Consider the following 144,179-nt stretch of genomic DNA (forward strand, 5'->3'; position numbering starts at 1 on the left):
CTGTTATTGCAAATGTAAACAGTTTAGGGCAGTAACTCTACATTTCAGCCACTGTATTACTCATGCATCCAATTAAAGGCAGAATTTCTTGCTGTGATGATGACAGACCTGTCTTGGTTAATTGAAAGATGAAGTACCTCGAGAAATTGTGATGGTGTGTAGGATCACACTGCTATGTCTTGATTTTCCAAGAAAAGTGTCCTGAATATTTTATTAACACAGAGAAACAACAGAGGCTAGTCATCTTTGGGAAAAGGCTTAATTAAGAGGATCGATTTAACAATTCTTTTAAAAAGGCATTTTGAAACTTGTCGGTTGCCATGATAGATAGTTTGGAATTATGTCATGCCTAACTGTCAGATAGTCTTAAGTTTAGGGTTAGTGTATGACTCTAGAAAATTCCTGGGTGGTGCAAATAAATAACATGTATGGCTGCTAAACAAAAACTGGCATTTAGAGTCCTAGGAAGAAAGGCCTGGTGATCTAGTTCCAAAAAATCATCCATTGAAAACCCTTAGGAGCATAGTTCTACTCTGACACACATGGGTTGTCATGAGTTGGAGTCCACTTGACAGCAACTCGTTTTTAGTAGTGGTTAAGAGTTCCATTGCTAACCAAAAGGTTGCAATTCAAACCTACCAGCTGCTCCTTGGAAACGCTATGGGGCAGTTCTGCTCTGTCGTACAGGGTTGCTCTGGATCAGAATCAACTTGATGGCATCTAACCACAACACAGATTGAGTAATATTGGGGGGTGCTAGAAATGTAAGAGAAAGGCTTTCACTCTCCGCTGCCTTACAGGTTCTGTGACTGTAGCTTAGCCATTTTTGGGATTTCAGTGGTGGGGCAGTAGGTCAGCACTCACACTGAAGTACATGCCCAGGAGACAGCCATCTTATGAGACCCAGCTCCTGCTGTGACAGGCTGACACGCTGAGCCCGCCCTAAGGGTCCTTTCAAGAGTGAGGTGAGGTTGAATTTCTGTAATGTTTGGAAACCTTTTGGTTCCTAAGACTGTATTTGAACCCGTACATTGGCTCTTAGTCTCAGGGCTCTCTGAATCAACCCCCGCACTGTCCAGGGCCAGGCTGACCCAAAGCGTATGCCATTGACTGGTCTGTAAGAGAACCAGCCCCTTTGGCAGCTGAAAATCTTGCTAAGGTGATCAGGGTCCAGTGTTTATGGATTTTGTTTATTACAGAATTTGTTTCTAAGTTGGAAGAACTGAAATTAGCTGGGATGGGCAAGAGGGAAAAAGAGAATCGGGCATTTTATGGGTGAGGTATATTAAGAAAAATACCAGAAGGATCTATCTATACCTCCTGGTATGATATTTACTATAAGAATACCTTACTGCTAAACATCACTGTGGGCTTAGGCAATGTCTTTCAGCTGGGTACATGATTCCACTAGAAAGTGGAAGTTTACACTTTGAACCTGGCTCTGAATCCTCTACAAAATTTAAAACCCTGAAAGAAATTTAATTTTGGACTGGAAAAAATGCATTTGAGGTCTGTAACTGTCTTGGAAGAAGTACAGCCAGAATGCCCTTAGAAGCAAGGACAGCGAGACTTCATCTCACATACTTTGGACATATTATTAGGAGGGACCAGCCCCTGGAAAAGGACATCATGCCTGGTAAAGTTGAGGGTCAGCGGAAAAGAGGAAGACGCACAAAAAGATGGACTGACAGAGTGGCTACCACAATGGGCTCAAACACAGCAATGATTGTGAGGATGGTGCAGAACTGGGTAGTGTTTTGTACTGTTGTGTATAGGGTTGCAATGAGTTGAAAATGACTCGATGGCAGCTAACATCTGTTTGGAGAGTTTATAGGCATAGATGTGGTGAGTCCAGGGTGGAGAGAAAGTATGCTCTGTGCTTGGACCAAGGTCAGCTTCTAGTTGGTGAAGAAAGAAAAGGGAATTAACAATTTTGGGGCACCACTATATGCCAGCCACTGTGATTATCTCATTTACTTTCACAACTCTATGAATCAGGCATAATCCTGGTTTTACAGATTAGGAAATTTAAAGAAGCTAATACACTTGTCCAAAGTCATGTATTTAGTAATCACTAAAGCTGAGATTTAAAGCAACTTGTCTGATACAGCAAATCCATATTCTTCACCATACTAAGCTACCTCCTAAAAAAGAAAGTAGGTTTACTTGGGATCCATTTAGCCCAGGTGCCCCAGAAGGTCCTTGTAGGTGTCACTTAACTAGAGAGAATGTTCTAGCTTCATTAATGATACCCCCCATCCCTTTCTTGCCACCTAGGGAGGCCCCAGACCTATTTCTTCCATTTAGTGGAAACAGCCTAGGCTCCAACAAGTTATCTCTATGTTCTGAATGGGGAACTGGTATTTATTTTATCAGTTTCAGACTTGCTTGTTCAGGCCTTGTTTGTTAATACTCTGAGAAGAGAGTTAAGAACATTGGCTCTCGAATCAAATAAGTCTTCATTTGTGTACATTCTTCTCCACTCACAGTGCTCTGTTACCCTGGAAAAATTAATTAACCTCTCAAATTCTCAGTTTCCTAATCTTTAAAAGTGGAAGGATATAAAATAATGAGTACGTAATGCATATAGCAGATGCTTAGGCAAAACAAAACAAAACGAAAAACCCAAACCCACTGCTGTCCAGTTGATTCCGACTCATAGCAACCCTATAGGATAGAGTAGAACTGCTCCATAGGGTTTCCAAAGCTGTAATTTTTATGAAAGCAGACTGCCACATCTTTCTCCCATGGAGAGGTTGGTGGGTTTGAACAGCTGACCTTTTGGTTAGCAGCTGAGGGCTTAATCACCATGCCACCAAGACTCCTAGATGCTTGGAAAATACATGGAAAAACAGGAGAATATGCCTTTACAACAACACTATTCATCCAAACAGAAAAGAGAAAACGTATGCCTTTCAAACTTCACAATTAGTTTTTCCTGACCTGTATTTTATAGCCTAGAAACAATTTCAGCAGGTTACCTGCAGTGACCTGTGAACCAAAAAGGGTTGCAGAGGAACTCAAATCCATCCGTCAGTGGAACAGAACCAAATATTGCTTGAGGACACCTCCCAGCCTTGCTGATCATTTCCTTAATTCTACCTATTTTAAGTGCAACTGCTCCTCACATTTACTCTTCACATTTGCCATTTGTACTTTGCTGTGCACAGTTATAAAATGGCTTGCTAATTGGTGAAACAAAAGATTGTGAATTTTCAATTTGTTTCTTATGCCTTATCAACAAATCTCAATCCTACCCCTGTATGACTGCATGATCTGTTAACCCATGTGTAAATCCTCGGAGGACAGCTAAGAAGACAATGAGGAATGTCTGCTTGGTTAATTCATCTGTGAGGGATGGAAACAATTGGTCCCCATTCTGCCCTCAGTTTCCAATGATGACCGTTGCCCTGCACAAAGGATGATTTACTTCTCTGAGTACCAACTACTGTGAGAGTCCACTTCATGAGACCCTTGGGGAGTTAAAGGCATGAAAGACATGGAGAAGCACCCTATCTGACTCATTTCTAGTGTCTTGCTTACGCAACCCTTCTACAACAAGCCGTCTACAGGAGGACAAATGACTTTTCATCTTCCCCACATAGTCATTATTTATGAGGCCCGTGTTCAGGAGCAGATTACCCAGTAAGTGAGGTAAGCATGTGCTTAGGGCATCAACAAAACAGGGGCATGAGTTGTCCAAAGCAAAGACCCATAGATGCCAAGCAGACAGGACAAAAAGAAAAGTGAGCACCGTGGTGGAAGGGAACTGCCGGGGCATCAATGAAATTGATACCAGCTCCAGTGGGTAAGAATGTGCCGGCTGGAAATAAAGTTCACGCAGGGTCACAAGGGCACCCACGTGCAAGGTTGTTTAAGCTTTGAGGCCCCTACCACTTTAACACCTTCACTGACATCTGCCTCCTACGGTCCCCTTACACGTCATTGAAACGCCTAATCTGGGCGAGTTTCTTGGGAATATAGTATTTCTTTCTAATAAACAAAAGATGGCATGGGCTGTCGAGTCTAACTCTTGCTACATTCACCTAATATGCAAATAGGTCCATCATGAGCAGTTACTGGGAAAAGACAGATTATATTAATAGATAACAGGTCTCTGATCCATTTTGAGAGAACCATCGTGTACACCCATGTCTGCTGATCCAAAAACTCCAGCCACAAGGGCCAGCAGTGCTCTTTGCCATGATACAAACATAAGGGTGTGCTCCTGTGCACGTCCTGATAAAAAACTCATGGGAATTCCAGTCCCAGATAATGCACAAAAGCAAGGGAACTCAAGTAAGTCAACCATTGGATATACCATTTTGCATTCAACTGCTAATATTATAGTCGCATTCAAAAAGAAATTACATCACGGTTAGCAAAAACACACACACACACACACATATATATACACACATGCTCATATGTATATATAACTCACATACCCCGTTCGAATGTGTGAATAAGAGAAGGAGGGGGCACCACGGATGATCAGTGTTTAGGGCCCTCATATGCCTTAATCCGGCCCTGCCCACGTTCCTAACTCACTCTATGGCCTTTTGTCCTAATGAAAAAGATTCTTTTCTGGGTGGATGACTAGGAAACTTGAACAAACACCCACAACCATAAGAGCTTGTGTGTGTGTGTTGGGGCTGGTGTTGAACATTGAAGTGGTTTCCCTCGATTTCAAATAAGAATATTATCTTCAGCATAAAAAAAGAGTATGTGGAAGAATTAAAACTAGACAGGTAAAAAGAAATCCTTTTTTTTTTTCCTACTAGGAAAATCTATTAGTTATTCTTTCCCAGTTTCTTTAGCTTTGGAACAAGTAACTTTGTAGAAATAAGGCTTGGAACTAGGGACTATGTGTGATATGTCCGCTGAGCAGAATGCTGGAAATAGGCCAGGAGGGATCTGGAGTTTAAGTATAGTGAACTCCAGAGAGTAGCAGCAAAGAATCACAATGCCCACAAGCCAGCTACTCAGAGAACCAAAAACAGGTCATTGGCTTCTGCCCTGCAATTCACAGTAACTGCCGGTGATATTTCTACATAGGGGAACTCGCTTTACACAACAGCTCTCCTTGCAGGAAATCTCCATCCGGGGGAGTTGAAATTGCATTAGGATTACTTCTCTGCAAGCACGCTGATACCAATATGCAATATGTGGTATAAGAAACCAAAAAGCCATTAATCTAAAGCAGGAACTTAAACAATTGCTTTTAAATCTGGAAGCATTCTATTGAATTAGAAAGCCTTTCTAAACTGAAACTCCTTTGACTGAATTTGACATGGCAAATAAAAATTTAATTTAGCAAAACAATCAGATTTAAATGTAAATGACCCACTCCCTCCTTTATTCCAACTTCTCAACTGAAATTTTTGGAATTGAATAAATATATTCATTCATTCATTCATCCATTCATTCGGTAGTTATTGAGTACCTTATTCAGGGCTATGTATGCATTGTGCCAAGGATTAGGATTGCAAATATGAATAAATTCTGATCCCTGACTTCAAGAAGTTTACAGACCAGTGGTGAGAATAGATGAGAAATCTTGTTTGATAAGAGCTGCATAAAGACATTGGGAGTACGAAGGGCACAGTACTTCGCTTGGGTTCTCAGTCTATTAAATTTTGATTCTGTCAAGCCAGTGGCTTTAAATGGGAGTGCTACTTCAGTTGATCTACAATCTAGATCCAGAAAGGACAGGTGAGTGCCAACTTATACGGTGCCGCCTTTCCTAGAAGGAAATGTGCTTTCAGGAATATTTCTGCTGGACATGACCTGGAATTCCTCCTTATATTAATAAGTGGCTCTGGACTAGATGTCACACTTCAGCCCCTGCCGACCTTCCATGAGAAAGCATCTTGCTCGTGACTTTACATTCATAAATACGCTCACAATGCCAAGGGATGTTTTTTGCTTCCATCAATTCATTAGATCTGCTCACATGAATTATTTATGTGCAGTGCTAAAAATGATTCTGAAACATTACAAGAATTCAATATCAGTTTTCACAGTGGGATTTCATCATTTTAGCATTGCAGCATGGTAGCCTAATGCAATACTAATAGGATATGGTGCTAATAGAGTACAAAGAGAATTCTCTCTAATATGCAAACATTTCCATGTTGTCTTATTATTTCTTTTAAGTTAATATGCTATGGTGATAATATGATGAAATGAATTAGCTTCATATCATTGTCTGCATGAGTTGTGCATATTAACGGCATCTTTCTTCTCCACCCCCTTGAATTCACTTGGAATGAGCTTGAAAACTTACCCTGTAGTTATGCTTATGTTAATGAGGCTGTTTAGTAGGAAACATCCCTGCTGTTGCTTAGCCAGCTGGAGAAACAATAGATGCATATCCCTTCTCTTTGGAATGGAGTGTTTTCTGGCCTCCCTTCAAAGGGTCTATCTCCATCAGGCTGCTTTAGTATTCTCCACTTGTTCACAATCTCAATCCACCCATGTGTTAGACATTTTACCAGCAACATTTAACCAGATTGTATATTTTTATTAGATATGAAGCAAATCTTTTCCAAGAGAAACTGGATGCATGGCCAACTGGCCCAATGTTTTGGAATATTTAAGCACACACACACATATAAAAAAAATACACACACATATATAAACCTACATGAATAAATATATGAAATGCATAGAAATATACACATATTTGTGTGTGTGCGTTATGTACAGACATGTTTACATATGTATACAGACACATACATATGTGCTTCTTTGTTTTTGTGTGTAAATCACTTAAAAGTTTATGGAATCCATGCCATAGCCAGCATTTCTCTTCTGGCTGTTAAATCCTGGGTGGATTAGGTCCAGTGAGTATGAATTCTCCACATTTCAGTGTTTATTCATTTTTAGATATATAACCCAAAGCCAGAAGCTTATCCAAATCTTAGCTGACATTTGCAAATCATGAATTTCTCACCTAAATCTGTGTGACCTTTCCTCTTGAGTTGCCCTCAGGTTCAACAAATTCAGTTGCAGAAATCCCAGATTCAATGCTCTCCAGAGACTTTTAAAGCCCTCCACTTCATCCTTTCAATCAAGCTGCTTGAAAAGACACATTAATGTTAATAAGGATCAAGGCCACTGCCAGGCTATATGGTGCTTGGGCGCAAGTTGGCAAAAGCCTATCTGGACCAGCGTGGTCTATCAGGAAACATCACGGTGAGTGATATTAGGCTGGATTTCTGCTTCCTCTTGCGTGCTCTCTTGTGCTGAAATCTGGTGATGTTTTGTACCTTTCCTCGTCTAGAAACATCTTTGAGTGGAAAAGTTTCTAACTCAATGGCAGTTGAGGTTATACAACAAGCAATCCAAGTTTGGGCCCTGACTAGCTGGGTGACTTAAAGTAAGCCACTTGTTCTGTGTATGGCTCAGTTTATTCATTTGCAAAATGAAAGAAGAGATGGTTTCTAGTGAGCTCGGCTGCTAATCAAAAGGTCTGCGGTTTGAATACATCAACCATTTCCGTAGGAGAAAAACAGGGGCAAAGAGAAGACAGTATCAGAGGAAAAAAGAAGAAAAGGCATAGACCTAGAAGGGAGAAAAAAAGAAGAAAAGGCATAGACCTAGAAGGAAAGCAATGTGGGTGATCTTAAATATTAAATTTTGGACTCTAAATTTTCAATAGGGTTATGTATATTGTTGTTGTTAGCTGTTGCCAAGGAGGCTCTGACTTAGGGCGACCCTTATGGATAACAACGAAATGTTGCCTGATCCTGCACCATCTTCATAATCATTGGTATATTTGAGTCCATTGTTGCATTTATCGTGTGGTGACTTCGGACCTAAGGGGCTCATCTTCCAGCAGTACATCGGACAATATTCTAGGATTATGCGTAGGTCGTATGTTTTCTTAATAAAGGAACTTAGTAAGAAGAACGTAGGTTTGGTACACATCTGTAGGATGCAAGTACCGGCAAATATCCGTAGGTTGATTATTCAGTTAGGTTGACTATTTTCAGTAAGCTGAAATCGAGTATGCAATATTTGGAAAATCTTGATAAAATGAATATTTTAGTAGCTTAGAATATAGTTTTTGGTTATTAAAATTAAGTATTCAGACAAATCTATGATGTAACTGATAAGGGAGCAAGAATGGATTCTTTTAGTCAAAAGACTCCCAAGGACTCTGATAAAAGGAAAAAAAGGTGTTCAATCTCCCTTACTGTGCATCAGGTGTGAGTACGTATTTGGGATACTTTTGTCTACATTCACTCCAGAAAGAATCAGATTTATTCTGCGGTCTATGAAAGACTTCCTGCTTGTATATTATATTTGAAAATGGAAACTTAAAGAATAATATTTAGAATTGATCAAATCATATTTAAACCAAGTCAATTTCTTTAGCAGACTAATATTTCCTTGTAGGTTAGGGTTATTTCTTTATAATTTCATATCTCTCTTCCTTTCACTACTTAGATCTGTTTAAAGCAGAAGGCCTTTTCGCAGCTTTGTAGCCATAGTACTTGGTCAGTCTGGTATAATTTTGCATCTTTGCTTTTCTTTGTGTTTACCTCTTAATGTAGCTCGATTTAGTTGGGGTTAGAAATGTACTTAGCTTGTGCAATACTACTTTAAAATTTTACTGTAGCATTGATGAAAATTTGCTAGGCTTAAAAATATCATCAACAAAGAATCTGGTGCTTTTTTAATTATCTGATTTCCAAAGCTATAGTACATAATTCTTTGCATAATCAGAGCTTAAGTTCTAAAGAAACTCATATGGGTGACATTTCCTCTCAATTTTGAATGGGGATTATTTTAAGAGGATACAGAACTTAGAAATATTTCAATGGAGCTGATATTTAAAGCATATTTAGTGGCATTTATGTTTTAATCTGCTTATTGACTAGGCATTAAAGAGAGCCGTTAGTATTTTAGCAGTGATTAAAAGAACCAGAATTTGATATAATGAGCCAGGCAATATTTTCAAAATGTGGTGCTAATATATACATTTTTTTAACCTGGAAAATGACGTAGCCTCTTCCCCAGTAAAGCATTGCTATCTGAAGGATTTACTTTATTTGGATTTTCCTTTGCCTCTGGGAAAAGAAACCATATTTAGAGGCAAATTTCCTCAAATTACATATAACACATGATTTCTTTTGTTGTGCCACTGTCTTATCTTAAATATCATCATCAGCAGCAGCAAAAATAATTACAAAACCAATAATAAAATTCTTTACCCAGTGATAATATGAGTTGGAATTGATGGAAAAGACAGTTTCTTCTTTCAAGGAACTTCTATACCAAATTGTCCCACTGTAACACAATGTCTGCCACACCTAGGCACTCTAGAATGCTTGTTGAATAAATGAATGCATGAAGGATTTGGTCCAAAAACAAGTCATCAAAAAACCATTCTAGATCACATAAGAATTCCTTATTGAGTGATAACTAACTTGACAGTGAGATATTATGCAATCCACTCCATTTGAGTTGTTATTGTTAAGTGCTGTCGAGTAGATTTTCGGCTCATAGTTAGTCCATGTGACAGGGTAAAACTGGCCTGTAGGGTTTTCTAGGCTGTAATCTTTACAGGAAGAGATCCCTAGGTTTTTCTCCTGCAGAGCCATTGGGTGAGTTAGAGCCGCCGACCTTTTGCTTAGCAGCCAAGTGCTTAACCATTGCACCACCAGGGCTCCTTCCATTTGGGTTATGTTTGCATAATGACAAAACACTTGTCAGATCTGTTGTGTTAGAGAAACAATTAGTCGAACCGTTTATTGATAATTTATATATAAAACAATAGATAGTTTAATGGACTTCTTTATTTTTCAATTTGTTCTTGTTGCAACATTTAAGAAAATCCAGAAATAAGCAAAACTTACCAAAAGCAAAGATCAGGGATTTATCATGAAAAACACCAGGTTTTCTTGAGCTGTGATGTGTTTGTCCTGGTCAGTGAGAGCAAACGTCTGACCAAAGCTCCTTTCCTTAATTTACTGTCAATATTGCCAACCCCAGACAATGAAGTGAGTTTCTGAAAGTTATATATATTTAAATTGGACCTATTTTTCACCTGCAAATCATTTGATTCAGCTCTACATCAAATCCCTAGTGGTACCAAAGTGATTTCATTTAATTTTCTTCATTATTTTTTTTTCAAATGTTGCATATTCGTAGAGAAAATTTATTCTATTGTATGTGAATCAATTTCTTTTAAATACAGAAAGCATCCCCTGACTATTTCTTTTCTGAAGCACATCAGCAAAATCTAAAATGAACACTTACAAGTAATTTGGATATGAATCTAAAAGGACAATAGCTGTAAGAGTTAATGTCTTTCTGTGAATATCGTTAAAAAGTAAAATGAAGTAAATTGATGCAAGAAGTCAACGAGAGAATAAAGAATAAGCCAAACGAGCATGGTTCTGCACCTCAACGTCTCTAAGAGGAGACTGCCTCCTCTATCTCGCCTATTTCTATTCTAGCTGTAGTGAGGGAATATAACCCATGACCACAGAGAGCTGGCATTTCTTGAGTAATGGACACTATCCTAAGTACCAAGATACCAGGGCACAAAGTGAAATTACAAGACTTGTGAGGGGCTGGGGCATTAACCACACAAAGAGGCAAGTTGGGTTAAGCTTGAAAGCTCTTTCATTTTTCTTCATTCTTTCATTCTAGCTCTTCTTTCCTCCATGAAAAATTGTCAATAAATGATTAGGACTCACATGAACTTTCCAAATAGTGGAAGGAAATAAAGATGAAAAACAACTGAGAGATATCTATATTTCTTTCTCATAAATGGTGAGCACTACAGAGGAATCCTTTTTCTATTTGGCCAAAGTTACTTCTAGATGTGGTACAGTAAGCAATCCTTTGGCTAATATTTACTTTTTTATTCTTACTCTTTTTTTTCCAGTTACTTCTGTCTATGGAAGGGCATTCTTGAGCTTGGTCTTGACTCTTCATATGGAATTAATTTACACCTGAATAGTCTCAGGAAAGGAATATTTATCAACATATCAGGTACCTGAAGATAAATTTTGAAAACCCCATGAATAGCTTCCATTTATTGAGTATTTACTACATTACATACACTTTACCAAAAGCTTTTTACACCCGATATTGTGAATTTATTCTAGCAATTTTAGGGTAATTATTATTCCCATTTAACATATAAACACACACACACACACACACCTGAGATGCTAAGCAATTTGCCCAAGGCCACATAACTAGAAGATGATGGTGCTGAGAATCCAATTCAGATCTGTGTGACCCAAAGCTCATGCTTTTTAAAAGTGTGTTCTTAAATACATTACTGAATAATTAGTTGTACCATAATGCATCATTCATCATCGACTATCAGTCATCTATTCATGGTATCAACAATTTGATTATGCTTCTGTTTAAAGAGGAGACCTCTTTCAAAATAGAATTAAACCTGCTTCTTACCTATTTCAGTGGTTTGGTTTCATACTGTTAATTTTGTACTTTTGGATAATAGATAATACAAATCTTGGGATAATAATTCACCTCCCTTTCCACCTATAAAAAGAAGAACATAGCCAATCAGAGATGACATAGTTATAAATTAACAGGGCATAATACAATTAATTGTTGCCTAGAGTTTCCATTAATTTCTAAAAAAACAAACCAAACTAGTTGCCGTCGAGTCTATTCTGACTCATAGCGGCATAATACAATTGTTGCCTAAAGTTTCCATTAATTTCTAAAAAACCAAACCAAACTTGTTGCCATCCAGTCTATTCTGACTCATAGCGACTCTGAAGGACAGAGTAGAACCGCCCCATAGGGTTTCCAAGGAGCGCCTGGTGAATTCAAACTGCTGACCTTTTGGTTAGCAGCCATAGCCCTTAACCACTACTCCACCAGGGCTTTCTTACTTTCTAAACCAAAACCAAACCTGTTGCCGTGGAGTTGATTCTGACTCATAGCAACTCTCCAGGACAGAGTAAAACTGCCCCATAGCGTTTCCAAGGAGCGCCTGGTGTATTCAAACAGTTGAACTTTTGGTTAGCAGCCATAGCGCTTACCCACTACACTACCAGGGTTTCCTTACTTTCTATATTTTTTTTTAAGAGGGTATTAAATCAATAAATGTGTTTTAGTCTTTTAGGGCATATGATTGGCACTTCATATATGTTTGCTGAATATATTTGCTTGGACTAGAATGTCAGTGCATAAAGAGCTTTGGAATTTTAGGGCTCGTCCATCATAGGATTTTCATGAACTAACAGAAATGTCACTTTAGCTTCACCAGTAACAGGGTTACGTATTTTAATGCAAATTTTTATGCCAACCGTTCAACCCCTTCGTTATTTCCGTAAGCGAGCTATGTGGTGTGCTATGCAGTGTGCTATAAGTGTTATTTGAGAAAAATAAGGTAGATTTGCTCAGCTAAGCATAAAGCTAGTTTATAATCTTAACTCTTATGGAATAGGAAAACAGATCTTTAGAAGGTTAGCTAAAGTTAAACAAGTTGACTTGTTTGTGTTGGATTGTAATGCAGCTATTTATTTTATTCCTTCCTGAACACATATAAAATAAGAATAGCAACCTAAGCTTGTTCCATTTACCAAGATTACAAAGCATGTGCCATCGAAGCGATTCTGACTCATAGCAAAGAGGACAGAGTAAAACTGCCTCATGGAGTTTCCAAGGCTGTAATCTTTCCAGGAGCAGACTGCCATGTCTTTCTCCCTCCTAGTGGCTGGCAGGTTTGAACCGCTGATCTTTTTGGTTAGTAGCCAAGTGCTTTACACTGTGCACCGGGATTCTCTATACCATAGCCAGGGTACTTTTAAGAGGTCTTTTCTGTGACTTTTCAGCACTGTTAACCACCTGTTCATTCTTGAAACTTGCTTCTCCCTTGATTTTCATGATACCACTTGCAAAAGTTCTCCTTTTTCTGAACCAATTTTTTATTTACATATTGATCAATTAATTCATTCATCTATCAATGAATAAAGTGTCAAAGACATCCAGAAAAGTGAAAGAATCATCAGTTCATACCTTAATTGATTTCTGCAGTGTGAACAGATCCCCGTAAAACTATCCAGATCAAGAAATACGTGACCACCATGAACCAGAGACCTACATCATCCTGAGACCAGAAGAACTAGTTGGTGCCCGGCCACAATCGATGACTGCCCTGACAGGGAGCACAGCAGAGGACCCCTGAGGGAGCAGGAGATCAGTGGGATACAGACCCCAAATTCTCATAAAAAGACCAAATTTAATGGTCTGACTGAGACTGGAGGAATCCCGGCGGCCATGCTCCCCAGACCTTCAGTTGACACAGGACAGGAACCATCCCCGAAGACAACTCATCAGAAATGAAAGGGACTGGTCAGCGGGTGGGAGAGAGACGCTCATGAAGAGTGAGCTAATTATATCAGGTGGACACTTGAGATTGTGTTGGCAACTCTTGTCTGGAGGGGGGATGGGAGGATAGAGAGAGAGGGAAGCCGGCAAAATTGTCAAGAAAGAAGAGACTGAAAGGGCTGACTCAAGAGGGGGAGAGCAAGTGGGAGTAGGGAGTGAGATGTATGTAAACTTATATGTGACAGACTGATTGGATTTGTAAACGTTCACTTGAAGCTTAACAAAAGTTATTAAAAAAAAAAAAAAAAAAGAAATACGTGACCACCACCACAGATGCATTCTGCACGCCCTCTGACACATTACCGTCCCAGAGGAAACTAGTGTTCTAACTTTCATCACTGTAAGTCAGCTTTACCTACTTTTTGAGCGTTATATAATGAAATAATGCAATATACTCTCTTTGATATCTGGCTTCTTTGTTCATCATTGTGAAATTCATCCATTGTGTTGCTTGAGGTAATACTTCATATGTTTTCATTTTTCCCAGTATTTCATTTTCTGAATATGGCACAATTTATTTACCCATTCTACTGTCAGTGGATGTTTGAGTTGTTTCCAGGTTTTGACCACTATAAAATGTGCTGCTGTGAACACTGTTATCCATGTCTTTTCATGCATGTGTGCCTGTATGAGTAAATTTCTAAGAGCAGAATTAACTGAATTCTGAGATATATGTATATGGAATTTAGTAGATGTCAGTATCTACAACGGTTGTATGAACTAACATACTCACCAGCAGTTTATGATAGTTCCAGTTCTTCTATATCCTTGATAAACCTTGGAATTGTCTGTGCCTAATTTTTTTTTTTTTTTTTTTTTTTAATTTTAGCTATTCTGGTGAGAATAGTGGTATCTCATTGTGGTTTTAATTTGCATTTCCTTGATGACTACTGAAGCTCAGAATCTTTTCAAGTATTTATTGCTGTTTGCATATCCTTTCTTGTAAAGGTTTGCCCATTTTTATTTTGGTTTGTATTTCTTTTATTGATAAGCAGCAGTTCCTTACATATTACTTGTTAAGAGTTCTTTGCTGTGTATATGTTTTGGATAGATCTTCTGCTCTGTTGTTTAAATTTTCATTCTCTTAATAGTATCTTTGATGAACAGATGTTCCTTATATAAATGTAGCTCAATTTATCAGTCTTTTGCTTTATGGTTAGTACTTTTTTTGTGCCTGCCCCAAGGTCATGAAAATATTCTCACATTGTCTTCTAGAAGCTTTTGTATTTTAGCCTTCCATTTATATCTGCAAGTCACCTGGTATTTTTGTGTTTGGTGTGAGGAAGCGGTTAAGATAAATATTTTTTCCCCATACGGTTATCCAATTGACCTAGCATGATTTATCATTAAGATTATACTTTATTCAAGGAACCCTGGTGGCTCAATGGTTAAGCACTCTGGTGCTAACCAAAAGGTTGGTGGTTCGAACCCACCAGTGGCTCCATGGGAGAAAGACCTGGTGTTCTGCTCCCATAAAGATTACAGCCTAGAAAACCTTATGGGGCAGTTCTACTCTGTCATAGGGTGTCATTATGAGTCAAAATCGACTTGACGACACCTGGCAATAGCAACATACTTTATTAACTGGATTGCAGTATCATCTTTGTCAAATTTTAAGAGACTGTACAGGTACAGTCTATTTCTAGGCAATATTCTATTTTATTGGACTAACTGACTATCTTTGTGCACATACCACATATCTTAACTGTTTTAACTTTATAGTAAATCTTGCTATTCATTAGTGGAATTTCTACAATTTTTGTTCTTTTTCTTTTTGTTTATTTCAAGATTGTCTTGACTCTCTGTGTTTTGACTTTCCATAAATTTGATAAGAGTTTTTAGTGACTATTTACAAAATTTTGTAGGGTATAGGGCAACCACAAGGGGTAGGGTAGTACCTTGGGAAAGTATAATAGCAGTGCTCTATTACTAATTTTGGAGATAAGTGATAGGAAAGAGTGATAACCAGAGTCCACAGACAGAGAGGGATGTTTGGAGAAGACTGCTTAGAGGACTTAAGACCTTTGGTCCAGGAACTGAATACAGTCTGCCCATAAAAATCCTGCAAGGAATAATCCAGGGGACTAAATACCTAGGTATCGCTCTCCTCCCTCTCTGTTTTCCACGTACCACTCCTCCCTTCCTCTCTCCTTTTATTCCCCCAGATTTCTTGCTAGCAATCCCTATTGGTCAAACTCAAAGGGAAGTCAAAGGACAAAGGAATCTGTTGATCTTGACCAAACAGATTGGCCTTCCAGGATATAGATGAGAATCCTGGAGGTCAGAGAGTAGATCTAGTGGGGCAAACCTAGCACACAGACCTCAATGAGAAAAGGCATCACTCCATTTTCCAAAAGTGAAGGAATAATTTCTCTCACTTGACAAAGGATGAAGGGGCCGAGATGTCTACAGAGAGATTTCAGATTGGGTCAGAGGTTGGGGAGACTGTGTTTATCCTGAGGCAACACAGAAGGTAAAAAGAAATTCTACATTTCATGTCTTTTGATTTTGCTTTCCCGGGTGTAATCTTGTTTCTTCTGCCTGTCCTTCAGTTACTTTCATATGAAAATCAAAGGTTAGCATTACTATTAGCATTGCCCTGGTTACATGCAGAAAACAGTTCTAACTACAAGAAAATAATTATAAACAAAACCCAGTTAATTACACAGGACATTCTTGGCTGCCCTAATTAAGGCACAGTTCAATACTACTAGCTGGGTAATTTTTTTTTTTTTTTATTGTGAATAGATTTAGTAGGAGCTCTTCTTGTGAACAAATAATGAGATCAGTGTCAGTGCCTCAGAAAGAATCTGATTAAAAAAAATTATTCACCAATCATTTGTTTTCTCCTGCTTTGTAGAATTCCTCACAGATAGGAAACCCTGGTGGTGTAGTGGTTAAGTGCTACGGCTGCAAACCAAAGGGTTGGCAGTTCGAATCCGCCAGGTGCTCCTTGGAAACTCTATGAGGCAGTTCTACTCTGTCCTATAGGGTCGCTATGAGTCGGAATCGACTCGATGGCACTGGGTTTATGCACAGATACAGGAGAACGTGAATTTATTCTTCAAATACTCTGACACCCAAATTACAGGAAGCAGGGGAAGTTTATTTCATCAAGTGGGAAGGTCCTGAGGAATGAAGGGTGACTCCACGGAGACACGTGTGTATTATTGGTATTTTCTGGTGGCATTTGTGGCTGGTTTCTTTCTCAGAGGAGTTTCTGTATTTTACAGGCTCAGTTCCTATGTTGCATTGAACAATGTGACCATGTGAGCAGTGCTAACAAAAACCGCTCTTTCTCTCCTTCCCTTTTTTCGCTTTCTTCTTCTTTTTTTTGTTCACATTCAGCATTAAGGGGGTAGAGATTAACCAAATATCTAGTTTTGTAGACTGATTTAATAGTCTGGATATCTAGGATATAATAGTACAAAACTGATGGGCTTTGGTGTCAGATAAAAGTAGGTGTAAATTCTCAAAAATTAGCACATTGACTGTATGACTAGAGACAAGGAGCTTAATTTCATTGCACCTCTAGTTTGTTTTCTCTAAAATAGAGTTATATGTACCTCATGGTACATGGCACATATACAAATCATGAGGCTTTTATATTTTATTTTGAGAATTAAAAATAAGACAACATATATGAAGGGTATCCCCTTGTCTAGCACATGGTAGATAGTCATTCTTGATTTTATCGCTACTGTAATTGCCCATGAATTTCTTATCTTCCAAATGTTCTTATTGTTCAGCATATCCAGTGGATGAAAAAAAGGAAAAGAAGGAAAAAAAAAAAGGGGGGGGGGAGGGGAATGTTACTGAGATTGGATGTGAAAGGAAAGAATGGGGAAATTAAAATATGCTATACTTAAAATATATGTATAGTTTTTATAAAAAAAAAAAAAAGAGCTTTCCTCATATCATGTTCTCTTATAAGGAAATTTTGGTTCCTTTGAATTTCCTGTTTTTAAGCTGTTCTGTTCTGCATGTTCTGTATATAAACAAATGGGTTGGCCATTATGCAGGGAGTATGACTTACTCTCAGTTTAGAAAATCACTAATTTAGTACTTGAGTTTCTAACATGCAGATCCAATCTAAGGGAAATAAAGATGTTTTCCTTTTATACATTTCATTTACTCACAAAAGCAAATATATCCAATTTATGTCCTTTGCTATAGGCATTCTGGTAAGATACCTATCAATTATTATCCTAATTACTTTCCAAGATCTGTCAGTTCTACCTCTGAATATTTCTCATATCCAGTCCCTTCCTTTCCATTCACATTGCAGAGGTGAAAGATAGCAGAATTTGTGTTTTAGAGAGGTCACTCCCTCATAGGATTCATGGAGGTGAGTTTACAAGCACTGAGTCACTGACAGTAATAGCTAATGTCATGATGCGCTTACTCTGTACCAGCTTGTGTTAAGCTCTCTGGATATCTGATTTCCTTCATTGCTGATAACAACCCCATATGGAAAGTACTATTAATATATCCTATTTTGTAGATGGGAAGATGAGTTTTAAGTAATTTAATTAACTCCTACCAGATTAAACCAAACTAAATCCAAACCCTTTGCCATTGAGTCAATTCCAACTCATAATGACCCTTAAGACAGAGTAGAACTGCCCCATACGATTTCCAAGGAAAAGCTCCTGGGTTCAAACTGCTGACCTTTTTGTTAGCAGCTGAGCTCTTAACCACTGTGCCATAGCTAGTAATTGTGGTAGAGTTGAGGCTTGAGTAAAGGTTTACCTGATTCCAAAGTCTACTAGGTTCTGAAGTGTCCTAGGTGAAAAATAAAGGGAGCCTGAACAAGGACAGTGTTATTTGGGGTGGAGAGGACAGAATATATTCATAAGCTATTTAAAACAAACAAACAAAAAAATTCACTGCCGTCGAGTCGATTCTGACTCATAGCGACCCTATAGAGCAGAGTAGAACTGCCCCATAGAGTTTCCAAGGAGTGCCTGGTGGATTCAAACTGCCGACCTTCTGGTTAGCAGCTGTCATGCTTAACCACTACACCACCAGGGTTTCCTAAACTATTTAGGAGGTAAAATTTTCTAGGTTTGGCAATGTACCGGATATGGAAAATGAAGGAAAAAGGGGGATCTGGAATGATTTACAGTGCCCTCCTAAGAGAATGATGGTACCATTTACCAAGAAAGAGAATGCAGACGCAGAGCCCTTGGGACAGGAGGAGGGAGGGAGAAAAACGCTGATTTCAGTTTTGGACTAATTAATTTGAGATGTCAGTGAGACTCTAAGGAAATGCTCAGTAGGCATTTGAATATGCCAGGCTGAAGGTGAGGTGAGAGATAAAATTTGGAAGTCAACAATTTTTCTTCAAGTTATGATGGCCTGGAGAAGTGTTTAGAGCAACAAAGGTAACAGTCTAAGGATGGACAGTGGAAAATGCCAACTTTAAAGAGACAGCTAAAGAAAGGATTTGAATGAAAAATATTCAGGGCAGTATGGGAGATAAAGGAGAGGATGGAATCAGTACCTGTAAAAAACAAAACAAAACAAAACAAACTCTTTGCCGAGGAGTTGAACTCATAGCAACCCTGTATAGGGTTTCCAAGGAGTGCCTGGTAGATTTGAATTGCCAACCTTTTAGTTAAGCAGCTGTAGCTCTTAACCACTATGCCACCAGGGTTTCCAGGAATCACTACAGACAATAGTAAATGTCAAGGAGGGCATCAGCAGCAGTACAAAATGCAATGCAGAGATTCAGTAAGTGTATTAGGGTAACACAGGGTCCTGTAACAAATAAATACCCAAATTTTAGTACATTAACACAGTAAGTTATTAGCACTAATCATTCATCATGGCTAATCCTGGTTATCAAGCGATTTTCCACCACTGGATGACTCAGAGATTCAGACTTGATCTATTATATGGCATGATCATTCAATAGCATCTTGGAGTCCTTAGCATTGATCTAGCAGATGAAGGAAGAGAGGATATGCGTACCACCTTGGTCAAGAAGTATCATACATCACTTTCACTCAAATTCTATAGGAAAGAACAAAGCACCTAGATGCAAGGTGGCTGAGTTATATAGTCTTTGACTGAGCAGCCACTTTCCAGCAATAACTCTAAACTCTGGAAGAGGGGGTACACCTTTCTGGTGGATGGTTAGCCATCTCTGCTACAGAAAGAATAAAACTGAAATGTCCATTTAAATTGAAATGTGGAGATTGTTGGTGACCTATGCCAAGTGCCGGGAGTGGGAGCCTCTTCTATAGGTAGACATAGTCCTAATAACCCCTGACTGGTCCTAACTTTAGTCTGCCAGATGATGTGGGGCCCAGTATATTGGTGTTCCAAGCAACCCAACATGCGGTGCATAATTCAAGTGCCCAGTGCAGACCAGCATCTCAAACTGCAGGGCCTGATTTCATTACTACTGTGTAGCATCAGAGTGACCAAGCTTGTTGGTATAAGATGGTAGTAAAAAATATGAAGGATGGTAGGAAACATTGTTTGTTGGTTTAAACAAAGTAGTGGAGGCATTGGCACCATATATATATGTTATCTTTTTATGCTCTTCTGTCAACCTACCCAGAAAAAATAAGTAAACTTTTCAGCAAAAGGTAAAGTGAATTTATCACTTTGTAGAAAGTCTTTATTGTGAAGGCAGTAGCTGTGCTGCTATTGTTGACTGTCCCATAGGCTATTATTAGTGCTTTATGCCATTAATACAGTTTCTTGCAAATATACTGTTGCTGTTTTAATTACATGGTGCTCAGTTGTCTACAACTTATAACTGACAAGTCTATGCCATATATTTTAGAATTTAACCTGGGGCCATAAACATATTTCTTAATTAATAGAAAAAAATGGCAAGAGGAGGGGGAGAAAAGGATAAGGAAAGATTTTAATTCAATTCAACAAGTATTTCAGTACAGTGTACCATGTATTGTTGTGGGAATGAGTGGTGTGTAGGGCAGAAAAAGAATAAGATGGGTTCCTGGCATCAAAGAAATTAACATGTTTTCAGGAATACAAGATGTAGTCACAGGAAATAGAGGGCTACTGTTATAAAGCAGTGACTGATTGTGTGCCAAAATGTGATATGCAGATAAGAAACTCTACTGAAGCACAAAGAAGAGAAAGACGCTGTGAAGTAGAGGAGCTGAAAAAGCTTTTGGGGAAGATAGAAATAACATGCGAGTGCCTAGTTTATGCCATAAATTATTATACTTTTGCTTGTTATCCCATTAACAACCTTTTGAGGTAGATATTATGATGTCCAATTTAGAAAACTAAAGCTCAGGGAGATAAAAGATTCCATATTCAGTAAATGTCAGAGCCAGGATTCACACCCAGGCCTTCTGGCACCCAGCCTAGAGAGCTTTGGTCACACTACACTGCATTCTGTGGAAGGGCTGGGACTGATTATATTCTCAAGAAAGCTATCCTACCCATTTCTTATAGCTTCTCATATCCAACTGGAACATTTGGTCTCCTTGTCTAAAGTATCATTAGCCTTGCAGAACACAGTCTATTTGATGTCTTTACTGGAGCACAATAGGAATTGGCAATGCTGAGAATCACAGTTTGGATTCTATTTCTGGTGAAAAAGAAGCATTCATTATAGTTTCAAGTTGAATATTGGAGGCTTCTCCACTCCACCATATTTTTCTAAAATTTTCTGCATTTTGGTCATCTGATGGTGGGAAATTGTAATGAGTAGGGTGGTTTACAAGGATTTTCTTACTCTTAATAGGGCATAGACATCTCTTTCATGGCAACTGGAAGTCTAGACAGACTCACAGCCATAACAATTAATTACTGGGTTTCTCATACTTGCCTGGGTGTTAAACAGACCCTACACTCTGTTAACTAGCAGTTTAATAGAAGAAATAGAAGCATCAGAGCCATTAAAATATACTCACCAAAAACATCCCTTGAAGTCTTCTTAAAACCAAACAATAATTTAGCTTAACTAGTAAAGAATGTCTGCCTTGAGCATTGTGCTCTTTTAAGGACGATCTACCTGTTCCTGTCAAGTCGATTCCAACTCATACTGACCCTATAAGCCAGAGTAGAACTGCCCCATAGGGCTTCTAAAGCTGTAATCCTTACAGATGCAGACTGCCCCATCTTGCTCCTGGGTTTGAACCACTGACCTTTTGGTTATCAGCTGAACACTTAAACACCGGAGCTACTTAAAGAACTTATCTGTATAGGATCAAATTGACAACGCAAAAGATTACATGGGAAACTTAGGGGACAGTGAGTTTATGTAAATAGGGGAGAACAACTTGGAAAAGGAGATTGAGAATGGTTGCACAATGCGAAGAATGTAATCAATGTTACTGAACATTGATTGTTGAATTGATGAGTGGTCTGATGTGTATACTCTCAACAGCAACAACAAAAATAAAGTATTAAAAAAATGCTCACTAGTTTTCTGACGTAGGAAAGTAAATCACACAGCAGCAATTATAAACATCAGTTAAAAAAAAGTCTGCTCACCATTGAGAACTGGTGAATTTATCATATGTATTAGCACAGTGCACAGGAAAGTTTTTCTGGAAATTAATTACTTTCATTAACATAATATATTGTGACAAAATTTCACAGTCATAAAATAGTTGAGTTTGAAATGTTAAAATGACAGGACAGATTTAAAACAGTTGAGACAAAAGAGAAAAGCTAATCAAACTCAAGATGGAGCTGGGGGCTTGTCTTATCTGAGATTTCATCTGAAATTCAGGAACTGTCACCAAAAAAAAACCCAAGGTGTTTGTTATTTGAATGAGTTTCAAGAATGCATTTCTGTAGATAGTTTTCTTGAGATAGCAGTTTTCAACACCTGCCTAGAAAGTTTTACAGGTTTAACAGATTTAAGATTGTGGCTAGAAGCATACATAAACACACAACACAATTTGATAAATGCAGCTAAATGATATGGGGTTGGACTAGAACAACAGAAGTAAAAGATAATAAATAATAATAATAAATGATAATAAATAATTTACTTTTCCACTTGTTATTTTGGCAGAGTGTGGAAATAGCATTAGGCTTAAAGAAAACCTAGTTATGAGTACAGAAGTCACTTTTTCACATTCAAGAAATTATCTGATAAGCCCTTGAACCAAGCAAGAGAATTTATTCCCCCCAATGACCAGACTATTAAATCCAGCTAGGACTGGAATGCTTATACCTGTGAATGGTTAATCTAGCCACTAATTCAAAGAGTCCTAGGCTGTCACCAAACAGCATTACAATTTTGATTATTTTATGGCTTGTCCAAATGCCCAATCCCCCAAGCAATTGTTGTAATTTACACAAAAAAGAAAAAGGCTCAGGGAGAAGAATATCTATCTTTTAACATTATCCACAAGGGTCTGGTTCTGACTGCACACATAAAACAAAATGAAAGTACCTAGCTCAGGCAATTAAAATGATCTTGTTTTCTATTAAAATAAAATGTGTTCATTTGTGAGTGACTCCAAAAAGAAGGCTTAGGAGTAATTGTCATTGTTTGCTTTGATAAGAGCTGTAGATTTAGTGATGATATTCAGATGACTCCAAGAAAAAAATCTACAATTTTCTTTCTTCCAGTCCATTAGCTATCAAATATTCAGGAAATGTAAATAGTAAAAATACAACAATAACAGGAGGTAAAATTTGCATTTTTCTTTGTTGACAGGTAAAAATGAAGTAAAGAAATTAGTAGAACTATTAGAAATGGGAAGAGCCTCAAAGGCTCTCATTTTCGAGATGAGAAAACTGAGGTCCAAAGATAAAAGTGATGTTGGTTATGTTACATTGCTAATTACAAGCAGAGCCAAAATTAGCATCCAGAAATTCTGACTTTCTATCTGCTCTATTTCACACTGGGCTGCTTCAGTATGAAGAAATTTATGGCCAGCTTTTGTTAGTTTTCACTGTTGGAAGCAAGTGGGAACTCTTACCTGAAAAGAGGGAAAGATTGGTGATATCAAGGAGGCTGTCTCGATAACCAAACCCTGTATCTTGGTTCAGAACCCATATTCTGAATATTCCAAGTCTAGTTTTTCAACTAAGTCTGCTTCTGTAAAGATTTTCAGCCTTAGAAACCCTATGGGGCAGTTCTACTCTGTCCTATAGGGTCACTAATGAGTCAGAATTGACTAGACAGCAGTGGGTTTAGTTTTTGGTTTAGTTTCTCAACCCGCTACCTGTCTATCAATTTGCCATACTGTGGTGGCTTGTGTGTTGCTATGATGCTGGAAGCTATGCCATGGGTATTTCAAACACCAGCAGGGTCACACATCGTGGACAGGTTTCAGTAGAGCTTCCAGACTAAGACAGACTAGGAAGAAAGGCCTGGTGATCCACTTCTCAAAATTAGCCATTGGAAACCATGGATCACAATAGAATATTATTGGCTCTAGTGCTGGAAGAAGAGGCCCCTAGGTTGGAAGATTCACAGTGGCTGCAACATTGGACTTAAACATCCCAATGTTGTGGATCCCTAAAAATTGTAGGATACTTGACCAAAATAAAATGACTAGTCCAGAGTCATCTAACTTCTGCTTCTGGCTAACAGGCTGTTAATCTTTTACACGGACCCCATCCAACCACTAAGGAAATGTGGTTGTTTTTTTTCCCATGTAACTAAGCTAAAAGGAATGCCAGCAGAATGCTCTCTAGGAATTGTTGTTCCAATGGTTGCTGAAACCCTTTAGGCTCAAAAAAATTAATTTTCTTACAGCCAGTTACTGAATAATCTGTTCTCTGAAAATCTATTCTTAATCACCTAGGCTTTAACTCACTTCTCCCTAACCAGGTAGCCAACCTTTGCATTTCAGAAGGCTCCAAGCTTTAACTGATCTGGTCTACAATCAATCACTAACTGCCCTTGTTGGCCCATTCCTTTGCTATTATGCTGTAACCAATTCCTTTTATAATGTCCAATCAAATTATTGCATCTTAAATTCTTTGTTTCCACCCTTTCCAGAATGTTTTCAAACCTTCAATAAATCTCCTTGCTTTTATTATAACAGAGTGTGAGTTATTACTTTTTGACATATAATGATACCAGGAGTGGAATTCAGAGGCACAACCCCTTCAGTGACCTCCAGGGATGAAATCAGGACTGTGGTCAAGCAGGCCTCTTTGTGCCTTTTCTTCTTTCCTGGGGTCTCGGCAAAGTCACACAGGTAAACAGCTGACAGAATTGAACTCTGCCTTGTTGCCTTGAGTTCCTGGAGATTTATGGTTGATCTTCTGTCTCTGTTTCTCTTCTACACTGCCATTTTTCAGTTCACTTTTTCAAACATTCTGAGGAATCACAGAGGGAGACAGCTCCACCTGTCTTGTAAGGTTATTTGCTCTTTCCTTTCAAGTGCACATTTAAGGAACCCAGAAGAGGTATTTGTTTGAGCTTGCAATCCTCAAGAACCTCTAAGGAGATAAGGAGTAATGCAAAGTCATGGGGGAAAGTGACAGCTTCTGTCTTTTACTTTGGTCCCATAATGTGGCATTACCTGATTGGGAACCATTTAAGTTGGTGGCCACTATGAAAATCTTTTGAATTTCCTACTCTTATTTTCTCTGTTCTTGCTTGCACATGCGGGTTAATAGTTCTTGCAAGTATGCCTATTGTAACTAGTTCATTTGTTTGTAAGTGATTTACAGTTGAATAAATCCTTGTTGAAGCTTGGACTCCCTTGTTTATACCAGCTAGCCTATGTAATGATCAGGCAAAGGGAAGTCCCCCTAATTTAAAAATGAAAGATCTGATTTGAGCCATAAAGAAACAAACAATGGAAATCTAATAGGACTGGGAAAAATTTTAGCTTCTTAAGTTCCCAAGCATTGAAAACACCCAGTGCATAGCAAAAAAGAAAGTAAATAAAAGTAAAAAGCCCTTCTAGAAAGCTTAAATGAAAACAACCTTAATGAGACCTTAAGAAACCTACTCTGGAATTCTGTAACAACTGCTCCTGCCCCCACCTAGATATAATCAAACTTCTGCAATTGTAAGAAAGATGAAACTGTGCTGGTGGTGTTGCCTGCAGTTGAGATAATGGAGACAGCTCCATAAATGAATCAGGGCTCTGCAAACTTCACCCAAAGCTTCTGACCTTCAGAATTAATTACCAGGTAGCTAAATATGCTGCTTCTCTCAAAATTTGTTTATGGATGACTTTAATTTTCATGAATTAGTTTTAAAAAGGCTTTAAAAATATTTTTAATAAATTAGTCTGGATTTCCCCTCTGCCAGGACCCTGATTTAAAGTTCGTGTTTAAAAACAACTATAAGCTGAATATGCTTAGAAATAATTTAGAACCTCAGTGATCACTTTAAGAAAATGAGTTCCCATTTTTTTGTTTTCTGTTTCTTCTGAGGAACTTTTGTTTGATGCTAGAAAATTAAATTACTTATGTTGTATAGCATTATATAAACCTGAGTCTGGATTTGGCCTCATTGATCCATAAGTTCATATAATTTTTCTGTTTCATTTTGTGTTGAGAGCTTGCCTCTAATAATGTTTTAATTTCCATCCTTTGTCAAGTTGAAGCCATGGTTGACAGTTATTGTTTTCCATGAGGCTGTCTTTTTTTTTTCCCCCCTTCCAAGAAAAACTACTTTTTGTACCTGGGTTTTGAAAATTACTCTGAAAAACTTAGATATAAATTAATATATTTAAAAAGTGTACTGGAAAAAAAAAATGAATTTTATTTTAATTGGTATAACAAAGCCTTAAAAAGAAACAAATTATTTTAAATTGTTTCTTTAAAGATACTATAAAATATGCTGAAGATAAGGTTATAAACATATAATAATTTTTTTACCTCCAGATGGTATTGCTAAATTAAAATATAATAATTCTTCAAAGAACTTACTCTGATTAGTTTAATAATAAGCACTTGTGTGGATTAAATACCCCTAATATTCCCAAGAACTGATAAAAATGAACTTGTTCTAATAAAGTTTTTATGTTTTATAATATGTCAACTTAAAGTAGTCTCTAAGATCCTTTTAAGTATCTTAAGCTAAGTTAAATATATGGAATACATTTTATTAAAAGAAAAAAAGGTAATTTTGCCCTAAAAATGAGATTGCTTGCTCCAAAATAAAAAAGAGAAAAGAAGAATTTAGACAGATACATAGTAAATGATAGAAGATTATAGGAAAATTAAATAGCAAACTAAAGATATTTAAAAAAAGCTCACACCATAGACAAAAAACTGTTGTTAGGTGCCATCAAGTCAGTTCCAGCTCATAGCAACTCTATGCAAAATAGAATGAAACACTGTCCAGCCTTGTACCATCCTCATGATCTTTGTTTTGCTTGAGCATATTGTCAATCCATCTCTTTGAGGGTCTTCCTCTTTTTGCTAGCCTTCACTTCACCAAGCATAATGTCCTTCTTCAGGGATTGATCCCTCCTGATAACATGTCCAAAGTATGTGAGATGAAGTTTCATCGTCCTCGCTTCTAAGGAGCAATCTGGCAGCACTTCCTCCAAGATAGATTTGTTAGCTCTTCTGGCAGTCCATAGTATATTCAATATTCTTCACCAGCACCATAATTCAAAGGCATCACTTCTTCTTTAGTAATGCTTATTCATTGTAAAAGACATGTGTATGTACATTTAAGTCTAATAATAACTATGTTTACCACTTAAAGTTTATGATATGAGATATATATAAGAAAAACAAAGAATTTAAAAGTTTATTAAAGATTTTTATTGTTTAATATGATCAAGGTTCTTATTTTTTACAACTTAAAAATTTAATAGATTAAATCATAAAATTTGTGAGAGCTTTAATATCAAATGACATATAAAACAAAGAATTAGATTTCTCACTGTTAAAATAACAAATTTTTCTTAATAACTAAATGAAAGAGTTGATTTATTGTTTGCATAATCTGCCTTGAAAGCAAGGGTTTGGTCTCTCATTATAATAAAACTCCTGATTTAAAACAAGCTACACGGTTTTAAAAACAAAGACTTTTACCTTTAAAACTTTTAATTTGAGTAACTTAAGTATTATTTCTCTCTAATCTATAATAAACTCCTGACAACTTTAAAACTTCATAGAAAACTGCAAAGAATTTGTTTCTGTTTTGTGAAATAATAATACAAAAAGATTTTTTAATATGTTATCAATTACATAAAACATGTTGTCAAATCAGAAAATGTCAAATTTTACTTGAGTTAAAATTGATGTATCAATTATATTTGCAATTACTAAAAAAAGACGAAACCACACCAAACCAAACCCACTGCCGTTGAGTTGATTCCATCTCGTAGCTACTCTATAGGACAGAGTGGAACTGCCCCATAGAGTTTCCAAGGAGTGCCTGGTGGATTTGAAATGCTGATCTTTTGGTTAGCAGTGGTAGCACTTAACCACTATGCCACCATGGTTTCCAAACAAAGAAACACATAATATTATGTCATAATTTTATTATTTTAGTTGCTAGCTTAATCAAAATTTAATTTCTTTTGAACCTAGTATCATCATGCCAATGGTTTAACTGATGAAATTCACATAGTTTCAGATGTTTAGAGACATAGAAATCTTGGTATATTCTTAATATATCCTGACTATATAGTATTATGAATCAAGATTATTATGTGTTATATCTGAAACTCTTTAAAAATAAGGTTTTAAAGATCTTTTAGTCTAAATTGGCTTTATTTGGTTTTGCATTACTTTTGTAATTCCCATCAAGTCTTTCACTTTTAAAAAGTGTTATTATAACCTGGTGACGAAGTGGTTAAGAGTTACAGCTGCTGACCAAAAGATTGGTAGTTTGAATCCACCAGGAGCTCCTTGGACACTCTATGGGGTGGTTCTATCCTGTTCTATAGGGTCACTATGAGTTGGAATCAACTTGATGACAATGGGTTTTTTTTTAATTATTATTATAATTTAATCATGGGTATATATATATATATATATATATATATTTTTTTTTTGGAAACCCTGGTGGCATAGTGGTTAAGAGCTTCAGCTGCTAACCAAAAGGTTAGCAGTTTGAATCCACCAGGTTCTCCTTGGAAACCATATGGGGCAGTTATACTCTGTCCTTTAGGGTCACTATAAGTCAGAATTGACTCGACGGCAATGGGCTTTTTTTTTTATATTAAGTTTTATTGTTTGCAGACAGGTTTTACTTTGCTGACTTGCTGAAAATGCTTAAACATGATTTTTAACAAAAAATAGACTATATCAAACTTATAAAAAATGACTGTAAAATTTCAGACATAGATACTATTGAACTAAATCAAGATTTTTAAAACTGTGTAGAAAATGACAAAGTTTTTCAAGTTACTGCTAATCCAGAATAACATGAAACCAAGATTAGTTACATGGTACTGAGTAAACTAAAAAAAATTACCATAAGGTCTTTATGAGAATATTGTTGATGCTCAGTGTTTTAAGTTTGAAATATAAGAAATATTTTTTATTTGCCTTTCTCTCCTTTAATGTAAGAATCAATTATTTCAGTAACTAATAGTATTATGTTAATTACAGAATATCCTATAGATTAAAAAATGTTATGACACTTATTAAGGTTATAATTAAGCATATTTGAAATATTTTAAATAATTTCACCAATGGACTTCAAGAAAATGAATGCTGAAATGACTATGATAAGTAGTTCTTCAAAACCAAATGGGCCTCCCTTATGTTGCTTATACCAATGCCAATATTTTAAACTATTGTCAATGTTTAATCCAATACCTTAAGAAATTTCTCGCAAGTTAAATAAACTTTTATTGGCTGAAAACCAATATCCCAAAACCTGCCTTATATTGTTTCAAGAGACAATGCATATCAGAAAATATATCAACTAAAAGATTCCCTGGAGTCTTGCTGGAAAGGACTATATATAGTTCTTACCAATCCTTATGCTGCTAAACTACAGGGAGTTAAGACTTAAATCACCTCTCTCAATTAAAGAAGACCGTGGCTCCTGCTTGAAGTGTCCAGCCCACCAAAGGACTTAAACTAAAATTCAAACATTACTAGTGTCAGAAGCAAATGACACACGGTGTAAACTGCTCTCCTCAAGACTCTGGACCAGGCCTATGTCCAACCCACACCTAACACTAGTTTTTGAAATTATTGGACTTTATTTAATAAAAAAACTCATTGATTTTTCAAGTCTTCTATTAACATTTTTGCTATTATTATCTTTTTTGCAGTTGCCTTATGTATTATTGCTCTCTGCTCAAAAATCATTGGCATGATTCTTTGTTAGTCATTTTAATTTGATGACCTGCTTAGAAATTAGAATAATTACTATAATTCTATAGTAGTAACTAAAGAATTTGATCTTGTACCAGCCAGTCACCTCATATGCATGTGAAAGCTGGACCATGAATAAGGAAGACCAAAGAAGAACCGATGCCCTGAAATGTGGTGCTGGCAAAGAGTATTGACTATACCATGCACTGCCAGGAGAATGAACAAGTCTGACTTGGAAGAAGTGTTGCCAGAATGCTCCATAGAAGTGAGAATGGCAAGACTTTGTCTCGTGTACTTTGGACATGTTATCTGGGGGACCAGTCCCTGGAGAAGGACATCATGCTTGGTAGAGTAAAGAGTCAGTGAAAAAGAGGAAAATTCTCAATGAGATGGATTGACACAGTGGCTGCAACAATGGGCTCAAGCACAGCAACAATTATGAGGATGACACAGGACCTGGTAGTGTTTCATTATGTTGTACATAGGGTCTCTATGAGTTGGAACTAGCTTGATGACATCTAACAACAGCAAAAACATATTATTGTTGGGCAGCATCCTCCATTATAATATGGAGAATCAAGATGCTCAACCATTGCCCATCCAAATCCAAAAAACAAGTCCTATATCTCGGCTTTATCCTATATATTAAATGATTAATATATAACAGGCCAATGGACATTAAGCCTTTTGGAAGTCTTTATGTTCTTTAGTTAAAATTGCACCTGAATAAACACCACAGGAAAAATGGAGAAAGACATTGCACACATACGCCAAAAGGCCACCTGGCTACACATACCTGAAAAGCCAACTGCAACTTTTCCTTTTTGACATCTTCAACTGGTTACTGAAAACAGTAGGATCTTACATTGAATCTCTTTTTTAGTGCAATGATTATCCTTATACCTATCATCATTATCATTGAAAAAATCAAATGGTATACTAATTTGTTACCCAAAATAATAGTCATGAAAAATATATACATATAATGCACATAGCTCCTGCTCACTTATATAAGGAAATAAAGAGGGCACACACCCTGGATTAGGTTTTCTGATGGAAAAATAAAAATAAAATAAAGATCAAGTTATTTCCTCAATGTGGTCCTGCTCTACTTGTTTCCTCAAGATCTCTGAAGCAGGATCTAGAGCTATGACACGGTGAAGAAGATTAACGGTGCCCAACTGTAATGCTGGAAACCTGAGTACTAATACGCATGCCACTTAAATCCTAAAGAGAGTCCATCCAGAAGAAAGCATGCCTTTAAATGTGATCAGAGGATGTTCTTTGAAATCTTTGATCAGAAGGAGAGAACACAGTGGAGTCCCCAAAATTGTACGACACTTGACCAAAATAAAATAGCTAACCCAGAAGTCTGATCTCATACCCCCTTCTAACTTCTGCTTCTGGCGAACAGGCTGTTAATCTTTTATACAGCTCTAACTCAATCACTGAGCAATTTTTTTTTTTCCTGTGAGTAAACCAAAAGGAATGTCAGCAGAATGCTCACTAGTGTTGTTGCTCAAAGATTGCTGAAACCCTTTATGCTCAAAAAAAAAATAATTTTATTTTAAGCCAGTTACTTAATAATTCGCTTTTGGTAAATCTATCCTGTAATTACCTAGGCTGTAACTTACTTCTCCCTAACCACGTAGCCAACCTTTACATTTCAAAGGACTTCAAGGTGAAACTAATTTGGTCTAAAATCAATCGTTAACCCCCTCTTCCTGCCGTTGGCCCATTCCTTTGCTATTATGCACTGTAACCAATCTGTTTTATAAGGTCCAAGCAAAATATTGCATCTTAGGTTCTTTGTTTTCACCCTTTAAAACATCACTGAAGCTTCACCATATTGTAAGTGCCTGTTCTACTCTGTAAGATAAGACATTTTCCCTAGTCTGGACTGTCTTCAAACCTTCAATAAATCTCTTTGCTGTTTATTATAACTGAGTATGGATTATTACTCTTTGACACCAACAGTTGTGAAAATGGTACAGGACTTGACAATGCTTTGTTCTGCTGTACATGGGGTCTCCATGAGTCAAAGTCAACTTGAGTCACAGTCAATTGAACAGCAACTAACAACAAGTTTTCTCAACAAATTTGAGTTCTCAGAGTCACCCCTTAAACTTTAACCCACGTTTTCCACTCTAATAAGTCAGCAGGAAAGTTCATTGTCTCCCACGGAAAAACTCTCAGCTGCTAAAGGAGAGCTGCACGGTGTACTTCCCTCCCTCACCCTATACCTCAGAAATCCCTGACTCTTTGCCCTGTCTCCCTGCTGCCTTGTTTTATCTGCTCCCTAGTTTCAGAACCTTATGTGGATCCCAGCATGAGAGTTTTCACAATCCATTCTACCTCCATCAAATCCTCTTCAGCAGGTCATTTATCTCGTGATGTGGGTGACAAGTCCTGCCACTGACCTATATTCAGTGTCATGTTGTCATAATGATCAATACCAACATTCACAGCTTAAAGGAACATCTGCCATGGAAGTAGCATTGAAAAGCACAAGACTTATTCTTTGAAGATTTGGTCCTTCCTAAAAAAAATTTTTTTTTTATGTACGTGTGTGTGGGTGTGTGTGTGGGTGTGTGTGTTAAATAATTCACTGTGGTTGTTTCAAAACAAGTGTGATCTTCCTGAAGGCAGGAATCACAATTTTCAGTAATTTTAATGCCAAGCACTGAATGAGACATCTATGAAACCTGAACCAAACCCTTTGCCATCTGGCCGATTCTGACTTATAGGGGCCCTATGGGACAGACAGAGAAGAACGGCCCCATAGAGTTTCCAAAGATTCAAACTGCCAAACTTTTGGTTGGCAGCCAAGCTATTAACCACTGTGCCACCAGGGCTCCAGAAAATCTCCTAAGAATTGTTTTGGTACAATTATTCAGGAGATGTGAATAATAAAATAATGCAACTCTAAAGAATCCTGGTTGATGAGAAACCATTGAGATGTTTGGGTGTAAATCTCTCTTACTCTTTCCCACCAAATTTTTGTCCTTCTATCTTAAGAGCCTCTGTGATAAGCCTAAACATCTGCAACAGAACCTGACCAGGAATGAAAGTTTCCAGAAAAGCTACACTTATTTTAACCTGCTGTTTTCTATTTAAATAGTTTCAATGTTTTTCTTTTGTTTAAATAGCACGAGTCTCTACACAGCCATAAATTATTTAACCAAATTTGATTATGAAGATGACACCTGCTACTGAATTTGAAATGTTTTGAGCTATTTAGGAAAGTTTTCTTATTTATTTTTTAAACAAATTACTCCACATATTGCAGCAGGACAAATGATGAACTATAGAATCAGAGATCAGCCAGTGTGCAATTTTTAAACAAAGTTGAAGATATGAAAAAAATTCTTACAATTATTTGAAAGTAATCAATCAAATTTTATCAATTTCATATTCTTTGTCCTAAAATTGGAAACCCTGTTGGTGCAGTGGTTAAGTGCTATGGCTGCTAACCAAACAGTCGGCAGTTCAAATCCACCAGGCACTCCTTGGAAACACTATGGGGCAGTTCTACTCTGTCCTATAGGGTTGTTCTGAGTTGGAATCAACTCGATGGCAATGGGTTTGGTTGTGTGTGTGTGTGTGTGTGTGTTTTGTCCTAAAATATTACAGTATCTATTTCTAATTACTACCATGTATCTGTCAGTTTGTCATACTGTGGTGCCTTGTATGTTTGCTGTGATACTGGAAGCTTTGTCACCGGTATTTCAAATACCAGCAGGGTCACCCTTGGTTGGCAGGTTTCAGCTGAGCTTCCAGACTAAGACAGACTAGGAAGAAGGACTGGGTAGTCTACTTCTGAAAAAAACGGCCAGTGAAAACCTTATGAATAGAACCAAAACACTGTCTAATACAGTGCTGGAAGATGAGGCTCTCAGGTTGAAAGGCTCTCAAAATATGGCTGGGGAAGAGCTGCCTCCTCAAACTAGAGTTGACCTTAATAATGTAGACAGAGTCAGCCTTTTGGTACCTTCATTTGATGATGCAGCACAACTCAAAATTAAAAGACAACAGCTGCAAACATCCACTAGTAATCAGATCAGAACATGGAATGTATGAAGTATGAATCCACGAAAATTGAAAGTTGTCAAAAATGAAATGGAATGCCTAAACATTGATATCCTAGGCATTAATGAGCTGAAATGGACTGGTATTGGCCATTTTGGATCAGACAATCATATGGCCTACTATGTCAGGAATGACAAATTGAAGAGGAATGGCATCACATTCATCATCAAAAAGAACATTTCAAGATCTATGCTGAAGTATAACTCTGTCACTGATATCCATAAGCCTACAAGGAAGAACAGTTAATACAACTATTTTTAAATTTATGCACCAACCATTACTGTAAGAGATGAGGAAATTGAAGACTTTTACCAACTTCTGAAGTCTGAAATTGATCAAACATGCATTGATAATTACTAGTGTTTGGAATGCGCAAGTTGGAAACAACGAAGAAGGACCGGTGGTTGGAAAATATAGCCTTGGTGATAGAAACGATGTCAAAGACCAAATGACAGAATTTTGCAAGACCAACGGCTTCTTCATTGCAAATACCTTTTTTCACCAACATAAATGGCAACTATACATGTGGAACTCACCAGATGAAAAATGCAGGAATCAAACCAAGTACATCTGTGGAAAGAAACTATGGAAAAGCTCAATATCATCATTCAGACAAGGCCAGTGGCCAACTGTGGAACAATCAATTGCTCGTAAGCAAGTTCAAGTTGAAACTAAGAAAAATTAACACAAGTCCACAAGAGCCAAAATACAACCTTGAGTATACCACACCTGAATTTGGAGACAATATCAAGAATAGATTTGAGACATTGTACACTAATGACTGAAGGTCAGGTGAGTTGTGGGAAGAAAGCAAAAGGTCATTAAAAAGACAGGAAAGAAAGAAAAGACCAAAATAGATGTTAGAGGAGACTCTGAAACTTGCTTTTGAATGTCAAGTAGCTAAAGTGAGTAGAAGAAATGGTGAAGTAAAAAAGCTGAAGAGAAGATTTCCAAGGGCAGCTTGAGAAGGCAAAGTACGGTATTATAATGGAATGTGCAAAGACGTGGAGTTAGAAAAACAAAAGGGAAGAACACACTCAGCATTTCTAAGCTGAAAGAACTGAAAAAAATTCAAGCTTTGAGTTCCAATTTTGAAGGATTTTATGGACAAAATATTGAATGATGCAGGAAGCATCAAAAGCAGATGGAAAGAATACACAGAGTCAGTGTACCAAAAAGAATTGGCCAATGTTCAGCCATTTCAGGAGGTTGCATACGATCAAGAACTGAATGTATTGAGAAAAGAAGTTCAAGTTGTACTGAAGGCATTAGCAAAAAACAAGTCTCCAGGAATTGACGGAATACCAATTGAGATGTTTCAACAAATGGATGTAGCACGGGAAGTGCTCACTCATCTATGCCAAGAGATTTGAGAGACAGCTGCCTGGAAGAGATTCATATTTGTGTCCTGGAAGAGATTCATATTTGTGTCCATTCCAAAGAAAGGTGATCCAACAGAATGTGGAAATTATGGAGCAACATCATTAATCTCATAGGCAAGTATAATTTTGCTGAAAATCATTCAAAAACCGTGTCAGCAGTACATCTACAGAGAAGTGCCAAAAATTCAAACTGGATTCCGAAGAGGATGTGGAATGAGGGATATCATTGCTGATGTCAGATGGATCCTGGCTGAAAGCAGAGAATACCAGAAGGATGTTTACCTGTGTTTTTTTTTGCCTATACAAAAGCATTTGACTGTGTGGATCATAGCAAATTATGTATAACATTGTGAAGAATGGGAATTCCAGAACACTAATTGTGCTCATGAGGAACTTGTACAAAGGTCAAGAGGCAGTCGTTCAAACAGAGTATGGATACTGCATAGTTTAAAATCAAGAAATGTGTGTGTCAGGGTTGTATCCTTTCACCATACTTGTTCAATCTGTATGCTGAGTAAATAATCTGAGAAGCTGGACTATATGAAGAAGAATGGGACATCAATATTGGAGGAAGACTAACAACCTGTGTTATGCAGATGACACAACCTTGCTTGCTGAAAGTGAAGAGGACTTGAAGCACTTACTGATGAGGATCAAAGACTACAGCCTGCACTATGGATTACACTTCAACATAAAGAAAACAAAAATCCTTACAACTGGACCAATAAGCAACATCATGATAAATGGAGAAAAGATTGAAGTTGTCAAGATTTCTTTTTATTTGGACCCACAGTCAGTGCCCATGGAAGTAGCAGTCAGGAAATCAAATGATGTATTTCATTGGGTAAATCTGCTGGCAAAGACCTCTTTAAAGTGTTGAAAAGCAAAGATGTCATTTTGAATACTAAGGTGCCCCTGACCCAAGCCATGATATTTTCAATCACTTCATATGCATGTCAAAGTTGGACAGTGAATTATGAAGACCATAGAAGAACTGATGCCTTTGAATTATTGTGTGGGCAAAGAGTATTGAATATACCATGGACTGCAGGAAGAACAAACAAATCTGTCTTGAAAGAAGTATAGCCAGAGTGCTCCTTGAAGGTGAGAATGGTTAGACTTTGTCTCACATACTTTGGACAGGGTATCAGGAGGGACTAGTCCCTGGAGAAGGACATCATGCTTGGTGAAGTAGAGGGTCATTGAAAAAGCGGAAGACTGTCAACGAGATGGACCGACACAGTGGCTGCAACAATGACTCAAACATAACAATGATTGTGAGGATGGTGCAGGAAGGGGCCATGTTTCGTTCTGTTGTACACAGGGTTGCTGTGAGTTGGAACCGATTCGACAGTACCTAACAACAACAATAGAATTTCTAATTGTGAATACATAGAAAAATAATAGCATGTCTTGTTGAATAACACTTCCCCTTCACAATTTAAATTTTATCATGTATTTGTTTATAGGTAAAGATGACGTTAGTGTAATCCTGCCTAAGGATTTGTATTCAGAGGTAGTATTACAGTAGCAGTGATCACATTCCGAAGATGTGAAGAAACCATAGGTGAATGAGAGAAAAGAACAGAGGAGAGGTATTTTTGGATATTACCAATAATAAATTTAGGATTTTTGATTGGGCAAGGGAGGGGCTGTTTGTTCCTTGGATAATGTAAGGTAGGTAGGCAAAGCCCTATTTCTATTTGTATATAAGGATTTACATAGTAGTGAGAAGTATCTTTAAGGAGCCCTGGTGGTACAGTGGTTAAACACTTGGCTCATAACCAAAAGGTCAGTAGTTTGAACCCACCAGCTGCTCTGTGGGAGAAAGATGTGGCAATCAGCTTCTGTAGGGATTTACAGCCTTGGAAACACTGTGGGGGCAGTTCTACTCTGTCCTATAGGGTCACTATGAGCCAGCATCACTTGATAATAATGGGTTTGGTTTTTGAGAAATATCTTAAGAGAAAAAAGGTAGGGGCACTGCCCCTTTCTTTTCCTTTGAGTCTATATTTGCTAGAGTTATTAATGTTAGCTGAAGGATGGGATAATGGAGAGCCCTGAGAGGGAATTCATCCTAAAGGAAGGGGTAGGTTGTGGGCTCAGCTGTAGGTCACAGGTCTTTGGAAGGGGGTGTGGCAGATGCTGGAGCTCTCTACTAGCCAAGTCAGCCTATGAATTGAATGGGAAGAGCTTTCTTTCTAAAGAATAATAGCCAGTTGCTGTAGAAAACCCTTTACTGAGTGTGATTCTGAGGGAGGGAGCATTCGTTCTTATGCCTAGAGAAATCACTAAGACCTAGGTCAGCTGATTGAGATCAGCAGTGGTGGTGGCAACAGAAGCCAAGAATAAGACCATCAAAAGAGGGTGGTGCAGTCAGGTCTCATTCGTGCACACAACCAGGGTTTTGGCATTGATTAGAGATATTGATATCAGTATCAGAGATATTGATGATCCATCACTGGCAGGGAAATAGCTGTGCTGGAGACAATGGTCACTGACCATGAAGCTTCAGAGTTATAGTTTGGGCATTAAAGAAAGTGTGACATTATTTTATAATGATAGTACAGAACCAAACATGTCCATGTGTAATTCCCCAGGCATAATTCCCCAGTTGCCCTTTCCCTGCCACAGTGACCGAAGAAACCATATGCTCCAGATAGTGGAACTAAGAGATGAGCCTCTATCAGCCTGAGTTCCCAAGTGACTATGTGGAACAGAGTCCCTGCTCATCTGAGATGTATTTGTAGTGTGAAAAATAAAGCATTGTGTTAAACCAATGGGATTTTCTGGTTAATTTGTTACTACAGCATAACATCACCTATCCTGACAATAACAGGTAGGTTCAGAACTGAATATACTCTTTAATTTCCTTCTTTCAATTTTCCAAAGGTTTCTGAATGTTGTCCAGTCTCTTGAGACAATTGATTCAGACTGGAACAAAATAGCTTAGCTTAGCATGGTAGAAAAATGTAGGTTGTTGAGTTTTGAATGTGTTTTTATATATGTATGTATGTGTGTGTATATTTATATATGTATATGTATATACACATATATGTGTGTGTGTTGTTGTTGTTAGGTGTCGCCAAGTCACTTCAGACTCATAGCGACCCTATGTACAACAGAACAAAACACTGCCCAATCCTGCACTGTGCTTGAGCTCATTATTGTAGCCACAGTGCCAATCCATTTCACTGAGGGTCTTCCTCTTTTTCACTGGTCCTCTATGTTATCCTCTTTTTCAGGAACTGGTCCTTCCCGATAACATGTCCAAAGTATGTGAGCCAAAGTCTCGCCATCCTCACTTCTAAGGAGCATTTGGCTATACTTCTTCCAAGACAGATTTGTTTGCTCTTCTAGCAGTCCATGGTATATTCAGTATTCTTCGACAACACCATAGTTCAAAGGCATCAATTCTTCTTTGGTCTTCCTTATTCACTGTCCAGCTTTCACATGCATATGAGGTGATTGGAAATATCATGGCTTGGGTCAAGTGTACCTTAGTCCTCAAAGTCAGATCTTTGCTTTATAACACTTTAAAGAGGTCTTTTGCAGCATATTTGCCCAATGCAATGCATTGTTTGATTTCTTGACTGCTACTTCCGTGGGTGTTGATTGTGGATACAAGTAAATGAAATCCTTGACAACTTCAATATTTTCTCTGTTTAATCATGATGTTGCTTTTTGTTCTAGTTGTAAGGATTTTTGTTTTCTTTATGTTGAAGTGCAATGCATATATGTATAAAATATATATATATATATACACATACATATATATCCCATCCCATCCCATCCCATTGCCCTCGAGTCGATTCCGACTCATAACGACCCTATAGGACAGAGAACTGCCCCATAGAGTTTCCAAGGACTGCCTGGTGGGTTCATATTGCTGACCTTTTGGTTAGGAGCCATAGCACTTAACCACTATGCCATCAGGGTTTCCATATATATATATGTATATGTATATGTATATGTATATGTATATGTATATGTATATGTATATGTATATGTATATGTATATGTATATGTATATGTATATGTATATGTATATGTATATGTATATGTATATGTATATGTATATATATATATATATATATATATGTATACAGTTGCCTCTTGGTATCGAGAGAGATTGGCTCCAGGACCCCCTGCGGATACCAAACTCCCTGGATGCTCAAGTCTCTAATATAAAATGGTGTAGTATTTGCATATAACCTGTGCATATCCTCCTTTATACTTTAAATCATCTCTAGATTATTTATAATGCCTAATACAATGTAAATGTTATGTAAATAGTTGTTATATTGTACTGTTTTGGGAATAATGAAAAGAGGAGAACAATGCTCAAACAATGAGTGCTGGAGAGAGATTGAGGATTTGTGAAATGGCGGGAGGCTACATCAGGGTATGCCTACTCACTTTTTTTTTATCCATGGTTGTTTGAACGTGCAGATGTGAAACCCGAGGATAAAGAGAGCCAACTGTATATACAGGCAATCCCTGAATTACGAAAGTCCACAACCTGTAGTTATGATCCAACTCCTGTAAAGCCTATTATGTTAAAAATTCAAGGTACATACAATAGTTCATAATAACAAATGGGCACTACTTTGTGACGTGCATCAAAACATTATTGTTACTGTATTATTATGTTAAAGATGTTTTAGTGTATCTAGAAGTGTTTCTTTAATGTTTTTTATGCATAAAAAGTACACTATATACTATATACTAAGACAAAAGCATTTGACTAACTGACATTAGATACAAACCATACCTAACTGTTCTGACTTAAGTAAAAATTTCGCTTAAAGACAAATTCAGGAACAGGACTCACTTGAAACCTGGGGACTGAATATATATATATATACACACACAAACATGTCTATGTATATATACATGTATATATTACATATATATGTGTGTGCGTGCTATATTTGAATCTCCATCAACCATTAGTATCTATTTAAATGTCAGCTTGTAAGAAACTGAATTTTATAGTGTGTGAGAAATTAATCATAAGGTGTTAAGTTTTTTTTAATCATGGGAAGCTCTGTCAATATTACTTAAAATTTAAAAATACATAACCTTTGAATCTACAAATCTGAATTGCACACAAATGATCAAGGGAAAAGCCCAAAAATGTCCAATGCAGTTTTGTAGTAGCAAAATTATTGGAGATCATCTAAATGCCTTTTAATAGGGAAATGTTTTAGTAAATTATGTATCTACATATCAGCCAATAAAAATAACATGATTTATATTGATAATACTGAAACGGAAGAATGGTCATGACATATGTTACATAAATGAAGCAAGTTATAGGATAACATATGTAATATAGTCTCATTTTTTGTTAAGCGTTAGAAATAGTGTTTGAATGTGCATAAAAAGACTCCAAAGGATATACATCAACCTTAAAAGTGCTTATATTTGTTGTTGTTGTTGTTAGATGCCTTTGAGGCAGTTCTGACTCATAGTGATCCTATGTACTACAAGAATAAAACTGCCTGGTCCCGTGCCATCTTCACAATTGTCGCTATGTTTGAACCCATTATTGCAGCCACTGTGTCAATCCATCTCATTGAGGGTCTTCCTCTTTTTTGCTGACCCTCTGCCAGGCATGATGTCCTTCTCCAGGGATTAGGCTCTCCTGATAACATGTCCAAAGTATGTAAGACGAAGTCTCACCATCTTCCCTTCTAAGGAGTACGCTGGCTGTACTTCCTCCAAGACAGATTTTTTTCTTCTTCTGGCAGTCCATGGTGTGTTCAGTATTCTTTGCCAACACCACAATTTGAAGGCATCCATTCTTATACTTGGTGAATGGGAATAAGGAGTAATTTAGGGCAACTGACTTTTTATTTCATATACTCCTATGCTGCTTGATTTCTTTTTTTTTTTTTTTACAATGACCATATATTCTTTATGTAGGACAACGAAAGCAATTACAATAATGGATGATTGAAATAAAGCACTTTTTAGCATAACATACCCAAATCTAGACATAAAATATCATTCTGAGAAGAAAAGTAGACTATTCTTTAAAACAGGGATCAATATCATCTGATGTCATTAAGAATTTCAAAGGGGTCAGGGAAGTTAGATTTATATATCTCCAAGTAGCCACTGAGGGATAGCAGTAATGGCAAAGTTTATATGCTCTGATAGTAGCTAGTATTCTCTGGCTCCTAAATCTTTCTAAGGTATTCTCCTTCCTAAGATTTAATGCCAACATATAGCAAGTGGGAGACAGGAGTTGAGTGCTCCCAGCAAATGTTTGCTTATTATTGCTTCTTCAAACTTAGCAAGAATACAAATGATACTTTTTGTTGGTAAAACATTGATTTGGAAAAAAAAAGAGGAAGCCATAGGTAAAATGAGTGGAGGACTATAGCTTTAAATGAATTAAGATTACGGAAAGCAGTTCCCTAAATCCAGCTTGTTCGGTACATCATGATGTATAGTGTTCAGAAATCGACCACAATCCTTGATATTATCAAATAACTAACAGATTACGCCAGTCTGCGTCTCCTAAAACCCTCTTGGGGGCCAAAATCACCCAGTTTGTTGGTCACATAGCTATATAGCTCTGTTACGTAACAGCCAAACTCCATTTTCTTCTGTGCTATTTATATGTGCCCACTGGGTAGTAAAGCAGCCCTGGTGCTGCAGTGGTTAAGTGCTTGGCTGGTAACCAAAAGGTTGGCAGTTCAAACCCACTCAGTGGCTGTGCAGGACAAAGATCTGGTAGTCTGCTTCTGTAAAGATTAGAGCCAAGAAAACTCTGTGGTGCAATTCGACTCTGTTACAAGGGGTCACGATGAGTCTGAATCAGCTCAACGGCACTCAACAATAACACCACCACCAACAACTGGATTACTCTTTGCAAAACTACAACTTTCATGGACAGCTTGGTCTTTAAGATTTCAGCGGATGGATAAATATTCAACCTGAGCTGTTTTAAAAATATTGCAAACAAGGGGAAAAAATCCATATCACATAGAAATGAGACTATTCTAAAATTTCCTTTTGGAGTTTCTAGTCACAGTGTTGTAGGATAGCATGGTTAAGTACCAAAAATTGAATACTTTCTTAAATCAAATGGGGTTTCCTAATCAGAAGAGAAAGCCTCCTGGCACTCAGCTGCAGGCGTGTGATACTGCAGGCCTTCTCTAAGTGCGCATCTCACATTCAGAGTGGCTTCTCCACGCCTGTCAAGTGAACTGAACCCCCTGATTGTCTCTGCCTGGGACAGTGATCCATTTCTAATGTATGAGGCTACAGTTTTTGAACTCATAAACTGTAAACTGTATTAAATAAACTGCCTCTGATTGATGAGTGCTGCTCTCATAGGCTAATTTCTCATCTAAACAGTGATATGAAAATTCTTGCTGAAGGGTTGGTGACAGGACTAAACAGGGGGTAATAGCAGACTTAATCAAGAAAGACAAATGGGATTCATTAACAACTGGCACTCAGCAGAAAGTCTTCAGAGACTTCTCAGCGCAATATTACTGGTTCAATCGAAAATAATTGCGTGCCACTTTTATCACTGAATGCAGAACAAGCCCGATGAAAAATTCTATTGATGATATTAAGTAGAATTCAAATTTAGATTGAATTTTGTGCTGGGCTGCCTATCTTTTGATGAGAGGAAAGGGGGAAAAAATCTGGGTGTCATGCTGGGCTTTGTTCTCCGGTTGATCAGTTTTTCCACATTGTTCATTCTACCCTGGTATTTTAATCAGCTGGGTCATGCCCTGACTGGCAGGGAGGACTCTATCAGAGGCATCTGGTCTCTGGCTGGCTTCAGAATTGCACATGGTCCATTTTTGTCCAAGTTCGTGGAGCTCCGCTTCCAGTAACTGCCTTATCTTACTGAGCTTTTTAGAGTTGGTTTGTGTGGTCGAGATGGCTAGCTCTCTACCAAAATTCATGCTCCTGTTCCACAGTATGGAGAGTTTGCTGGAACTTCCCTTCCAAATCAGGAACTGTATTTCCCAATCCTCTGTTTTTAGTAGGGGAACTGTACCAGTTCTTGCCAGTGATTTGTGGGCCAAAGTAATGCATGCCATTTCCAAGCCTGTCTCATAAAACCATCCCACTCAGTCTTTCACCTCTCTTTTCCCAGTCTGTCAATCAGATTTAGAGAATCCAGCAGATCCAACGCATTTCTAAATGGTGGAGACATAAAACAGAAGAAACATGAGTCATGCTTGAGAAGAACAGTGGATTTTATATGAGGAAGAAATAGTTCTCACTTGTCTTAAGTCACTGAGAATAAGGGGTTTATTCTTTACAGTATCTAGCTCTACTCTGATTGATGCCACGAGTTTTATGACTGCCCTCTTACCTGTTTGCTTTAGTGACCTTACTTCTTTTTTTTTCCCCTGAACATTTTATTGCTTTAGGTGAAAATTTACATAGTTTCTCATTCAATAACTTATACACAAATTGTTCCATGACATGGGCTGCCATTCATTCCCACAATGTGTCAGCCCTCTCCCCTTTTCCACCCTGGGTACCCTGTTTCCCTTAGCCTGGTTTCCCTATCCCTTCCTGCCTTCTTAACTTTGCTTTTGGGCAAATGTTATCCTTTTGGTCTTGTATAGTTGATTTTTCTAAGGAGCACATTCCTTGTGGGTATTATTGTTTATTTTATAGGCCTGTTTATTATTTCACGGCAGAAAGATATGACAGTCTGCTTCTTAAAGATTTACATGCTTGGAAACCCTATGGGGCAGTTCTACTCTATCCTATAGGGTTGCTATGAGTTGGAATTGATTTGATTTTTTTGTGGTTTTGGTCTATTATTTGGCTGCTAGGTGATCTCCAAGAGTGGCTTCAGCTCCATGCTAGAAGGGTGTTGTAGGGCTATAGCCTCAGTGGTTCCTCTATCTCTATCAGACCAGTAAGTCTGGTCTTTTTTGTGAATTTAGATTTTGTTCTACATTTTTCTCCCACTCTAACTAGGGCTGTTTATTGTGTTCCTGGTCAGAACAATTGGTGGTAATAGCCGGGCACCATCTAGTTCTTCTGGTCTCAGGTTAGTGGAGGCTGTGGTTGCTGTGGGCCATTAGTCCTTTGGACTAATTCTTTCCTTGAGTCTTTGGTTTTCTTCATTTTTCTTTGCTCTAAATGGGAAGAGACCAATAATTGTATCTTAGATGACCATTTTCAAGCTTTTAAGATCACAGATGCTACTCATTATAGTAGAATATAAAATACTACCTTTATGACTATGTTATGCCAGTCGACCTAGATGTCCCCTGAGGCTACGGTCCTCAGCCCTCAATCTCAATATCTCAGTTCTGTGAAGTGTTTGGTTATGTCTAAGGAGTTTCCATAACTATGCCCCTATGAGCTCTCTTATATATATGAATATACACACAATACATACAAATATGTATGTAGAAATGTCCACAACCATACGTATATATGCTCCAGGCTGTACTCCTGTATGACCTCCCACACTTATCTAGCATACATATCTACCTATGTATATACTCCTAAATTATTGTTTGTTATTACTATTGTTGCAGAATTGTATATACTATTTACCATAAACGAAAAAGAAACCAAACTGATTCATTGGGACCCTAAAGAATAGAGTAGAACTGCCCCATAGGGTTTCCAAGGAGCACCTCGTGGATTTGCTCAGCCAACCATTTGGTTAGCAGCCGTAGCTCTTAACTGCTACGCCACCAGGGTTTCCTGAGTATTTACCATGGTTGCCATTTATTGCGTATTTCTCAGTGTCTTCCTTTGCCTTGGAGTGACCTTACTTCTTAACTGATTTCCTTTGCTTTTGATTTTGTGTATAGGTGGGCTTTAAGTCAAGTACTCTTCTGGCTTCGGTTTGTGAACTCTAAGCCCCAGTTTTGAATAAAGGTTTCCTACTGGCCTGCTCCTGTCCCCTCTCCCAGTCTCATTCTCAAATAACAGATACAATGCATGGTCCTTTACTCAGTCTGGCAAAGAGAAGATAAGATCAGACACACATAGTCAAAGCCAATTGACTTCTTACTGTCAAGTGCTCCCAAGATTAGCATCGAGAGATTATTTACTCATTTTATGAGGACAACTGTTGTCTCAAGCCACCGATCCGGGCAGACTGAGAAGTAAATATTGTGGCCTGAAGGCGTAAATGTTGCTTAAACGTCTGTCCTATGAGCTGCACTTCTGGGGGTGTTGGGCTAATAAGAGTTGGGCCACTCTGGGGACCTGACTGTGACAGATGTTGTTATGACCCCACCCATATTCCTTTTGTTTTTATCATTCCAATACAGGTCATTGGCCTCTACTGCCAGTTCCTGCTACTCTCCTAGTGATGTGTTTTATCTTGGCAGGTCTAAAGTGCCCTTAGGGGCAGACTTCAGCCCATGACAAATGGCAGTTAGAGGATAAATAACTCAGCCTTCTTGCCACTCAGAAGGGGATAACTCTGAGTCATGTCCTACATTGTCTCCCACAGATCCCTAGTGAGATTGAGCCTAAATTTCTACTTGACTATAAAAAAACAAAACAAACAAACAAACAAAAAACAGTTGCCATTGAGTGGACTCCAATTTATGGCGACCCCATGTGTGTCAGAGTAGAATTGTGCTACATAGGATTTTCAACGGCTGGCTTTTTGAAAATATATCACCAGGTCTTTCTTCTGAGGAATCAATGGGTGAACTCAAACCTCCAACCTTTCTGTTGGTAGCCAAGCACGTTAGCTGTTTGTACCACCCAGGGACTTCACTCAGCTATGACATACCCTTAATCATCTTCCCTCCCTTCTTTGTTTGACTACCCCACTCCCCAACTGGTGCATCCTAGGATTGTTGTTGTTGTTAGGTGATATTGAGTCAATTCTAACTCATAGTGACCCCATGTGACAGAGTAGAAACTGCCCCATAAAGCTTTCTGGACTGTAATCTTTATGGGAGCAGATCACCAGATCTTTTCTCCCGCAAAGTCTCTGGGTGGGTTTGAACTGACAGCGCTTAACTGTTGCTGCACCAGGGCTCCTTATCCTAGTATTATTAACCAAATAAACTTCTTGCATTCACATCATTGTCTCTAGATTTGCTTTTGGAGAATCTAACCTGACATGCTTCATTTTAGGGATTATAATGTCATTTGTTTTAAACATCAGCAAGTCAGTTGATAAGTAGTATCTGCTGATCTCTGATGTAGTAAATTACATTTTGGTACATGGGATAAGTCAAAACAACTTTTCAATATATAAATCAGTTTGATGCATTAAAGCCAGTAAAAGCTGATGACTGTATATAAAAAATAATCATTTGGGGAACTTGGATTCTGGATGAGCTGTTATCACAGATAAGTTTCACCGAATTGAAGCAACTTCAGAAGTGTGGTGAGCCCATCCCTCCTCTCTGCTTTCTTTCTGAGGGTTCAACTGGATTGCTTTAGATGTTCCACCATGAGGGTATTATGGCCACTCTACAATTGGGGATGAAAATTTTCATCCAAAGAACAGCTTACCTGCACCTGGCAGGTGCAGTGACCTGGTGCCTGCTTCAGAAACAGTAGCTCTTACTGCCAGCTCTGCTTTACTATGTTCCTGCTTGCATGTTAGCACAAATCCTATAGCCCAATGGGTATGCCAGTGTCGTTGAAGTAGGAGTTCTATCCTTCCTGCAGTCTCTAGCAGCTGCTCCTCACACCAAATAAACACACAGTCTTAGTAAAAAATGTGTGCTTGCTAGGATACTACATCTTCAAGGCACTCAAAATGAATAGAAGAGCAAGTGAAACCATTAGGCTTGGTACGCAGTGCAGCTTCAACTCAAGTCCGTCTCTCCATCCACTTCCTTTTAGACTGCTGCCACAAAGTCCTTCCTAAATAGAAATTCTGAAGCTGCTCAGCTCTAGCTACAAACAGGGCTACAGTATGAGCAAGTGGCAAGGCCCACCTAATCATTCTCTCTTTCCTTGACTTCATGCAACCTGCAAGATCTCTACTTGTGCTTTCATCTTTCCCTCCCCCAGCACTTTCCTGGCTTCCTCTGAAACTTTATGGAAACAATATTTCCCGCGCCTTTCCCTATTTCTAGACAATTGCCAGATTAAAAAATTGGCCCTATATAATTCTAGCTAGAAGATAACACAACCCTTTAAACTTTCAGCAAAAACAGGTGACAGAATGCACATCTCTGCCCTTCAGATACCTAAGGTGGCTCTAGCCTTCACCTCTCAGCTTGCCTTCTCTAGGACCCATAATAATGAGGAAGCTGAGTGAAGATCACAACCTTGAGGGTAAACTGCCAAACATCTGTCAACACTTACTGATGCCTGTGTTATTGTCCTGAAGTGTTTCTTCAGGTTTTGAAGAGCGATGTGAGAGAGCCCTCCTGCACTGAGTCTGGCCCAAGTTGTTGGAAGGGACACTTTTCAGGATAGCAATGCATTTCATTCCCTGTAGCAAAGGTTTAGCAGATCTCTCCTGATGAAAGCCACTGAGAAAAGGCTTGAAAATTCACCTAAAGCTATAGAAACATGGGACAGGTGCTAATTGAAGCAGGAGAACCTGTGTTTCTAGCCAACTTTTTAGAAATACGAAAAAGAACTCAGAATGTGATCAAAGAATCATTGTAGCTGCTACGGGAGAAACAGCGTATTTATTGTATATGTTTCCCACATGTATCTATATTCATTTACTGATATAAATCGTGGCACACTACACACAGTTATGTATACTGTTTATTCATTTAGTATTTAAATTTGGCTACCATTCCATACATCACTTTATAGGACAGTCTTGTTCTATATCTGTTGCCGTCACATCAATTCTGACTCATAGCAACCATATAGGACAGAGTAGAACTGCCCCACAGAGTTTCCAAGGAATGCCTAGTGGATTCTAATTGCCGACTTTTTGGTTAGCAGCCGTAGCACTTAACCACTACATTACCAGGGTTTCCTGTTCTATATAAAGTGTTTATAAATAGGGTTTTTTCTTTCCGAAGTCAGAGAGTATACACATCTTCAGTTTTATTAGTGATTGTCAAGTTGTTCTCCAAAGCAATTATACCAATTACATTCCCACCAGTGGTTTGTAACAGTTCCCTTTTCTTCACATTCTTTCCAACACTTGTCATTACTAGCAGACTAATGATTGCTTAAGTAATGAGTATAAAATAGTACCTCCCCTTTTTTATTTTTAAAATTTTTATTATGCTTTAAGTGAAAGTTTACAAATCAAGTCAGTCTCCCACACAAAAACTTATATACACTTTGCTACATACTCCCAATTACTCTCCGCTAATGAGCCCACTCTCTCTTTTTGTGTCCATTTCACCAGCTTCTAACCCCCTCCACCCTCTCATCTCCCCTCCAGGAAGGGGATGCCAACATAGTCTCAAGTGTCCACCTGATCAAAGAAGCTCACTCCTCACCAGCATCTCTCTCCAACCCATTGTCCAGTCCAATACATGTCTGAAGAGTTGGCTTCAGGAATGGTTCCTGTCCTGGGCCAACAGAAGGTCTGGGGGCCATGACCACCAGGGTCCTTCTAGTCTAAGTCAGACCATTAAGCCTGGTCTTTTAATGAGAATTTGGGGTCTGCATCCCACTGCTCTCCTGCTCCCTCAGGGGTTCTCTGTTGTGTTCCCTGTCAGGACAGTCATCAGTTGCAGCTGGGCACCATCTAGCTCTTCTGGTCTCTGGGTGATGTAGTCTTTGGTTTATGTGGCCCTTTCTGTCTCTTGGGCTCGTAATTACCTTGTGTCCTTGGTGTTCTTCATTCTCCTTTGATCCAGGTGGATTGAGATCAATTGATGTATCTTTTTTTTTTTTTAGATGGCTGCTTGCTAGTGTTTAAGACCCCAGACACCACTCTTCAAAGTGGGATGCAGAATGTATAAATAGAGTTTTTAATGTTACATAAAAGATTACATCAAGCTCTAGATTTGTTAGATATAATGGTTATTCCTATAGCTAGGCATACTACAGCTTCAAGCCAACATAACGATTTTCAAATATATATATTTTCTAAAGCAACCCCAAATTTAAGTAAATATAAGAATTTAATGGTTATAGTATAATGTGAAAACTGTTAAAATATAGTGTTTCTTGCAAAAGAGATGTTTAGAACCCAAATTATTGTGACCAGTAATAATAGGTGTACACAATATTTAGAACTGGTCATTAGTAAGAAATCACAAGTAATTAAAGTGAGTTAACATGATTTAAGCAGAATTCCCTAATCTATTAATAGGTCTTTGTGTCTGCTCAATGTGACTAAAGAGTTCGCATTAGAAATTTGATATTATTTACCTGAAATGGCAAATGTAACCTACAATGTTGAGTTTTGATTTTTTCCTGTTTTTTTCCTATTCCTGTGTTTTGCTGTAGTAAAACAACAATTATTAAAAGTTTTTGAGTGCGTAATATGCTATTTTTCGCCATATTTTTTCCATACACATACTGATTTTTTTAAGGTGCCCTGGTCGCACAGTGGTTAAAGTGCTCAGCTGTGAACCAAAAGGTCATCAGGTTGAACCCACTAGCTGCTCTGTGGGAGAAAGATGAGGCGGTCGGCTTCCATAAAGGTTACAGCCTTGGAGGTGGGGCCAAGATGGCGGAACAGACAGATGCTTCTGTCATGCCCCCTTACAACAAAGACCAAAAAAAAACAAGTGAAACAAGTATATTTATGATAAGCTAGGAGCGCTAAACATCAAAGGCAAAGTTAGAAAATGAACTGAGCGGCAGGGTGAGGAAGACACAGTTCAGAATTGCAGAGGAGTTACAGGACATGAATCGCTGGAAGCCCTCAGGCACCATTTCCAGGAGAAGCTACAGTGAGCTGGTACTAGCTTTCAGCCACAGTTTCCTAAGGGAGGAGCAGCCAGCTACACAGCCTACACACACCTCCAGAACCAGAGAAGAATGGTGCTCCCAGCAAAAGCTAAGTGCTTGTGTATATTTTTACCAAACCCCCACCCCCCGCCCCCAAGCCAGCTTCAGTGGCTGTTGATTTCCCTGGGCCTGAGATAGTCCCTGTTGAGCACCTAAAGCCATCCTCCTGGCCTTGGAGAAGGAATAAATGTGCAGTTGGGATAAAAGATAATTTGTCAGCTCCACTAACCTGGGGAGCTCAGGAAAGAATTGGCTCCTGTCCAGGCATAAACAGTCCAAGGATTTTGAGTAAGCTTCCCCGCTGCATGGAAACGTGTGGGCCTATTTCAGGAGAACAGGCCCTTGCTGGCAGATTACAACTGTTTCAGCTGTGTGGTTGAGATGTGGGTGTTTGATGTTTGACACAGGTTTGTCTATTAAACAGGGCCCTCACCTACCCACATCAGGGACCTAAGGATTGGTGGCTCCACTCAGGTCACCCAGACACCCATGACAGGGGTCCAAGGATAACTGGTACCTCCCAGTCCTTACAACCAAAAACTCTGGGTTCCCATGGTCTGTCTGCAGAACCCACACACCTGTATGCTCTAGGGAAGAGGGTAATGCTTTCCTCAGAGATACTTGGGGGATGATTCTCACCTCCCTGCCTTGTTCAGAGCATGACCTCCTGCTGCAACCAGATACCGGTACCTACACCAATCACTCCTTCCCATCTAAAACTGTAGGACAGAGCCTGTACCACACACTTGATGAGCAGCTACCTGGACACCTCAGCTGAATCGATATAAGAAAAGTGAAAGGACTCCTAGACTGATATACCTGATAACAGCTCTAGCCATCTGGTGACAGGACGTCAGAGCTTCAAAGGTGAAAATAATTAAACTAGCTCACCCAAGCAACCCATTTGGGCATATCAAAACAAAACAAAGCAAGAAGCTAGGATACAGTAAGCAAACATAAAATAAACTAATACAATAACTTATAGATGGCTTGGAGACAACAGTCAGTATCAAATCACATAAAGAAACAGACCATGATCACTTCAGCAAGGTCTCAAAACAAAGAATCAAGGGATCTTCTAGATGAAAGTCCTTTCTTGGAATTACTGGATGAAGAATACAAAAGATTAATACACAGAACTCTTCGAGACATCAGGCAATATGCGGACCAAGCCAAGGAACACACACATAAAGCAGCTGAAGAAATTAAAAAAGGTTATTCAGGAACATAATGAAAAATTTAATAAGTTGGAAAAATCCATAAAATCCATAGACAGACAGTAATCATAAATTCAGAAAATTAACAATAAAATTACAGAATTAAACCATTCAATAGAAAGTCAGAGGAGCAGAACTGATCAAGGAGAAGGCAGAATTGGTGAACTTGATGATGAAGCATTTGGCACCAAAATATTTGAAGAAAAATCAGATAAGAGAATTAAAAAAATGAGGAAACCTTAAGGATCATGTGGGAATCTATCAAGAGAAATAACCTAAGAGCGACTGGAGTACCCGAACAGGTAGGGATAACAGAAAATACAGAGAGAATTGTTGAAGATTTGTTGGCAGAAAACTTCCCTGATACCATGAAAGATATCTATCCAAAATGCTCACTGAACTGCACATAAGGTAGATTTTAAAAGAAAGTCACCAAGACATATTACAATCAAACTTGCCAAAACCAAATATAAAGAAAGAATTTTAAGAGCAGCTAGGGATAAACAAAAAATCACCTACAAAGGAGAGTCTGTAAGATTAAGCTTGGAATATTCAGCAGAAACCATACAGGCAAGAAGGCAATTGGATGACTTATATAAAGAATTGAAGGAAAAAAACTGCCAGCCAAGAATCATATATCCAGCAAAACCATCCCTCAAATATGAAGGTGAAATTAGGACATTTTCAGATAACAGAAGTTTAGAGAATTCATAAAAACCAAACAAAAACTAAAAGAAATACTAAAGGGAGTTCTTTGGTTAGAGAATCAATAACATCAGGTATCAGCCCAAGACTAGAACACTGGGCACAGCAATCAGATGTCAACCCAGACAGGGAAATCATAAAAATAAATCAAGATAAAAAACACTTGAAACAAGGAAACAGTGATGTTATCATGTAAAAGAAGACAATATAAAAACAATAAAGAGGGACCGAGAAATGTAATCATAGATTTTTCATATGGAGAGGAAGACAAGGCAATATAAAAAAATAAAAGTTAGATTTAAATTTAGAAAAATAGGGGTAGATAATAAGGTAAACACAAAGGAGACAAACTGTCCTACACATCAAAATAAAATACAAGAAAAAAATAGAGACTCAGCAGAAACAAAGTCAACAACAACAAATAACAGGAAAAGACAATACATAAAGATAAACTAAACCCAAACCCAGTGCCATCGAGTCCATTCTGACTCATAGCGACCCTGTAGGGCAGAGTAGAACTGCCCCATAAAGTTTCCAAGGAGTGCCTGGTGGATTCAAACTGCCAACCCTTTGGATAAACTACTCAGCACAAAAAAATAAGTGGGAAAAAGAACTGTCAACAACACACAAAAAAAGACATCAAAATGAAGGCACTGAATTGATACCTATCCATAATTACGATGAATGTAAATGGACTAAATGAACCAACAAAGAGACAGAGAGTGACAGAATGCATAAAAAACTACCATCTGTCTATATGCTGCCTACAAGAGACAAACCTTAGAGAAACAAACAAACTCAAACTCAAAGGATGGAAAAAAATATATCAAGCAAACAATAATCAAAAAAGAGCAGAAGTGGCAATATTAATTTCTGACAAAATAGACTTTAAAGTTAAATCCACAGAAAATGATACGGAAGAACACTATATAATGATTAAAGGGACTATATACCATGAGGATATAACCATATTAAATAATTATGCACACAATGACAGGGCTGCAAGATACACAAAACAACTCTATTGGCATTGAAAAGTGATATAGACAGCTCCACAATAATAGTAGGAGATTTCAACACACCACTTTGGGTGAAGGACAGGACATCCAGAAAGAAGCTCAATATAGACACAGAAGATCTAAGTGCCACAATCAACCAACTTGACCTTGTAAACATACACAGATGGGCAAAGAAGAAGTAAAAGTATCTCTATTTTCAGATGACATGATCTTATACACAGAAAACCCTAAGAAATCCTCAAGAAAACTACTGACACTAACAGAAGAGTTCAGCAGAGTATCAGGATACAAGATAAACATGCAAAAATCCGTTGGATTCCTCTACACCAACAAAAAGAACATCAAAGAGGAAATCACCAAATCAATACCATTTACAGTAACCCCAAGAAGATAAAATACTTAGGAATGAATCTTACCAGAGATGTAAAAGACCTATATAAGGAAAACTATAAGACATTACTGCAAGAAACCAAAAGAGACCTACATAAGTGGGAAAACATACCTTGCTCATGGATAGGAAGAATTAACATTGTAAAAACATCTATTCTACCAAAAGTGATCTATACATAGAATGCAATTCCGATCCAAATTCCAAGGGCATTTTTTAATGAGATGGAGAAACAAATCACCAACTTCATATGGAAGGGAAAGAAGCCCCGGATAAGTAAAGCATTACTGAAAAAGAAGAACAAAGTGGGAGCCTCACTCTACCTGATTTTAGAACATATTATACAGCCACAGTAGTCAAAACAGCCTGGTACTGGTACAACAACAGGCACATAGACCAATGGAACAGAACTGAGAACCCAGATATAAATCCATCCACATATGAGTAGTTGATATTTGACAAAGGCCCAAAGTCAGTTAAATGGGGAAAAGACAGTCTTTTTAACAAATGGTGCTGGCATAACTGGATATCTGTCTGCAAAAAAATGAAACAAGACCCATACCTCACACCATGCACAAAAACTAACTCAAAATGGATCAAAGACCTAAATATAAAATCTAAAACAATAAAGATCATGGAAGAAAAAACAGGGACAACATTAGGAGCCCTAATACACAGCATAAGCAGTATACAAAACATTACTAACAATGCGGAAGAAAAACTACATGACTGGGAGCTCCTAAAAATCAAACAGCTATGCTCATCCAAAGACTTCACCAAAGGAGTAAACAGATTACCTAGAGAGTGGGAAAAATTTTTAGCTATGACATTTCCGATCAGCACCTGTCTCTAAAATCTACATGATACTGCAAAAACTCAACTACAAAAAGACAACCCAATTACAAAACGGGCAAAAGATACGAACAGACACTTAACTAACAAAGACATCCAGGTTGCTAACACATACATGAGGAAATGCTCACCATCATTAGCCATTAGAGAAATGCAAGTCACAACTATGAGATTCCATCTCACTCCAGCAACGTTGGCATTAATCCAAAAAATACAGAATAAAAAATGTTGGAGAGGTCGTGGAGAGACTGGAACACTTATACACTGCTGGTGGGAATGTAAAATGGTACAACCACTTTGGAAATCGATTTGGTGCTTCCTTAAAAAGCTAAAAACAGAACTACCATATGATCCAGGAATCCGGCTCCTTGGAATATATCCTAGAGAAATAAGAGTCTTTAGAAGAACAGATATATGCACAGCTATGTTCACGGCAGCACCGTTAACAATAGCAAAAAGATGGGAGCAACCAAGGTGCCCATCAACGGACGAATGGATAAATAAGTTATAGTATATTTACACAATGGAATACTACGCATCGATAAAGAGCAATGATGAATCTGTGAACCATTTCGTAACATGGAGGAATCTGGAAGGCATAATGCTGAGTGAAATTCAGTCAGTCACAAAAGGACAAATATTGTATAAGACCACTATTATAAGAACTTGAGAAATAGTTTAAACTGAGAATAAAATAGTCTTTGATGGTTATGAAGGGGGGAAGGAGGGAGCGAGGGAGAGAGGTATTCACTAATTAGATAGTAGATAAAAACTATTTTAGGTGAAGAGAAAGACAACACACAATACAGGAGAGGTCAGCACAACTGGACTAAAGCAAAAGCAAAGAATTTTCCTGAATAAACTGAACACTTCGAAGGGCAGGCAGCACAGCAGGGGTAGGAGTTTGGGGACCATAGTTTCAGGGGACATCTAAGTCAATTGGCATAATAAAATCTATTAAGAAAACATTCTGCATCCCACTTTGGAGAGTGGTGTCTGGGGCCTTAAACACTAGCAAGCAGCCATCTAAGATACATCAGTTGGTCTCAACCCACCTGGAGCAAAGGAGGATGAAGAACACCAAAGACACAAGGTAATTATGAGCCCAAGAGGCAGAAAGGACCACATAAACCAGAGACTACATCAGCCTGAGACCAGAAGAACTAAATGGTGGCTGGCTACAACTGATGACTGCCCTGACAGGGAACACAACAGAGAACCCCTGAGGGACCAGGAGAGCAGTGGGATGCAGACCCCAAATTTTTGTAAAAAGACCAGATTTAATGGTCTGACTGAGACTAGAAGCACCCTGGTGGTCATGGTCCCCAGACCTTCTCTTAGCCCAATACAAGAACCATTCCCAAAGCCAACTCTTCAGACAGGCATTGGACTGGACAATGGGATAGAAAACGATACTGGAGAAGAATGAACTTCTTGGATCAAGTAGACACATGAGACTATGTTGGCATCTCCTGTCTGGAGGGAAGATGAGAGTGCAAAGGGGGTCAGAAGCTTGCTGAATGGACACTAAAAGAGAGGGTGGAGGGAAGGAGTGTGCTGTCTCATTAGGGGGAGAGCAATTAGGAGTATATAGCAAGGTGTATATAAATTTTTGCATGAGAGACTGACTTGATTTGTAAACTTTCACTTAAAGCACTACATAGATAGATAGATAGATAGATAGATAGATAGATAGATAGATAGATAGATTAGATAGATTAGATAGATTAGATGGATGGATGGATGGATGGATGGATGGATGGATGGATGGATGGATGGATGGATGGGTGGGTGGGTGGGTGGATGGATGGATGGATAGATAGACAGACAGACTGAGTGATTACATCCTTGGAAGCCCTATGGGCCAGTTCTACTCTGTCCTACAGGGTCGCTGTAAGTTAGAATTGACTTGAAGGCAGTGGATTTTTTTTTTTTGATATTGATATTTTATCACAGAACAACCTAAAAAGATGATTTCTATTAATATGTGTGCATGCATATTTTTTACCCAACAGATCCTCAGCTGCTGTGAGCTGAAGTAGTGTTTGTCCTTGTGGACTGGGCCCAGCAACATGCACCGTGTCTTGCATATCATAGACCTAGAAAATAAACGGTGGTTGAATTGAATCATGGTTAATTTGATATTAAAAATCATTCCTTATTCATTTCTTCCTTGTAGCTTCTAGGCACCCAAAAAAAAAAAGAGTGAGGAAAGAAGGAAATATGAAGTTTCCATTGAGGGTTTCTGGTCATAATACATGACAGTGACAAACTGCATGAAACATGGTGTAAAAATCAAAAACCACCTCACAGTGGTCACTAAACAGAAGTAAAATCCGAACTTTTTACATTAATTCTAGGTCTTCCCCCTTGTTTTGAAAAATTGACAACCTTACTTAAAAGTTTGACCTTTCTAGCATGGTAGAAACTACCTGGAAGATAGGTGACTAAAAGTGCTAAAAATAACCTTGGCACTGGAGAATAGAAAAAGAATTCACTGGGTTGGGGAACCACGAAAGCAGAGGGATGGTGGCTGGGACCACAAAGCGATAAGCAAATGCCCATGTAGAAAACACCCCTTCTTTGTCTGCAACTACCACTTTGGGGAAGTATAGCTCGGCCCATAAAAACAGATAACGCTTAGGTTTCAGCTCCCATGACTTGTTAGCTCTATGACCTTAACAAAGTTATTTAATCATTTAGTTTCCTTATATGTAAATTGGGGATAGTCATAGTATCTACTTATTAATTGCAAGGATTAAATTAGATAATCCATGTCAATCATCTAGCTGTTCATTAGTGTTATCTCATCAGTGTTAAAAAAAAAAAAAAAAAAAAGCCAAACCCATTGCCGTTGAGTCGATTCCAACTTATAGTGACCCTATATCACAGAGCAGAACTGCCTCATAGGGTTTCCAAGGAGTCCCTGGTAGATTCGAACTGCCAACCTTTTGGTTAGCAGCCTTAGCTCTTAGCCACTATGCCACTAGGGTTTCCTCATTAGTTTTAGACATTGTTATTACCCATTCTATAAACCACATTCTATAGAAGGCAGTGAAGTATTTGTCCTTTTGAGCATATTCTCGGCCAGGCTGTAGGATAGCCTCTTTCTACAGCATTCCAACTGCCTACAGGAAGGTAGTTGCCCAAACACAAGCCTTAGGGCAGAGAAAGATGAATGATTGCCTTTCCAAAAGGAAATTGGATCCTCCTTCTCCAAAAAAAAAAAAAAAAATTCCCATGAAAGCACAGTACGTAATGCCAAGAAGGCCTCGGATGCTGTCAGTGAAAGCAAGGGTATATAATGACAGGTTCAAGATAAGTAATTTTAAAGCAACATGCAAAAGGGTCATCAGGACCTCTAAAAATGAATTCCTAGGCTTCCCAGTATGCTATGCTGACCTTCTCTGGGAGATGTAGTTGTTAAAAGCAAACGTCAACATCTGTTCTACCCTTGTGGAATGACAGCAGCAATAGCATAAATGTGATAAAGAACACTTAAAGCTGCAACTGGTTAAGTCTTTCCTTCTCTGCTAATACACTTGGCAGACAGTAATGCCAGCCAATGCATGGGGAGGAAGGAACATGTTTTAGGGAGAGTATTGACTTGAGTCCCCTGGGTTGTACTATCCCCAGAAGGGATGCTTATGAGAATACTTCATAAGAGTATAGGTTCCAAGGCTGTCAAATTAGGGGGTCATTCATTACCAGTGGAACTTGGAAATAATCAACTGGGAATTAGAGTTGGATGATGTTAAGCATATGCAGAAATGTAGAAGGAGGGGGAGGGTTAGCAATAGAGACATCTGGCAGTGAGGACAGATAAGAACTAAGAGGTCACAAACAGTGATTCTGCTACACCTGACTTGCAAAAGGCAGTTCCTAAAAGGAGTGTGGTTCAGTGCTAGAATTCTTAACTTCCATGCAGGAGACACCAGTCTGATTCCCCACCAACGCACCCCATGTGTAGCCCATACCCATCTGTCAGTGGAAGCTTGCATGTTGCTATCATGCTGAACAGGTTTCAGTGGAGCTTCCACATTAAGATGTACTAGGAAGAAAGGACTGGCAATCTACTTCCCAAAAATCAGCCAATGATCTTCAACTGATGATGGGGATTGTGCAAGACTTGGCAGTATTTCATTCTATTGTGCATGGTGTTGCCACGAGTCTGGGCCTGACTTGACAGCAGCTAATCAAAGCAACAACAAAAGCTGTGTGCCAAACTGAGTAGGGATAGGCTAATTGTTAGAGATTGCCCAGTAATGCTTCCAAACTTTGGATACTATATAGCAGAGTGTCTTAATCATCTAGTGCTGTTATAACAGAAATACCACAAGTGGATGGCTTTAAAAAGAGAAATTTATTCTTTCACAGTCTAGTAGGCTACAAGTCCAAATTCAGGGCATCAGCTCCCGGGGAAGTCTTTCTCTCTAGGTTGGTTCTGGAGGAAGGTTCTTGTCATCAGTCCTTCCTTGATCTGGAAGCTTCTCCGCACAGGAACCTCAGGTCCAAAGGATGTGCTCTGCTCCTGGCATTGCGTTCTTGGTGATATGAGGTCCCCCCATCTCTCTGCTCACTTATCTCTTTTATATCTCAAAAGAGATTGGCTTAAGACACTGTCTAATCTTATAGATCTCATCAATATAACTGCCAGTAATCCATCTCATTAATATGAAAGGAATAGGATTTACAACACATAGGGAAATTGTATCAGATAACAAAATGGTAGACAATCATACAATACTGGGAATCACGACCTAGCCAAGTTGACAGACACTTTTTGGGGGTCCAATTCAATCCATAACACATGCTTAAAGGATAGATGAATGTTTCCTCTCCCCAGAGACTCTGCTAGAGTGTTCCCCGAGACTGAACATTTACTCCTTCAGATGCTTCCCACTTGGTAAATGAATGACAGGTACCGCACCCTTTCAGCTTTACCTGGGCTGATATCTAACATGTATCATTTCCTTCTCCCCTCAATTTTCCATTGTCAAATCATCCATTAAATTGGATTGAACCCGCCTAAGCCAGCCTGTCTTGGAGTGCTTAAGGGAGATTACTTTGAAAGGAACAAGACCTTGGCTGTCAGACAGGTTAGCACAAGCTCTCACTGCTCAGGTTCTCACCTCGCAGAAGTCCTGTGACATCACAAAGTGCTCCAGCAGTCTAGCTTGCTCCCCTCCCCAGCTCTTCTCTCCTTCACTTCAAAACTGTGATTACCCTGTTTTCTAGCCTCAAGACTTTTTTTTTTTTAGACCAAGGGCGGTAGTACAGGGAATGGGGTAGAAAGCAGGAAATGTGAGCTGTCCTTTGACATTTTATGTAACCTTTTGAGATAATTTTCCCAACAGGTGTTAGACAATTGGGGGAAGAATTTTAACCATGAAGTCTCAACTCATGTTTCCATCAAAAATCATTTGTTTGAAAATTAGAAAAGGAAAGTCACACAAAACTCAAGCTGAATTAGCTTCTTGTTTTGTAGAGGCAACTGAAACACATATTCCTTGTACCGATCACTTTCCAAGGGAAGGTGTCTCCTCACCCAGGGCGCTATGGCAGCATCGTCAGTAAGCATGAAAAGCATGCCGACTTCAGTGAAATGGGATGCTGGCAGCTTTTGTGATCTGTCCTGGATCACACTCCATGTGGGTGACAGAGCTGTTGAGCTTCACACAGGAGCCCATAGCCATCAGGATCTGAGAGCTGGAAGGAATTGGTAGGAAGGCCTAGGGCAGACAGTCTCAATGAACTAGATGGTGCACCTCAGTGTCCTAGTCCTGGTTTGGGTCTAGAAAAACCCTGTTTGGGAATTCATCTGTAATTGTGTCTTTTTTTTTTTTTTTTTAAACAGATTGTTATTGTAGCTCCATATAGGCTGAAGAGGTGATGCTTAGCTTCTCTTGTCTCAAATTGAAACTTCAAATTCATAACAGACACAAATTACTCTGTAGTTCCTTACATTTGCCATGCCCTTTAAAGCTAGTTTTTACAATTCACTCTGCAAACTAAACCTTAATGATATTTTTAATATGGCCTAATGTGTGTTTGATCTTTCTTGCTGTTGTTAGATGCTGTCGAGTTTGTTCTGACTCAAAGCACTGTCTTGGTCATCTAGTGCTGCTGTTACAGAAATACCAGAAGTGGATAGCTTTAACAAAGAAAAATTTATTCTGTCACTGCCTAGTAGGCTACAAGTCCAAATTCAGGGCATTGGCTCCAGGGGAAGGCTTTGTCTCTCTGTTGGCTCTGGAGGAAGGTCCTTGTCATAAGTCTTCCCTTGGTCTGGGAGCATCTCAGCGCAGGAACCTCTGGTCTAAAGGAGGCACTCTGCCCCTGGTGCTGGTTTCTTGGTGGTATGAGGTTCCCATGTCTCTCTGCTAGCTTCTCTCTTTTATATCTCAAAAGAGATTGGCTTAAGACACTGCCTAATCTTTTAGACTTCATCAATATAATTGCTGCTAATCCATCTTATTAAATCAAAGTGAAAGGATTTACAACATATAGGGAAATCACATCAGAAGATAAAATGGTAGACAATCATACAAGGGAATCATGACCTAGCCAAGTTGACAGATATTTTTTGAGGCACAATTCAATCCATGACAGTGACCCTATATACAACAGAACAAAACACTGCACAGTCCTGTGCCATCCCCACAACTGTTGATATGCTTGAGCCCATTGTTGTAGTCACTTTGGTGTCAATCCATCTCATTGAGGGTCTCCCTCTTTTTAGCTGTCCCTCTACTTTACCAAGCATGATGTCCTTCTCCAGGGACTGATATAACATGTCCAAAGTATGTGAGATGAAGTCTCACCATCCTTGCTTCTGAAGAGCATTCTGACTGTACTTCTTCCAAGACAGTTTTTTTCATTCTTCTGGCAGTCCCTGGTATATTCAATATTCTTTGCCAACACCATAATTCAAAGGCATCAGTTCTTCTTAGGTCTTCCTTATTCATTGTCCAGCTTTCACATGCATACAAGGCGATTGAAAATAGCATGGGTTCAGTCAGGTGCACCTTAGTCCTTAAAGTGACAGCAGATTTGCCCAATACAACGTGTCATTTAATTTCTTAACTGATACTTCCATGGGCTTTGATTGTGGATCTAAGGAAAATGAAATCCTTACAACTTCGATCTTTTCTCCATTTATCATGATGTTGCTTATTGGTCCAGTTGTGAGGATTTTTGTTTTCTTTATGTTTTTTTTTTATGTTTAGGTGTAATCCATACTGAAGGCTGTGGTGTTTGATTTTCATCAGTAAGTGCTTTGAATTCTCTTCACTTTCAGCAAGCAAGGTTGTGTCATCTGCATATCTGATGTTGTTCGTGAGTCTTCTTCCAATCCTGAGGCCCCTTTCTTGTTCATATATCCCAGCTTCTCAGATTATTTGCTCAGCATACAGATTGAAAAAGTATGGTGAAATGATACAACCCCGACACACACCAATTCCTTCCAACAATCATGCAGTATTCCCTTGTGCTGTTCAAATGACTGCCTCTTGGTATTTGTAGATATTCCTCATGAGCACAATTAAGTGTTCTGGAATTCACATTCTTCAGAATGTTATACATAATTTGTTATGATCCACAAGTTGAAGGTCTTTGCATAGTCAATAAAACACAGGTAAACATCTTTCTGGTATTCTCTGCTTTCAGCCAGGATCCATCTGACATCAGCAATGATATCCCCACGTCCTTTTCTGAATGTTTGATCTTGTTACCTTAATTTGTTCACCCTTTCCCACTGCCTTCAGACTCTCAATATCTCTCATTTGTTTCTTGACATGGTCTTCTAACTGGTCAGTGCCTATACCAACAAACTTGCCCCTTCATATTGCCTTCTGTAATGCTGAAAATGACATCTTTCTCCAAAAAGAAAGTTGATCATGTCATTTTTTATTTTAAATCCTTCAGTGCCTCCCCATTGCTTATTGTCCACTCTTCTGGAGTCCCTTTAAATGAATTCCATATGTTAGTGTAAGCCAGCTTGGGGGGTCCATGAAAAGTAACCATGAGTTTCTTTATTGAACTTTGTGAATCCCTCCATAGTCTCTCCTTGCATCTGCTTCTTGAATTTTCTGGAATTGTCAGCTTCTACTTTGAGTCCTTGTTTGGCCCTCACTTCGTCTCATCCTTTGAATTAACAATTCAATTTTAGATATATTAACCTGGGTGCACTGTTGGTGTTCCCCCATGGACATAACTTCCTGTATTTCATACTAGCTTCATGCACTACACAGTCATTCATTGATGCACTTAACAAATTGTATCAAACACTATATTAAGCATTGATGATAGAATGGTGAGTAATATACTTTGCTCAAACTTGAATTGATTACACTGTAGTAGAGAATAAATACAAATTTTATGATTATCAAAGGATATTCTCAGAGGAAGTGATGTCTATGCTGATAACTAAAGAATGACCAGAAGATAGTCAAAGAAGAAAGGAGTAAGAGTGTTCCATAGTGTACCAAGTTCCAGTGAGTGAGCTTTCCAAAAGCAGAAACTAGATTGGAAAGAATAAATGGCAAGAGATAAGGCTAGATAGCTAAGCAGCAAGCAGATCATGAAGGGCCTATATACCACGAAGGGATAGGAATGCATTCTGAGGCCAACAGGGAATCACTGAAGCTTTTAAGCAGGGGCGACATCAATTAATTTGAATTTGAGGACCACTCCAGTTTTGTGTGTAGATTAATTTGGAGCAGGTAAGAGTGGAGGCAGGGATAACAGAAAAGAGTAACCACTGTAGAGAGCACTGACAACGATTTAGACTGACCTCTTGGTATAAGGGCAGTTTTGATGGAAAGAAGTGTATGGATGTAACAGACATGTGGAGAGTCGAATTAAAAGTACTTGGTGGTTGATGAGAAATGGAGAGTTATAAATAATAATTACAAAGATCACAATGACTAATATTTCTTTAGCACCTTCATTTGCAAAGAACTTTTTAACTGCTTTACATACTTAATTTCAGTTCATCCTCACAAAATCTATGGGGTAGTTATTATTATCCTCATTTTTTCAGGTGAACAATCTCAGACAGGGAGGGTTACATCACTTGACCTAGCTCACGCTGCTAAGAGGTGGAACTAGGATACAAACTCAGGCAGTGTGTCACCAGGGCTGCGTTCTTAATCACTATAGCAGACTGCCTCAGAAAGGTCAGCAATACCCATCTCAACCCTCAGGCAGGCTGGCTCACCTCTCCTTCAGTACCCGCCAGGTTAGGCGAGGTATTGGATATTTACCAATGTGGCTGGAACATAGTTATTCAGTGGGGGAATGGTGAGTATATCTTAGGAAGACTCTAGCTATACCATTTCTAATTTTTCTTAGAATAGGTCATGTTCTTTCCAACCTATCAGGCTGTGCTAGAATTAGTGATGGTTTGGTTACAAGGAACAGACACTAACTTTATACCACCTCAAGTAACCATGAACCCAAATCAAGAAACCCAATTACCAGAAGTGCAGCTAAGCCTGGATGGGGAAATGAAAAATCAGAAACAACCTCTCATTCTTGCTTATGCTCTAAGGACCTTTGTCTGTTTTTCTTCCACCAAGTTAGTGATTTTCATGCTTCTTTCTATAAACAGATTATTTCTGCTCCTTTCAATGTGTGCACAGCTGGAAATGACTTCCAGTTTGAATCTACATGACCAGTGGCCATGGTCTTTACATCTCCTGACCTCTGTACTTCTTAGGTTGAATTTTAGAGAGAAGCTCATTGATTCATCTTGGACCAGGTGTACAGCTTTGGCCCCATCAGCTGTGGGCAGGGGCTGAATCACTTGGGACAAGCAAGACCACATAGAACCACCATTTCAGAAGGAGCTTAATGTGGAGGAGGTATAGGCAAGGAGAGAAAGACTATGTTTGTTAGTCTAGTCTTGAATATTATTTTATTCTTCTGTGCTTCATGAGGCCAGAGACATGTTCTTAAAAAGACTACAGTATAAAGGACCTGGCAGGGTGCTGATGGATATGGTGATTTGGCCACAATTCTACTTTATGGTTTTACAGTGTTCCAGGTCTGACTTCTACATATACTATATTTTATAATCTCACATAGCTGTCCTCTTCTATCTATATTGTCATAGACTTAATTCAGTCCCTTATTATTTCCTACTGGATTACTGTGATAGCTCTATGACTAATCCCTCTGCCTTCAGCATCTCTTGGGTCTAGTCTTCCCTGTCCATCTTTCACACTGCTACCAAAGTGGCCTTTCTAGAACATCAACCAAATCATGTTGTATTTCTACAATTGAAAAAATCTTCATATAAAGGTCTAAGAGAATATGACATAAGAGGGAATTGCAATTTTTTCTACCTCCCTGCTTACCTTTTGTCTTAGTCTGGACAGAAACACTAGAAAAGCTCAGTATCATCAGTCAGAACAAGGCCAGGGGCTGACTGCAGAACAGACCATCAATTGCTGATATGCAAGTACAAGTTGAAGCTGAAGAAAATTAAAACAAGTTCATGAGAGCCAAAATATGACCTTAAGTATATCCCACCTGAACCTGGAGACCATCTCAAGATTAGATTTGACACATTGAAAGCTAATCATGAAAGGCCAGAAGAACTGTGGAAATACATCAAGGACATCATACATGAAGAAAGCAAAAGGTCATTAAAAAGACAGGAAAGAAAGAAAAGACCAAAATGGATGTCAGTAGAGGCTCTGAAACTTGCTCTTGAATGTAGAGTACCTAAATCAAAAGGAAGAAATGATGAAGTAAAAGAGCTGAACAGAAGATTTCAAAGGGCTATTCGAGAAGACAAACTAAAATATTATAATAAAATGTGCAAAGACCTGGACTTAGAAAACCAAAAGGATAGAACACGTTTGGCATTTCTAAAGCTGAAAAAGCTGAAGAAAAAATTTAAGCCTTGAGTTGCAATTGTGAAGGATTCAGTGGGCAAAAACATTGAATGGTGCAGGAAGCATCAAAAGCAGATGTAAGGAATACACAGAATCATTGTACCAAAAATAATTGGTCGATGTTCAGCCATTTCAGGACGTAGCATACGATCAAAAACCGAATGTATTGAAGGAAGAAGTCCAAGGCTCCAGGAGTTGATGGAATACCAATTGAGATGTTTCAAGAAATAGATGTAGCGCTGGAAGTGCTCACTCTTCTATGTCAAGAAATTTGGGAGAGAGTTACCTGGTCTACTGACTGGAAGCAATCCATATTTGTGCCCGTTCCAAAGAAAGGTGATCCAATAGAAAGCAGAAATTATCAAGCAATATTATTAATATCACACGCAAGTACAATTCTGCTCAAGAACGTTCAAAAGCAGTTGCAGCAGTACATCAACAGGGAACTGCCAGAAATTCAAGCCAGATTCAGCAGAGGATGTGGAAAGAGGAATATCATTGCTAATGTCAGATGGATATTGGTTGAAAGCAGAGAATACCAGGAAGATATTTACCTGTGTTTTACTGACTATGCAAAGGCATTCAACTTTGTTTATCATAGTAAATTATGAATAACATTGTGAAGAATGAGAATTTCAGAACACTTAATTGCTCTCACAAGGAACCTGTACATAGACCAAGAGGCAGTCATTCAAACGAACAAGGGGATACTACATAGTTTAAAATCAAGAAATGTGTGCTTCAGGTTGTATCCTTTCACCATGCCTGTTCGATCTGTATGCTGAGCAAATTACTTGAGAAGCTGGATTTTATGAAGAAGAACGGGACATCAGGATTGAAGGAAGCCTTGTTAACAACCTGAGATATGCAGATGACAGAACATTGCTTGCTGAAAGAGAAGAGGACTTGAAGTACTTACTGATGAAGATCAAAGACCACAACCTTCAGTATGAATTACACCTCAACATAAAAAAAACAAAAAATTCTCACAACTGGACCAAGTGGCAACCTCATGATAAAAGGAGAAAAGATTGACGTTGTCAGGGATTTTATTTTACTTAAATCCACAATAAACGCCCATGGAAGCAACAGTAAGAAAATCAAACAACCCATTGCATTGGGCAAATCTGCTGCAAAAGACCTCTTTAAAGTGTTAAAAAGCAAAAATGTCATTTTGAGGACTAAGGTGTGCCTGACCCAAGCCATGATATTTTCAGTTGCCTCATATGCATGCAAAAGCTGGTGGACAACAATGAATAATGAAGATCGAAGAATTGATGCCTTTTAATTATGGTGTTGGTAAAGAATATTGAATATACCATGGACTGCCAGAAGAACAAACAAATCTGTCTTAGAAGTACAGTCAGAATGCTCCTTAGAAACAAGGATGGTGAGACTTCATCTCCTATACTTTGGACATGCTATCAGGAGGGGGGCCAGTCCCTGGAGAAGGACATCATGCTTGGTAAAGTAGGTTAGTGAAAAAGAGAAAGACCCTCAACGAGATGGGCTGACACAGCAGCTGCAACCATGGGCTCAAGCTTAACGAGTGTGAGGATTGTGGAGGACCAGGCAGTGTTTCATTTAGTTGTACATAGGATCGCTATGATTCGGAACCGACTGGAGGGCAACTAACAACAACAACAAGGACTGCCAGAAGAACAAACATGTCTGTCTTGGAAGAAATACACCCAGAGTGTTCCTTAGAAGTGAGGATTGCGAGACTTCGAGACATCGTCTCACATACTTTGGACATGTTGTCAGCTGGGATCCGTTCCTGGAGTAGGACATCATGGTTGGTAAAGTAGAGGGTCTGCAAAAAAGAAGAAGACCATCAAGGAGACGGATTGATATAGCGGCAGCATCAATGGGCTAAGACATAACAAAGATTGTGAAGATGGCGCAGTACTGGGCAGTGTTTTGTTCTGTTGTACATAGGGCCGACGTGAGCCGGAACTGTCTTGATGGCATCTAACAACAACAACATCACTCACCTTCTGTACTCTTTTCTAATTGGGCTACTTGCAATTTCATGCTAGGCCATATTCTCTTACCCTCTGTACAGTTGCCATTGAGTTGATTACGACCTCATGTGTGTCAGAGTAGAACTGTGCTTCATATGCTTTTCAGTGGCTGATTTTTTGGAAGCAGATTGTCAGGACTTTCTTCTGAGGTGTCTCTGGGTGAACTGGAACCTCCAACCTTTTGCTTAGCAGCTGAACATGTTAACAGTTTGCACCACCCACAAACTCCCTATGCACTTTTACTTTGGCAAAATCTTTCCCTTGCCTCCCTCTTCATCTGGACACTACAGTTAAACCTTCAAAATCAAATTCATATTTGACTTCCTTAGGGAAGACTTCTTTGCTGGGACCCCCTGACACCAACACTGCCTTCCTCCTGTCTCCACTCCACTTCAGCTTAGATACTTTTCTATTTTCCAGAAACGTTTAGACAAGATACTCCCCAAAACGTATAATTTTCCATCTTAGCACACTGATGGCAGATTAGAATAATTAAAAAAAAATTTCCTATTAGATATAAAAAAAAGTGTTTCTTTTAGTAGACATATGTAAAAGTTTGAAGCTACCTTGAGGTTATCTAGTTCAACTCCCTCTGTTTAGAAGTAAGAAGGCCTAGAGAGATTGAATGACTTGTCTGAGGCCACGCAAGAGAGCAATGCCAGAGCTGAAACTTGTTTTTCTTTTGGTTCAGTGTCATTTTCATTATGAGAGAGCTGGCTTCAGTGGCCCTTTATCTATGCACTCCTCACTAACCTCCTCTCTGCCAACCTCCCTCTATGCTCCTGGAACCCTTGCTTTTATTACTGGCACTGGTTGGGCTTCAGAGTGGGAAGGTTAGTGCTCTCATTGTTACTCCTCTGTGAAATTTCAAGTCCTTGACACCCGGCATCGTGGACTCAATATCTTTATACTTCCCTCCATGCTTAGCACAGTGACAAGTTTATAGTAAAAACCAAAACCAAAACTGATGTCGTTGAGTCGATTGTGACTCATAGTGACCCTATAGGAGAGAATAGAATTGCCCTCATAGGGTTCCCAAGGCTGTAAATCTTTATGGAAGCAGTCTGCTGCCACATCTTTCTCCCATGTTTTGGGTTCAAATTGTCAACCTTTGGCTTAGCAGTTGAGAGCTTAACCACTGTGCCTCCAGGGCTCCTTAAGTTCACAGTAGTCCTCCATAAAAGTTGTCTGAGCTTAGAGAATTTACAAAACCAAACCAAAGCTACAAGAATTACTAAAGGAAATTGTTTGGTCATAAATTCAATAACATCGGATACCAACACAACACAAGGTCACAGAACAGAACATCCTGAAATCAACCCAAACAGGGAAATTACAAAAACAAAATAAGATTAGTTTTAAAAAGAAAAAAATTGCTCAAAACAGGGAATCATTGAAGTCATTATGTAAAAGATCACAATAATCAAAAAGAGGGACTAAATACAGGAGGCACAGATCTTCTATATGGAGAGGAAAACAAGGCGATATAGGATGACACAAGTTAGGTTTTTACTTGGAAAATAGGGGTAAATATTAAGGTAACCACAAAGAGATATAACAATTCCATAATTTAAAATAAAAACCAAAAAAAAAATAAAAATAAAAAAAATAATGACTCAACAAAACATAAATTCAACTACTACGAAAATGAGGAACACACAATTTACAAAGAAAAACTTCTCAGCACAAAAAAGTAAGTAGAAAAATGAAATTGTCAACACACACTAAAAGGCATCAAAATGACAGCACTAAAAAACTCATACTTATCTATAATTATGCTGAATGTAAATGGACTAAATGCACCAATAAAGAGACAGAGAGTCTCAGACTGGATAAAGAAACACGATCCAACTATATGCTGCCTACAAGAGACACACCTTAGAGACACAAACTAAAACTCAAAGGATGGAAAAAAATATATCAAGCAAACAACAAGCAAAAAAGAGCAGGAGTAGCAATATTAATTTCTGACAAAATAGACTTTAAAGTTAAATCCACCACAAAGGATAAAGAAGGACACTACATAATGATTAAAGGGACAATTGACCAGGAAGATATAACCATATTAAATATTTATGCATCCAATGACAGGGCTGCAAGATACATAAAACAAACTTTAACAGAACTGAAAAGTGAGATAGACACCTCCACAATTATAGTAGGAGACTTCAACACACCACTTTCGGAGAAGGATAGGACTTTCAGTAAGGAGATCAATAGAGACACAGAAGACCTAATTGCTACAATCGACCAACTAGACCTCATAGACTTATACAGAACACTCCACTCAACAGCCGCAAAGTATACTTTTTTTTCTAGTGCACATGGAACATTCTCTAGAATAGACCACGTATTAGGTCATAAAGCAAGCCTTAGCAGAATCCAAAATATTACAAAGCATCTTCTCTGACTATAAGGCCATAAAAGTAGAAATCAATAACAGAAAAATCAGGGAAAAGAAATCCAACACTTGGAAACTGAACGATACCCTGCTCAAAAAAGACTGGGTTATAGAAGACATTAAGGAGGGAATAAAGAAATTCACAGAATGCGACGAGAATGAAAACACTTCCTGTCAAAATCCCTGGGACACAGCAAAAGCAGGTCTCAGAGGTCAATTTATATCAATGAATGCACACATACATAAAGAAGAAAGAGCCAAAATCAGAGAACTGTCTCTACAACTTGAATAGAAAGCAAGCAACAAAAGAATCCATCAGGCACCAGAAGAAAACAAATAATAAAAATTAGAGCTGAACTAAATTAATTAGAGAACAGAAAAACAATTGAAAGAACTAACAAAGCCAAAAACTGGTTGTTCAAAAAAATTAACAAAATTGATAAACCATTGGCCAGACTGACTAAAGAAATATAGGAAAGGAAACAAATAACCTGAATAAGACATGAGATGGGCCATATCACAACAGACCCAAAAGAAATTAATAGAATCATATCAGACTATTAAAGAAAAATTGTACTCTAACAAATTTGCAAACCTAGAAGAAATGGATGAATTCCTAGAAAAACACTACCTACCTAAACTAACACAATCAGAAATAGAACAACTAAATAGACCCATAACAACAACAAAAAAAAGATTGAAAAGCTAATGAAAAAATTCCCAACAAAAAAAAGCCCTGGCCCGGATGGCTTCACTGCAGAGTTCTACCAAACATTCAGAGAAGAATTAACACCACTACTACCAAAGGTATTTCAAAGCATAGAAAAGGATGGAATACTACCTAACTCATTCTATGAAGCCACCATATCCCTGATACCAAAACCATGTAAAGACACCACAAAAAAAGAAAATTACAGAACTATATCCCTCATGAACATAGATGCAAAAATTCTCAACAAAATTCTAGGCAATAGAATTCAACAACATATCAAAAAAATAATCCACCATGACCAAGTGGGCTTTATACCAGGTATGCAAGGTTGGTTCAATATTAGAAAAACCATTAATGTAATCCACCATATAAATAAAACAAAAGACAAAAACCACATGATCTTATCAATTGATGCAGAAAAGGCATTTGACAAAGTCCAACACCCATTCATGATAAAAACTCTCAGCAAAATAGGAACTGAAGGAAAATTCCTCATCATAATAAAGGGCATCCTTTGGGTGTACAAAGCCAACAGCCAATATCATTCTAAATGGAGAGAGCCTGAAAGCATTTCCCTTGAGAACGGGAACCAGACAAGGATGCCCTTTATCGACATTGTGTATTCGACATTGTGCTAGAGGTCCTAGCCAGAGCAATTAGGCTAGACAAAGAAATAAGGGGCATCTGGATTGGCAAGGAAGAAGTACAAGTATCTCTATTTGCAGATGACATGATTTTATACACAGAAAACCCTAAGGAATCCTCCAGAAAACTACTGAAACTAATAAAAGAGTTCGGCAGAGTTTCAGGTTACAAGATAAACATAACAAAAATCCCTTGGATTCCTCTACATCAACGAAAAGAACATCGAAGAGGAAATCACCAAATCAATACCATTCACAGTAGCCCCCAAGAAGATAAAATACTTAGGAATAAATCTTACCAAAGATGTAAAAGACCTATACAAAGTACTAGTGCAAGAAACTAAAAGGGACCTACATAAGTGGAAAAACATACCTTGCTCATGGATAGGAAGACTTAACATAGTCAAAATGTCTATCCTACCAAAAACCATCTATGTATGCAATGCACTTCTGATCCAAATTCCAATGACATTTTTTAATGTGATGAAGAAACAAATCACCAACTTCATATGGAAGGGAAAGAAGCCCTGGATAAGTAAAGCATTACTGAAAAAGAAGAACAAAGTGGGAGGCCTCACTCTACCTGATTTTAGAACATATTATACAGCCACAGTAGTCAAAACAGCCTGGTACTGGTACAACAACAGGCACATAGACCAATGGAACAGAATTGAGAACCCAGATATAAATCCATCCACATATGAGTGGCTGATATTTGACAAAGGCCCAGCGTCAGTTAATTGGGGAAAAGATAGTCTTTTTAACAAATGGTGCTGGCATAACTGGATAACCATTTGCAAAAAAATGAAACAGGACCCATACCTCACACCATGCACAAAAACTAACTCCAAGTGGATCAAAGACCTAAACATAAAGACTAAAACGGTAAAGGTCATGGAAGAAAAAATAGGGACAACGTTAGAAGCCCTAATTCAAGGCAGAAACAGAATACAAAGCATTACTAAAAATGACAAAGAGAAACCAGATAACTGGGAGCTCCTAAAAATCAAACACTTATGCTCATCTAAAGACTTCACCAAAAGAGTAAAAAGACCACCTACAGATTGGGAAAAAATATTCAGCTATGACATCTCTGACCAGCACCTGATCTCTAAAATCTATACGATTCTGTTAAAACTCAACCACAAAATGACAAACAACCCAATTAAAAATTGGGCAAAGGATATGAACACGCACTTCACTAAAGAAGATACTCAGGCGGCTAACAGATACATGAGAAAATGCTCTTGATCATTAGCCATTAGAGAAATGCAAATTAAAACTACGATGAGATTTCATCTCACTCCAACAAAGCTGGTATTAATCCAAAAAACACAAAATAATAAATGTTGGAGAGGCTGTGGAGAGATTGGAATTCTTATACATTGCTGGTGGGAATGTAAAATGGTACAACCACTTTGGAAATCTATCTGGCGTTTCCTTAAAAAGTTAGAAATAGAACTACCATATCCCACTCCTCGGAATATATCCTAGAGAAATAAGAGCCTTTACACGAACAGATATATGCACACCCATGCTTATTGTAGCACTGTTTACAATAGCAAAAAGCTGGAAGCAACCAAGGTGTCCATCAATGGATGAATGGATAAATAAATTACGGTATATTCACACAATGGACTACTACACATCGATAAAGAACAGTGATGAATCTGTGAAACATTTCATAACATGGAGGAACCTGGAAGGCATTATGCGGAGTGAAATTAGTCAGATTCAAAAAAACAAATATTGTATAAGACCACTATTATAAGATCTTGAGAAATGGTTTAAACTGAGAAGAACACATTCTTTTGTGGTTATGAGAGGTGGGTGGGAGAGGGTTATTTACTGATTAGATAGTAGATAAGAACTACTTTAGGTGAAGGGAAGGACAACACTCAATACAGGGAAGGTCAGCTCAACTGGACTGGACCAAAAGCAAAGAAGTTTCCTGAATAAACTGAATGCTTCTAAGGTCAGCGGAGCAAGGGTGGGGGTTTGGGGACTATGGCTTCAGGGGACATCTAAGTCAATTGGCAAAATAAATTCTATTAAGAAAACATTCTGCATCCCACTTTGAAGTGTGGCATCTGGCATCTTAAATGCTAACAAGCGGCCATCTAAGATGCATCAATTGGTCTCAACCCACCTAGATCAAAGGAGAACAAAGAACACCAAGGTCACAAGATAATTATGAGGCCAAGAGACAGAAAGGGCCACATGAACTAGAGACTTACATCATCCTGAGACAGAAGAACTAGATGGTGCCCAGCCACAACCGATGAGTGCCCTGACAGGGAATACAACAGAGAACCCCTGAGGGAGTAGGAGAACAGTGGGATGCAGACCCCGAATTCTCATAAAAAGACCAGACTTAATGGTCTGACTGAGACTAGAAGAATCCCGGGACAGGAACCATTCCTGAAGACAACTCATCAGACATGGACTGGACTGGACAATGGGTTGGAGATGCTGATGAGGAGTGAGCTATTTGTATCAGGTGGACACTTGAGACTGTGTTGGCATCTTTTGTCTAGAGGGGAGATGGGAGGGTAGTGAGGGTTAGAAACTGGCAAAACCGTCATGAAAGGAGAGACTGGAAGGAGGGAGCAGGCTGACTCATTAGGGGGAGAGTAAATGGGAGTATGTAGTAAGGTGTATATAAGTTTATATGTGACAGACTGACTTGATTTGTAAACTTTCACTTAAAGCACAACAAAAATTATTTAAAAAAAGAAAAGAAAGAAGCACTGGGAGTTGAGTGCATTGTTTGGACCCAGGGTCTTTGGGCTGATAAGTTCCTAGAGCAGAGGAAGACTGACGACAAGGACCTTCCCTGAGAACTGACAGAGAGAGAGCCTTCCTCTGGAGCTGTCACCCTGAATTTGGATTTCTAGCCTCTGAAACTGTGAGAGAATAAATTTCTGTTTGCCAGCAAAAAAAAAAAAAAGTTGTCTGAATGGAACAGAGAGTGTTGGCAACTGGGAATCTGTTGGATACATCTGTGGACGTGGATAACTCTGTGTGTGTATGTGTGATCCAACCCATTGCCATGGAGTCTATTCCAACTCATAGCGACCCTATCGGACAGAGTAGAACTGTCCCATAGAGTTTCCAAGGAGCTCCTGGCAGATTTGAACTGCCGACCTTTAGGTTAGCAGCCACAGCACTTAACCAGTATGCAACCAGGGTTTCCATGTATGTGTGATCAGTACATTTAAATCATCTCCTTTTTTTCTGTAACTTAAAATACCGTCAGAACTTGAGGCAGGCATTACCGTCAATCCCCAAAACTCAAAATGGAAAGATCGAACTGTTTACTGTTGTTACTGTCATGCTCATCATCCTTAGTATTACAGTCTTTTGACATTTATAGCGTACTGTTTATAACACACTTTAAGATCATGCTCATTTTGGATTCAGGCGCCATGAGACAGACTCAGGTGGAAAGACCCTATTCCTCATATAAATCCCAGTACTGAATTAGTTAAGAGGGCACCTGTAAGTCTTTGTCACATTTTTAAAGATTTTCACAATGAAAGGAACACGGGTAATACTAGGCAAATATTTAGTCCTTATTGTGCTGGTTGGAGTCCCTGGGGGTGTAAACAGCTAGCACACTAAGCTGCTAACCAAAAGGTTGGAGGTTCGAGTTCAACCAGGGGCACCTTGGAAGAAAGGCCTGGTAATCTATGTTCAGAAACTCAGCTATTAAAAACCCTATGGAGCACAGTTCTACTCTGACACACATGGGGTTGCCTGGTTATTGTGTTGATCAAAAGTTTAAAATGGTTTGAACTTCTAAACATTAGAATTCAACAGGATGAATTTGGAGCTTTGCAGGCAAAAAATGCATTTTTGATGATGTTCTCTCTCTCTTAAAAGTCTTTCTTCATGCATTCCCTCTCTCCTTTCTTTAAAAAAAGGAAAAAAATTCAATAAGAGAACACATCTAATAGCTTAATAATCTGCAGGAGTGTGCACCTTCAGGGCCTCATGCACGTAATAGACAATCTTGTCACAGTAAAGTGGTTCTTTCAGAACACACCGTAGAAACATTAAGTTTTTTTTATTGGATTATATAGCCCCAGATTGTGTGGAAAGCTCAGCTTTAAAGGGGTTCTTTTCTTCTTAAATTTCACCTTTCCTCTCTTGGTAGCAGAAATTGTGTTTATGACGTTGGTAAAAACATATATTCTGCAAGAAATTCTCCCTAATTTACTGTGTCTTACAGTCAAAATTGGTTCTGGTGAGGCACATACAGTGCTTCTTTGTTCCAGCCTTGGGGAACAGGAAAGTTCTCCCCCGAGCCTGACAAACACTGTCTGTGTGTCTTTCCAGGTCTGCATACTGACCCCACCCTCTGCCACTAAGACTTCTGCCCCCTTAGCCTTCAGAGCCAGATTTCACAGCTGTCATGGCCACAATAGAACACAGGATCACACTCAGTGATTTGTCATCTCTTTCTTCTCTACAAAAGCAAGCTGACTCATCCATTTTTCCGAGTGACTTTATAAGCACACAAAGCTTCATAAATTCAACCAAGCTAAAAAAGCATGATAGTAATAGCAATTGTTTGAGGGTTGATTATATACCAAGCATTGTGTCCAGCATTTTACATAGATTATCACATTTGATTTTTCATAGCATTTTTTTTTTAATAAGAGGTTTCTTGATATATAGTTCACGTATCACAAAATTTACCTTTTGGAAATACATAATTCAGTGGCTTTTAGTATACTTTCAGCATTGTGCAACCATCACCATTGTGTAATTTCAGAACATTTCATCACCCTGAAATGAAATCCCCTACCTACTAGCAATCACTCCCCATCCCTCTCAGCCTCTGGAAACCACTAATCTACTCTGTTTCTTTGGGATTATCCATTCTGGCCATTCTCTATAAATGAACTCATATAATATATGACCTTTTGTACCTGGCATCTTTCACTTAGCATAATGTTTTTGAGGTTCATCATTGTCAGAGCATGTATCAATATGTCATCACATTTTATGAGCAAATAACATTCCATTGTATATATGGAGTTCTTGGGTGGTATAAACTGTTAAGCACTTGACTACCAGCCAAAAGGTAAATATGGTACACCACATTTTATTTATTGATTCATCAGTTGATGGACATTTTGGGATTGTGCCATCTGGCTCCTCAGTAGATTCTCAGGAAGCCAAATCCCACCCTACAATGTATGATCTTTCATCCAATATGAGAGTGGAGGGCAATTCAGTGATGGTGGTAATCAACCGAGTAGAAAAATGAGGCAGTCAATGGACTCTCAGTAGGTACACGAAGTTTGGGTCCAAATCATAGACAGACTAATGTTGTTTAAGCAAAAGTTTATTTTTTAACCAAAGAAGTATTTATATGTTTAGTGTAAAAAATTTAGAACCTACAAAGAAGCAAAAATAAGAAAATAGTAACTACCTACAATCTTATTTCTTGTCATAACTACTTTAACTTTGTGTATATCCTACCACTCATGGATATGTAATGTCTTATACAATATATACACATACATTATTTATATCATATTGTACCCAATGTTTTGTGGTCTTATTTTTTCACCAATTATAAAATTCCTGGTGCTATTCAGTATTATTCTACCACTTAGTTTTTAACAGCAACATAGTATTATAAGATGTGCCATATTTTTGACAAATCTTCCATTTCAGGGCACTTTCATTGGTAATATTTTTCTTTTTTAGCTACTAAAAAACATGTGATGAACATTCTCATTGTTCCATTTTTGAGTACTTCAATAATCTACTTCCTAGATTAGTCCAAATGACTAATGGACCACACGCAACTACCATGGCCTCCACCAGTCTGAGTCCAGTACAACTAGATGGTGCCTGGCTACCACCACCAACTGCTCTGACAGGGATCACAATACAGGGTCCCGGACAGAGCTGGAGAAAAATGCAGAACAAAATTCCAACTCACAAAAAAAAGATTAGACTTACTGGCCTGACAGAGACTAGAGAAACCCCCTAGAGTATGGCCCCCAGATACCCTTTTAGCTCAGTAATGAAGTCACTCCTGGGGTTCACCCTTCAGCCAAAGATTAGAAAAAAAAAAAAATTTTTTTTTTTTTTTAAGACAGGCCCATAAAACAAAACAACACTAAATGGGCACACCATCCCAGGGAAAAGGACTAGAAGGCAGGAGGGGACAGGAAAATTGGTAATAGGGAACCCAAGGTAGAGAAGGGAGAGTGCTGACATGTCATGAGGTTGTTAACCAATGTCATAAAACTGTATGTGTACTGTTTAATGAGAAGCTAGTTTGTAGTATAAACCTACATCTAAAGTACAATAAAAGAAAAAATCTATTTCCTCCGTTTAAATTCTTGGAGAAGGATTTGTGCCACAGAATACTTTTAATTCTTTTGATACATGTTGCCAGATTATATTCCAGAGAGGTTTTTTTTTTTTCCATTTTATGCTCCAACCAATAATTAATAAGAAGACCAATCTTATGCGCCAATCCTGTGTATTATAATTAAAACATCTCTTCAAAGTTGACTGATAAAAAACGGTATCTCGCTGTTCTTTTAAAGTTCTATTTCCTGATTACTAATGAAGATGAATATTTTATGCACATTTCTAGGCTGTTTTTTTTTTTTTTTTCATTTTGTGAATTGCCTGCTTACTTACCTGTTTCCATCCTTCATCATTATTTTTACTTGGGAAGATTACAAGGTTCTCAGAGGTCAGAGACAGTATCTTATCCCCTCTAGTGTCATTTCAAGGAGTGGTGTGCCCTGACCCTTGCTCATCCTGGGACTAGTAAACATTTGAAGAACAAAAGAACGATAATTCTCTATTATATTTTTACTCATTACCAATAAAAGGAGAATCAAATTAACTTCACACAGTTGTATTTAGTGAGCAACAAATGCCATTTTTCTCCACAAAAACTTTCTTTCTCTTTCGAAAATTTCTTAACTTCTTCTCAACAATAACGCCATTTATAGCCTGAATGGATAAATACAAGATTGTGGATAATACAAGATTCAGCTATTTTCACGTTTTGTTTTGTTTTGTTTTTTTCTTTTTTTCCCAGCAACTGTCAGATTTTTCTATTCTTACAAGCTATTTTGGAATACTCAGACACAAATAGGGATTTATTATCTCATTTCATTATAGAAAATGAAAGCACTAAAATAAAACATTTCAAGAACTTATCTCTGAGAATAGTCTACAAACTTGTGCTTTTTCTGGATTCCATTCCACAACCAAGCCCGCGAGGAAGGCAATATTCAAATATTTCTGAGCTTAATTGTTCTGAAACTGACCTGCTTCTTCCTTCTCAGAACATTTTATTTTCAGCAGAAATTCTATTTTCAGTGTATCTGTGAATATGAAAGCAACGTATTACAGATGTGAAGATTATTTTACAGTACTGTGCTTGAATATATATGTGTAAGTGCATGTATATTAGAGAAATACACAAACATACATTTCTTTTAGGCAAATTATTTTTCCTGTTACCTTTCCTTAAGCATTCCACTTTATGCAGAGCAAGGGAAAGCCACCATTTTCTGAAACTGATACTGGGTCTCTGATACACACAAACATACAAACATTATCGCTGTGGTATGAAAATCTTTTCTTACTCCACATCTCACTTCAGTACCTGCTCTAACTGCTCCCCTTCACAGAAAAGTAATCTCTACTTTATCAACTCTCACCCCCATTTTCTCCTCAAATTACTCCAAATGGGCTTTGGTTCTTGGCCTCACTACGGAAACAGGTGTACCACTGTTCTCTTCATATTTTCCAGATGGTTCAGGCTTCCTCTTGGCTTCTGAGTGATTTCCAACTCTAGGTCAGAGGTGTTTCCTCACCATTTTGAGACAGACGGGGAAGCCGACTGGCTGAGGTAAGTAAACTCTGGGTCAATACTCCTAACTGAAGCCTAAGCACAAGCTTCACCGCCCCTCCCCTCCTATGGGTTGTTAGAACGTATTCCCTTCTGAGTAAATAACCTTTTCTTACATTTTTGTCAGCAGCAGTTAAGTGGCAACTTCCTCAGGGTTGTTTTTCGTTTCCCCGCCGGGTTTGGAGCTTGTGCAACATCCCAGAGTGAGTCCTGTTCCACACCCCAGCAGCCCTCACAACCGACTCCGTCCTTGTTTCGACAGCTCTTGGGGGAGGGTCCATCTTGAGTTCCAGCTGCGCACATCTGATTTTCATAATCCCTCCCCTTCTCTTGGAAATCTCCACCCATTGTGTGAGTAGAGATAATACCTCTTCCCCCCACCCTGGGAGGTCCTTTGTTCTGGGAGAGACTGGAGGCTACCATAGGCGGAAGGCCCTCTCCTTCTCCCTCTCCCCAAGCCTCTGTCTTCTCTCTACCACAATAAAAATAAACCTTTGTTCGTGTGGAACTCCTGAGCCTCTGCTGGTCATTCTTGGTCAGGAGAAGGCAAAAGCCTAGGCAGAACTTAGTTCTGAGCTGGGAAATTTTAACCTGCAACAATTTCTGTAGAAGCATTTTCTTCTAGAGCATCTGTTTCTTTCTTCCAGAGGCAACCCTCTGCTTTTCAGGGTTCCTAACTGATGCATCGGATGTTTAGTTTATACCCACAGTTCCAGGTATGCCTGGTCTCGTGGATATATTTCTGATTGGACAAGGTTCATACTGTGGGAAATAATTATTTTTTGAGGTTGTGCCATCTGGCTCCTCAGTTGCTTTTCAGTTGTGGAATGTAATTTAGAAAAAGCCTTAAGTTTGTAGGATATTCTCAGAGATAAGTTTGAGATTTTATTTTAGTGCTTTTATTTTCTATAATGAAATGAGATAATAAATTTATGTTTCTGTCTGGGCATTACAAAATAAAGGGTCCCTGGTGGGTAGGTGGTTCGAACCCGATAGCTGATTCTCAGGAAAAAAAGACCTGGTGATCTACTCCCATAAAAATTACAGCCTAGGAAACCCTATGGGCCCTTCTACCTTGTCATATAGTGTTACTGTGAGGTGGAATTGACTTAAGGGCACACAACAACAACAACAACATTCCAAAATAGCTTGTAAGAATACAAAAGCTGGTTTCCATCCATGTTTTCCAGCATGGTTCTTCTTCTATCTCTGAAATTCCCTTAGAATCTTGAAGAAAGAGTTAAAGTATTGGGCTGTTTGATAATTATACATAAGCCCCTCAAATCCTGAAATCACAATAGTCACAGTACTTTCTTTTCTACATGGAAGTCATAAATGATTAATGCCACATATATTAATTGTATGATTTGGAAAAGTAAAATCATACAAAAAGAAAGTCTGTAATTCTATCATTTAGAGATAATAGTCAATAACATTGTATTATAGTTCCATCATTTTTTTCACAAAGGTAAATAGACACGTTATATATGCATTTGTGTGTGTGTGCATGTAAATATATACTACACATATATTTACAAAACTTGAATAATAATAGAATAGTATGTATTGACATTTTCTAATCAAAAAAGCAATAATGTGTTTTCACTGTAGAAAACTTGGAAACAACTAAAACATTTATATGATTTTCCCAATTATTAGATATTTAGTTTTTTTAATTATTATTTTAATTGCTTAAAACAACTATTAAGGACATTTTTAGATATAAGGGGACAGGCAATTCTGTTGGTATATATTTAACCTTATTTATCCCCCTAATTGTCAATTGTATTGTATTGAATAATCCATCATTTATCTATTGATTTTAAATGCCACTCTTATCGTGTACTAAATTCATATTTGTGCCTAAGATTTTTTTAAATCAGATTAGAGTTGCCATAAATTCATAGTCACTGACTTTAGCCAGGTTCTTACTATTCATTTTTATATCTTTATGCTTGGCTTCCACTTCTGTTCCTCTCAGGTATTAGTTTAGAGCTGTGCTATAGCTCAGTGCCCCCTTCTAAACCTTTGTCCTACTCCCTTAGCTCTTTCTTCATCAATAAGATTAAGGCACACATGTGATTTTCTTCAACATCTGTCTTCCATCCACACACTTATGTAACTCCACTCTCATCCTTACTCCTCTTGTATCAGACATTTTCTTTCGGTTCAGGTTAATTCCATGCTTTTACCTTTATCCCAATCCCTCCTAACTCTTCTGAGATTTTGCTCCATTAACTTCCCCTCTTTTTGGTGTGCTCATCTTCTGCCCTTCACTAAAAACTCCCCTGCATTCTAAAAACATACTCATGTCTCTCATCCTATCAAGTGTTACACTTCCCTTGAACCTGAACCTCCCTTTAGTTATAATTATACCCTTCTCTTCTTACCATATTAGATCCCTTCATTCCTATCACCAGCATTAACTATTAGTTTACAGTTTCTGCAAAGAATCAGCATTTTTGACATGAGCTATTGTGTGTGCAAGAACTAGTAAAAAAAATCAAAGCCGAGTTGGGATGCAAATGTTCGATAGTTGGCTCATATCCCTTCCTAGCTAAGTAACCCAGTTTTTCCCATGATTCTGGCAGTGTGTAATCCAATATTCATCATTCAGAAGATCATAAATGACTATGTGTCCTGGAGGTTTGGAATTGCCCTTAAAGTATTATAACAGAGAATGTCAAATACGTTACGTTGTAATTAACTGTTTGTCACTTTTACTAAACTTTAAGCTGACTGAGACCTGGAAACATAATTCAATTATCTTTGTATCCAAGCAGAAAGCATAAAACCTATTAGATGATCAATAAATATCTTGAGGATGAATGGACTCATGGATGAACCAATAGTGTCTATTCCAAGGTAGGGAGTGTTACAAGGTGAAATTAATTAATCCATATAAAAGTAGGTTTATGACTTGATCTCATTAATTAAGTCCTTTAATGACCAAAACAAACAGTTTATTATAAAAGTTTTTATAACACAAAATAATTTAACAAACAGGCATTCTATGGAACATTTTTATTTATATCATATAAAACAAAAATAAATTATTTTTAAAAGTTCTTGAAAAAATAGCATTGATTAAGGGTAGGGTTGGACAGCTGATTAATGTAATTGCTGTAAAAATGTTTTACATCTGTAACAAGTTGAGTTGAAAACGGTTGTGTGGATGTATTTACAACAACAACAGGAAAGAGCAGCTACTCAGCTGCTTATATCCAACCAAACACCTCATGGAAATTGGTTCTCCAGTTTGGAGGTTTAGAGTGATAGTTTCATGGAACATTCCAGTTAATTGGCCTAATATCATCTTTAGTGCTTCTGTTATACCTTCTAGATAATTGTGTAGTGCCTGGAGTTTTAAAAGCTTGCAAGTGGCCACCCAAAACACAACAATTGGTCTCTGTTCACCTGGAGAAACAAAGGAAGAAGGAAGTCAGCAACAGGAGGAGCAAATAGAATGTGTGGCTAATTGCCCCCATGAACAACTCCCTCCTTTGCTAGGAGACCAAAAGAATTGGATGGTGCCCAGCTACCATTACTGGATGTTTTGATCAAAGATTCTACTGAAGAATCCTGATCAAAAGGGAGAAAATACAGAACAGAATTTCAAATTATCATGAAATCCAGACTTTCTAAAACCATAGAGGCTGGGTGAACCCCTGAAACTATTAACCTAAGATAATCTTTAAACCTTAAACAGCCCCTGAAATTTTCTTGAAAACAAACAATCATTTAGCTTCACCAATAAAGAAAGTCTGCCTTGAGCATTGGGCTCTTTTGAGAACTATCTTTATGGGGTCAAATTAAAAAAAAAAACAAAACTAAAGCCAGTGCCATCGAGTCAATTTAGATAGATTAAATAGAAAGACTAGATAGGAGATTTAGGTGGCAGTGAGTTTATGCTAACAGGGGACAATTTGGAAAAGGAGGTTGAGAATGGTTGCACAACTTGAAGAATGTAATCAATGTCACTGAAATGTACAGGTAGAAATTGTTGAATTGGAGTATGTCCTGCTGTGTATGATCTCAACAACAACAGCAAAAATGAGAACAAATTAATTTTAAAAAAGTGCTTGTGTGCAAGTATGTTTGGCAAAGCCTGATAGTTTTTTTTTTTTTAGTGCAGAAATTTTTACAACCCACCCATAATTTAGGTTTGCATTTGGCCACATGTGACAAAAACCTGATTATGTAGCCATAAGCAAGTAAAGGGTGTATTTTTGTCATGTAGAAAAAGTTAATGTGGAGTTAGGCATTCAGAGTGAAATGGCAGTTCCAGGATGCCACCAGGAGCCGGGTTTCTTCCCTTGTTCCCCCCTACCATCCTTAGCACAGCGTGGGACTTTTTCCTCACAATCATGTGGTGGCTGCTGACCTTCTAGGCATCACATTTGCATTCCAGGCAGGAAGAATGGGGAAGAGTCAAGGGGAAAAAGGGGATAACAGCAAAATATGTCCTTTTATTTCAGGGAAGAATGGTTTTCTTAGTTGTCTACCCAGTTAACTTGTGCTTATATATCATTGGCAGGAACTGGCTCATGCGGGTATCCCTAGCAATAAGGGAGTCTGGAGTAGTACTTTTAACTGCTGTCCCAAGAAAAACTGACAATTCGTTAGTAAGGAAAAGAAGAATGAATATTGGCCTGGTAACACGCAGCATCTAAAACTAGTGTGCACAGTGACCTTCCAAGAGGGGAATACAGTTGTAGGCTGTGCTTTTTCAATGTGTTTTCCAACAGTTTTGTGGTCTGCCCCTTCTTGCTGGTTGAGAGGCTCAATCGATCAGACTGTATAAAGGGCAGGACACATGAGGGAGAGAATGCCCTCACAAACAGTTCCTTTGAGAAGGCCTACATGCATTCTGGCAAGAATACAATTGTCACCATGGCTTGAAAGTTGGCGTTCACAGACTTTAATCTTCGCAGCAAACAGCTCTGTTCTCTCTTCAACAAATAGATGTTAGCCTTCTGCAGACTTTATTTCTAGAGAACCTGGGCCTTATGTTCTTTTTAAGTTACAATATTCTGAGAAAGTCTAGGTTGGCCGATATAGCTATTGACATATGTCATGTATTGAATTGTGTCCCCCAAAAATATGTGTATCAATTTGGCTAGGCCGTGATTGTCAGTATTGTGTGATTGTCCACCATTTTGTCATATGATGTGATTTTCCTATGTGTTGTAAATCCTACCTGTATGATGTTAATGAGGTAGGATAGGTGACAGTTATGTTAATGAGGCAGGACTCAATCTACAAGATTGGCGAGCAGAGATGGGGGACCTCATACCACCAAGAGAGCAGCGTCAGGAGCAGAGTGCATCCTTTGGACACGAGGTTGCCCTGCTGAGTTGCTCCCAGGCCAAGGGAAGACTGATGACAAGGAACTTCCTCCAGAGCCGACAGAGAGACAAAGCCTTCACCTGGAGCCAGCACCCTGAATTTCCATTTCTAGCCTCCGAGACTGTGAGAGAATAAACTTCTGTTTGTTAAAGCCATCCACTTGTGGTATTTCTGTTATAGCAGCATTAGATGACTAAGACAACATATTAAGGAATTATCTCAAGCTGGTACAGATAAGGACCAATTAAAAAAAAAAAAAAAAAAGCCACTACAGCTAATTTTTGCTCTGTCCAGCTTCTTGATTCTTCCCATGAATGGAGTAAACTGGAGAAATAGTATACCAAGATAACTCTTATCTGACTACGGTAGATTGAGTGTAGTTATGGTCACGGTTTTTCACTCCTTCCGTTAAAGAGGCTGAGTCTATTCTTGATTTGGCAAATGTAACACAGGGGCAGTGACAGTGAGCCTAGGTCTTACAGGCCCTATGTGTTTCTTCTTGCTCTTCTGTCTTCCCTATGAGAGTAAATTTGGACTAGCCAGCTGGAGGACAGGTATGTGAAACAGAGATGATCCCAGACATGTGAAAGAGTCCAGCCAAGGTCAACTGTTTATTTGACCTAGAGCTGGTAATAGACACATGAGTAAGTGTGTCTCAGATCAACAGAACTGCTCAGCTGACTCAGAGACTTGTGGGCACAATAAGGGTTTATTGCTACATGCCACGGAAATCTTTTGTTTTCTGTTGTTGTTACCCAGCATTATTGTGCCCATAGAGAACTGATACACTAACTTTCCTGAGAAGCAATGCTGCACGAGAAAGTAAATTGGAGTGATTCCAAGTACCTGCTATTGCATCTTCTTCCTGAACTCCTTGTTTTTCAAAATTCATCCCAATTTGTGGATGAATCTCTTGAGTATTGCCTTTGCTCTTTATTTTGTGCTGTTATGTTTACTACATCTTTTGAATATTTTGTATAATTTATCTTTTTTAAAATAATTTTTATTTTCAGAATTTTTAAAAGTAATGAAAAGATTTAAAAAAAAAATCACATGATGAACACTCCTGACCCACCACCCGCAATAGAGAGTGTTTAGCATTTTGTTATATTTGGTTCTAGTCTTTTATAAAAGCATGTTGCTATGTACTTGTAAAGCTGTGACCCTCTGATATCCCAACTCCCCAATCTCATTTCCCTCTTCAAATCCCAGAGGCAATCATATGGTGGAGTTAGTGTGTATCCTACCAATGCTTTAAAAAATACTTTAAGGTACATATATGTCCATTAATAATGTACATTCATACCCAAAACGAAACCCAAATTATCAAGAAGACATAATATTGTGTGCATTTTAAAACTTTACATACGTAACCTTATTTTTTCACTGACCATAATATTTCAGTGAAAGAAGAAACATGCATATTAAGATACATATATTATACCTAGCTATTCACTGCTGAACTTTTGTGTACTATTCCAATCTATTCTTCATTTTGTTTATGCGTTCCCAATTTGTGAACGTTTGGATAGTGGGCAGTGCATTACAAACAACACTGTGATGAGCATCCTTGTACTTGCCTCCTTGGGCATGTGGCTTCAAATAAGCTGAGTGTGGCAGGCAGAATTCTAAGATGTCTCCCAAGATTTCCATCTCTTGATGAACAAGCCTGTATAATACCCTCCCCTTGAGTATGGGCAGGGCTATGAGTATCAAATTTTACTCCTGTGGTTAGATTGTGTTATATGACAAAGGTAAAACAGTTTTGCAGGTATAATTAAGGTCCAAAATTAGAGTTTGAGTTAATTAATCAGGGAGATTATCCTGGGTGGTCGTGGCTTAATCACGAGAGCCCTTAAAGGGGATTGGGCCTGTCCTGAAAAAATAGGTTTGAAGAGTAAGGGAGATATTCCTGCTGGCCTTGAAAAAGCAAATAACCATCTTGTGAGCTGCTTATGGAGGAAGACATGTGGCAAGGACCTGGCTTCCAGGTCACACAGCCACAAGAAACTAAGTTTTGCCTACAACCAATGATCTTGCCAACATGAGGACCCTGAACCTCACTCAGATCAAGATTGTAGCCCCAACTGACTCCTTGGTTTTAGTCTGATGAGTTGCTAGGCAGAGGACCCAGCTAACCAATCCCCAGACTTTTGTTGTTTTAAGGTGATAAATTTGTGATAATTTGTTATGCAACAAGAGAAAACTAATACATAGGGTATGGTTACTTTTAATTTTAGAAAATAATCAGAGCAATTACAAACCAAAATAAGTAAATAAATGAAAACAAACCCATTGCTTGCTGTCAGGTTGATTCCAACTTGTGGTGACCCCATGTTACAGCATAGAACTGCTTCATTTTTTTTTTTTTTGCTATAATCTTTATGGAAGGAAATTGCCAGGCCTTTCTTTCATGGCACCACTGGGTGGAATCAAACCGCCAACCTGTACAAGGTGTTCCAAAACTGAGGTTCATGGCATGCCTAAGGTGGCTGATTCAAGTGTAAGCATGACTGCATTTGGTGACTTCTGCTTCTGTATTCCTGAGTTCTTTATATGCATATGGCCTTGGGCCTCTGGCTGCCTGGAACCAGCAGACTAATTTCTTCTCATTCATATGCATCTAGCCTTGGGTCTCTGGCTGGGTGTAATCAGCAGACCCTGGTCCCCCATCAGTCATCTTGTGACTCCCTTGCCAACATGTACTTCTACAATTACGTGAGTGTACCCAATCCCCTTAACCCACGTATATTCTGTTACCCAATTCCAATCAAAGCCTGATTTTGAGATATCCCACCTTCTACTTTACTGATTGCTTGCCTACAGATCAGAATATTTTCAGCTAAGTTCCTGATTCAATCCTGTAACTATGCCTCTGTAGCTGCAGTTTTTCAGATTCATTTTACTTTGTAAGATCCATATCTCCCCTGTTTGGATGGTCTTTGCTTTCAACAAATCGCTTAAATTTTTATTTTAATGGAGTCTTAATTTTTACTCTACAACAAAACTTTAGCAGTCAGCTCAAACTGTTTGCAAAACCTGGGACCTCAAAGTGATTATAAGAGTGTTTATTCCAACCAGAAGAAAATGAGAGCTCTGTTTTCTACATCATCACCAAAAACTCTTATTGTCTGACTTATTGTTTTTTAAGTTTTTGCCTACCGGGTAGATGAGAATTAGTGCACCACTTTTGTTTAAATTTTCCTAATTACCATTGAGAAATAGAGGTGAAATGGCTGGGTCCTATGGTAAATGCGTGTTTTTTTCTGCCCAAGTGGTTTCTTCAGTGACTGTACCATTTTATAGTCCCACCAACAGTGTACGAGGGTTCCAGTTTCTCTATATCCTTGTGAATGTTGACTTCGTCAGTCTTTTCAGTTATAACCATTCTAGTAGGTGTGTAGCAGTTTCTCAGTGTGGTTAATTTCCCTACTGGCTAATTGTGTTGAGCGTATTTTCATGTGCTTATTTGCTATTCATATATCTGTTGGTGAAGTATCTATTCAATCTTTTGCCTGTATTTGAAATGGGCTTCCTTTTTTTTCTTCTTATTATTGTATTATTTAGTTTTGAGAGTTCTTTATATATTATTGATACAAGTACTTTATCAGATAAATGATATGCAAATATTTTGTGATTTGTAAACTTTTTTTTTTTTTCCAGTCTGTGGTTTCTCTGTTCACTTTCTTAACAGTGTCTTTTAAGGAGCAGAAGTTCCTAATTTTGATAAAATACAATGTAAGAATTTTTACTTTTCTGGATTACAGTTTTGATATTTTATCTAAGAATTTTTTGCCTAAGGCAAGATCACAAAGATTTTCTTCAAGAAGGTCTGTCAACTTTAGGATTAATATTTATGTTTATCATTTATTTTGAGTTACTTTTTTAATATGGTACAAGATATGAGTGAAAGTATTTTTTTTTTTTTGCATATGGATCCAATTGTTCCAGCACCATTTGTTGAAAGAACTATCCATTTGTTGAAAATCAATTGTTCACAAAATCAACTCTTCATTCTCTTCCATTGATCTACTAGTCTATCTTTGTGCCAGTATCACACTACCTTGATTACTGTATCTTTATAGTAAATCCTGAATTTAGGTATTGTAATAGTCCTTTGAATTTTGGCAAGCTTCTGGAATTCTTTTATCCTGGGGTTGCCTGTTTCCCCTTGGTTGACTTGGTCCCAAAGTTGGAATGGTTGCAACTCACAATTTTATAGGATTCTGGTATCAAAGAGAGAGGATCAACAGTATTATATAGCAGTTTTCTTCAAAATGTGGCCTATGGACCACCCTTATCAGAATTAGCTTTGGAGTGTGTGTGTGTATAAAGGTGTGTGTGTGTGAGTGATGGGAGGGTGTTTGTTGTTAGGTGCCATCGAGCTGATTCTGACTCATAGCAACCCTATGTACAAAAGAACGAGATGCTGCCTGGTCCTGCACCATTCTCACAATCGTTGCTATGTTTGAGTCCGTTGTTGCAGCCACTGTGTCAATCCATTGATCCTCTGCTTTACCAGGCATGGTGTCCTTGCCTAGTCTCAGAAGGACATCAAGGGAAGAGGACATTGGAGGGGGGCTTATTATCATTTATATTCCTGTGCGTACGCCTGATTTATTGACCTGGAATCTCTAGGTGTGTGGTCCTATGAATCTGCACACTTAATAACTTTTCTGAGTGATTCTCATGGAAACTAAAATTTGATAATTGCTTAATGGTGCCTAAAAAAAAAAAGTTTTCTATTTGTCACCCATGATACACAGCTGAGTAAAAATAGATGTATTTATTTAGGTGGAAAAGAAGATCCTTTAATTTACCTGTTTATTCATTTACTCATTCACTTTTTCATTCATTCATCCATTTGCTGTGAATAGAAGACAAAGACTAAAACATGAAGGAGCAACTTGAAGAATTTGTGGAATCTCTTTTCAAATACAAGATATGTCCTTCAGGTATTATTTGTGGCTGTTAGAAGATGAGTCAGCAGCTGATGCTCCCAGGAGTCAGGCACAGAGAAACACTGAGCTGGAAGGGATGCCCACAGACATCCTCACCCCCAGGCTTTTTGCAGATTTCTTTTAAACAATCTCAGAGTGAAAAAAGCTATCTTATTCTTCAGCCCGTTTAGGACAGAAGATGCATGAGTTCTAGTGCTTAAGAAAAACTACTTCTTCCAGTACAGGTTCCCAACGATTCTTTATCAAGGAAAAAGCAAGCGTGTCCTAAAGGTCTCCACAGGGCACCTCCTGGGAAATGTCAAGAAATTGATGAAGCTGACCCCCCTTGTTTTTACTCTGGCTTCCTTCTGTTGTATTCCCACACCACCGTCATAATGTTTTTCTTTGGTGCCCTCTAACTCTAAATCTGCACTCAGGAAATGTTCTTGGCAATGCACTCATACCAAGGGCGAGTGATAGTTGCACAGAGCCTTAAAAGCTCCTGATGATCCAATGTGTCAGAGTAGAATGTGCTCTATAGAGTTTTCAATGGCTGATTTTTCAGGAAGAAATTACCAGTCTTTTTTTTTTTCTTTCACTTGAGGTGCCTCTGGATGGACTTGAACTTCCAACCTTTTGATCAGCAGCCAAGAGCACTAACTGTTTATACCACCCAGGGACTCTGGCACACTGCAGGAATAAAGTGTAGGACTTTAGACGTTATAGCTAAGATATCCGTTTTTGTGTATCCTTTCCTGTGTCCCTGGAATTAGTTGCTAGAGACAATTTATTATTCTGCCTTCTCATTAGGCAGGCCCAGGGATTGCATGATAAAAACTTTTGAAAAGGGCCAAGAGTTGTGAATCACAGACGATGCCTCTTTGTGTGAGAGAATAGACATCACCTCTGTTTGGTTTGCAAAATACAGGATTTAAGGACCAAGAGAAGCTTTACTCTCACAGAACCACAGAGCACATTAGAGGTGAAAGGGGCCTTAATATATTGGCCTTATTTTATAGATGAGGCAGCTGGGGTCCAGGAAGGTGGAGTGATGCTAAGTTATATAGATAACTAGTGACTATCTGTAATGTGGAAATCAGATTAGCATTCTTTGCATTACTGTGATAAAATAATTATCATGGGTTTACTAATCATCCAGAGCAAGTAAGGAGCACGCTAAATACCTTTTATTTCATAAACGTGCAAGAGCTCTGCAGTACAGATGCGAGATAATATCCTCCGAACCCGATCCTCTGTGAGACGAGGCAGGGTATAAATAAATAAGCAAGTAAGCAAGTAACCTCAAATTTACACTCCCAACAATAAAGAGTGTTATTTTATTTTTTTTAATGAGTGCATCCCTAGGGGTATATATCTATATTAACTTATATTGTGCACTGACTAGAAAATGATCCAGAATCCTCGGAAGACCCATTCCCTTGATTAGTACTTAGTTAGGTTAGTTAATTAAGGTTACTTTAGTACTAATTAGTCTTGGCTTTAATTATGCTTTCAGGGCAGGAACATAGGAATGACATGGTTCTTAGTGACCCAGTTAACCAAAGGGATGGGGTTTCTTGTCTTCCATCTAACAGTGATTTGTGAGAAGGAACAAAGAGAGAAAAACTAATCCTAATGGGATTATAGGAGCATTCTTTAACTAGAGTTAACCATAGAGCAGTAGTAGGCCTGCAGTCAAAAGCATCCTCTGTGGCTTCTGGAAAAACCCCACAGAGAGGCCAGGAGACTGACGCATGGCTGACTTTGTCATGGAAAGCGCCAAAGAAATTGGCCCACCTGACCAGTAAGTAAATGGATTATAGAATATAAGAAGTAAGTGAGGCCCTCAGGTTGTAGGAGGGGAGTCATGACAAATAAACAGAAAACTAAGTGGTAAAATCCTTCTTCCTGACCTGGTTGTGTGTTTCAGTTATTCAGTGTCCTCTGTATGCTAGGCCCTAAGTCTGGCTGAAATTATAGAGATGGATGATGCAGGATTCCTCTTGCCAAGGAAGTTATACTCTAATAGGACAGACAGATTTGCAGACAGACACATTATGCTGCAAGTATGCTGTCCCCGAATCTGTCCGGCCCGCCAGACTGCATGTAGACAGAAATACATCGAGTTTTTCGCCTGGCCCCACCAAATTCAACATGAAAATGGGGTTACAGTCTTGCCAGCACTAGTACTCTCAGCAGCTGTATCCTTACACATTTCCAGGGTAAAGTAGTCAGAACAAAGCTGTTCTAACTTATGTTTTCTTAGAAGAATTTTTGACTTGGGTGGTGTTCTTCAGCAGTGGGAGTAGGCAATCTGACAACTCAAGTCTGGCTCAAAGGACTAAATTTGAAGAAAGTTCTTGAATTTGTATGTGTGTGTAGTTTTAGTAGATTATTTTCCACCTTTGTAAAATACTTTACAATCCCCACCCAGACATGCCTTTTCCCTCTACCACCAAAACTGCGGCAGAATAATTTATGAAAATATTAACTTGTGCTGTAATGTGCTCCCTTTAGTGTATGTTTTCCTTCCCACACACCAAAGCTTTGTCAGCCCGTGCCTGAGCCTTTTGGATTGTGGGACACAAAGAGATGTTAGCTTTGTTTTTAAAAGCCCAGCCTAAGAAAAAGATTGTACCAGATCTTTCGAGGAAAGAGCTGTAAGGCAGGTATGAAGTTAGAGACAAAGCCTTGATGCAGACACAGCCATGGAGGACGTGGGGGGAAGAGAGAGAGAGAGGCCAGGATAGGGCTTTGGAGTTTCTTGGAGATTTAGGTACGGTACCTGCCTGGAATGTTGGTGGAACCTCCCAGGAAAATCACTGCCTGGTGCACGGGGAACTTGGATACTTTGTTCTTCACATTGGAACCCCCACTCTCAGGGGACCCTGCTGGCTTAAACAATGAGCATACAGGCAGTGAACTTTGTGGACAGGAAACAGAGAGCCCTCCCTGAGGGGTCCGCTTGGCCGTGTAAGATCCGAGTCTTTGTAGAGAAGCCTCAGTGACAACAAAGATTGAATTTCTCGTGAGCTTTTTAGACTGGGATCTCAAAGTACATAAACATTCTTTCAGGAAATTATAAGCAAATATGACACCTATTCCATCTTGTGGCTTACACATTCTTACAGATCACCTTCCTATGGTCTGGAATAATCAAACGCAATCTTTGCTCCCAAATCAGAGACAAGGGTTCTCAGCTGTTTCATTCAATTTCTTAGTCTTAGAGCTCTTGACACCTTGGTGAAAGCTCCCACCATTACCATTAGAAAAGCCTTATTTATAAAGTGGATGGAGTCCTGTCTGGAGTGCAAAAGGTTAACTGTGCTGAGTGTCAACTGAAACGTTGGAGGTTCACGGCCACCCAGAGGTGCTTTGGAAGAAAGGCCTGGCTATCTACTTATGAAAATCCAGCTACTGAAAACTCTGTGGAGCACAGCTCTACTCTGATTAAGCATGAGGTTGCCATGAGTTGGAGTTGACTTGGTGGCAACTGGTATAATCAGGGTACCTGGGCGGAGACTCTAAGACTACTATTAGAACTACAGAGGAGCCCTTTTATACATCCTTTGAACATTAACATTCACTCTACTCACTCGTATTTATTTATTCGGTATAATCAACGGCTTAATTTGGTGATCCACCATAAAAGCAGAGGTCTGTGTTATTGCTGCAGGAAAACCAAGTGGCTTTGGACTTACTGAGAGATCTGTGTCTGTACAGGGTATACATATGAAGTCATGCATTCTGATTTATATGGACAATTTAGAAGATATTTAAGGGTAATTTTTGGTTATTGAAATCTTGCCTTAGTCTTATCTTTTGGCTTTAGAAACCAGCCCCTTAGCAAGATACTTCATTTTCTGTATGTATCTATCTCAAATCACATAAACATTGCACATTAAATAAAAAAGATGCTGAATTTTCACAACTCTACCCAGATAATATTGCTGTAATCATGAAAAGAGATACCACAGAAGTTCAAAGACGGAAGTGCATGCTGTTAATCACTGTATTGCAAAGACATGTAGGATATTTAAGAGCTATAAAATTACAGGCTGGAGAAGCGAAAAAGAAGATAAAAAACAGATCAAGGCAGATTTGAAAAGTTTTGCTGGCTCCAGACGGCTGCCCTTTAAGCATGGTTCCTGCCATCACTCACTCCAGTTTTGAAGAGCATCTCTCTCTGAAGTTTCCCTAAGGCACACTAACAGATTTAACAAATAACATGCCTCAAGTTCTTGCTCCCATCCAAGGTTATAGAATGTCAATCTGCTTCCTCAAATCTCCCCCCTTATTTCTGGGACTGCTCCTGTTACTTTAAATACCAACCATCTTCCGATGGTTCCCAAACTTGTCTCTGTAGCCATGGCCTCTCCTCTGATCTTCAGACATTTTTTATCCAAATGCCTACCTGATATCTCCTTTGGATTTCCAATGGGTCACAAAGTTAATGGCCCAACCCCCACACTAGCTTCTGGTTCTTTCCTTTTCAGAAATTGGCCATTTCTCTAGTAGCTGTAGCCAGAAACTGCAGAAGTTCTCTAATTCTATCCACTCTCTCCTCCACCTCCAATATGCAACATATCAGCAAATACTGTCTACGGTACCTGCAAAATATGTTCCAAATCAGCCAGGTTTTCTCCTTTTTCACCATCTTAGTCTGAGCACCCAATATCCCCTGCTTCCGCTTTGGCTGTCCCCTCCCTCCATAGTCTCTTCTCCGTAGAACCGCTATGTTGTTGGTAGCTGCTGTCAAGTTGGGCAATAACTTGTGGTGACCTCTTGCACAATGGCATCGGACCATTGTAATCCATAGAGTTTTCACTGGTTGACTTTTAGAAGTAGATTGTCAAGTCTTTGTTCCTAGTTTGTCATAATCTGGAAGCTCGGCTGCCAGAAGAGTGATGGCTGCTCTTGAGGTGTGTTAACCAGGAATTGAACTTGGGTCTTCCCCTGAGCCATGCCTGCCCCCATAGAACAGAATTGTGAAGATTTAAAAACACAAATCAGATCACATCAATTTGTAGCCAAAACTCTCTCATAGCTTCCCATTACACACAGAATGAAGTCCAAACACCTGAGCATGCTCTAAATACTCTAATGCGATTCAACTCCTATTTTTTCTTCATGAATCATTTCCTACCACTCTCTTACTTGCTCATGGCTGACTTCGACCATGGCTTTCTTTCTGGTTTTTGAAATGCCGAGCCCATTACTATCTTGGGCCTTTGCATTGCTATGCACTCTACTTGGAATGCTCTTCCCCCAGGACCTTCATTCCTGTGGCTGATTCCTTTGTGTTTTCAGGTCTCAGCTCAAGTGACACCTCCTCAGCAAGACTTACCCTGACACCTAGCTCAGTCACTCATATCGTATCAGCCTGTTTTCTTTTCTTTGTTGCATACCTGAAATGGCCGTCTCCTTTTACTTGTGTACAGTTTCCTATCTATCTTCACCTTCCTGTGCCTGCCTTGTTCTTTGCCGTATCTTCAGCCTCTGGTAAGGTGCTTGCTCATAATAGACCCTCATGAGTAAGTGTTAAATTAATGGCAAAAGTCCTTAAGAAGGTATCTTATTTAGGTTAGCAGATAAGTCCTTTGAACTAGCAGGTGGCAATCCCCACTTTTCTTCTTTCATGCTTCAGTCCCTTGAAGGATATCTGTTGCTGCAATGTTTCTCTGCCCCATAGTCAAGCGGAACTGGTTTCTGCAGCTCATCCCTTCTTTCCCTGCCCCACCCCAAGCCTTTCTGTGCCACAGAGGGGCAGGCAACTGACCTTTGTATCATTGCCTTTTCTTGAGTTGCCTAGCTTTGTAGGGCTGGTCCAATGAATCCATACTATCTGTAGTTCCGGATAATCCTGAGAAAAATGTCTTCTGCTTTTCATGATTATGCCCAAATAATCAGTGAGTCATGTTTTTATTGGCGTACAGAGCTGTCAATGAGATAGCTTTTTTAGTTTTTTGTTCTGTTTTGTTTTTGCAGCCCTTATTCCCCAAAATTCTATCAGAAGTATAACGTCATGGTGGACCAGGAAGGAAATCTGACACACAGACAAAATTCTCTATGCACAACATCACGTCCCACAAAATTGGATCTGGTCAATGTCTGAGCCTGGTATTGGAAGGTACCTGGCTCCTCACCCAAATAGCTTGTACAGATCTTTCCCCTCCAAGCTACCAGCCTTGCCTCGATATAGCTGGATCCCACTGTGAATACAGCATAAGCTCCATCTGCTACCCCCAATTCCAAGCCAAAGTGCTGTTATAATCCTGATGCAGGACTGACTAACCATGCTTAAGTAGTTAGGAAAGGATTCATGGGGTAGATGATGCTTCAGGATTTTTTAAATGATAAGTTGGAGAATTTACGGCAGAAAGGGAAGTGAAGACAGAGGAAATGAGATGTGCAGAGATGTAGAATTATATAAGCAGAAACACAAAAGAAACTTAGTAGGGTAGAGTAAATACAATGGGAAGAGATGAGACTGGTAATGAGAGTTGGCTTCAGATTATGAAGGCCTTGTGGGTAGTACCAACTAATTTGGGTTTTAACAAATAGGTGAATGGGAGGAAATACATTTTTAAATTGGTGATTGATGTGATTAAGATTTTTGTTTTTATGAAAGTAACTCTGGTAGGAGCATATATAATAAATTGGAGTGAGAAAGACTGCTAGCACTTAGAACAGAGAGGGATCTATTACGAGAGCCAAGCAAGAGAAGATACTCACTTGCACTAAGGGGATGGCAACGATGGTGGTGGGGAAAGGATATAAGAAGGGCCTGATTTAGCAGATATTTCAAAGATAGAAGAGATATGATAATAGCTGTCATAGAAAATAAATTTCAAGGGTGATTATGAAGTCTTGGTGCTGGGAAATTGGGTGACTTATGAGGGCATTAATTGAGACCAATAATCCAAAGGATAAACCAGTTTTATTTAGGAAGATGAATTTAATTTTAGATATGATAAATTTTTAATGTGTTAAGAGCACCAATAAAAGTTTCTTTAATTAATGTATCAGTCAGGCTTTTACTGTAATAATGATGTATAACAAACACTTCAAATTCTCAGAAATTCACAACAGTAATAATGATTTATTCCATGACCTTGATCTTCAGGTCAGCTGGGGCAACTCTACTTCAGTCTGTGGCTCAGGATAAGTTCTGACTGACATGTTTCTCACTGTGGGACCAGTGGGTATCAGGGTCATATTCTTATGGTAGGTACCGAAGCACAAGAAGCCAAACCAAACTAGGCAGGCATATTAAAAACCTCAGCTTTTTTTTTGAGTCACTTCCACTAACATTCCATTAGCAAAACAAGTCACAGAGCCAAACTCAACATCAATAAGATGAAGAAATATACTTTGCCTACTCTAGTGGAAATTACTGGGCAACCAAAGCACATGGACACGTAATTGTGACTGTATAATAGGATTTGAGATATTTGGAAACATGATTGTGGAACTTAGGAGAGAGGTCTTTGAAGAAAAAGACATATAGGTGGTGGTGGAAACAGAGAAGTGGATCATATATTTCAGGGAGAGTTAGAGAAAAGGATCAAGGATGGGACCCTTGAAATATCAACTTTAAAGGGTCAACCAATTTTCTATGAAAGAGATTGAAAAGTTACAGCAAGGGAAACTGGAAGAGAATCAGGAGACTTTGGTAGATATGTATTTCTCCCAGTTCTTCACTTCCTCTTAAAGTTTAGGAGGTGGGGCATTTCAATGCTCTAGTTTTTAATACTAGCTACCCTGGCTGTGTAACAAAATCATTTGAGGACTTACCAAGAACAATAAAATGGATTCGGGATTATAATTTGCTAGCCCTGGTTGGCATCTGAATATTTTTAAAAACTCACACAGGATTCTGATGTGCAGTAGGATTTGAACGACTGACTTAATGTGTCAAAGTTTCATCTGGGAGGTGGGAAGGCTGGATTCAGTTTAGCTCACCAATATTTACTTGTTGTTGTTTTTAGGTGCCATTGAGTTGCTTGTGACTCATAGCAACCGTATATACAACAGAACAAAACACTGCCCAATCTTACTCAGTCCCTACTACGTACTTTATGTGGTATTTTGAAGACACTAGACGAAGGGTGAAGCTCTGATGTTGCAGAGGTTAAGAGCTCAGCTGCTGATCAAAAGGTTGGCAGTTCAAATCCACCAGCCGCTCCTTGGAACCCTATGGGGCAGCTCTACTCTGTCCTATAGGGTCATCATGAGTCAGAATCAACTCTGGCAATTTTTTTGTTGTTGTTGTTTAGACAAAGGATAGGCACAAAACCCTTAGACTAGAAAGAGCAGAGAAAGGGAAGGGAGAAAGGTTTCTCATGCTGTAATAATGCCGCCCTGAAGAAATGACTTAGGTCACAGAAATAGCATTTAAAGCTGGGATTGCAATCCCAGTGAGATAGGAAGACCTGCCACCCCATTGATATTGTCGATGGAATAAATGGGTAATATGCCAGATGTGGCACATTAGTAGTTTGTAACTAAGAATTTTGATCTGTTTTGAAAAGGTAAGTGATCCTCAAAAAGTCACTGATCCTTGTCTGACATTTACCCATTCTCTCCAGCTTCTATTAGCAGTCTGTTGGCATTCTCACACCGATGCATACAGAGTTCCATGCTTTTTCAGTCACTTTGCACAAACACTGAAGCACTGCTTGTACTCTGGGAAGGTGAAACTCTTGTTTCATTTTTGCTCTTTTAAATTTGTTGTGTTTTAAGCAGAAAGGGGATAGAATACTGAGCTAGAAATCAAAAGGTTTCTGTTCTTGTCCTGATTGCTAAAGTTGGTTAGCCTTTCTTTTCTTTTTCAATCCCGCCCTCTGGCCCTCCCTCCCCCCTTACCTTCCTTCCTTCTTTTATTTCTCTTTATTCTTTCTTTCTGTAACTTTGGTTTCCTCATCTGTAAAATGGTCATGGGTGGAGGTAGTAACATTTTAGCTACCTCGCAGGTATAAGCTGTAAGAATCAAGTAGGAGGGTGGTTATAAAGATTCAGTGCAACTCTGTTGTGTTGCTATTTACTTAGAACATACTAGCAGCAAGTATTAACCAGAGGAATCATCCAGTGTATTGTACAGAATGTTCCATTATGACAGGATAAGATGACCCCCATATCCAGCCCAGCCAATTCCATGGGGTAATAGAGAGCAGTGGTGGACAGCAGAGGCTCTGGAGCACATTGTCCTAAGTGTGAGTCCTGGTTCAGGCAGTTCTTAGTGGCATGATCATGGACAAGTCATGAGTTCTTTAAATTTTACTTTGAGCCTTGATAAAAGAGAATTGTGATTCATACCTCACAAAGTTGATATGAGGATTATAGCAGATAATTTCAAGTATTGAGGGTATTGATTTTACTCTATCACATTTTGGTGTAAGAAATGTCACATTATTTTTCTAAATAAAAAAATTAAATCTCAGTCTGAGCAGCTGTTCATGAGGATGGTGAGGAAATCATTGTTATTCCTGTTTGTTCTTCCCTTGTTGCTTTTCCTTAACCATGCCCACGCCCTTGGTTAACAGCTCTCACCCTTTTCTTCTTAATAGAAATCTAATTTTATTCAAGTATTGGGTTCTCCAGTATCTAAGGAATCACTTCCCAACCGTAGATGGATGAACGTTGAAGTCAATCAAAATCATTTCTTTCCCATGTAGTGATACCTTAGCCTGTTAAATATAAAAGACAGCTGGTTACCTAGGAGCACCTCAGAAGGTTTTTCTTGCTCTTAAGTAGGGATGACCTAATAAAACCTTGTGCTTTTATACCTTTGAAAATTGTTGTGTAAAGATGTTATACTTGGAGGCATTACAGCCATCCTTTGACCATGAGGGAAAACCAAGAGAATCACAGAGAAACCTAACATTGTTGAATTGCTGAATGAATCAAGTCCAGGTCTGCCTACTGCCAAAATTTTGTTACATAAAAGAATTACTTTTCTATTATTTCAATAACTGCAGTCAGAGTTTTATGTTACTTGTAGCCAAAAAAAAAAAAAAAAAAAATCCTAACTGACTAATCCCAACCACTATTCACATTTGTTTACTTTTAGTGCAGAGTATTGTTGATAGAAAAAACAAAATTGTTCCAAGTGTTTAGTAACTGCTATGCTTTTTTTTTTCTACTTTAGTAAATTCCAAAATAAGACCATAAAATAATAAAAGAACACTTAAATGTCTTTAAGGTGAAGTTTTCTAGCAGTATAAAATTTCTCCATCACTTTGGAATGGCACATTTCTGAAATGTGTGTGATAAAAAGTGGGAAATCAACAATTTCAACATATATCAAATAAGGGTAAATTTTTTTTGAGAGAACAAACAACAAAATAACATCTATAAGATTACAGGGAAAAAATATGCCATCTTGCTTTTCTTAGAATTTCAATTTTACTGTGAAAATTATGGAGCCTGCAAAGGAAAAGCTATTTGCTTATAGGTTAAATAAAAAAATGGACAATCTTGTAGACATGGACAAGCCTTAGTAACAGTCATTGTACCTGTTACTAATTTACTATTTGCCAAGTGCTTGGAAAAGTGCCTGGCCCCTTCTCAGCATGATATAATCATTTGTTTGTTATGTTTGCTGAAGGAAAAGAGAGGTAGAAGCCTGAAGTCATGAGTTTTCATTCTCATACACTGGTCAGAGGTAAAGGAGCCATACAGCTGGATTTTCCAGGGAAGTCCCTATTTCTAATATGGATTGATTTATTCAGTTCTACCTCAGTGACTCAAGTGCCACAGAGTGTAAAGACCATAAGTTGGATGACTCATCTCTTCCATGGTTTATTACCAGAAACTCTAACAGTTGCCAAGAAATAATTACAATTTCATAAATTGCCTACCTAAGTCAGATACCTTCCCCACAGCTTTTTACTATTTTCTTCTGTCCAGGGCAATTGCTCTACAGAGAAGGGAAGCAAGGGACAGCTAACTGGGAATGGGGAAATGCAGCTATCAATGTTTATGTCCTTTCTGGTTTCCTCCTTCATCTCTTATTTTCAATTTTAGGTGCCAAATCAGGTACTGTCCTCCTATAAACCTAGGCTGGGGTGGGGGCACATGTTGGCTCTAAGCAATAGCTCTCCTCGCATGCCTCTGGTAAAGATACTTATTGATACTGAAATAAAAATAAAGTCCTAGACATACTATCTGATTTTTCTGTGTAAATCCAAAAAGACATTACTATTGGCTGGGTTCTCTATCAAGTCAGGGCAAGTTATCTACACGCGGGCTGAAGATAATAAACTCTTTGGGACATCAGTATACCATACAGCAATCTCACTGTTCCCTAGAGTCTTGGAGGAATTCATTTAACTCACATAGGTGAACTTTTCTTTCCCCCAGAGAGCATTTTGTTCATCTTAGCTCAATACAAGATCAGGTCCATGGTGAGCAGTAACAATTTGTACCATGTTTTTTATTTCCACTGGGCTCACACTTAAAGCATCGCTGAGTGAGAAATAAATAGCAATAGCTGTATCTCAATTTTTACACGGGAGTGGGGGAGAGGAGGGAGACCCTTAGATTCAGACCTTCCCCTGATGCTACAGAGCCACCCAGTCCGTGATGAAACAGGAAGCTAGGCCCAGGCCTGAGGAAAACCAGTTCATTCAGTTCCTAGAATCTTCTGTTTCTCCTCTGTTGCAGGTAAATGATAATCCTTTCCTCACAATAACCTACACAAAGACAGTGAAAAGCTCCTTGGCACTTGGAAATAATTTTATTTTGCCGAATTTTGGGTCTGGCCTTGACGGGCTTTCCCTTCATGATAAAGAAAAAGTCAAAGAACATTATTTTTCTATTAAAACAAAAGTTTCTACAGTAACTCTGAACTTCAGGACACCACATGAGCCAAAGGTAGAAGTTGGAGTGACAGTGACACAGAAATGAAATGAATTGAAATTGCCACTGACAATAAAGCAGAAAGCAGAGGTAGGCAGTAAAGGCTTGTCCCTAAAAACTTTACAGCTTCCTGAGACTGGAGGGAATAGTAATTTAAGACAGTTATGGGCCTAAGGGGGAAAAAAATAAAAAAAGCAATAATGTTGTAGCCGGACGTAGTCTGTGTGGGATGGCTATTGTTTGGCTTAAGCTGCGCAGAATGCATTTATGACTTTGGTAAAAGAAAGAGACTGACCTTGATACTGGGAAAATCTGAATTGGGATGAGAAGTCCTTGTTCTTGGGTTGCTGCTAAAGCCGGGGGTGGGGGGGAGCAACAGTGGTAACGTCCTGGCATATTGTGTGCGGTTCTGTGCTTTCATGGCTAAGAATCTGCACTTGAATTGGAAACTCTATGGGGCAGCTCTACTCTGTCCTATAGGGTCGCTATGAGTCAGAATCAACTTGACGGCAATGGGTTTGGTTTTTGTGTCGTTCAATATTTTGCACATAGAATCCTTCAATATTGGGGGGTATTATGTAGGAAGTTGATTGTAGAATAACGAATCAGGATTTCAAGTCATCACATCAGCCCAGACCCTGGCTCTCCCTCTTATTGTCTGTATTATCCTGGGCAATTTATATTCCTTCTCTGATTTTCAGTTTTGCCATCGATATATGGGACTATAATTATATATTCCTTATGAGGTTAAAGGATTCAAAATGAAAGAAAGTAAATGAAGATATTTTGTCAATATCAAGTTCTATGTATATGCTGAAACTTACTCTCACTAAATTGGATTGATTTAAGGGAATGCAGATGTGTAACCTTCTAAGCATATGTGAATATTTTTTACTTAGGCATTTAATATCAGTTACTATCAGGGACTTGGATGAAATTGCAAAGGAGGCATAATTTTAATCGTTCTAATTTGCATGTGACCATCATGTCTGTCCCTTTCTTCTTTCCCTCTGTTCTCCAGAGAACCGGGCCAGAATAGAATGAGAATTGAGATGGTGGCGAAGGATTGTCATGTAGGCACAGTGTCTAGGGGTGCAAGATTTCAAGAACTATTAGAAAGCTTGAGACCTGAAAAAGTAATTTTCACTCCAACTGCAGCTCAGCCCAACTTATATAGAGTTAATATATGATATATTTATTTATGATGTGGGTGTTGTTGTTGGGGCCATTGAGTTGATTTTGACTCACAGTGACAGAGTAGAACTGCCCCATACAGTTTCCTAGGCTGTAGCATTTACAGGAGCAGATCGCCAGGTCTTTTCTACCACAGAGCCTCTGGTGGATCAGGACTGCCAACCTTTCGGTTAGCAGCTGAGTGCTTAACTGTTTTGCAGCCAGGTTTCCTTTATAATGTGAGCATATTTAAATATGTTTGAATTTATGTCCCTAGACTCTTAGAAGATCTTAAAAGGCCTAGTGGGGTTAGTAAGAAAAGATCCATTCATCATGGTAAGATTAGCATCCAGAAACTGAGTTAGCAAAGAAAATGAGAGAAAACATTTGGGTGGACCAGTAATCCTTGATGTTGTGTGTGTGACTGCCTGTGTGCCTGCATGCGTGTGTGTGGTGGGATATGAGGACAGCAGGCATCACTCAGCAGCAGCTGGGGACATTTTCAAAATCCATATATTTCTGACTTTCCATGTAAGACATGAAATGTGGGAAGTGACATTCCAAGTGGTGGCAGCTTTTGCTCATCAGTGTATCTCCAGGTCCAGCAAAGATCCTGACACGCAGTAGGATGCACCAAATATTGAATGAATAAATGAATGATTGGCCTAAGCCAGGGAGGTGCAGCAAAGTGTGTCCAGTGGTGCCAGAGCAGGCAGATGGAGGTTGGTAACAGGATATATTGAATCAGGCATTACGTAGTAATTGGCCTGAGAGTTACTGTGATTGTGGGGAGACAGCAGGGGAAACTAGGTTTGTGGAATAGATACCTGATAATAATAATAAAATCATCGGCAATGACATTTTGTTGAATCTGCAAGGGGTTAATGCACTTGTTTGCTGACAAAAAGGTTGGCAGTATGAGTCTACCCAGAGGTGCCTCAGAAGAAAGGCCTGGTGATCTTTTTCCAAAAAACCAACCATTGAAAACCCTATGGAGCACTCTGACACACTGGAGTTCACCATGATTTGGGTCAATTCAATGGAAACTTTTTTTATTTTGAGGGAAAATGGAATGTAAAATGCCTGTTTAATTCAAAAGCGAGCAGGAAAGGCAAACAAAAAAAGAAGTAGAGAAAGAAAAGACAAGGGGCAGAATGAACTCACAGTTAGTAACCATGATAAATGTTAATGGAGTAAACATGCAAGTCAGAATACAGACATTCTCAGTTCAGATAAATAAACATAATCCAGGTCCGTGCTGTTTTCAAAATACACCTTGAGTATTAAACACAAGAGTGAAGAGTAACAGGATAAATATGCTAGGTCAATATTAAACAAAATAAGCTGGTGTAGCTATATGTGTGTGTGTACATACACATTTATATCTCTGTCTTAGACATCTAGTGCTGCTGTAACAGAAATGAAACAAGTGGATGGCTTTAACAAAGAGAAATTTATTTCTTCATGGTAAAGTAGGCTAAAAGTCCAAATTCAAGGCATCAGCACTCTCTGTAGGCTCTGGAGGAAGGTCCTTGTCCTCCATCTTCCTGTGGTTGAGGAGCTTCTCAGGCGCAGGGACCCCGGGTCCAAAGGATGCACTCTGCTCCTGGTTCTGCTTTCGTGGTGGTATGAGGTCCCCAACTCTCTGCTTGCTTCCCTTTCCTTTTATTTCTTGAGAGATAAAAGGTGGTGCAGCCCACACCCCAGGGAAACTCCCTCTACCTTGGATCAGGGAGTTGACCTGAGCGAGGGTGGTGTTACGATCCCACCCTAACCCTATCAACATAAAAAATTACAATCACAAAATGGAGGACAACCACACAATATGGGAATCATGGCCTAATCAAGTTGACACATTTTTGTCAATGCATAACACTATTAGACAAATATTACTTCAAACCAAAAAAATCATTTCAAGAGGTAAAGAACATCAACATTAAATAATAAAAGGAAAAATCCCCATAGAAGGCTGTAAAGATTTTAAACTCGCAAGCACTGAAAAGTAAAGCCTTTATATATATATAAAATTATTTAACAGTTATGTATATTTTATATATATATATATATATAAAGAGGGAGAGCAAAAACTGACAGATTTGTAAGGAGAAACCAATAAATGAATATTCATTATAGAAACATTTTAACATAGCATTGTTAATATTTGATAGAACCAGCAGATAAAATACTAATAAGGATATAAATAATTTAAACCACACAATTAGCAGTCTGACCTAATGGTCACATACACAACTCTGTATCCAATAATTCACAATGTATTGTTTTCTCAGATATGATGGGACATTTATCAAAATTGACCCCCTTCTAGGTCATAAAGCAAGTCCCAACAAATATCAAAGAATTGTTGTTAAACAGGTTATCTTCTTCTTTAAAAATGCATTTAATTTAGAAACCATTTAAAAAGCTGATTTAAATAAACCTGTTTGGAAAATATAAGATACTTTCAAATATTCTTGGCTCTAAGAAGAAATCATTATGGACATTAGAAGATGTGTATAATTGAATATTTGGAAAAACATTACACTGTAAAATTTAGGAGAGTTGGTAAAGCATTACAGACAATGATTTTAGTGCCCTGAACTGTAAATAATAATCTAAGCATCCAACTTAAAGGAATTATAAAAAGAATAACTTAAAGCAATAGAAAGAAGGAAATAACAACAATAAGAGCAGACATTAACTAAATGGGGGGGAGGGGGGACAAAGCAGAGAAGATCCACAAAGCCAAATAATCACTTTTTGAGGAGTCTGATAAAATCAACCCCCCCTCGCAAGACTGAGGAAGAAAAAAAGAGAGAACCATTTATAGACACATATTAGCCGTGAAAAGAGTAGTGTCATATCTCCAGCAGTGAATAGAGAAGGTATTTTTAAAAGAAGATATTATAAACAACTTTAAGCCTTCAAATTTGAAAACTTAAGACAAAATGTTCAATTTCTTAGAGAAATATAACTAACCAATAGTAACTCAAGAAGAAATTTAAAAAACCTGACAAATCTTTGATGATTAAAGAAAATGAATCTGTGGTTAAAAATCTAATTCCTCTAGCTCCCCATCACTTATCTTTATTCCTTTCAAACTGGATATCTGAACCGTTGATATAAGACAAAATTCCAACCAAAATCCTAACAGGTTTTTTTTCCCCCATGGAACTTGCAAGACGATTCTAATACGTGTGGAAGTGCAAAGGGCTAAAAGAGCCAACATACTTTTGAAGAAAAAATACAGTATAAGGAGATCTCCCTACCCTGAGTAATATAAAGTCATAAACAATAAAGATAGTGTGCATTGTTCTAGGGAAGATAAATAGACCAATGGAACTGAACAGAGACTTGAAATAGATCAATGTGTGGATGGAAACCTGACATATGGCAGCAGTGGCATGACCACCAGTGGGGCAGTTTGGTCTATTGATTAAATAAGGTTGAGACCTTAGGTTATCATTATGGAGGAAAAGCACGTGTACCCCTGTCTCTTACCAATGGCCATAATTAACTCTATGTGCGTTAACTACCTAAATGTGCTAATGGTTTAAAACATTTTTAAGAAATTATAGCAGGCTATCTTTATGACCTCAAAAATAGGGAAAGGTGAAAATTTTTGTTACTCATCTACAAAAATATCCTTGATATGAACCTAAACATTAGGATAGCCTAATAATTTTTACTGATGTATGTAATTATTTTATTTTATTATTTCTTAACTGACCTGGCTGTTCCTAATTTATGTGAATTGCATTCATCCTTCCCTTGAGTGGAATACTATTGTTCCAAAAAAAAAGTAACATTTCATAGCTCAAGCCAAGTAATTTTAAAGCAGAGTTATAAATAGGTAGAATTCTCATATTTACATTCAGCAAATAGAGAAAAAAAGTTGTAGCATTTAATTTTAAATTTTTAAAGAATAATAAAATTTGGGAAACCCTGGTGGCGTAGCAGTTAAGTGCTACGGCTGCTAACCAAGAGGTCGGCAGTTCAAATCCACCAGGCGCTCCTTGGAAACTATCGGGCAGTTCTACTCTGTCCTATAGGGTCGCTTTGAGTTGGAATCAACTCGGCGGCAGTGGGTTTAATGAAATTTGTGCTTTAAATGAACCTATTTTAAGAATAAAATTCACTGACTAAATCATAAAAACGAACTAGAATATGCTTATATTAATTCCTAGATTGCTGCAATGTCACAATTTAAAGCACAATATTATAAGATGCTTATAGTGATGTACATTATTATAAATCCTCCTTGGTCTAGTATATCACTTATAAATACATATTTGCAGGTAGACATATGATGTTTTTTGTGTCATAGCCTACGAGAGCATAGTGAGTGTGTATTGTTAATGACAAAATTAACTTACATGAATTCTAAGTAAAACCTATTTTTATAATCTGGGGTTTTACAAACACAGGATTTTCTGTTCATTTGACGGCACAAAGGAGGCAAGTGTAAATGCCTTGTGCATTTGAAGAGACAAAGCCAAGATAAGGGTATAATTCATAATTGTGTTCCTTTCCCTTTTAAGTCACAAAGCAATTTCTTTAATAGCCTTATTTGGAAGCAGCAGTAAATACTCTACTCATTTAAAAATGCAGAAGCTATTTTTTTATAGACTAATGTGATGCAGCGGCATACTTCCCTTAACATGGTTCTCCGGCTGCCTTAGGAGCAATGCTCCCTTAAAATACTCGCAGGATGTTGGCTACAAAGAGAAGGCAAGGGACTTTAAATGTTATTTAGTCAGCCAGGAATAGGGAGTCTTCTTAGCATATACCACCAGGGTTTTTCTTTTTTATTAGCATGGGTACTTCTGATTGACCCTTGCTAATATATGCAAAGAATTGGAATGAAAGTTGGGAATAGACAGAGTGTCTTCTGCGCACTGAGTCTGCATGGTAATGCTCATCACCGAAATTTCAAGGCTTTGCTCCATCTTGCAGTAAAAGGAAATAAAAATACTGTTTTTTGTTTGTTTGTTTGCCCCGAAGGCCTTATTCTATTGTTAATTTTTTTGTTGTTGTTGACTCAAAGATAACAAGTATATCTAAAATAATTTAAAAGATCTCTGAAGATAGAGAATGATTTTTGAAATCATGCTATAGGTTACCAAAACAAAACAAACCCATTGACTTTGAGTCGATTCCAACTCATAGTGACCCTATAGGGCAGAGCAGAAATTCCCAATGGGGTTTCCAAGGCTGTACATTTTTATGGAAGCAAACTGCCACATTTTTCTCCTGTGGAGCAGCTGACGGGTTCAACCCCAGACCCTTCGGTTAGCAACTGAGTACTTAACCACTGTGCCAGGAGGGCTCTTTTATGTTAAAGATTAGGGCCTGGAAATCATTTTGAAGGTTATTTTTTATTTCCTCCCCGGCATTTATTCTCACCACTACCCCCCCTCTTTTTTTTTAACCAACCCCCCCCCCCAAAAAAAAACCCGTTGCCATGGAGTCGATTCCGACTCATAGCGACCCTATGGGACAGAGCAGAACTGCCCCACAGGGTTTCCAAGGAGCTCCTGGTGGATTCCAACTGCCGACCTTTTGATTAACAGCCGTAGCTTTTAACCACTATGCCACCAAGATTTTTGCCAACAGTATCCTTATATTTTGGGAGGAAATTTTCTCCTCCTATTTTCTCGGCCATGCGGCTTGAGTGAGATTGAACCCAGGACCTGCCCCAGAGCGGACCTTTATTGTATAAAAGCCAGTCAGAATATTGCAGTCTGTTGCCACGGTGATTGGATTAGGGCAGGACACCTGTTTCAATTCAGCCCAGAGCAGACACAGCAGATCTCACTTCCCTGAGTACTTTGGTATGAGGATGTGACATCCGGAATTACTGTGAACATTTTGCTAAAATTACAAGAAGAACCCGGAACTCCCAGTGGGCTAGCAAGGGAGCATGGGGAAAAACCCAACAGAGAGGCAGAACAGAAAAAACCTGAGTAAAAAAGTCCTTGGAGATCTCATTTGAGGTGGGAGATCAAGCGTTGTGCGTGTTTACTTTTCAGTTACATGGGTCAGCACATTCCCTTTATTTTTTAAGTCATTTTCAATTTGCAGCTTTTTATTTCATTTCATTTTTTGTCACTTGTTACTGAAAGATTCCCAACTGGTAAAGCTGCTTGGGTGGCTCAAATGTTAAGCACTTGGAAACTAACCTAAAGATCGGTGGTTTGAACCCACCCACAGGGTGACTTGAAAGAAAGTCCTAATGATCTGCTTCCAAAAGGTCACAGCCATGAAAACCCTGCAGAGCTCACTTCTGCTCTGAAACACATGGAGTCACCGTGAGTCGTAATTGACTCAACAGCAACTGGTTTACATGGGTACAGTGTCCCTGAGAGACAAGAGGGACAAATACCTTGACTCTTATTCGGGGATTCTTTGGTCATAAGAACCAAAAGACACAATTAGAAAACAAGAATTACTGGAAACATATATGGAAATGGAAACCAACTACCAAAAAGTGACATCTTTTCACCTTACATAATGGGACCTTAATGGAAACCCTGGTGACATAGTGGTTAAGAGCTACGGCTGCTAACCAAAAGTTCAGCAGTTGAAATCCACTAGGTGCTCCTTGGAAATCCTATGGAGCAGTTCTACTCTGTCCTGCAGGGTCGCTATGAGTCATAATCATTCGATGGCAATGGGTAATAGGATCTCAAGCCTCTTCCTCTCTCATCCTATGTCTCTGGGCATGTCCACTCCCACCGCAGTACTCAAATTCAGTATGTGTACATGTAAACTCATGATTTTCTTTCTCTAAACCTCCCCCCACAAACTGCACCTCTTCCAGAGTTCTCTTCCTTGATGATGGAACAACTACTCATCTTGTTAATAAACTAACCAGAAAACTTGGAGTCTTTTTTTTGTTCATTTTAAACCTATTCCTTATCTTTACACAACATTCAATACTTTACTAAGCTCTGTGCTTTCTACCTTCAAAATATTTCTCCAGTCCTTCCATTTCCATGTCATGACTGTCACTCCTCAAGTTCATCTCTCATTATCTTGAGCCTTATCCATTGTAAGAGCTTTCTAACTGGTCTTTGCTTTTTCTACCCTTCAATCCATTTCCCACACTGCAGCCAGCTATTTTAAAACCCTGTAATGAGTTTCTATTAAATTGAGAATACTATTGAATCTTATTTTCATGACCTAATAGGTTCTGCATGATCTGGGCCTTCTTTAAAGTATATCAAACTCTCTTGTACCTCAGGACATTTTCACAGGATCTTCCCTCTGATTTTTTATCTATTTTTTTCCCTAAAATCCACAAACTCCTGTAGAGTCACTGAGCTCACTGAAATTTTGTATACAATTATTTTAACAGCTTTATTGAGATATAATTCAAACACCATAAATTAACCCATTTGAAATGTACAGTTCACTGTTTTTAGTATATTAATATGGTTACATCAATCACCACAACTAATTTTAGAATATTTTCATTCCCCCAAAATCTCCCATACCCATTTGCAGTCACTCCTAGTTTCCTCCATTCTGTTACTCCCCCAATTCCAGTCCTAACCCCCCGCCCCCCAAAAAAATCCAAAATCACTGCCGTTGACTTGATTCCGACTCACAGCAACCCTATGGGACAGAGTAGAACTGCCCCACAGAGTTTCCAAAGAGCGCCTGGTGGATTTGAACTGCAGAGCTTTTGGTTGGCAGTCACAGCTCTTAACAGCTACACCACTGGGGCTTCCAATTCCAGTCCTGGGCTACCACTAATCTACTTTCTGTCTCTGAAGATTTTCCTATTCTAAGCATTTCATATAAACGGAGTCATATAATATATGGTCTTTTGTGACTGACTTCTTTCCTTTGCCTAGTGTTTTCAAGGTTCATCCATGCTGTACCATGTACTAGTACTTCATTTTTTTTGTTGCTCAACACTATTCTATTATATATATGTATATATTTATATACAGCACATTTTATTTAACTGTTTGTCAACTGATGCACATTTAATTTTTAGCTACTATTAATAATGCTGCTCTGAATATTCATATACTAGTTTCTGTGTGAACATAGGTTTTTCTCTTCACTCGAGTATAATACCCAATAGGAGTGGAATTGCTGGGTCATATGGGAACTCTGACATTTTGAGGAACTGTGAAACTGTTTTCCAGAATGACCCAGCATTTTACATGCTTACCAGTAATGTATGAAACTTCCAACTTCTCTACACCCTTGGCAGCAATTTGTTATTATCTGTTTCTTTTTTATTGCAGCCATCCTAGTGGGCGTAAAGAGGTCTCTGGGTGTGTGAACGGTTTGTGCTTTGCTACTAACCTAAACACTGGCGATTGGAAGCTACCCAGCAGTGCCACAGAAGAAAAACCTAATGATCTGGGTGATCTGCTTCATAAAAAGTACAGCCAAGAAAACCCTACAGAACAGCTCTACTCTGTAGAGTTGAAATCAACTCAATGGCAAGGGGTTTCATTTTGTTTAGTGGGTGTAAAGTGGTTCTGATTTGTATTTTTCTAATAGTTAATGATGTTGAGTATCTTTTCATGTGCTTATTGGCCATTTGTTTATCTTCTTTAGAAAAATATCTATTCAGGTTCTTTGTCCTTTTTTAAATTATATTATTTATCTTTTTATTATTGAGTTGTAAGAGTTTTTTATAAATTGTGCACACATATCCTTTATCAGACACATGATTTTCAAATATTTTCTCCCACTCTGTGGGTTATCTTTTCATTTTCTTGATGGTTTCATTGGCAGCACAAAAGCTTTTAATTTTGGTGTAGTCTAATTCATCTATCTTTTGCCGTTTGCGTTTTGGTGTCATATATAAGAAACCATTGCCTAAACCAAGGTCATAAAGATTTACTCCTGTGTTTTCTTCTAAGAGGTTTATAGTTTTAGATCTTACTTAGGTCTGTGAGGGGCAACTTCATTCTTTTGCATGTGAATATCCAGTAGTGCCAGTAGAATTTGTTAAAAAGACTATTCTTTTCCCATTTAATTATCTTGGCAACATTACTGAAAATCAGTTGACCATAAATGTAAGGATTTGTTTCTATACACTTGTCTTAGGCTGGGTTCTCTAGAGAAGCAAAACCAGTAATGCATATAAATATACAGAGAGAGATTTATATTAAGGAAACAGCTCACATGATTGTAGGGGTGGGAATGTCCCAAGTTCTTGGATCAGGGTAGGGTCCTTTCTCAATTCATGGAGCCGCAGAAGCTGGTGAACCCACGATGAGCAGGTTGGAGAGAAGGGATCCCGCTCACAGGTTGTGATGATTGAGGAATCCCCAAGGTTGGCAGGCAAGACCGCATGGTTTCTCCTGAGTCAGCTGCAGGTGCCGGCGAACCCAAGATAGGCAGGTCAGAGAGCAGGACTCTTGCTTGCAGGCTGTGAATATCAGCGAATCCCAAGATGGACAGGTAAGCTGCTAGCTCAAGTCCCAAGAACCAGAGGTCAGATAAGAGACAGCTGCTGGATCCTGAACAAGCCAACAACCTTTGCAATGCGAGCAGGAAAAGGAAGTAGATGGCGGAAGGTGGAGAGATGAAGGCTGAGGGGGTGGTGAGAGGCCACAGGCCCCACCCCCGCTGGTACCACCAGCAGATTCCATCATGGGGGTTATCACATATGAAATTTCAACAGGAAAGTGATTGCGACATTATACAACTGCCAAAACACTGAGAATCACGGCCCAGCCAAGGTGACACACAATCTTAACCACCACAACACTCGATTATTTTCCACTGATCTATATGTCCGTCATTTTGTCAGTACCATGCTATATTGATTACTATAGTTTTGTAGTATGTTTTGAAGTGGGGAAGCATGAATCCTCCAACTTCATTCTTTTCTAAGCTTGTTATGGTGAATCTATGTCCCTGGCATTTCCATTTGAATTTTAGGATAAGCTTACTAATTTTTGCAAAAAGTAAGCTAGAATTTTAATACGGATTGTGTTGAATTTGTAGAAAAATTTTGGGTGTATTTTCATACCACTATTGTCTTCCAATTCATGAACAGGGCATGTGTTCTTATTTATTTAGATCTTTCATTTCTTCCCACAATATTTTTTTATTTCTTCCCACAATATTTTATAGTTTTCACTGTATAAGGCTGTACTCTATTTGTTAAATTTATACCCAAGTAATTTATTCTTGTTTGATCCTATCACAAATGGAATTTTCAAAAAAAAATTATTTTTTTGGATTTTTAATTGCTGGTGTATAGAAACACAGTTGATTTTTGTATCTTGATCTTGTATCCTATAGCCTTCCTGAACTCGTTTATTAGATCTAATAGTTTTTTGTGTGTGTGTGTGTGTCTATGTGTGTATTCCTTATGGTTTCAAATAAACAAGATCAAGTCATCTATGAATAGAGACAGCTTTATCTTTTCCTTTCTAATCTGGACATCATTTATTTATTTGCGTTGTCGAATTGCCCGGGCTAGAACCTCCATTACAGTGTTATGTGAAGTGGAGCGAGCAGGTATCCTTGTCATGTTTCTGACCTTAAAGGGAAAATAGTCAGTCTTTGGCCATTAAGTATGATGTTAGCTACGGGTTTTTTATTGATGCCCTTACTGGATTGAGGAAGGTCCCTTCTATGTTTAGTTTGTTAAACATTTTTATCATGACAAGGTGCTGGGTTTTACTTAATGCTTTTTCTGTGTCCATTGAGATATTGTTTGATTTTTTCTTTATGCTATTAATAATGGTTTTTACATTAGTTGATTTTTTTTTATGTTAAACAAAATTTGCATTCCTAGGATAAATTCCACTTAGTAATGGTGTATAATCCTTTTTATATGCTCCTGAATATTGTTTACTAGCATTTTTGCATCTATTTTCATAAGGTATATTGGTTTACAGCTTTCTTTTCTTGTGATGTCTTTGGTTTTGATATCAAGGTAATCTTGGATTCAAGGAATAAGTTGGAAAATGTTCCCCTCTCTTCTGTTCTGGAAGTGTTTTTGATGGATTAACATTAATTCTTATTTACATATTTGGTAAAATTCATCAGTGAAGCCATCTAGGCCTTGGCTTTTCTTTTTATGAAGTTTTTAAATTGTGAATTAGATATAATTAGTCATTTATTGATTATATACGTTAAAAATATTTTGTCCCGCTGTATGGATTACTTCTTTTATTTACTATTTACACTTCCTTTTAATGAATGAAATGATTATATTAATGCTGTTCAATTTTTAATAATGCCTTTTTATGTGTGTGTGTGACTTGCTTAAGAATATATCTCCCTATCTCTAGCTTATAAGGCTATCTTATGTGAGACCTTATGGTTGTAGTTAAGGTATCTGGAAGGATGGTGTTAGCAAAAGTGCTTTGGACAGTAAAGGCATCTCTGTAACTGAAATATATGTCTGTTTCCATGGGGACAAATCACTGCCCTTTCCATGACAAACAGAGACAGTTTATTGTAATCAACTCCCAACAGGCAGCAGGCTAGTCTCTGTTGGAGAATGGTGTCGTATCAATCTGCTTGTGGCAGGTTGAGCATTTGGCATGGATGTAGCAAAATAAGCTTTTAGGAGGGAAAATTTATGTTGTTGAACACAAAAATAGCCTTCAGTCTTGCCCTTCCCTCTGAAACACAAACATAAATACTCTGCAAATAGATCATTTGAGCAAGCATTGAGTAGCTGGACAAGGAAGTTAATTGATAGTCACAGGAAAGGATATCTTACTCATCTGATTGTTGGAAGCATTCTCCAGGGCGCATCCATTCTGATGGATATTCATGTAGGATGAAAATACCTTCAAGATGCTTATTGAATCTAAACAAGTATTGATATAATGAATTCACTCTTGGTGAACTAATGAACACTTCTGAATACATGAATAAATATTCCTGGGATTTTGAAAGACTTTATGCAGCTAGTTGGCTCATCATGGGAAACCCAGAAAGAACTGTGGAATAAGGGAGAAACGAACAATTAAACACCGCAGTATGTGCTATAAAAGGCACTGGAGGCTTTACATATACTACTTGGGTCAAATTTAGGACCACAATATGGTGAAAAGATAATTATATTCCCATTTTACAGGTTAGAAAATGGAGGCTCAAAGTGATTAAATGGGGTAGATCCTTCAGAGTACTTAAAGTTTTCTTTAGGAACTCATTTTTTTTTCTCTCTCTTTGTTCATGGACTCACTGAGGCATATACCATCTGTCAGTGTATCTTTGATGCTAAGCATAGATATATTTTTCCTCAATAAATATTTTTAAATTTTAATCATTTATTTAGCAGCACATGGAGAAACTTGCATGTCTCTCAGGTGACATTCCCTGTCATTTCAGATCAAATAATAAAATATATTCTTTTAGAAGAAAAGATGATTCACAAGAATCAGCATAGTAGGATCAAACTGGGAGCCAAATAATTTTCCAGATATGAAATCTAAAAATTGCCTGGTCTCATTATTTTAGAATTTTAAAATTGTTATTATTGTAATATTTCATTGCATAAACCAAAAAAACCCATTGCTGTCGAGTCAATTCCGACTTACAGCGACTCTATAGGACAGAGTAGAACTGCCCCATAGAGTTTCCAAGGAACACTGGTAGATTTGAACTGCCGACGTTTTGGTCAGCAGCCAAACTCTTAACGACTATGCTGGCAAGGTTTCCTTTCATAACATAACCAGTGCTGTATATGGCATGATGTCAGTATCTTCTGTCATATCATTTTCATAAGGAACTAACTTGAAATGGTTTTCTTTGTTGATCTTGATATATTTCAGAAACATTAACAGTGTGCTATTGGCCATTCTATAGACCCATGAGAAGGTCTATCTGGTCAGCCTTTGACAACATTGAGGCATATTACATGGGTGGTGAAATAGCTTCATATATGTGTTTAATGAGTGCTTGTAGACAATGACCAGTATAATATAATTCAATAAGGGAATAAGATATGACAATAAGGAAACTGTGAAAAACTACTAACAATTAAATATTATTTTAACAGTTCAAAACATTGATCAGATGAGTCTAAGCTAAAAGCACAGAAGTTCTTCAGTACTCATTGCTCTAAAGTAGAGGTGAGAAATTTTTTTTCGGTAAAGGGCTAGATAATAAGTATTGCAGGTTTTGCGAGCCAATTAGTCAGCTCTACCATTGTAGAAATCAGTCATAGACAATATGTAAATAAATGAGTGTGACTGCTTTTTAATAAAAATTTTTTATGAACATTGAAATTTCTATTTTATAGGCTTATTATGTGCCATGAAATATTATTATTCCTTTTTTTCAATCTTCTTTTAATAACATTTAAAGTTCTGACAAAAATAGCTAAGTGTCCTGCAGTATAATTTGTGGTGTCGCTGCTATATTCTAGTTAGTCTTGAGAAGCAGCTGCCCAAGCCAAGATTTTCTTTTCCCAGTTCCCTTCTCTCTGCTTCATACCCCTGCTTGTATTGGGGCCATGAGACTAATTCTCATCAAAGGAATGTGAGTAGAAGTAATCTGTGTTGCTCTAGGCCAACGCATTTATTGTTAACCACGCCTTCTCTATCTTCAGTTTCTCCTTCCGTAAGGATGAGAGGACTTTAAGACCCTAGAGAATATCTCAGTCACAGAATAGAAGGATCTGCCCTTCATAAAACAACTAAATGTGTACCAGTGGCTCTTTTAAAATCAAAGCAAACTTTTCAGTGTGGCTTACATTGTTTTATAAGTCTGGCTTCCATTCTCCTCTCCCGTCTCAAATTGAAGGGGTCCTCCTCATTTTATGGACTTCAGACTCATCATGCTTCTTTTAGTCACTGGGTCATTCCATATGCCGTTCTCTTGCTGAGAATATTCTCTTACTCTTTATGTAGTGACCTCTCTTTCTTTCAGATCTTTCTATCATCACCTCTTCCAGAGAACTGTTCTACATCTCCTTAAGCCAGATCCTGCTGTTGTTTATCATATCATCTTGTACATTTGCTCAGTAGCATTTATCACATTTGAAATACTACACTTACTGTGTAAACCTTTACATAGAGGGAATATAAATTTCATGAAAATATGATTATCCTTTTGTTGTTGTTGGTTAAGTCTGTAACCCAGCACAGTGTCTACCATACAGTAGGTGACCAAAAATTTGTTGATTGATTTAATGAATTAATCAATGGCTTAATTCTAGTCCCCAGATTTTTTTACATTACTGGCTGCTCTCATTTTGTGTTTTGTAAAAAAGCTATGATATCATTTTTTTACTTCACGACAGTTTTATTTATTTATCTTTCACCACTGTGGAAGCTAACACTCAAAGACATGGAATGGAATAGTTTGCCCAAGAACACCAATTAGTTGATAGTGGAGGTGGGAGCAGGACTCAAGTCTCTTGATCATTGTTCTCCTTAATTGTATCAAGTTTTGTACAGAGCTAGCTGAGAATAAGCTAAAAGATAAAACAAGCATGATCTGAGTTTAATATTAAAAGTAAACCAAATGTCTAATAAAGTTAATCCGACATGCTTAAAGATATACATAAATTTTGTTGTGTTGCATAGTGATTAGGTACAGAGTCTAGGACATTTGGATACATTACAATAATTAGTATTACTTTTCCATAGACACAGACACCCATGGGGACATTTGGGTATTCCAACAAATGCATAATCATAATCAAGAGGCCAGACTTGCTATTGCAGTTTCCTCAGGAGACGAAGACTACAGGTAGTCTCTCTTTGATAAGACAAGTGACAAAAGTAAAATACCTGTAGGAAGGGCTCTTTAACCAGGAGGCTATTGAAGCAGACAAAAAAAGGAGGAAGGAACGGTTGAGCTGTGGAGGGAGATGTGAAATAGAAGAGACCTGAAGGATGGTGGTGTTGGGTAGGGAAGTATGAGTCTGTGTTCTAACTCTGTGAGGATGCCAAAGAATAACTAGCTTTCTGGTTTTGGACAGGTCATATCCATCATGTCTTTGGCGTGAAGACCAATTTTAAACATTTAATTCCATGGATAGACTTTTACCCACTAAAGAAACTTAGTTTTATGACCTGCAAATTCTTGTAGATCTAAGGTTTCGTGAGAACTCTGCTCGTAGCCACTCACTTTTTTCTGCTTAATATCTATCATCTAGTATTTCATCGTTTTGATTCACTTTAATGAACACTTAATTTTAAGGTGTATTAAGTCCTTATGCCTTAATAACTAACTCAAGAACAACAGAAAATGGAACTAAGATACACCTACTAAGTAGATATACACACTATGTAGAAAATCCAGGGTCTCTACTTCCTATGTCAAGAAATTTACAACTTTTCCTACTAAAATGTCAGTACCTAAGTGCTAAGTCTCATTTTTTTTGTGTCTCTGAATAACAGATGGGACTGGTGGTATACTTGAGGGAAACTACTGCTTTCTTCATTTTCTATTTATCTGGTAGCAACAGTGTATGTGGCAAAGTCCTTTTGCATTTTTAGCAAGTGTCTGGATGAAACCTGAGACAAATTCAAAGATGTTATTTTTAATATCATTATTGTGTGTGTATATATATGTATATGTGTATATATGTATATACATTCCGACTCGACAGCACTGGGTTTATACATATATATGTATATATACACACATACATATATATGTATGTACACACACACACACACACATATATATCTTACTTATACCATAAATTTTAAGGGGCCCTGGTTCCCCAGTGGTTAAAGTTCTTGGCTGCTAACCAAAAGGTCGATGGTTCAAACTCACCAGTCTCTCTTTGGGAGAAAGATGTGGCAGTCTGCTTCGGTAAATATTTATAGCCTTGGAAAAGCTATGGGGCAACCCTACTCTGCCCTGTAGGGCCGGTATGAGTTGGAATAAACTCGACGGCAGTGAGTTTTTGGTTATATCATAAATTTAAAACTTACGCTCATAATACAAATTTATAAATGTAGTAAAATGTCAAAAATAACAAATAAAATATTAGAAAGACAAATACAGACAATATCAAAGTGAAATAAAATTGAGATGTAAATAAAGCTTTATTCCAAATGTTATCTTCATATTGCCTTAAGATTTCAAGATTCAGCGCCTCAGTCTCCATAGTTATACTTTTCATTGGTAGACACAGACATGACAGTAAAAATAAGAATTTCATTCATATATAGGAACCGGATTATTTGTCTCTCATGAAATTATTAAAACTTAGTATGTCCATGGAGACATATTAGATATTTAATCAGGAAAGAAAAGAAGAGATGGATTTACAAAACAGACATATGTTCTTATTCTTTGAGAAATTATGATAAACTCAACATTGATAAAATACCATGAACAAATGAAAGGTAATATGAATGGTAATAAAACACACACACACACATACTCAATAACAACAATAGGCACTGCATAAGCCCAGGTACTTTGTGAGCACTTTACTTGAATCATCTCATTTAATTCTCAGAGAGACCCTGTAAGGTAAGTGCTATTATCTCCATTTTAGTGATAAGGAAATGGAGGCATAAAGAAGCAAAATAACTAGCCCAATATTACACAGCATCCTGGAGCCAGGATTCAATCTCAAATCTTCCAGACTCCAAAGTCCACATACGTAATCACTGAGTTACGTTCTCACCCAAGTATAACACAGCATTTCAGAGTAGAAATCACATGTATAAACCTTGAGGGGAATGGGGCATACTCCAGATGATAATTAAGGTTTAATTGTTCCTGGTTTTAAGATCAGGGTGGCCTTGCTGGAAGAGGTGAGATTTGAACTGTACTTTGAGGAAGGTTTGGATGTGGAATATAGAAGGAAATGAAAAAAAGACATTCTGAGAGGAGGTCATGATGTGAGATAAGATATCAAGCAGTGTAAGAAGTGGGAAGCTTATGCCAGTACCTGAAGAGTTAATGTCAGTACCCAGAAGTTTAGGCCAAGATTGGAGAGGAACCTGAGTCGGTAATGAATAATGAGTGGTGGAAGGCCTCCTAGAGCTGAAGGTCCTGGAAACACCTGCCTGAACCCGAGTATGTAAGGCAACTGACTCAGGGCCAGGGCCAGGAACGTGGGGAAAACAGGAATCAGTAATGGAGGACCGTGCTGGGCTAGAATCAGGGTAGAAAGCCATTAATAAAAGTTACTGAGTTTTCACAGGAAATCAAGGGTTGAGCACAGAAAGAAGTCATAATTGAAAAAAGAAAGAACTAATATTTTTTATTCAGCACCTTCAACCTTAGGCATTCTGTTAAGAGTTTTCACAATTGTTATGTTATTTAGTCATCACAACAACACTTTAATGTATATGTTTGGAAACAAAGGAAATCAACCTCAGAATATTTAAAGAACTTAGCCAACACTCTTGTCTAGTGTTTAGTGAGGTCAGGATAGACATTCAAGTCTGTGCACTAACAAAACCCAGGTTTTTCCATTCTGCTTTGCAAGAAACATGTTTCAGGGTGGTTAGAGAGGACATTGAAAGAAAGGGTAAAACTTGGTCAATTGTTCTATTTTGGGGGAAATACAGTCGCTTTGAGTAAGTCCTCTGGGACTTCTGGACTTGCCCTGAGATATTTTAAAGGATCTATTTTCTAAATTACTCAGGACTACTAGGGTTATTATTATTATTACTTTTTCTTTTCCATCTAGTGAAGATGCAGACATAATTAGAGGAAAAAAAAATAGGAGCTTTAGTTAGAAGTCCGTTTATATAATACCTAAAATGTTCAAATAACATAATTTATTTGGATTCTTCATTACTCTTCTAGGTTTTTCTTTCCTTGAAGTGGAAAAACAGTAATGTAAAGATGTTACACCATTTATTAATTCATTAATTGATTCAAATGACATTTATTTATTGATTACCGTGGGCAGGAGATATGACTTCTATGCTCAAGTATACTTGTACTTTCATTATTTATGGTAATTGTTTTGAATTATTGGTTCTTTTATTGTGTTAGCAACTTTGTAACTGTTTCTAAAAGCATGAGCCACTTTGAAAAGAATAGTAATAGGCTTCATTACAGGTTATTTAAAACAACAATAGTTACCACCATGACAGGCCAATATGGGAATTATATACAAGATTGTGGTGAAATGAATGCGAGTTGGGCAATGGCATGTCGGCTGATGCTTAACAATTGGTTTTCTGGAGAAAGGAGGGAGTTTATAGTGTTGTTGTTAGGTGCTGTTGAGTTGGTTCCCACTCATAGCGATCCCATGTACAACAGAACAAAACACTGCCTGATCCTGCACCATCCTCACAATCATTGCTATGCTTATAGCATTTGCCAGTTTCTGTGGTGTAAGAACTCCCAACATGGTTGATTCTAAACTCCCAACCTGACGTCACTGAATGCAGAGTTAGAAAGAAATGTGCAGCAGTAGAAACAGTATTCCTATCATGCAGATACAATAGATATAGATAATCTCAAGAGCATAGATAAAATAATTAGGAATCGAAAAGTTTAGATTATTTATTAGCTTTTTTCAAATAAAACTTATTTAATTACAAGCTTATATAATTTAATATTTAATAATGGGAACACACTATTAGTCAGGTGACCTGCATCTTAATCCTGGCTCTTCCACAAACAAGTGGTAGGCAGACTTCTAAGATAAACAACAATGATCCTCTCCTCCTGGTATTCATTCTTTTATGTGATGCTCTGTCTTTGAATGTGAGCAGAACCTCATAACTTGCTTCCAACCAACAGAATATGAAAAAGATGATGGGTTGTCACTCCTGGAATTAGGTTACAAAACATTGCGATTTTTGTCTTGTTAGTTTATTCTATTATCTTCTTGGTTTGCATATTTTGACGAAGCAAGCTAGAATGTTATCAAGGCCTACATGGCAAGGAACTGAGGATGACCTCTGTCCAACAACCAATAAGAACTGAAGCCCTCGGTCCAACATCCTCCAAGAAACTGAATTCTGCCAACAAACATGAGTTCATGAAGTTCTTCCTTCCTCAGTTGAGCCTTTAGATGAGACCCTAGCTCTAGCTGATGCCTTGATTACATCCTTGGGAAAGACCCAGAAGCAGAGGACTCAGCTAGGACTTGCCAGATTTCTAACCCTCTGAAACTGAAAAAATAAATGTGTTTTATTTTAAACCACTAAGTTTTGGGATAATTTATTATGTAGCAGTAGAGAAGAAATACACAAGAATTTTTAAAGTCTGGCAACTCGTGTATTTATCTTGGCCTTAGTTACTTTACATATAAAATGAGAATGTTTAACTAGGTAATTCTTTTATTAATTCATTTAATCTTTCATTCATGTATATATTCCGTCAATGAAATTTTTCTGCATTTAAATTATATACCCAGTCCTATTCTGGGTTCTCAGGAGATACAGAAGTATAAGAAGAAATGCTCCTTGCCCTCAAGGAACTCACGATCTAAGGTCCTTAGAGTTTAAAACTTTAAAATTCCAGGAATAAGTACTTTGCTTATTTACAAAGTAAAGTTTACTTATTTTTATTATAGTTAGGTTAAAGTGCACGTAACGGAAAACACAAATTGACAGTGGCTTACACTCTCGAAAGTTCGTTCTCTTACATAAACTCTGGATTCCTGCCATGCAGAGAGGGCATGGTAACTCCATAGTCACTTCTGAGTCAGGATCTTTCCAACATTTTTAAGGAATGGCCCTGATTCTATTCATCCAAGAAGCACCATCATTCCAGAAAGTAGAGAGGAGAAGAGGCAAAGAAGGTGAGGCAAATATCTTGTGCCAGCTCTTTCTTGAGGTATATTTCTAAAAGCTATCATATATCATGTTCATTTATATTCCACTGGACAATTTTCCCCCCATGCTTACACTTAACCATGTGGTCATTGGCAAATGAAGTCATTACTTATCCTTGGCAGCCACGTGCCCAGATAACAATTCTATTACTTTGAAAGAAGGGAGGATGGATATTAAGGACAATAATCTATTTTAACATTGAGTAACAATCTGTTTTAAGATCTCTTCTAATGTATTATTTTTAAATTTAAAGTACTATAATGAAATGTGCAAAGACCTGGAGTTAGAAAACCAAAGGGAAGAACACGCTCAGCGTTTCTCAAACTGAAAGACCTGAAAAAAAAATTCAAGCCTTGAGTTGCAATATTAAAGGATTCTATAGGGAAAATATTAAATGATGCAGGAAGCTTCTAAAGAAGATGGAAGGAATACACAGAATCACTGTAATAAAAAGAACTGGTCAATGCTCAGCCATTTCAGGAGGTAGCATATGATCAGGAATTGATGGTACTGAAGGAAGAAGTCCAAGCCGCACTCAAGGCACTGACAAAAAACAAGGCTCCAGGAATTGACGGAATACCAACTGAGATGTTTCAACAAATGGATGCTGTGCTGGAAGTGCTCACTCGTCTTTGCCAAGAAATTTGGAAGATAGCTACCTAGCCAGCCCACTGGAAGAGATCCATATTTGTGCCCATTCCAAAGAAAGGTGAGCCAAAAGAATTTGGAAACTATTGAACAATATCATTAATATCACACATAAGTGAAATTTTGCCGAAGACCATTCAAAAGCAGTTGTAGCAGCACATCAACAGGGAGCTGCCAGAAATTCAAGCTAGAATTCACAAGAGGACATGGAACAAGACATGATTGCTGATGTCAGAGGGATCTTGGCTGAAAACAGAGAATACCAGAAAGATATTTACCTGTGCTTTATTGACTATGCAAAGGCATTCAACTGCGTGGATCATAACAAATTATGAATAACATTGCGAAGAATGTTAAAACACTTAATTTTGCTCATGAGGAACCTGTATATAACCAAGAAGCAGTCATTTGAACAGAACGAGGGGATATTGAATGGTTTAAAATCAGAAAACGTAGGTGTCAAGGTTGTATCCTTTCACCGTACTTATTCAATCTGTAAACTAAGCAAATAATCCAAGGAGCTGGACTGTATGAAGAAGAACGGGCATCAGGATTGGAGGAAGACTCATTAACAACTTGCAATATGCAGACGATACAACCTTGCTTGCTAAAAGTGAAGAGGACTTAAGTGTTTACTGATGAAGATCAAAAACTACAACCTTCAGTATGAATTACACCTCAACATAAAGAAAACAAAAATTCTCACAAATGGACCAATAAGCAACATCATCATAAACAGAAAAAAATATTTAAGTTGTGAAGGATTTCATTTTACTTGGATCCACAATCAACGCCCAGGAAGCAGCAGTCAGGAAATCAAATGACGCATTGCAGTGGGCAAATCTGATGCAAAAGACCTCTTTTGAAGTGTTAAAAAGCAAAGTTGTTACTTTAAGAAATAAGGTGGGCCTGACCCAAGCCATGGTGTTTTCAATTGCCTCATATGCATGTGAAAGCTGGTCAATGAATAAGGAAGACCTAAGAAAAATCGATATATTTGAGATACGACATTGGTGAAGAACATTGAATATACCATGGACTGCCAGAAAAACCAAAACCAAACCCAGTGCCGTCGAGTTGATTCTGACCCATAGTGACCCTATAGGACAGAGTAGAACTACCCCATAGAGTTTCCAAGGAGCTCCCGGCAGATTTGAACTGCCAACCCTTTGGTTAGCAGCCATACCACTTAACCACTACACGACCAGGGTTTCCATGGACTGCCAGAAAAACAAATAAACCTTAGAAGAAGTACAGCCAGAATGCTCCTTAGAAGCAAGTATGTCTCACATACTTTGGACATGTTATCAGGAAGGACCAGACAGTCCCTGGAGAAGGACATCAGGCTTGGTAGAGGATCAGCGAAATACAGAAAAAAAAAAAAAAAACAGGAAGACCCTTAATGAGACGGATTGACACAGTGGCTGCGAAATCAGCTCAGCATAACAATGATTATCAGAATGGTGTAGAACAGGGCAGTGTTTTGTTCTGTTGTACATAAGGTAGCTATGACTCAGAACCCACTGGACAGCACCTAACAGCAACACGGACTAAGGAGCCCTAGTGGCGCAGTGGTTAAGTGCTTGGCTGCTAACCAAAAGTTTGCCATTCGAACCCATCAGCCGCTCCATGGAAGAAAGATGTGGCAGTCTGTTTCTACGAAGATTATAGCCTTGGAAACCCTATGGTGCTGTTCTACTCAGTCTTATAGGGTCGCTGTAAGTTGGAATTCCACTTCATGGCAATCGCTTTGGTTTTTTGGTATGAAATGACCTGTCTTGTGGACTTTTGCAAATGGTAGGGGATTTAATTCAATCTAACGAACTTATTAAGCATGGAATGTTAGCAAAGAACTTTTTCAGCAGTTTGGGGAATAAGGGATGATAATGATTCAATTCCTAGTCTCAGATGATTTTCAAACTAATCACACAACTCAACAATAAGATACCAGAAGTTCGAACAGTTTTGCGTTTCTCTTAGTCACAAACTTTGTCCCTGAGTCAGAGGTTTTTTGCAAATATTTGTTTATATCATCAAAATATTCTTACATAATTTTTGTTTTTTACACATATGTTCTATTAAACACGGTTACGTCCATTTTGGTAGATGATTTCCTTTTCTTATTTGCAACTTCTTCAGAGTAATCCCATTTGAGGAAGCCCTCAGCTTCTGCTCTATAGAATTGTTCCAGGGCCCACTCCATCTCACTGTCTCCTGGCAATTTAGTAAATAAGATTGACATCCATTTTGCTTTCATCGCTCCACCTTTGGATGGTACATTGTTCACTAAAGGTCATTCATGGTTGTCCTTTCACAAATAGAGAGTGGCTGCTTTTAAAATTTATTCAAGAAACACTTAAGTAATTGGGTTTTCTCAAGGTTGCAATAATAAAACTGTGTGACACAATGAGTGAAAATTATGATTGGTTCACAGTTGAACTTTTTCCTTAAAGAAGTATATAACACAATAGAAACAACAGCAAAACCACCTCATCACCTTTGGATGAAAATCACTATTCCTAAAACTGAAAGGAAATAGGATAACTGTAAAATTGTACAAAAATAAAATACAGCTCTATGTAAATTTGTATTTCCACAGAACCATGTCTCATACAGATAAGTTTTTAAAATAGAAAAGCAGTATGTAATATTTTCATAGGATACCTTGAGCCTAACTTTAAGAATAAGCTTGAATCATCATTTGTCTTTGAGGTCTGGTACATGATCTGTAAAAGTTTCAAATTTTCTTTAAACACAATTTCTTTTTGCTTTAATCTCCATACTTTCATTTCAGAAAAGGAGTCGGTGATTGTCTATTTAGAAATTTGGCCTAGGAATATATCCTAGAGAAATAAGAGCTGTCACACGAATAGACATATGCACACCCACGTTCATTGCGGCATTGTTCACAATAGCAAAAAGATGGAAACAACCTAGGTGTCCATCAGCAGATGAATAGATAAACCATGGTACATACACACGATGGAATACTACACAACAGTCAAGAACAATGATGAATTTGTGAAGCATCTCACAAGATGCATGAATCTGGAGTGTGTTACGCTAAGTGAAATAAGTCAGTCACAAAAGGACAAATATCATATGAGACCACTACTATAAAACTCACGAAAAGGTTTATACACAAAAAGAAACAGTCTTTGATGGTTACTAGGGAGGGGAGGAATGGGAGGAAAAAACACTAAATAGACAATAGATACGTGGTAATTTTGGTGAAGGATAAGACAGTACACAATACTGGGGAAACCAGCATAACTTGTCCAGTGCAAGGTCATGGAAGCCCCATAGACACTTCCAAACTCCCTGAGGAATCCAATTACTGGGCTGAAGGCTGTGGGGACCATGGTCTTGGGGAACATCTAGCTCAATTGACATAAAATAGTTTATAAAGAAAATGTTCTGCATCCTACTTTGGTGAGTAGCATCTGGAGTCTTAAAAGCTTGTGAGTGGCCATCTAAGGTACTCTACTGGTCTTATCCTGTCTGGAGCAAGGGAGAATGAAGAAAACCAAAGGCACAAGGGCAAGATTAGTCCAAAGGACTAATGGATCACAGCTACCACAGCCTTCATCAGAATGAGTCCAGCACAACTAGGTGGTGCCTGGCTACCAACACTGACTGCCCTGACAGGGGTAAGAATACAATAACAATAGAGGGTCCCAGATATAGCTGGAGAAAAATGTACAACAAAATTCTAACTCACACACACACACACACAAAAAGACCAGACTTACTGGTCTGACAAAGACTGGCAAAACCCGGAGAGCACGGCCCCCGGAGACCCTTTTAGCTCAGTAATGAAGTCACTCCTGAGGTTCACCCTTCAGCCAAAGATTAGATAGGCACATAAAATAGAATGAGACTAAAGGGCACACCAGTGCAGGGGCAAGGACGACAAGGCAGGAAGGAGACAGGAAAGCTGGTAATGGGGAATGCAAGGTCGAGAAGGAAAGAATGTTGACAAGTCGTGGAGTTGGCAACCAATGCTACAAAACAATATGTGTATTAATTGTTTATTGAGAAACCAGTTTGTAAACCTTCGCCTAAAGTACAATTAAAAAAAAAAAAGGAAACTGAACATGTGGCATATTAATGTGAAGTTATTCAATTTAAAAAGTCTCCAATAAAAATATAATGACAAAAATGTCTCTGAAGATATTATGAGATGATAGCAATATTTTAAAAATTTATTGGAGTCTTAGAATATTTGGAATTAAATGAAAACTTCAGTTTTCTCCAATATACAACTAACTTGAACCTAAAAATATGAACTTCCTTCCCCTTACTCATTAACTTTTGTCCCATCTACGTATTTTAAGGAGATGAAATTCTCCAAGTTAGTATTAACTTGTAACCTTATTTTTTGTCTCAACAAGATGAAATGTTTTAAGTCCGTTGAGCAAAGCCCTCCAAATATTTATATCTTTATGTTATAGGTGTGTACACACATACATGCATATACGTACAGCCATATACTCATTCAGTGTGGTTCAATTCAAAAAAAGATGGCCGGAGAAAACTAAGCTCACTTAGCCACAATCCATTACTTTCTCGAAATGTATCTCCATCTATAAATGTATCTCCATCTGCATCCACTCCTCCTCCTTTCTTCCTCTCTCAGTGGAAGATAAATTATTCGTTTTTGTGTAAATCTCCTTTTTATTCCTACTCTGATAAGATCTCACTTCATTAGTTCTTTCTTTTTCTCTGCATTATTGCCAAACTCTCTTCTCTACTGATACTTTCACTTGAATATAAAACAGAAATATTTCCCATTAAAAAAATAAAAACTGCCTTATATCTTTCCCTATCTATGATCTTTTCCTTTTATAACCAAACTCCTTGAAAAGAAGTACATTTTTGCTATACCCACTTGTTGCTAGGTGCAGTCAGGTTGATCTCGACTCATAGTGACTCCACGTGACAGAGTAGAACTGCCCCACAGAATTTTCTAGGCTGAAATCTTTATGGAAGGAGGCCTGATTTCTCAGTGGTTAAGGGCTCAACTGGTTAATCACCAGCTACTCCACAGGAGAAAGTTGTGGCAGTTTGCTTCCGTAAAGATTTACAGCCTTGGGAACTCTGTGGGGCAGTTCTACTCTGTCCTATAGGGTCACTATCAGTCAGAATTGACTTGATGGCAATGGGTTTGGTTTGGTTTTAATCTTGATAGGAGCAGATTGCAAGGTCTTTGTCCTACAGAGATGTTGAGTGAGTTTGAACCACCAACTTTTTGCTTAACGGTTGTGCCACCAGGGCTCCTATGCCCACTAATGAAAAAAACTGTTGTGCCTGAGATTCTCGGTAACCTTTACATTTCCAAAACCATTTGACACACTTTTCCTTGAACTTACAGAGTTATTCGACACTTTTCACCAATACTTTCTTCTGAAACTCACTCCTCTAGTTCAAACTCATAATGTAAATTTCTATGATTACTGTTTCTGACAGTTTACTCTTTCCTCTGGCTTCTTAGTCTTCTTTCAATCTCATCTTTGACTACTTGTCCTCTAAAAAGTAGGAGTTCTTAAGAACCATGTACTCAGCAGTGTTGTTCTCTATATGTCTACAAAGATACAGCATTTGTATTTATATACGATTCCTGTATGAGCTCACTCACCCTCAGGGGTTCAACCCCCATTTATGTGCCAAAGACCACAAATGAATATTCCTGTGTCGTGAAGTCTCTGAAATGAGGAGCCACTTTATACAATTGACTACCAGACATTTCTACCTAGGTGCTCCATGTCATTTTAAAGTCACCATGACCAAAACCTTCCCCAGTATTTTCCTGATTATATATTCTCCATCACTGCTAATGTATCACATCTTATCTTGGTGGTAAATAGGTACCATCGGAAAAATTATTTTGCACGTTTAATTGTCCACTATGTAAAATTTTCCCATATGTAAAATTAAAGTATTATTAGCTTCAATAGTGTTTTATAAAGATTTTGAATCAGCTCTTATGCAATCTAGAATTATTGAGTGCTAATTACATAGAAAACCAAACCAAACCATTGTTGTCAAGTCGATTCTGACTCATAACGACCCTATAGGGCAGGGTAGAACTGCCTCATACGGTTTCCCAGCAGTGGATTCAAACTTCCGATTGCGTAGAAGGCACAACTGAATGAAGCAAGTACTAATACTATCCTCATTCTATAGCAGAGGAACTGGAGTCACAGTGAGGTTAAGCAAATTGCCCAAAGTTACCTAGGTACTTCATAGTCAGGCAGGATTTGAATCAGAGCCTGGACTTTTAATTGCTCCCTTGCTCTGGCTGTTTTTGTTTCATGTATGAAGCATGTGGCACAATCACTAAAAAAAAAAAATTGCCGTCAAGTCAATTCCAACTCATAGTGACCCTATAGGACAGAGTAGGACTGCCCCATAGGGTTTCTAAGGAGCACTGGTGGATTCGAACTGCCAGCCTTTTGGTTAGCAGTGGTAGCACTTAACCACTACACCATCAGGGTTTCCAAGGCACTTACTAAACCCATTGCCATCGAGTGGATTCCGACTCATAGTGACCTTATAGGACAGAGTAAAACTGTCCCATAGGGTTTCCAAGGAGCAGCTGGTCGATTCAAACTGCCAAACTTTCGGTTAGCAGCCTGAACTCTTAATCACTATGCCACCAGAGCTCTTAGTACTTATGTATCAAAATCACACAAGTGGGGAGGAGGACTGTAAATGCTCTGGAAATCTGAGTGTTAAAAAGCTCCCTGGTGAATCTAATGTATAAACCAGGTTAAGAACCAATGTAGTAGACCCTCAAAAATGTTTGTTCCTTTCATCCAAATGAAAATAATTGAATCAATTTGACCCTGGGAACACTTTCACAAATGCTATAGCCATTAAGCCTAAAGTACCTTTTAGGAGATCTCTGTTAGAAATTCATTTTTTAAAACGACAATAGAAAAGCAATAGTAATGACACATATATACAAAAAAGAGCCTTCAGTATTAATATAACCAGAGGCATTTAATACATGCATTGTGTTTTCATTTGTATTGCATGATTTTATCCTCAGGAACAAGAGCCCTAAAAACACTAAGCTTGTATATAACTCAGAAAAACCACTTTCTTCAAATCATTAGGCTGCTGAGTAGATATTCCATCTGGCCTAAGAATGCTTCATTTTACCTTTTCCCATCTACCAAAGCATATGCTTTCTTTCCTGGCTATCAACATCTCTTCGAACTGTTTCTCAAATGATTAGTAGGATATCACACCCTTCAACAAATAAGTCCAGAAAAACAAAACAGATCCAAAGGACACACAAAAGATGAAAACATGGAGTCAATTCTGTTCTCTTTTTCATGAGTCCCATCCATATGTATATATGTGTGCATATGTGTGTTGGTGTATGTATATAACACTCACCTCCAGTACAGGATTTATTATTGGGATATAGCTAGATTTTTTGTTGTGTTTTCAAAGTCACAAGTTATGATGCATCCTAATAAAAAGAATTTGTTGGGATGATTTGGAGTGGCTCACTGAAAGAAGGAATAGGTATGTAGATGTAGGGTCCAAGGTAGTGGGAACTGGGGAAGCTATGGGGTCCACATCTCATCAGGGAGCCACAGGTATAAAACACTCCAACCTGTTCTCCCAACCTAGTGTCATTTTGATTAGGTTTCAATGTCTCAAGAGAGAATCTCATTGGCATACCTTAGTTCCCATGCCCACCAATTGGGCAGAACACCTTATTGGTAGGTCCACTGAGACTGCACTCAGTAGAATAGGAGTAAATCTTCCAAAGGTGGGGATGCTGTTAACTAGAAAAAAAGAGAAGGGATGCTTGATGCCCAAAACCACAAATGTCCCTCTCATTTTTCATGCTAGCTAAAAATCTTGCAGTGTTGATATAAAAATATATATATCATATTGATTTTATTTGCCTTTTAGTGTTTTCTAAGTAAAATTATCAAGCTCATACTGAATAACTCCAAATGGCTTTTAATGGGATGTTTATTCACTCTACTTACTATACTAGAGTATTTCTACGGTTTTCTCTTTTTAGGCAATTCCATTAGTGTAAATATCCCTAAATGGTTTCAAACTCTTTGGATCACTATGAGGATAGACAGTTGTTTTCTTCTCATTATATATTCTGTTCTTGAGCACATGAGTTTCATGCCTATCGAAAAAATTACGTTTCTCAGCCCACCCTTGCAGCTACTTATGGCCTGAAACTGTTACAACTAGAGGGATATGAGGAGCAGTGATGTGTACAGCTTCTGGAATTGCTTCTTTATAGAGGGGATACATCCCCTCTTCTGTCCTCTATTCACGAGAGTGAATGAATCATTTCTTTTACAAGGATCAGCAGAAACCTGGTTCCTACAAGGTGAAGGATAACGATGTCCCAAATGTCCAAGTTTTCTAAACTGCTATACAACTCCATCATCTCTAACATCAACTACTCCCCTTCCCCCTCAGTATTCTCTCTCCCATATTTGGGCTCTGTAATTCCCTGCAATGTCTTACTGAACTCATGAACAATATGGAGGAAATGGCTCACGTGGCTGTGGAGACTGGCAAGTCCCAAATCTGTGGGTCAGGTGTAGGTTTCTCCCGACCCACGTAGCTACAGGGGCTGATGAACGCAAACTGTCAGATCGGACCACAGGCTATTGGCTCACAGGGCTGCAGAAGCTGGTGAATCAAGTCAGACCGTAGGCCACCCGCCCACAAAGCTGTGGAGACTGGAGAATCCTGGAATCACAGGTCAGTTGGCAAGCCTCTGATTTAAGCCTGAAGAACAGGAGGTCAGACGATCAAAACCTGATGTGGGATCCAGATGCAGAGAGAGAGAGCCCCACCAGGGCATCTACATATATACTTTGGATGCAGACCACATCCCAGGGAAGGGCATAACTGGAGTAAGGGTAGGACTTGAGTCACACTCTCCTGCAACGTTGTGGCACAAGATACACCCCACACCAATCCTGCCTCATTAACATGTAGAGATTTGAATTTACAACATGTAAAAGGGAGGACAACCAAACAGTATTGGAAATCATGGCCTAGCCAAGTTGACATATAACGCCAACCATAACAGGTTCCATACACCTTATTTGCATAGTCCCACTCAATCCCAATGACTGTGTGTGAATCACAAAGACCATGGCTAGAAGGGCCGTATTAAGTAATTCATTGCACCACAGGGAGTCATATCTTGGATCATGAGGTTGAAGAACCTATCCCATGGATGAAAGAGCAGAGGGACAGAATTTGCCTGGGTCCTATTTCACCATGGAGCTACCATATCATCTATGAAGTATTTACATTAGGACTTTCAAGTGAGAGAGAAACACACTTCTATCTTGTTTAAAGTGCTGTTATTTTGAGTGTCTGTTAAATACACCTACATATCCTAACCAATACAGTTATTTAACATTCTTAATTCCAATATAATACAGCATATACATATATTGTTGTTGTTTGCTATTGATTCTGACTCATAGCAATCCTATAGAACAGTGTAGAATTGCCCCATAGGGCTTCGTAGCCTATAATCTTCATGGGAGCAGATTGACAAGTCTTTTCTCCTGAGGAGAAGCTGGTAGGTGAGAACCACTGAGCTTTCGGTTAGCAGCCAAGCATTTAACCATTGCACCACCTGCACTCCTTATAAAAATAAAAAAAACTCCTTATACATATCTTAAATATATCACTAAACAAGTGGTATTGATACTAAGAACCATAATACAAAATTCAGTCTAATGTTTTCATTTTCAGGACATGTGTGGGTCTCTGTATGTAATTCTCTGCGTGTTTGTGTATCTGTATGTGACTGTATTTATAGTTTCTAAAACAGGACCCAAGACTACCTGGAGATCTTGAAGGTCAGAAACTAGAGGCTGAGCAGTAATACTTAATTAAAGCCTGCAGAATTTTTGTTCCTCAAAAATACTTTAAAGCATACTGCTCTTTTGATAAGAAAAATCACCTTATTAGATTTTCTATTACCGGAAAGGAATTACGAAATCCTACGTTAGAGAGGTTTGAGTCAATGAGGGGAAAAATTGCTCTGGATAATAATGTTGAAAGGATTTTCAGTTTAGGTGCAATGGCATCCATGAAGATTATGTTTTACTAGAAAAAGTTTCCCTAAATATAAATGTGTGTTTAAACAGTTACTCACTAGACACTGGGGCAGAAATCTAATCATGAAAAGAGAAAGATGAAGGCCAATCTTCCCCCATGGTGACAGAGGGACCCTAAAGAAGACAATAATGGAAGTGTTAAAGCTCAACTTGAACTATTCTAACAAAGACTTTTCCCGAGAACAAGGGTTAGCAAACAATATCCCACTGGCCAAATTTGACTCAAGGCCTGTTTTTTATGGCCTATGAGCTAAGAATAGTATTTACATTTTTAAAAGGGCTGAGGAGTAGGAGGAAGAGAAGGAAAAGGAAGAGGGGAAAGTGGAGGAAGTAGAAGAGAAGGAGGAAGAGGAAAGGAAAAGAAAAACCACTACCAGACAGACATACATGGCCCTCAGCACCTAAGATATTTACTGCCTGGTTCTTTACAGAAGGAGTCTGATGATCCCTCTCTTAGACCAACTAATCCTAACAATATGGAATACGTTGGAGTGGAGTGTGTATTCAGATAGAATTATAACATACAATAGAATTATAACATTTGTTGAATAAATGAGTCAATCACTGAATGTATAATACGCTTTCAATGACAATGAGAGCAATGAATTTCACATCATTGTAATGAATTGCACATCATTCATCAGTGTCCATCATAATTTTATGCACAGTATGATGAAAGCAGTAGAAATGAGAAATACTTGAGAGCTGAGTTGTTTTGTTTCCTAGGGCTTACATATTTGCATCTTATAGCATTGTTCTATGGTTACAACAGATTAGAGCTTGGTGTTCTGACTGTGTTGTTGTTGTTGTGGTCCGTTGAGTTGATTCTGCCTTATAGCAACCCTATAGGACAGAGTAGAACTGTCCCATAGGGTTTCCAAGACTATAATCTTTATGGAAGCAGATTACTGTATCTTTTTCCCCCCAGAGCGGCTGGTAAGCTTGAACCACCGACCTTTCAGTTAGCAGCTGAGAGCTTAATCACAGTACCATCGGGTTCAAATTGGCATCATGGCAAGTGTAGTAAGTTCACTTGCCATTTTGCATGTCTGATGCACGCTCTACCCCCAAAATAAAACCAAACCTGTTGACAACGCATCGATTCCAATTCATAGCGACTCTACAGGACAGAATAGAACTGCCCCATGGGGTTTCAAGGAGTGGCTGGTGAATTCGAACTGCCAACATTTTAGTTACTATCCATAGCTTTTAACCGCTTTGTCACCAGTGCCCCACAATTAATCCTTGTTGAATCGGTAAATAAATACTTAAATCTGTTGTTATAAACATAATTCATTCACAGACTCACTGTACCCCTTTCTAAGAAAATATTAATCTTGGGAGTCAGTCATTTTATGCCAAGTATTTCTTTCTTCTTGTCTTTATCTAACATATCTCTTTCTCGTGTATTTCCTTCATCTCAAAAACCTGTGAAAAAGACAACAAGAATCAATTATAATTGACTCCAGAAATAATTTTTCTGTTGTGTGAGGCACAAGGCCTGTGTGACTTAAAGGAAAGATGTCAAAAGGTGACCAAGAGGTTAAAAAAGAGACTGTCGGTGTTGGCATTTCTCAGAGTGGTAATGAGGCATGTGCTGGTTTTCCCTTGTTTGCTGCAGTTGTCTGGTGTGCACTCCTTTTTCCTTATTGATTTCAAGAAGCAATGTACACAAACCTCAGTCTCATGGGCAGACTTTGTTCAGAAACTTCTCATTTGTGACAAACTTTAAATACTCATGATCCCCTTTCTCTCCCGAATGATATTTCCCACTTCAATCTGTAAAGTAAAAGGAGGCTGCACCTGGAATGGAATTTAAATAATTTTTTTTTTTTTTTTTGCTTTGACCAAAGCACATCCTATGAGACACTTCAGTCAATTTCAGGAGTTTGAGCCTAAAGGAGTATTTTCTTCAGGGTAAGGTCAAGGCAGAGAAAAAAAGGAGCATCAGAGCTGTGCCGTGCTCTGCTGTCCAGATTGAGCCTTTGAACGTTTTCTTCTCATCATCAAAGGACATCTAGGAAGGCAACATATAAAAAATAAAATCCACAAGACTTTGACTAATGTAATGAAAAATAAAGATTAGGATCAAAAGTTTAAAAAGAACAGTCTTGGCTTAAAAGAAAAATACCCAAATCTTTCATTGCATTCTGTGGCAGGAGAGGTAGTATTTACATTATGTGTTCTGTTGGTCTATGGATACCCGGACCACGCTTACATTATAAAAGTCCAACATAACAGAAACGCACAAGGCCTTTAAAATGAGGAGTCAGCGGCAATTACAACACATTGAAAAAGCGAAATAAAACTGGATTGTTAAAGAAAAATTAGGCCAGATACTTTTTTAATTATGGAGACAATTTGATAAATTGAAATAAAATACATAATAAGTTGAAATATAAATACAAATATACAAGTACTTGTTAAAGGACACCTTTAGTTAATCAGTGATAATAAGACAAAATGATCATTCTTTGAGTCATGCAACAAACATTAATTGAGGGTCTAAAAGCTGACCTAAGTGCTGGAGATAAAGAGATTAAAAAGACCAAAGTTGTGCTTTCAAGGAACTAAAAATATATTAACATGGATATGGAATATCTACAGATAGTGCCCACATCTCATTTACAATAGCTAAACTTCCCCCTGCCACGGATCTTTCAAAACAAATTATTATTTCATTCTATTGAATCCATCAGTCTGGGTGTATAGAATTAATTTTGTGTTCATTCACTAATACAATACATAGATGCTCCATGCAAGAATATCTAGGAGCTGGGAAATAATGATGAAGAAGACATTTCCTTCTATCAAGTAATGTACAATCTTGTCACGTACCTATGTGCTCAAATACCTGCTAGCAATGTAGTTAAGGGAAGGTACTATCATCACATTACTAATAATAACACTAACGATATCTAACACTTAACACTTATGTTATGTTTACTATACGCTTACTACGTAAGTGATTTATGTATATAAAAAACTAATGCTATCTAATTCAATGTTCATAACAACACTGTGACATAATACATCAAAATTATCTATTATCTCCATCTGATAAACTAGAAACGTGGTAGGAGGAAATTAGGTAATTTGTCCAAAGCCAGGGTGGAGGTTGATTCAAATGGTTCTAGATCCTGCCCTATTAACAGTATATTGATAGTAATTTAGTGGAGGGAGAGATTATTTCAGATGGGATGGTAGGACTAAACTTCATGGAGGAGTTAGCATTAACACAGGCTTCTAAAAATATCTAGAACTTCATACTTGCACATATGAAGAACTAGCTTGTCGCAGACCATCCTCCCACTAAGAACAAAAATAAAAGCTGGATAAAATTTAAAAACTGCTTGAACACATCAGAGAGCTATCAAGGCAACTGGAACTTAGGGACCCAGAAATTTCAGAGGAAAGGAGAACTTTTTAAGTCCATTTTTCTTGGAAACTTTTCCCCTTCAGTAATTAGTTAATGCATATGCAATGTGGGAGGAAAGGCTTAGAAGCCAAAAGAAAGCAGCTGCTAAGAGGCAGAGAATTACAGTGTTGCTTGAAGATTAAAAAATAGAGTTTGAGGCCCACCAAAGGTGAAGGAATATATCCTAGGAATAATATCAAATAAGAAGATAAAGCCTAAAACCAGCTACAAATCAGGTCAAGGGGATTAGCTCCTGCACCAACTGTATACCAAAAGCTAAGCTAAATCCTTGCTGAGTAAAGATTACTTCATTTAAAGCTTCTACAATTTTTCATGCAAAGTATCTGGTGTATACTTTTTAAAAAAAATCTCCAGGCATGCAAAGAGATAAAACCAAGAGGAAAAACAGACAATAGAAACATACTCACAGGTCATACAACTACTGAAATAATCACAAACTTTAAAATGACTGTGATTTATATGTTCAAGAAAACAGATGGCAAGATAGAGAATTTCATCACAGAAATGTGATTTATAAAAAGGAGTCAAACAGAAATTCTAGAACTAAAAATCATAATAATTGAAATTAAGAACATAATAGATTTAACAGAAGAGTAGATATAGTTGGAGAGAGGATTGGGGATGCTGAAAGATAAGTCAATAAAAAATATCTGAGAAGGACTGCAAATGTAGAAAAGAGAGTAAGAGTTATATAATACACAGAGAGTCCAAGTATATATTTATACACACACACATATATATACATACACATACCTATCCCAGGTTGGGACTGGTTTACATACATATACACACATGTACGAACTTTCAGGAGGGGAAAAAAGAACTGAATACAGGTAAAAATTATTCAAAACTGATGAAATTCATTAAGCCACAGATTTAAGGAACACTACGAAACCCAGACAAGATAAGAACAAAGAAAAGCACAGCCAGGCGTATTACTGTAAAATTAATGAAATGTCATGTAAAGAGAAAATCTTAAAAACCCAGAGAAATAAAGGCAAATCACTTTCAAAAGAACAATTACAGGAGTATTAACTCACTTTTTAACTAAAACAAGAGAAGCCAGAAGAGAATGACATAACAACTTAAAAAAGGTGGGGGAAATATTTAAAAAGCTGCTATGCTAGATTCTCTACTCCCCCTGCCCCCCCCCCCAAAAAAAATATGTTAGAAATGATCAAAGAAAGAGATTTTCCTACAGGCAAAAACAAAACAGAAAAGTCTTGATGCCAGCAAAACCATGATAATAGGATTGCTGTAAGTTTTACTTAAGCAAAAGGAATATCATCTCAGAGGGAAGAAGTCAAATAACAATGTAAATGGAAAAGTGTGAATGCATTCAAATAAGTAGTGACTATAAAAATCAACAAAAATAACATATGGTGGCATTTAATCAAAATACATGTCAAAAAAAACACAAGAATGAGAAGAGAACGATTGGAGTTAGAGTGTCCTAATGTCATTTCATTGTCTAGGAAGTAGTTCAAACACTAATTTATATAAGACTTAAAAAACCAGAGATTAATAGAAGAACTGACAAAAATAAATGAATGAATAAACAGAAAAACATATATAATAATTAGTTAAATATTTTTAAAGTGAGGGAATGCATAATTTAAGAGCTAATAAAGGAGAAATATACAATAACAAAAATGCTTGATAAATCCAAAAGAAAACAAGAAAGGAGAGAAATCCTTTTCTCTAGAACGATTTGGAGAAATAGAATAAAAGAGTGTGTTTGTATATTTAAGCCTAAATGTATCACTAATTAAATTAGTAATAGACTTATTAAACTCTCCAATTCAAAGCCCAAGATTGCCAAGATTGAGAATTATTGCCAATTATATACTGCTTACAAGAGACACAAATGTAAATACAAGGACATACAGAAAATTGAAAAGTCAAAAAAAAAAAAAAAAAGACATTTCATTTAAACAGTAACAAAGATAAAGTTGATGTAGCTAGGCTAACATTAACATTAGACACTAGATTTTAAGACAGAAAGTGTTATTGGAGGTAAAGAGGGGCAATTCAAATGACAAAACGGTCACTGCACCAGGAATATAAAACAATTTAAAATCTGTATGTGCTTTATTACATAGCTTGAAAATACATTTAGAGCAAAAATTGAGAAAAATTAGTGGAGAAATACACAAACCCACAATCATAGTGAAAGATTTTTAACACAGATTTTCCAGAAAGTTTTAAGAAAAGCAGACAAAAAAAATTCAGTAAAAATATGGAATACTTGAAAAGGAAGATCAATAAATTTTGGCCTAAAGGACATTACAAAAAAAAAAAAAAAATTGCCATCGAGTGGATTCTGACTCATTGAAACCCTGTAGGACAGAGTAGAACTGCCGCATAGGGTTTCTAAGGAGCAGCTAGTGGATTCAAACCGCTAACCTTTTGGTTAGCAGCTGAGCTTTTAACCATGATACCACTAGAGCACTGAAATCAACTACAGAATAGATATTAGCGCACATGGGATATCTCCCCATATTTTCATATACTGGAATTCATATAAAGCAAATCTCAATCTTTTTCAAGTAATTGAAATGATAGTGTGTTTTCTAACTATAAGAGGATTAAGTTTGAAATCAGTAACTAGAAGATAACCAGAAAATCCCCAAAGTTTGAAAATTAAACCATAAGTAAAAGAATTCTCAATAAAATATTAGAAAATATTTTGAAGTATAATGAAAATAGAATATATAAAATTTGTTTATGTAACTAAAGCTGTCTTTGGATAATTGAAATTAAAATTCATTTCCTTGATTGCACTAGCCACATTTCAAGTTCTCAGTAGCCACATTTCTATCACTGTAGAAAGTTATACTGAACATTTTTTGTGGAAGGTTACATAGGAGACTGTTTTCATGATCTAGGGGTAAGCAAAAAAAGCTTATGAATCGTAATGGAAAAACTGACTTAATATATAAAGAGCTCTTCAATGAGAGAAAAAAGGAAAAAATGGAGAAGTCATAAACATTACACAAAATGATATACAAACAGCCCTTTAAAATATGAAGAAATGTTTAACCTCTCATATTAAAAGAAAAAAGTTAAAATACATTGATGTACCATTTCTTACTTATCAAATTATTGGCCAAAAATTGACCACAGAGTCTACTGGGGAGGGATGGGGGAAAAAAAGCAACCTCATAGATCGCTAGTGGGAGTGCAAAATGGTACAATCACAATGAAGGGGAATTTGGAATTACAAAAAGTGAATACTATATATTCATTTACCTGTTGATGCAGCAATCCCACTTCTAGGAATTTAGCCTGAAGATACAGCCCCCAAAATAGAAATAAACATACACACAAAGTTATTCATTGTGACATTAGCAAAAAGAGTGGAAATAACCTAAACACAAGATAAAAAGTTGAATATACTCTTGTACATCTGTGTACTTTTTTTTAATGAAAAATATAAATAAATAAATAATGAGAAAGATTTTTTTTTTAAGTGACATGAAACAATTCCCAGGAAGTATTGTTCTGTGGAAAAAGCAAGATACAAACAAGTACATATAATATGGTACTTTCCTCTAAGAAATAGGGGAAAATTAGAATATATATGCATCTGCTTAACTTTTCTAAAACAGAGACAAGAATGTCTTAGTCATCTAGTGCTGCTATAACGGAAATACCTCAAGTGGATGGGTTTAAAACAAAGAGAAATTAATTTTCTCACAGTCTAGTAGGCTAGAAGTCCAATTTCAGGGTGTCAGCTCCAGGGGAAGGCTCTCTTTCTCCGTCAGCTCTGGAGAAAGGTCCTTGTCATCAGTCTTCCCCTGGACTGGGAGCTTCTCTGCTCAGGAACCCCAGGTCCAAAGGACACTCTCTGTTCCTGGCACTGCTTTGTTAGTGGTATGAGGTCCCCACTCTGTGATTGCTTCCCTTCTGTCTCAAGATAAAAGGTGATGCAGGCCATACTCCAGGGAAACTCCCTTTACATTGGATGAAGGATGTGACCTTAGTAAGGGTGTTACAATCCCACCTTAATCCTCTTTAACATAAAATTACAATCACAAAATGGAGGACAACTGCACAATACTGGGAATCCTAGCCTAACCAAATTGACACATATATTGGGGGACACAATTCAATCCATGACAAATAATAAACCAGAAAGTAATGAATCGATTACCTACAGGGGTGAGGAGAAACCCTGGTGACGTAGTGGTTAAGAGCTACAGCTGCTAACCAAAAGGTCAGTTTGAATCCACGAGGCACTCCTTGGAAACTGACTGGGGCAGTTCTACTCTGTTCTATCTGGGCGCTATGAGTCGGAATCGACTCCACGGCAAAGGGTTTGGCTTGGTTTTTTGTATAGGGGTAGGAAGTCGACGGAAAGAGTAGGGATGCAAGTGTGACTTTCCTGACTATATAATTTATAGTTTTGATTTAATTTAAATATAATTTAAAAAGTAAAAATAAATCAGCAAAGATGATTGCAAAGAAATCTTGAACTTTTTTGTTTGTTTTTGGTTTTGGTATAGATGTAGTGATTTTGAATCTATGTTTTATGTATTATAGGATTGAGAAAATGAGTAAATACGGTAATGTTGCTAAGGGCATATGGTGCAATTGATTACTGATTGATTACTCTTGTATGGCCTTTCTAGCCATCGTCTTGTAACTCTCACCCAGGTGACAGGGTAGGACTGTGTGATAGGGTAATCCAAGGGAATTGGTCAGTTTTGCCTTAAAAGAAAGCTAATTCTAGAGCAGAGGGGAGGAGCCTATCATCACCAAAGGAAGGTGAGGCCAGCAGGAGAGACCTAGCAGCAGAGACACAGCAGCAAGGGACCACATGGTAGGCTTCCCAGTCCACAGAGAGAGAAAGTTGAGTGCCTTTGGGCAGAGACTGAGGGCTAGGGAGAGACATGCCTGCGAGCACGGCTAGCAGAGGCTATCCTGATGGAAGAACTGTATCTTGAGTGATCCTGAGCCTGAATTATGCTGTTACTTCCCTAATAAACCCCATAATTGTGAGTATGGTCTGTGAGTTCTGCGTGGCTATTATAATGAATTATTGAGCCCAGTAGACAGTGCTGTGGGAGGAACAGTTGGTGTCAGAATTAGTAAAGATGGTAGAGAGAGGAGGCTTGTCTGGCCTCCACCTTATGGGAGTCAGCCTTGAGCTGTTGATCTTGGTTCTCCTTCTCCCTTGTGGGGTTGGGGAGGTCAGACACCTCCCCCAAGCCATTTTTACAGGGGGAAAAAAAAAAAATACAAATGGCCGATAAACACATCAAAAGTGCTGTATGTCATTAGCCATCAGGGGAATGCAAATTAAAACCACAATGACAAGCTTTTATGCACTGTTTAGAATTTCTAAAATAATGATAATAAAAAAAAGACTGATGATGTCAAGTTTTGGGGGAACAATTGGAAATCTCAGTATTTGCTAGTGACAGTTTCTTATAAAGTTAGATATACAGCTGCCTTATTCACCAGACATTTTATTTGTAGGTACTTCCTCAAGAGAAATGAAAGCCTATGTCCATAAAAAGACATGGGCACTCTTAGTGGCTTTGTCCACAATGCTCCCAAACTGAAAACAGTCCAAATACACATGAACAGGTGAATAGGTAAGCAAATTATGTACATTCATACAGTATAATACTATTTAGTAATATAAAGGAATCAAATGTTCAAATGTATGCAATATGATGGATGAATCTAAAAATGAAATAAAATATTGAGTGAAAGAAGTCAGGCATAAAAATTACATTCTGTAAAGTGTCATTATACGAAGTGATAGAATAAGCAATTCAAAACTATGGTGATAGATATCAGATTCGTTGACAGGCATAGAGAAATTATTGAAGCTATTGAGTAGGATAGGAAACTCTGGTGGTGTAGTGGTTAAGAGCTGCAGCTGCTAACTAAAAGGTTAACAGTTCAAATCTACCAGGCACTCCTTGGAAACATTATGGGGCACTTCTACTCTGTCCTGTAGGGATGCTATGAGTCAGAATCGACTTGAAAGCAATGGATTTTTTTCTTTTTTTTTTTTGGTACTGAGTAGGATTGGCTTGCTCCAAACATCCAGTATAGGTATTTGGATATATACGGATTCAAAGTTCAGGAGGGTGAGTGGGAATAAATTTCTTGGTGTGAGAGTCAGGAACATAGAGGTGGAATGCAGACTCATGAAATAGATGAGATTCCAGTTTATAGTAGAAGGAAATGTTGACTTTTAGGAAAGACCTGAGAAATTCTCACGTTTTAGGGGTGGACAGCATTTGAAGAACTTGCAGTGTGCTGGGGTTTTTTTTCATTTTTTTTCCTGTTGTTAAGGCTGAATAAATGTTATAATATATACAACAAAATGACTCTTCTTAAAATATTAAAAAACTCAACAATGGTCAGGCAGTCTCTTTTAATATAATATAAAAGATACAGAAAACCATAGTTCAGGATTTTGTCATGAATATTTTTTTGAGATATTACTGAGCAAATTTTTGAGGTGAAATAATCATTTTTTGATTAAAGATTTCTGAGAATCCAAATTTCTACAATAAACTAAACTTGAAAAAGCATGAATAAAGAATATTATTGATTTATTGAAGAGAAAAATAGGTCCCTCGGACTCAAAATGGGCTTATCTATTGGCTTCATTGCAAACACAGAGATCACATTTGCCTTTGCTGAAGTGCCTCAAGCTAGTGCAATCATGGATTTTTGTAGAGTTATATCAGCTGCTTATTGAAAATAAATCACCATGTCAGAAGACATAAGCAAATTTTGCTGAGTAAGAATTGTTGGGGTTTCGTAGGGTCAATAAATACATCTTCTCTTTTTTGTTGTACTTTCATTTTTTTTTTTTTAATAATTGAGAAATAAGGCACCAAAAATAAAATAAAAACTGCATTTTATTACTGATAAACATTTGGCTGGATGTAATGGCACAGAGGTGGGTAAATGGACCTGCTGGTACCGTCTTATCCTGCCGGTCTAGATGTTGGTGCAACTCCACCGGTTTGAATTGTAAGCACTGACATAACTACCTTATATTGCTTAAGTACATCTGTCAGGGATGGAGAAGGAAGAAGAGAGTGAACACTCACACTTTTTTAATGGATTATCTCTACTTGATCATTAAATGTGGATATACCAGTCAGTGATTTTACTTCTCTTCTTTAGAAAGAATGAATAAGGAGGGGCAAGACACGAGAATGTTAATCTAGAAGTAATCCTTCTCCCTGAAAACACAAGAAGTGGGAACATGAATCATATTTTAAATTCCTATGGTTGACTTTGGACTGTAAGTCTCAAGAATTAAAAGTATCTGTTCAATCAACATGATTTAGTTTCGAAAGAAACTGATTTGGTTAAAAATGAAAAATACCAAATAAAAGTGTACAATTGTTATATATGTGTGTGTGTATATATATATATATTTCTTATTCTGAACTATTCTAGAATTCGGGGCTATGTGATTAATCTCTGGGTAATTTTTTTTATATCATAGGCTTTTGAAAAAAATTTTTTTCACAAAACTAGCAAATTTAGTACACTTGACACTGAGCATTAATGACGTAAGTGTAGAGTCAGAACTGTAATGTTCAAGTACCACGTGTCTCATAGATCCCAAGAATATTGAAATAATCATATAGAGTGATGTCCTGTAATAATACTAATAATAAAACTACTTTTGTCGAGCTGATTCTGACACATAGTGACACTATAGGACAGAGTAGAACATCCCTATAGGGTTTCCAAGGGTATAAATCTTTACAGAAACAGACTGCCACACCTTTCTCCCAAGGAGCAGCTGGTGGGTTTAAACCACTAACCTTTTGGTTAGCAGCTGAGTGATTTGACCATTCTGCCACTGGGACTGCTACTGTAGTAATATGCCTTGTAATATTACAAATTTGGACATACCGTAGCACAATTACACGTTGGCTCCTGTTCTTTGCAGCAGGCTCCTGGGCCATTTCTTCAGCCTCATAGTACCATGAACCTACATTTTAATTAAATTTTTTTCTTCTTATAACATTATGGTAGAATTTTACCATCTATGTTTACTGAAGTGAAGTTATTGACTAGCATTAGGTCTATAACTCTGCATCTTTTATGGCTAAAAGTATTTATTATTAAATAGAATCATTGGCTGTATTTACCTGTGCTATGAAATTCCCATACATTATTTTTTAATTAAGTGAC

General features: G+C 38.0%; 1 long non-coding RNA gene across 7 annotated transcripts; it reads right to left on the reverse strand.

Moving 5' to 3' along the window:
- Positions 1-40,077: 40,077 nt before the first annotated feature.
- LOC111752887 (uncharacterized) lies at positions 40,078-79,172 on the reverse strand. Of its 7 annotated transcripts, XR_010321447.1 has the most exons (6): positions 78,841-79,172; positions 78,138-78,194; positions 66,788-66,853; positions 56,145-56,235; positions 44,106-44,215; positions 40,078-43,255 (listed from the first exon to the last, which is right to left on the reverse strand). It is a non-coding gene; the product is annotated as an uncharacterized LOC111752887 (long non-coding RNA). The 7 variants fall into 7 exon arrangements; XR_010321450.1 differs by lacking the exon at positions 44,106-44,215; XR_010321446.1 differs by lacking the exon at positions 40,078-43,255 and having other exon boundaries at positions 43,277-44,215.
- Between the last annotated feature and the right edge of the window lie 65,007 nt (positions 79,173-144,179).

This window comes from Loxodonta africana, chromosome 3 (assembly GCF_030014295.1).
Source record: "Loxodonta africana isolate mLoxAfr1 chromosome 3, mLoxAfr1.hap2, whole genome shotgun sequence".
Taxonomy (NCBI): Eukaryota; Metazoa; Chordata; class Mammalia; order Proboscidea; family Elephantidae; genus Loxodonta; species Loxodonta africana.